Below are 114,492 nucleotides of genomic sequence, written 5' to 3'. Positions count from 1 at the left end.
AGAACATAGAGCCTGCCCAACATGCTTAAGAAACTAATTTGATCTAATAGAAAAATGTGGCCTGCTTGAGATGCTTGGGAAACTAATTCGATATTGCCAACTTGACCGGTATATAATAAAAACCAAATCCAAGGAAATTGAATTCTTTATGAATTCGATTTGTTCGACTTGTATGTTCGTAATTGAAATTGCCCGGAAAACAAATTGATATTGACATGATTCCAGGAGAAAGCGAACACATATTGATTTTTCTTTTTTCTTAGTTCATTATATTTCTTTAAGAAACAACCTTGAAATGTTATAAAACTCCGAATTGTTCAATTTTGCTCGTTTTTTTTATTTGTAATCATGAATAGATTATTATTTTTCAGTGGCAACTAAAGTAAGGATGCGCATTTTAAAGCTCAAATCTGTTATTGTTAAAATGTATGAAATGTTTCTAAATTACTTGGGCTCTTCAAAAGTAGTAGGAAACAAGTTATTTATTTATTAATTAATTTCATTGCTTAATTTATCATGAATGGCGTTTGCCAATGAAAAAATAGTATTGTCAAAAACTCATTCAAGCGTGTTTAGGTGAAACTTCAAACCCTATGTTTTCAATATCTAATTTCAACTCATTTAATGTTTTATACTCTAAGCATGTCAAATTTAGAAGGGATAATTAATAATCATTGATAGCCCAACTTTATACCCATATGACATATTTTTACCTCAAACTTTTATTTGTGACACCAAAAACGTGTATGATCCATTAACTCAAACTTATACTAGACCCGTTAAAATGTGGGTCGGGTTTGGATCGAGTCATAAATGGTCCGACTCAAATCGACCCGTTTAACCTGTTTATGACCCATTTATGATAATGCAAATTTTTTTACCCATACCCAACCTAACCCGTACCCGACCTGTATCCGACTCATACCCGACCCATTTAACGAAACCTAAAAAGTTTATATATATATTTAAAAATGATATTGATAAAATGGTTTTATACAATACAAATTTAATGGACAATTTTTATAATTTTTAAAATAATTATTTTAAAAAAAATCGAATTTTAATTATCTTTTTATTTTTAAAAAATTAAATTTTAATTATTTTTATTTTTAAGAATATAATATTATTTCTTTTTCTTTTTCTTTTTCTTCTTCTTCTTCTTTGGTCGGCCGTTGGCCACGACGATTGCTAGTGGTCGGCCACGGGCGAGCCTCGAGCTCGCCCCGGCTCGTCGATGTCGGGCGAACTCGAGCGCGCCCCTTGCCAGATCTGGTGAGGCTCGAGCCTTGCCGGACGTCGGCGAGGCCTCCACCTCGCTAGATCTGGCGAGCTCGAGGCTCGCTAGCATCGGGCAAGCTCGAGCTCGCCCCTCGCCGGATATGGCGAGGCTCAAGCCTCACCCGACGCCGCTCGCGGGCCGGGTCGCCGCCATCGCCATGCCCGGGCCCTGGAGGAAGAAGAAAGAAAAAAAAAAAGAAAAAAATAATAAAGGAAAGAAAAATAAAAAAATAATAATTATAATTATAATTTCAGTTTTTATAAAAAAAAATTGTAAAGTTAAATAGAGGAGAGAGAGATGGTGATGTTTTGAGTGAAAATAAATGGGTTCATTTTTAGTGGGTCAGCTCTCCTACTCATTTAAAATCCATATATCTTAGTCTTGACCCATTAAAACCCATTATGAGTCTTTATGAAAGAAAGCTTGACCCATTAATGACCCATTTAACCATAAATGGGTCCATAAATGGGTTGTGCAACCCATTTAACACCTCTAACTTATACTTATGTAACATAAGTTATGTTACACATTTACCTTCTCCCAAAATTCTATTAATGGACGTTGCTAGAAATCTTATGCGTTGCCTACATGGACGATGAAAAACACATGGTACTAACGTGGGACTCTCATAATAAAAGTATGTTAACTCATAGTACGTTTTTCTATTCTTGTTCTCCTGTTTTTAACTTCCTCATTCATTTTCTACCTCGGTTTGGCAACAGTGAGGATGGTGGTAATGGCAATAGTAAGGGAGGCAGCAACGACGAGGGCGGTGGCAAAGATGAAGGAGGAAGAAGGAACAAAAATAGGTAAAAAAAATTAAAAAAAATTAATGAAAGATAAATTTGTGACTTGAGTTTAAGTTTGAGTTTTTCTGTATTATAAAAAATAAGTTTAGGATAAATGTATTACATAGATACAAGTCTAGAGTTTTTATGTCATAAAAAAATTTGAGGTAAAAATGTCATACGAGTAACTGTTTGAGGTTTTTTGTGTGTCCCGACCTAACTCGGGTGAATCATTGGCCAATGAATTACTAATATTACACCTAAATCGGGCTTTTTCCAAACCCATAGTAATTCGCAATTTGATGTAAGTTTTTTAACATACAAATCATTGCTATTTAGAACTCGCCACTATGTTTTTTTTTTTTTTTTTTTGGTTAATTAGAAACTCAAATAAGTACGGGGAATACTTTTTTTCTTTTTTAAAATAAGGAAAGCAAATAAAATATAAGCATTCAAATAAAACAAGATATGATCCACTAAGAGAAGACAACATTCATAAATTTACTTGATATTTGTCGCCAATGAAAAAAAAAAATCAAAAGTTATCAATTTTCATCACGCACAATCAATAATTCTATCTAAGGCTTATAAATATAAGCTAAAGATCATGTGCGCGGATTAGGAAAGTCATCTCGATTAGGATTGTATCTATCACTCAAGAGATTTGAATTAAATATCAATCATTCAAATTAGGCAGTAATCCGAAAATCAAATTTTAGATAAGATTTTATCTATTTCACTAATAATGTTTCCAAATTTGAACTTGACTGATAACAGATCACGCGGTGGGCGGTGGAGTGGATCACACGGCGAAGGGTGCCGGCGGTGCGGCGTCTACGGTGGTACTCGGCCAAAGTGGTGTGCTGCGGATGAAGGGCTCAGCTGAGGGCACTCGCAATCAGGCTAGTTGCGGTAGTAGTTTGACTTGACGAAGTACAACTAGCAAAACTGCGAAACTACAAATGTCACAAAAAAAAAAAAAAAATTGAGTAAACGTATGATAATGTATATATTTTATGTTTTTTTATGTGATTTTTACTCAATAATCAATTGTGAATAATTTTCAATCTTTAAAGTATTAATTACCCTTATGGTATGCATGACTAATGCTTTAAAAATTGAATTATATATGATAAAAAAAAGCTTAGAAACATATTTGAGGGCACTTGTTAACGTGACTTGGGTAAAAGACCAAGCCACCGGATTGAATTGGATCTTGTGATAATAGACTTGAAAAAACCTATAAAAGCGAAAGGGAAATGCAAAGCTAGCAGCGATCCGACCCGATCTCAACGTTTATCCGAACATAGACAATTCGACAGTTTGAAGTGATCCTGGTCCCCCCACATCTGTAAATCAAACTGACTTGTGCCGTGGTACATTACCCGAAAATCAAAATCGACTTCACTCGCTCACTTATTTATCACACGACAGATTGAGCTGTAGGCCCAACTAAGTTGGGCCTGTGCACTACGATGAAACCCCAATCTTCCTCCCTTTGGCCCACAGCCACAGAATGTATTTACTTTCCTCCTCCTCCTTTTTGACCTTTTCTTTGCTGATATGTATGTGCTTTCAATGTTCTTATTATGGGTTGATATACAAAAAGCTGGTAGGATTTCTCTATTTATTGTGTCATTTGTTTGATGTGCAAGTTGAACTAGTAGTGATCGGTTTCAAGGGAGTCGGTTCCCAATCTAAATTAGGATCCTACTTTGTGACTCCCATTCTTTTGGAATTAGGATCCGCGTCATTCGGTTCCGGCTACTTGGTCATTCATCCATAATTTTATTATAGAACAAAGAAGTTATATCTTTTTTCCTACAAAAATTGTTTTAATCAAGTGGTGATTTTGTTGTTTGTCCATATTGAAAAACATGGTTCAAGTCTTAATGAGTGCACTTCAAAACCAATTCCTCGTAGAGCCAGTGGTTATAGTCTAGGACAAGTTCGAGGTTCCCAGATTTGAATGGACTAAGCTAGTTCCAGCTAGTTCACGAGTTGAAACAATGGCAAATGGACCGACAATGTGCCTTTAGTAGGATCAAGCTGTCCTTGATCAAAATTAGTTACAAACAACAAAATCACCACCTTCTCGGGAGGGTTGGGTGGGGACGATTTAACTATAGGTGCGGGTTTCGACTCCAACACTCTGCAAGAAGATAAGATAAAAGTTTGAGAGTGAGAGTTAAAATAAGAGTAGAGTAAAATTGACAAAAAAAAAAAAAAAAAAAAAACTACACATCCTTGAGTCATATTTAGCACGCATATATTATGCTCACGGGTTAAATACTGAACACTTCAATTATTTCAAATGAAGTTTCAAAGCGACCTATCCTAATTATAGAAGGGTCTATCTTATTCGATTATCCTAAACCTAAATGTCCCTCAATTATATGAATTCTACACGTGTTTTTTTTCCTCATGTTTCCACCAATTATAGTCCACACAGCAACCAATAGCTGTTGACCAGGCTGTAGCCAATAATTTTCATCCCCTTTTCTTCATCACGCGTTGCAATCTTAGGGACATTTCAAACCCTAGTATGGCAAAACCCTTCCTTTACACCAGGTTCTCCGCATAAATCATACATCTTTATGTCAACTTGTGCATGCATGCTCTAACATGCTATCATGTCTATCACCGCAAGCGCCTTCGACATGCACACGCGTGGCCTCGTTCGTTCTTGTCCACTCCTTTGTCTGCATACAATCATGAGAATCAAACTAAGCAAGCCATTCCTGGGAAGATTTGCACTAATTTAATCCCCACGCCTCGGCAAAGTTGACGAGTTTCCCTTTTTAAGTTCGCCTCCCCACCAATTTTTTCTTTTTTATCGATTGGCAGCACGTTGATGCTTAAATTATACATTGTGGCCTCGACCCTCTTGCTAATGGTTGGTGAGGTATCGTACTTTACTCTTAATGTGTGCAAAGATGGTGACCTGTGCCTACTCTTTTAAGCATATTCCCATATGCGTTCTATTGACTTTGTGCACACTTAGGGTCTGTCTAATTGAAGAAAAACTGAATCTAGAAAATATTTTCCAACTTTTCAGTATTTTGATGACAAAAAACTAACTGATGTGTGGAATACATTTTCCATATATCAATTAATTTTCCCTCATTCAAATATCGGAAAGTCTAAAAACAATTTCTTAGAAACAGTTTTCCTTTAAATAATTGGACTCTCAGATTTATTCCACATTCAACACTCAAGGGAGAAGAGCAGGAGGAATGGAGAGAACAAGGTTTGTTTTTCAATTGAATGTACTAAGCATCGTGGTCCATACATTAAAACACAAGAGGACGTAAAGGGTCAAAAGCAAACTGTACGACTTGGATCCCTACCATTCATTTTTTTCGAATAATGTGTTATGATTTCAAAAGATATACAAAATGTGTTAGATTTGAAAAGATATACAAATTGGGAAAATTTATCACTCTCCTAAGGTGGGAATATCCGTACATGCCTGTATGAGATAGGTGAAAAGAAAAATAGAGTTTCATTTCCCCTGTACCTCTTCCTTCGTGGTCGAGACATGACTTTCCCATTCAACATGTAGTCTTAAGGACAACTTTTGTAAGCCTCCAATAAAGACCACGATCACATATAGGTCTATATGAAGAATTACTATATACTTGATAAGTGGTTAGGTTAAGTTGGGTACCTAGCCTCAAAGTTTTCTCCGACCGATTTATGATTTGAAAGATATTGAGTTTCTTATAAATATGATTGGTCTTCAGCATGGGCCAACTACAAGGTTTCTATACTAAGACAGAAATATATTGCTCACACTCGCCCATCGGCACTCTAGGCCCGATCCTGCATGAGTTCGAGCCCATGATTAGCTCTAGGTTTAATTACAACATGTAGAACGATCTGTATATATTAAATTTGAGATTCGAGTAATACATAGAGTTAAAATTACATGAAAAGCATGTCTGGCTATACTTATCTTGTTCATATTTTTAGTATAATGTGTAGAAAATGCTCAAAAATCATCCAATGACTTTTTGTTTCGAATAATATATTCAAATGTATTTATATTTCCCCCATCTCATAGAAATTTTGAAATTTTCCATATTTGATTAGTTTTGACCGTGGATGATGTTAAGATCACTAGATTTGTCAAAAGTCTGAAGGGTTTCAAATCACTTACTTTACTCACATTAATCACTCATAAAAAATTCTATCCTCGATTTTGTTTTGATACAGTCGACACCATATCAAAATAATAATGACCACAAAATCGGCTAAAATCCAAGTTGTGCTGAGTGGACAAGTCACTAAAAAAACAAAAACCTAGATGCAGTATCGACAAGCGGTTTAGATTTTCTGGCCAACCGTAGAATCAACCCCGGTGGAGTTGCGCGACTTCGATTCAGATGCCGTCTGCCAAAACCCGATACAGAACTTAGGGTTTTTGGAGACACTTCTTGATCTGCTAGGCTCCTGATTGGCTGTGCCCACGTGAAGACACCTGGGTGGACCAGTAAGATGCGATTTACATGGAAAGCAATGCCTTTTCTGGGTTCTTGACATCGACAATCTGAAAGCATGGCTCGGTCTTTCTTTATTCGCGACATGAAACGATCGCGTTCCTCGAACTCAAGCAATGGACAAGTGTCAATCATCAGCCAAATGATATAGGCTCGTGCACCTAAAAGGAGGACCCGATTATCCACCACTAACCACCGCTTCCCTCGCTTTTAGGCTTTAAAATAATTAAGTTTCTCTGTGATCGTCAAGTCACGCCCTCTTTTGAGAGCATCAACCCATTTTGTGGTGTTTGATGCAGAGATTATTGGTTTATATATATATATATATATATATATATATATATATATATATATATATATATATATATATTGAAAAGGCAAATCAAAGATCTTCTTTCTACAAGAGATTTTGCGCTGTTCTTTTTTCTCTCTGGGCAAAAAAAATCGAAAGCGATATGTCGTCAAATCACCACTGGTAAATCCTATCGGTTGGTTGTAGTCGACCTACTGTGGACTTACTTTATCTTGTCATTGATTCAAAGTGGCACTGAGTGTGCATTTGATTATATTTTATAGAAAGTTTTCGAGGATAGTAAAGGCTTTTAATTAACATGGTATTCCAAAATATAAATAGTGTTTGATGAAATGTAATTTAAAAACACTTTAAGAAACAACTTTAACTTAAATTCTATTCGGAAAAGATTACACTTTGTAAACCTTTTGCTAGTCTTTTTGTTTTCTTTTTTTTTTTAACACAAATTCCAAACCTTTCCGATGAAACTCATCCACCGGCAAACCGTCGGTAGCTATCCTTTCATCGGCAACATTAGGGTTTTTGAGGATATTTTTGTAATTATGAAAGTATAACGAGGATAAAATTGAAAGGAAAAAAATGTTTATTTGCAATTCGAAAATGTTGCACCTTGCATTTCCCAAAAAACTCTCTAAATTTTTTTACCACATACCATTTGCGTTTGCCTAAGAGACCATGGGCTTTGACAATGCTGAACTAAACACACATTAAATGTCGTCGTGTCCATGTCAATAATTCGCACTTCATCATGTCATTGCTAAAGTTTGAGTTTCCGTTGGTGACTCTTTCTTATTTTGAGCAGTCATTTCACTTCTATAAAATAAGTGTATATATATAGATAATCCCGTTGATCTTGTCGGTATAGCTATAAAATTTAAGTTTTTTTTTTTTTTTTTTTTTTTTTTTTTATGACTCTTTCTTACTTCAAACGGTCATTTCACTACTAAATAATAACTAGATAATCCTGTTAATCATGCTTGTACAGCTGTCAAATTTAAGTTTTTCTTGATGACTCTAAATAATAACCAGATAATCATGTTGATCATGCTTGTACAGCTGTCAAATTTTAGTTTTTCTCAGGTGACTCTAAATAATAACCACAGTTATCAATAATCCCATTGATCGTGCTTGTACACCTATCGATTTGAGTTTTTGTCAATGACTCTTCATTCTTTCGTACGATTATTCCACTTTTCAATGATAATCATGTTTACGAATAGCCCCATAGATTAAATTTATTTCTCATGATTCATAACCGGTCAAAGGAGGACCCCTGTATCGAAGAATCAAAGTAAAATACAAGCTCTATAGATCACTGAGTTTGGTGAGATTTCGTTGCATAGTAATCTTAGCCAAGCTGATCCCTTCTCTTTTAACCTAATCATCGGTAGAGCTCAACTTAGCCTATGTCCTACATATATTCTAGATCTTCTTCAAAGATTCAGTACTCAAGATCGAAGAACTTCATCTTTGCTGAGAGAACGATTGGAACTGATTTAAAATTGCTTGTAGCCTAATCATATGTAAAAATCAAGGAACCGTTGAAGGTAATGGAAGAGATAATATGCATTACCGGTTTCATTAGACATACTTTATTGAGAGCCTACCCTATTGTCCTCGGATGTTGGCCCAGGTTGTTCTCAACTTGAAAGAGAAACTTCAACAAGAGAAGAAAGAAAGAGCCATCAATGATGCCTAACGTGATTTGATAAATTATTCTCGTTTCTTTCATTGGAATTTAAAACGACGTGTGAGTGGTTAGTCATAGTACGGATTTAGTATTTTATGTTTTGCTTCAGATTTGACAATATAATTTTGTTTAAAAGTCCATAAAATAATAGGGTAGCTGTAATAGGTTATCGGCGTTTCGCCTTTATTTGTGTGGTCCAACTAAGCGCAACTAGCTGGTAGCTCATTAACTAATAATATCATTTTGCACCAATCAAAGCCATGTCATTTGCTCAAAAAGCGTGACTCAACTAGGATGGAAAAAGTCGGAGGAAAATGATAAATAACTTGCCATTTCGAGATTCACGACGCACAGCTTACTAAGAATGCCTCGATGACCCCTTTTGACAGAAAGCTATAGTTCTCTTATCACGGATCAATTCGACATTCTTATCATAGTGCGATATATAATGTCATCTCATGAAGCATATATATATAAAAGAAACCCAAAGTTGCATATACAAAAACCTACGGAAGAAATATAGGAAAATATTCCTAACAACATAGCAAGAAACTTCAGGTTTGGAAAAGAATAATTCTTGGGTTGCGCCACCACCAAAGAGCTTGAATAGTTTGTCTTGTGAGGGCGGAGACAGGAGAACAAAGCGCCCTTTTTCCAAATTGCATTTTTATTGCCTTTTTTGGGAAACCTCAAAAGGTCAAAAGGGGGCAATCTTTCTGTTCTCGACAGGTAACGTCGACACGTGGACATTCACCTCTTCTTGTCCTCAGCGATATTGAGGGAGATTCGCCGTCTCCTGGGCAGGGCACGGCCCATGATTCCTTGTATCATGGGAAGTACCAGATTAAGTTCCTCAGAATCTTACCCAAAATGACCACTTGCCCTTCGAATCTTTCGAGGAGGTTAATTTCCCTTCTTTTCTTTTTCTGCTTTTCTTCTTTTCTTTTCAATGTAACACATAAATCGAAAACTCACCCTTGGAAAAATAAGAAAAATAAGGAAAAAATTTGGGTCATTCTTTTTGTGGTATTCTTATAATCACGATAATGAGGTGATAATGTATCAGACAGATGAGTCGATTTCTTTTATTGCTAATTAAATTTTTACTCAATTAAGTTATCTTTAATCCGATTTTTTTAGATTGGATTAGTCATAATTAGGGGATATGGGGCCTCTATATAAAATATAGCGAGTTATTATTTTCATGATTGAACAATTTGCGTAAGGATCACACGTCCGTACTCCAACCTAACTTTCATAGGGTGAACGCTAAAGGCAATTTAAAGTAGATTAGACCTTAGAAATCATCGTCGCAATAAATGAATTATACAAGTTGCATTGGTTCATTGCCTTGTTCCAGGGGAAAGAAGCAGTAGCACATAATTACCTTGAAAAATGTGGTCGAGGTGCTCCTGTAGATGAGCAATAAGTCTTCCAATTTTTAGGCAGTTTTATTTTCATCAATCAGGTACCATTCTTATTAACAAGCCAAAAAGCATGTGCATAACGAAAAAAGAAAAAGAAAATTAATGTGTGGATAGAGAAAAATATTCAAGTAATCTGTGCTAGATTAGGAAATTGATAGTGTAAGATGAGAGAAATTGGAATTTTTATGGGGTTATTATTTGACGATAATCTTAATTATTTTGATGAGAATTTCGTATTATGTATTGTAATTTATCTTAATAAAAATATGTGGACTATTGTGGAATTTAAAAAAATAATTTTGACAATAATTGTTTTATTTGGTTTTTCTATATAGTAGACATAAAACTATTCTATCTATTAAGTATAATGCCACATCGTTTGGACACTTAATTATTAATATGCCTTATATAAACGTAGTCTTGTTTCAATTAATGATTTTAGTTGTTGGGTTTCGCTTTTCTACAATGATATCATTCCTAAAAGTTGAGCCGAGTCAAGCGCATGTACATGTGCGATTTACACGTGAGAGCAAGAGTCAAGTGTGACTTCACGGATGGCATATATATGTATATATATCCATTACACAAACAAGTTCAAATACTAACATGTATACTTCATTCCGTTAGTGGATGTGAGGGCCTATTTCATGACTGGATTTGTAATATAATTTTGCATTGCCAGTGTACTTTATAATAATGCATCCATTAACTCAAAAAGTGCAAATTCTATTAAGAAAGCCTACAATATTAGAACGCATATTCTTTTTCCAGCCCTCGGTGCATGAGTAATAATGGTGTTGTGAGTAAAATAAAGGAAAGGCTGAGTGGAAGTTGGGTGCACCAATAAAAGAAGGCATGAAGCATGCCATGCAAACTATGTTTCCACACAATATCCTTGCTTGGTATGTGCTTGAAGCGCATATAATACATGGTCATGTAGACTTATTGTACAGCACCTTTTTGTTCTTTTTTCCTCTGGCCCAAAGTAGAGGACCTAACACTACACTTTACAACCCAATTTTGCAGACTGAGACGCATACCGAGACCCAAGCTCCACAGGTTATTATATCGAATACCACTTAGGACTTGTGCAAGATGAAGAGGAATGCGTTCATCATCTCCTTTTTCCCTCCACTTACTCTCCATCTCCTTTTTAAGGAAATTTTTTGCAGAACATTTTTCTTTTATCTTTTATCTTTTATTATTTATTTTTTTTGCTTTCAGTTTGAAGAAGCATAGCATGCCCCAACTTTAACATATTTTCATTATAGATTCGATCATGGCCTACATCAGAATAAAGAAGTATGCCAACTTGCTTTCCTGGAAATGCCAAAGGATCATTAATCATGATGATTGCTGTAAAAGATGGGGGCAAGTTGCCTCTTCAAAGGGCGTGACGAGAATGTGTAATTAGTCAGTGGCTTCCACTACTTAAATATTTAATTAAGTTTTAACCAACAGCACGCTCTCTTTTTCTGTAATGGGAGCATTATTAGGGGTACTTCAAGTTTGTCAATATCTGAATTTGCCTAATTGAGGGCGTTTATAATTGATTTTATCAGGCAATTGAACCTTCATCACGTGCAATGTGGTCCTAAAGACCTCACATTGGGAAGAAAAAAGTATTTTCATTGCCAGTGCCATATGCAACATGCAACTTACTGTATATGGTGGTAATGATTCCATAATTGTGACATGTCAAATGATCAATCAATTAATGTGCAACTCTTATAATAGAGATAATGACACTAATGACTTCTCGATTTTTGCTCAACCTCGAGATTATCTCTTGAACTTTCAATTCATGTAGGTAGGTACCTAAACTTTTATCAAAGGTGCAATATCATCCCTTATCGTGTACTTGGTTCAATAAGGTTTCTAAACTATTTAGAATGCTTAGTCTCATCCTCCCATTAATTAGCGTGAATAAATATGCTGGTATGAACACCAATCTGATAAATCTAATGTAGATGGAGAAATTGTCACATGTAAGTTTCATAAATGTGGATATTCACTAGAAGCTACATACAATAACAAAGAGTTTTTTTCAACGTGTATTTTATGTAGTTCACATTTTTTTTTTTTTTTTTCATTTTGTGTGCGTTTGTTGATCAAAATGACTTGGAGAATATATTTTTTTTAAGAAAAAATGTCTGCTTGAATTACTTTAAAAAATGAATGAATGAAATTTTTTTGATTGTCTACAAAAATATTTAAACATGACTTGTTATCGATAATGAAAACATCTTTTATTGATTAATTATCTCAAGCAATATTACACAATCATTTTTACGAAAATACTTTTCAAATTATTCATATTTTTGCAAAATAACGGAGCCTTAGTTATTTTAGATGTTCTCATCCGCTTAAACCTCTTCAACAGCAATTTTACAATTTACCTTATCCCACAGAAGTTCGTTAAAGACTAGGAGAATAAGAAAAGCAACACTGAAATCTCTGCTAATAATTGCAACAGTTTTGGGGGATTTTGTTTTCATCCCTTTATCCTTTCTTTGCGTCATATTGATCGAAACTTAATTTGAGGAAGAAGATGGCATTGTTCTTATCGCTTGAGCCAGTTTTTTGTGATTCGAAAACTTCTGTTTAATGCAAGAACAGTGTTGAACATTTAGAAAAATTTCAGGGACCTAATCAAAGTAATTGAAATTAAATTCAGGAACACCATTCCATATTGGATTTGAGGACTGATAGTATCTCTCTGCATGATCAACAATGACATTGTCGAGCAAGAATACAATGGAGCCCATTTTCGGCATCACGACGAAGATAGTGGAGCAGGTGATCCCAATGCATCTATGACATTGCATATTGTATTTAGCAATTATCTTGCTTCGCGTGGCATGTGCCAAATTAACTTTACATCTGTCCAAGATTTTGTCCGTCCCATTGGGTTGCTAGTTCACATGTTGTTATATCTTGACGATATATAGTAATCTGCATCATCTTTTATTTTTATTTTTATTTTTGGTCAAAAGAAATTTCCATTATTATCATAATAATCATGAAAGAATTTATAAGAAATCTCAATAACCGTCACAACAAAGCAAGCCCATAGAGTTGCAAAACAAACCAAAATCCAAGAATCAATATATGTCATCAAAGCATGGTCGGTAGATATAAGTACACACTCATATTTGAACAACAAATCTATGATTGCATTGATTAGAGGCCGATGTATCATCATTAGTGATGAGCACACGTTGAGATTTCCATCTGTAGCTATGGCTCTGCCTTTCGATGATGTAAGCTTTGGATTGGCATCCCCAATGCCATTGTCATATGATGACAAAAAAAAAAAAAAAAACATGTTGAACAAGCTCAAATCTAACATTTGCGAGAGCAAGCCGTTTAGCAAGTGTGAGATAACATTTGGTAAACCTAATATATGTCCAACCACGGGGATATCACTATCAAAATTTCTCAAAAAGGTGAAATGTAAACTTACTCTTTTCAAGTGCGATTGATTATTTCTTAAAAAGATTTCTCACAAGAGAAATATGAGAAAACAACGTCATATCATGGAATTACTCATTGACTGAGAAATAGCACTAGTATACATAACATCACATTTTCTAGATCAAGCTCCCCTAGTCAAACAAACTAAGCTTCAGCAATTAGTTGCTACAAACATGTTGGCTTTGCATTTTATAAAATGGCAAGCATAAAAAAAAACTTCAAATTATGTCTACTATGATGCAAATACTTTAATTTTTTTTTTTTAAATATCATCAAAAATCTTGAACTTGCCTATTGTGATGTAATTGCCCCAAATTTTTGTCACTAAAAAGCCCGACATACCATATATTTCAACTATATCCTATATTTTTCATATTGATATTATAATAGATATAGGTTGAAGGTTTTTTTTTGGCGGTATAAATCCTTGGTAAAATTTGCCCATTTTCTCAGCATGGCAAAAGGAAAAGGCATGACCTAACCGCACAAGAGTCGCGAACACGGAACTTTACCGCATGATTTGACTGATGATTGACACTTTTCCATGGTCACAAAATCTTTTTAATTTTGTCAAATCTATCAAGATCTATATCTCAGACCTTGATTTCTGGCCAAGTTGATGCGAAAATGGACCCATCAGGTGATCACAATCGAATCTGATTGTTCAGATCGTAAATCGCCATCACGTGGCCTCGGCCAATCAGGAGCAGAAATCGGTCGCCAGACTGCGAGCTGGAAAAATTCTTTGGAAATTGATAGTGCGGTTCGTACGAGAATGCACAGTCCCAAAAATCTACACCAGCGAGGTGGATAAGATTCTTTGCGAGTCTCGTTTCTTTGGAATTGGAAAAGAATAATCAATGCGTGTGGTTATTAAATGGTAAGCTTTTCGAAAGTAGCAAGTGGAAATTATAATGCCAGTCAGGAGGAAAATCCCGTCCTTTGCCCCAAATTCAAGAAAAGGACTGAAATGAGTTTGGAGGTTCCTGTGAGTAGGTTTGAACTTTTCTTCATCTTTTTTTTTTCTTCTTCTTTTGCATCTGTTGAGAACTGACGTGCAATGGCAAAGAACAATTTTTACAATTTGAGTCTGAGTGCTCGTGTAATATAATATCAGGAAATACATAATAAGTTGGATATTGCCAAAAAAAAATGTATAAGTTTAAACTTTATTGCAATATCAATAAGCTAAATGATTATGCTCTAATATTTTCTTCAATATGTAATCAAAGAATTTCGTTCAATCCCTTAGCGCATATAACTAAGGGGGTATTCATTGTTCATTAAATTAGCTTCTTGCCAACACATTCCAATACCCATTATACCTGTGATAATAAGGGGATACTCCAATTTTCGCAGCATGTTAGAATAACATTCGTGCACATTGCTTTTAAAGTTGCAAAACCTCTTAACCATCTTTAGAAAGCTGGTCTATTTAATTTTAAGGTGATGCAATTTCAAAAAATTTGTCTTGCCGAACACTTTTTGCTTCAGTATAACATGGCTTTACGTCAAAGATATTTCCAATGTAATGCGATTATTTCAGTCTCCTGTCATGGCATGGGAAGAAGGCAAATCCAAAGCTAATTGCATCTTTCTTTATCAAGCAAATAAAATTTATTATCACTGAGTTGCAATTAATCCAATGCTGAATTTCACTCTCTTTAATATATTGGGTATCGGGTCATGGGGTAATATGATGTACGGACCTCTCTGCTTGGATACTCACTATTTTTTTTTTTTGTTATTTTGTTTTTGTTTTTGTTTTTTTGGTACTTATAAGCCCGAGGTGTATTGGATGAAACCACAAAAGAGCTCGACCTAGAACTCATCAAAAGTGGTTCAATCTCTAGATATATTACGAAGTTAGTTGAGCCAACAAAAGCAATTTGAAAAGCAAAGCACGAAATAGGAGAGACCACTTAGACAAAAAGCATATTTGGAAACCAAAGTCGTACCATCTTATCGAGCCGCTGTTTTTTTATTCATGAAAAAATGATTCGTTCTAACCGAGGTTGGGATACCCACCACGAAATATGCATAATGGGAGAGTTCTCTTGATTGGTTGGGTTTTATTATTCATTTGGCTAGTTCCGTTCTCGAATGCCATTGGCATAATGGTAAGAAACATAATTTGATAATTTATAGACTCGCAGGTTCAACTAAAATAGGAAAGATTGATATGATAACATTTCTCCGAGTATAGAAAGCATTACGTACTATGATTTATGAACTGGTTGAATCAGTAAAATTAGTATTAACTATGCATTACATCATAACATCTTAATCACAAAGAAGATGCGAGAAGAAAGGCAAGTGTAATCGTTTTCCCCTCTTTACATTTGTTTTTTCTTCCTTTTTTTATCTTCCTCATCCAAAAGGGTATTTCGATACTTAACATTTAATGTGTCTTGAATCCATAAAGTAGACGAGACTAAGGGCGAAAACCAAGCACCGCGTTAAGTTAGTCTATCTTTGACAGAACAAAGTCTGAAAATCAATTGTCAAAAAACGCATCAAGCAAAGGACATGTAATCTTTTTATTTCAGACGTATTTGTTAGCACCCTAAACTTAACCAGTTGAGTAGTCTTAGTCTATCTAAGATATAACAAGATGTCTCTGAGTCGAACATAAAAATGAGGCGAGGCGAGATGATGACTGGAGCTTACATCGTTTTCAGCCCGAGGGGGAATGCACCAAGTTCTTGTATCTTTCTAAGCGTAGTGGTCAGCCAATCAATACAAGGACTACGGCGTACGTCAGGGATTGTTGATTGGATTAGTTTGTTCCTGGTAGTCGTTTTCTAATCTTATGTAAGCATGTTTCCTCCTACTCTACGGAAGCCATTTTTAGTTTGTTTCACCAAAAATGAATGCGTTCTTATTCCACGGTTCAAAGAATGCGAAATTTTTAAGTCAACGGTATGCTTAAAAAAAAAAAGAAGAAGAAGAGGAAAACAAATGCTAAATAAAAATGACCAGCCTCTATTATAATTTCCATTCAGCCTCCGTATATTCCGTTCATGCACCTTGAAGATGTTTAAGTTGGTGTAGAACTAAGATTTCCTTATTTCTATGAGAGTTATAAACAAAGCTTGTGAGAGCCAAGATTGTGAATTCATTATTATTCGATACAATAGTGGAAACTAATTTCGAACACTCTTACACTATATAGTTGTTATGAGGATATGAAGAGATCCCAAGTAAGTTTATTTGCAAATCGGCTGCATCCGAACCTTTTAAAAACCGAGCAATGATGTCAAAAACCTAAAACTTTGCAAATGGCTTTTCGAACTCATTTGCTCAGTACACGAAATTCCACCGCCTTTTCCATTTCAATTAGGAAAACGTACACACGAAGTGATTTAGGATTTCGCTTTGTCTGAGCGTGCTTGGCACACCTCCATGATCAATCTCTTGAGGATAAATCAAACACCAACTTGACATTATCATATTCATGGTCGTTTGGACTTATATAGAATAAATCGTTGACAGCGCCAAACCTGGGAACTTGCTTTGTTCGGGGGAGAGACAAAGGAACAATCAATGACAAGTCCTCCTTCGTTCTTACCCGAAATAGAGAACATAGTACTCCTTTTTTGACATGACCTCAGGTTTTGGATTTTCTTTTTCTTTTTTCCCCTCTCTTTTTTTAGGCACGCCCTCCAATTTCTTTTTTTTCCTTACCCCATTAATATAACCTTAAAATGACAGAGGGAAAAAAAAACTAAAAGAGGAAACCTCTGTTTCGGTCCACTTTCCATTTATTGCATCTCGTGCTGACACGTGGGGGAACACTCCACATAGACCTTGACGAAGCACTGGGATTGGCGGTTCCCGGTCTCGGGGAAACCTACGACCCACGTCAGCTTGTCTCCGATGAAATGACAGGTATACCCCTGTTAGCTATTTATGGTATGTTTGTACACCGAATTTAAAATTTTTATAGCAGCTCTTATTTAGAAATTTTCAATGGGGAAAAAGCACTAATACTAGTACGATTAGTTAGCGGGAAAAACAATGATGTGCTATGAGGGGGAGAGAGAGAGAGAGCAAGAGAAAGATAACTTTTATTAAGTAAAAGGTCGCAATTAGCTCGGCGATGAATCGGGATAGATTTCGTGTCAATCGATGAATGACAAGTGTCCAGCTTTTGGTGAGCAGATTTTTGAATGGGGGCATATTTTATTATTTTTTTCCTTTTATGTATGTCAGGAAAGAAAACCTATTGATAAGGTAATTCGTTTCTTAAATATAGTTGGGCGGCGACCATTCAACTATCTCTCTTCGTACATCTGGCCTTGTCGACAGAACACGCCAAACCATTATCGAGAAAAATATTTTCATCTATTTAAATATTGTTTAGACTTAATCTATGCTTTATAAATGATTAGGTAGGCGACCATTCAAAAGAAATTAGTTATCCATTTTTTTTTCATATTAAAAATCGTTAAGTCGTATTCCAATAGGGAACATTATGCAATATAATTCATATTTGTTTGGCGCATGAAACGCTAACAATTTTTTTTTTCTTTTTTTACATGGAAACTTAGGTCCTCTCAAAATGATTCGAAAATGTCATTAATGATCTCAAAATGGATAAATTGAGAGGATTTTAAACCTTTGGGATTACATCTTCTTGCAAAGCATAAAGGGTCACCATAAAAACTATATGACTATCCAGCCAATAGTTGCTACAATATGATAAAACCAAATTTACCAATTTAAGACGGGCTTCTTCGTAGGATTCGTGGTTACACGGTCACGTGACCGTGTAGTCATTTCAACAAAGATTTCATCTAGTCATTTCAATGTTGGGAGCAAAAAATTAGAAATTAACGAGGTGCTCCGTGACTACACGATCACATAATGATCACGTCTGAGCTCCAACGTATGAATCAAGTTGTTCACACAAGTCTGTAAGAATATGACAACCTTTTTCTTGCCATAATAACAGGGATCGCACTTGTCTAAAAGATTAATATTGAAAAGCATTAAAAAGAAGTCTTCCAAAAGACTGATTCACGAATCGCATAACCCTCTTTTTTCCAGTCAGATGGAGAAAATGCTGCGTAGACTCATTTTAGGAATGAGTGGACCGGCAAATTAGTCGAAATACAGAGAATCATTAACGTACGGCGATCTTTCAGTATTGACCGAGCGTGAATGCCTCCGTCTCGTGACAGTGATTCGACTGAGCAGAGCGAATTTAGATCAATAGGTCACCCCCTTTCTCAGGTCGGTCCATGCTCCAATCACACGGCTATCGTTTTGCAGACGGTGATGTCCTCTCGCTCCCCGACTCGATCTCCTCCGTCGGCCTCTCGGCTCCTTTACCCCTCACGGCGACCCGCCCGGTGACGCTGTTATCTAGCCCCACCCGCACCGCCACTTCTGGCCAAACGAGGAATGCTAAGGGCAACCGTGCTCCCCCGCCTGCCTGCTGCCCCGCTTCTTAAAAAAGGAAAATTCCCAAAATAGAAAACTTGCCCATACGGATTCGTATGCCACGCGTCGGCGATCTATAAGCGGGAGCACCCATTCCCGGAAACCCCTCGAATAAAGAACGCGTGGGGAGGCCCCCGATTGGTCCACGTAACCTTGAGGAAAGCGAAAACCGCTAATGGTGTTGTCCGAAGCGGATTCAACTCCCCCAAATGGAGCTTTCCTCATATAGCATCTAAAGCCAAGGAAACCTTTTTTTTGCGCTTGCTGCTTGCTGGATCCTTTCGCTCGCTGGTTCCCTCCCCTCTCTGTACGGTCCAAAGCCGAGGCTGGTGATCTTGCGAAACCTCGTTTGTCTCCATTAACCCAAAGTGAGTCTCCTATTTGCCTTCTTTTTCCCTTCTTGTCTTCTCTCTTTTCTCTTTTTCTTTCTTCGTTTCTTGGCTCTCGCGAAGTTTGGAGCTTTTTGGTTCTTCGTGTTTTTTTCTCTGCTCATTCTTTCTCTCTCGACATCTTGATCTCTCGGGAATGCGAGCTGACGGTGACGGGGTTTGTTGCTGGGAATTTTTCTGAGTCGGCTTTTCTGATATTGGGTACGGGCGGGGTCGGTCTTTTTCGTTTCGCCTTTTAACTTAATTCTGAGGCTTGGGGGCGGTTCTTTTTCTTTTTTTTTTTTTTTTTTTTCAAATGCGTCGATGCGGGTGGTGAAGTTGATGGATTTGTCGAGATGGGTTTTTGATTTGGTCTCCTGTGTTGTGGTGATTTATGTAGAGGCATGGGGAGAGGGAAGATTGTGATAAGGAGGATCGACAACTCGACGAGCAGGCAGGTGACCTTCTCGAAGCGGAGGAACGGGCTGCTGAAGAAGGCGAAGGAGCTCGCGATCCTGTGTGATGCCGAGGTCGGGGTCATCATCTTCTCCAGCACTAGCAAGCTCTATGATTTTGCCAGCACCAGGTCCTATTCAAGATCTCTCCTCCAATTCTTTTGTTTGTTCTCTTTTGGATTATCGTTTTATTGCTGTGATAATAATGCTATTAAACCTGACGATAAATCCTTTCTTATGCCCATATATTGCAATGGCATTGCTTCCTTGCTTTTTCAAACATGTGCCATCTGAATTTTGGCGTCTCATGGAGTGAATATCGTTTCTTCTCTCCTTGATTTGTGTTTCAAATGCATTCAATTCGGCTTTACTCACTTAAGATTAAGAAAACTATCCACTTAAAATCCAAAATTACTCTAGATTTCAGTGCGGCAGCTGGAAATATGATTGTATGGAGGTCTCTAAGTCTGCAGTGTAGAGCTTTCATAAACTAGGCTTGCACCTCAATGTGTTTCATGCATTGCTCAATTCTTTATTATCTAACTAAAAGATGACAGTCAAATATACACCAACCGTTATGTTCCTCCAAATTCAAGTAGCTTGAGTTTCTACGGTTGTAGTGCCACTGAATGTTGTAGAGTAAGGGCGCTGTTCAAGAACATGTGCGGAGACAGTGTATATGAATTCATCGCAGGTTTTTATTAGGAGTAGATGTGGTCGAAGAACTTCAATTTGTGGTTGATGCATAGGTGTAAGATCACAGAACACGGATTCGTGTAATTAAGGGAGAGAAAGAGTATATACTTTATCTGAATTGGTTAATCTCTGTGAAAGTTATCTAAGAAGAAGCTTGGGTGCTTTGGAACAAAGTAGCCGATATTTGGGGACATTAACAGTGCATCACTAGTTTGTTGGATGTTTGGACTTGTGCTAGCTTCAGGAATTTCATCTTCTGGAGTCGAATGCTAGACTTAGATGTCATCCAATGAGGTGATACCAAGTTACTCGAATTCTGAATATATGCTTACACAAAGCATTATGGAGTCCAGTCCTATCGGATTTTGGCTCCATCAAACACTGCCTAGCTAGTATCTTGACTTGGGACCTCTTGAGTTGGAAACAAATTACTCTAAGAGGCCATTTGTTCATCTTTGTAAATCTAGTCATTGAGTCCTAATAAGGAAAAAAGTACCGAGTCAACTGAGAAAAAGGAAGTAGGTTCTCGAAATAAAAAGTTACTGCCGTTTACCGGTAAAAGATCATTCACAAAATTCCATCAACTTTAAGACAAATCCAGATCCCAGTTCAGGTGAAAGTAGCAATGACGAATTATCCAATGCTAGTACCTCGTCCCCTCTCTCCTCTAGACCTAGTAAAAACCAGTAAAAACAAGTTGAAATTCTCACCAACAATGAATTTTCTTTCTTTAGCCTTTGCCAGTTCAGCCTTATGTAAATAGATATTACTAATTTCTAGTTCTACTTAGACGATGCACCAAATATGCTAAGCTTAGATTCTAATTTAAGGCAATCTATGAAGGTATTGAAAGTTACAGTATGCACTTGAACTGCACGGAACCTTTGGTACTACCAACATTATTTGTCGTGGCAAGGCAAGCCTTTTATGGAGTAGTTCATAGCTATACGAGCTAAAAGCCAAGTTATTAGCGTAAAGGATTCATGATCAGTCCTGAAAAGGAAGAGTCCTTCGGTATCGATTAAATTGTGTAGGTTTGCAGGATTAGGATGGAGAGAAATGCTCCTTGCGTAGTCATAATGAAAGAAAATCTCATACCTTTACTCTCATGATTCGCAAAAAATTAAGAAAAACTTTCTGGTCACTGGCCTATCGACATTCACATCCTCGTAAATAGCCAGGAACAGGGACTTGGCCTAGTGGTGGTCCATTCTTAACGATCCCAAACCCGCACCTATCCAAGATTTGCCAATTAAAGAAAAATATCGCTAGGGGAAACAAAAATAAACCTTGTTACTGTAGTTATATATGGTTTTAGGTGATGAGTGATTTGTTTCTAGTATCGTCAAGTGCACGAAAAGGTTAGAATATGTCGAAAAGATCTAATTGTAAATTGTAGCTGTATCTAGGGGAAGATGTGACCCATGGTGTTCCCTAATAACAGCTTAAAGCTTTTGAAGAAGACTATAATGGAACTTTCAATTTTAGCAGTGTGTTCTTACCAGAGACGTGCTGCGTTTGATCCTTGTATAATGTGAATAAGTACTCAACCGTGATTTAAACTAATCACAAGTCGAGGGTGATTAGATGTGTGTTGGTCGGGTGGATATAGTTGCTAAGTTAATGCTGGTAATGTCCTCTAGTGGATATGCCAAGACCAAGGACTATCGAAGTCAGAGGTATAAAGATAGAATTTGTATACTTTGCACCAGTCCGGCTACCAGAATGCGATGGCCAAAAACCAAAAAAAGAAAAAGAATTCACTATAATGATAATAACATGCAGAAAACATCGAAGTCATACACGGATGTCCAAATGGGTGAAAATGTTAAAGTCGAAGTCGTCACAAATCATAGTTTGACCAACATTAAAAATGACGATAGAATCTCTAACTTGAAGTCCTCGAAATATCCTAAGCATTGCAAAGGGTGTGGAGGAACGAATATGAGGTGAAACAAGGGGAAGGAAAAGGACAAGGGCTTAACTTCTCGTCGAAAAGTCCCAACGAAAACTCTCTTTAGGAAAGAAAGAGCACGGTGAGTATCGCATCAAAAGATTCGAAGCTATTAAAGTGGCTTCCTTTTCTCTGATTATGTTTTTCCTTCTGTCCTTTTTGTCCCCTTCGTTTCAAATATTGAAAATATAACATCATTGAAGGTGTCCAATGATGCATTATAATTCTCGCCAACCGCTAGTTATGAACATTGCCTTTAATATTGCTTACTCTTACCAAAAAAAAAACATTGCCTTTAATATTGTTAGGTGGGCGCATGTGTATTGTACGTGACTTTTCCCCTAATTGATCATCTTCTAATAGGAAAACAAATTAGGTCTTTTCCTTTATTAGAAGATATTAAGTAGGAAAAATTTTGAAATGCATTCCGGATGTGGCCGCCTACTTCAATCTTTTCTTTCCCCCAATTTTTTCCTTCCCAATTCTGGGTCATTGGGTTTTATTGGTTTTCCGGAAAAATCAAACACATTCTCTAATCTAGAGACATTGAAAAGATTAAAACGTAAAAATACGAGTATGAGCTTGATCAATAGCTCGATCCACTCATTCGAAAGTTCTTCATGATCAACCATGAAGATAGTTACCTCTATTTTTTTTATGTAATCACCTCTGCATCCTCATGAGTTCATTTATTATGGTCGAAACCAATTTCATAAAATTAAAGCTACAACGTATCACTGATCTTTGCTCTTGAATGACTAGACGTGTTAGCATGAGTTAGAGATGCTAGACTCAGACTCTCCGTAATCTTGAATTACATGGAACAACAGTAATTTAGATATATATGCAGTATGATTGGAGATGTATTATAAATGGACAATTTAGTGTATTTTTCCAATTACTTTCACAATTTGTGACTATAGTTTTTCTTTTAAAGTAAGTTTTGATAGGATAGTAGTAAAGAGGATACTTAGTGCTTGGTCATTCTTATCACTTAGAGAAAGTATTTAAGTTTTTAACACCCTAGACAGTGGCTTTTCCTTGCTTCCTCAAATTCCTAAGACCTCAAACTCCTCAGCCTAATTGTGTAGGTTCTAGAATTGACGTTTCAAGGAGGCTATGTTCATGCATATCATTTGTTTATTAAGAATTTCATAATTTACGCCAAAAATGGGTTTACCATCCAATCAAGGTTGGTGTCAGCCGACCAATTACCTTAAATAATGTTTAAGAAGTAAAAAATGTCTGCACTATGACTGGGAGGACCACTGGTGTGTGTCATGGGAGGGGATGGGTTGGGAACTTGGGAGTACATAGTGTTCATAGCTTTCGCCAAATTCTGTACATAGAAATTTCCTCCGAAAATCTGTCCTCATGCCATCCCTAGTTTTCTTTTTGAGACACCTTACGAGGATTTAACTGCTGTTTTTCATGATATTCTTTTCTTGAGTATCTAATCATACGTATGTGTTGCATAAATCAGTTATATACTCTACACCTAAAAGGGCACTCGTTGAAGGGCCATCACTAAAAAATCAATTAAGAAGATTTTTCAGTTTTGAGTGCAGCGATTGTCCTTATGTATTTCATACCTTATGTCTTGAAAATTGAAATAGATTGAAAAAGTATGCAAAATAAATGTCATGGGGGATCTTCAACAAAACCCTAATTATATTAGTACATTTTAATGTTGCTATGCTGGTGACTTGGCACTTTTAGCATGGACTATGTGTCACTTGCCAATACCTGAGATCGCAATTGTACGCTAGAAAGGCTTCCTTTGACTCGATCACCCACAACTAGAGCCGCCTTAACTTCCCCTCGAACAATCCTTCACTCGCTCACTTCACCTACCACTTCACCTACCCTGGGTCGTTGATAGTAATTTTAGAGAGAGAAATGTCTTGAAAGAGAATGCTCTCTTGCTTCTAATTGTGTTAGATGTGGGATGATGCAATTAAGGGGGAAGTAACTCCTATTTCTACAGAGGCCCTTATAATTACAAACATTGATTTCCCATTAATCTAATGGTAGAAATCCAATCCCCCCATCTCCTATTTGCCCGCATTAATTACAAGAAATCTCTAGAAATCAAGTATACAAAATTGACAATACTCTCAAGAACACTCTAAAATACTCATGAAACCCTAAACCCTGAGAAATTTTAAGACTTGCTCGGTCATCTTGACCACTTCATTAGCCTGTTGTGCCTTGAAAACCTCCGATCCATGACATTCACTCCTACCCAATTGAGCAATGCCCTCGATGTTGTCGACTCAAAGTCCTTTTGCTTGCCTGATCAAAGCTTTTCCTTGGATTATTTGCTCCCTCAGAGGTTGGTGGTTCTTCCATTTCCTGCATCATTTAGTCTTTCTTTTCTCGACTTCATAATCGCACGATTCTTGAACCCCAATTTGGCCAACTTGATGTTGCCCGCCAAGTCCCTCACTTTAGGAAAAGAGCACATGAATAGGCATCCCTTCTTGAGTTGGCTTGGACCAATCCAACTCCATCTTTGGCCTCTTCAAAGTTTGTGGTCTTGTCCTTGACTTGGCCACGAGCTTCTCAACTCTCGATTTTGTCTCCACGAGTCATATCATGGAGATGGTCTTGGTTGACGTCAACCTTGGAACCGTCAGCATTACGGATAGCAACTCTTTGTAATCGACCCTCATGTCGATTATGGCATCCACCTTGTCAAAAATTCCACTCCCAATCATCGATGCTCATATCCATGTTTTAAGCAAAGCCAACGGCCGGTACATTGTATAAGTGGACCGCCTTGAAACGATGTTGGCTTGGCCCCACAAACGGCAAACTCGATCTTAAAAGCTTCTTAAGTAGTGCTTGAGTCTTTAAGGAGTTATGTAGCTTCGACACCACAATCCGCACTTCCCGCTTCTCTTGCCTCAACACCTCTTCTTCCATGGAGCACACTGCCGAATGTTTACTCTTACTCGCAATCTTGATTGTGGCGTGAGCTATCGTAAAGAACGCACTCGATCAGCTTGCTCTCCCGATCCTTGGACACTTTTTCTTGTTGAGTCTTCCACTAGCCACTCCGAGGTTTTCCCCATTTGTCCCTCTCATCATGAATATATTCATCTTCCTCTCCTTCATCGTAGTGGTGATCTACTCCCCCACCTTTTCCCTTAGAATTAGAACAGTCGATCCAATGGAGATCAATCAAGGACTTGGCCACAGCTAGAGCTATCAAAACCTCTTGCTCTCCCTGTTTTTCCAATTCCAACCTCGCTCAAACCTTGAGCGCATCCGTTAATATTAGAGCCTCGGATTTGGTCATGTTCGGAATCTCCAACAAGACCTAGGTAAACTCCCGCACATACTCACGAATATCGACCATTCTAGGGAGATGTCGTAGCTTACTTTGCAACTTCATCCAGGCAAACTCAAGGAGAAGCTGTACCCTATAGACATTGACAAAGGCAGCCCAACTCTTGATCGACTTGGCAACCCGATTTTGATTGCCACATCAATGTCACCACAAAAGCATAGCAATATTAGTTAACACATGGCAGCGGATCATAATGTAGTCTCCTTATCCTTGACATCCATGTCATTGAAATATTGTTTCATACCCCATAAGAAGTTGTCCACCTCCTTGGCAAATATGTCTCCTTTGAGCTCCTTCGGCTTCAAAACATCCGCCTTTGGACTTGGGATATTAGTGATAATCCCACTCACTCTGGCCATCTTGCAAGCCTTGAGTTCCTCTTTGGCCATCCCCAGCTCCTCTTGAAGGTCTTCCACCATAATCTCGAAATCATTCTATTGGGATTATCTCATATCGATTGTGGAAAAAGCTGTTCAGCTTATAAATGTAAGGGAAAGTCTTGCCATTTGAGTTAACTTTTGGGGCGAGAGAGGCCAAAAATCATCCAACAATGGTACTAGATAGGGTACCAATAAGTCTAGACCCAACGGTGACACGGGAAATACAAGTTGTTGCTGCTCTGACCCAAGGCTTGATGTGTGAAGAAAAGATTGTGATTTATCCCACATTGGTTGCGGAGGAGAGTAGTGGTCAATTTATAAGAGTGAGAGAAAGTATCACCCTTTAACCTAGTTTTCGAGATAAGAGAGGTCCATGACTATCTAACACATTCCTCTCATGCAATGACCTCCGAGAACTCATCACGAAGCATAGGCAACCGAGAACTCATCACAAAGCATTGGCTCAACCCTATTGATCCACAATCAACAACACCTTGGCAACATTCTCCTTGAACGAAGATATGATATCCGTTGATCGAGTCCTATGGCCACGAGAACCCTTCTCTTGAGCCTTGTCTCCAATATTACTGATGGTAGTATTATCTAATTCCAACATTTTTTTATCACTTGGTATGTATCACCAACTCACTCAACCGGCCTCTCCACTATTAGCTCTGGTACCAAGTGTTATGGACCAATCCTTAAGATCATGACTTGCACACAAAGGCTTCTTTGGACTTGTTTTACCCTCTTACCATATTCTCTTAAGCTTAACCTCCCTTGATTGATCTCTCACTCCCTCGCTTGGCACACCATGGACTATAGAGAGAAGCTTTAGAGAGAGGAGTGTCTTAGGATATTATGCTCTATGTCTTCTCATTGTGATGAATGTGAAATAATATATGGGGGATGGAGACCTCTCTCCATACATAAGCTACCTTTTTCGCAATCGCATATTTTTCATTTATCTAACAATGAAGATCCAATCTTCCCATTAACCATCTACTCCAATCAATTATAAGATTTCACTAGAATACAATTATACATTGCCCGTAATATTCTTAAGAACATTTTAGATTACTCATGAAATCCTAAAACCCTAGAAGTTTCTGAGCTTGTTCAGTCACCTTGACCATCTTGTCAACTTATTATGCCCTGAAAACTTCCAGTGTGTCATCATGCATGTACTCATGTGATGGATGGCAAAGATCTCAAATCTTAAGGAATTACAGTCGATCCACCAAGAAGAGGAAAACCTAGGTTTTAATTATTATTGTGCCATTCAATTTGAGATAACTTACTACAACACAACTTACATTTCAAGAAGATGGCTTAAAGCCATTACACTTTGTACAAAAATTGTTTGTGACAATTTTATGATTAGTTGAATGCAAAATACTCAAAATGTGTCAAATGTGACCCTTTCCATTTCAATGAGGACAAGATACCGATTGTTGATAAAGGTGAGAAAGGGAGAGAGAAAATTTTAATCCAGCATAAGATCCCTTGAATCCTAGTGAGAGCGGTTGCATAACAGATAAAGTCATGAAATACAATTCCCACACGAATAGAGCTTGCATTCGCATACATGAGATGCAACAGTCATAGAGGAACCCTCAAAATCAATTGGATTGATATATCAATTATAGTCATAAAACCCTAATTGATTAAGTCTAACCCAAATAACCAAATTAACTTGAAATAAAAGTGTAATTACCCAAAAAATATGATTAAATCTAAATCATAGAGATGAGGAAATTATAGTTGCAGTCCTAAGTAAAATCTAATTTCGAATATTCATACAATTATCATTAAATTCAATCTCAAGTTTGAAATATCGAATCACCCTACTTAGCAAACTCCTTAGAAACATCTTGAATTTTGATGACACAACTTCAAGATGATTTAAGAAAAATTTTCTTTGTTAAAAGATTGATATTCACAATTGACTTCCAAGCCTATTAGGGATAATCAAACCAACCATATAGACCTCTTTCTCAGCAAATAACAAAACTTTGGAGGAAGATATGACTTATCTTTTGGCAATTATCTACTCAAAATAAATTGTTTTCTAACTCGGGATCAACTCTAGAAGATTGTTTTGAAAATGATCTCTTCTATTAGGAGCACGCAGCAAAAGCCCGATATCTTTTTATGAGGAAATTACCCAAGGAAGCCCAAATACAAGTCTATCAATATATCCAATTAAACACACATTTACTCAAAAATTTAAATCAATGAGTTATAAGCCAATTATGATATATTAACTACTCTATACCACATCAATTCTTCGGGATTTCTCTAACACAACTCACTCATACATACATCATAATAATTTCCCCATCACATGAGCTTAGTGTTAGATTCGCTATCCCTTAATTTAGGCATCATTTTGCATCAACTTTCTACAAGCCCGCGTTGCTACACCACAACACTCATATGTCTGGAAACTGCAACCATAGGCTCTAAAATCATTCGCTAGTAGTGTGCATCAAAAGTCCGATATCTTTTTCTGAAGAGATCGCCAAAAGAGAGCCCAAATACAAGTCAATCATGAACCCATATATACTCAAAAGTTTAAGATAATAAGTTATGGGCCAACTATAATATATATTAATTGTTTTACACCACATCAATTCTCCGATGTGAAATTTCTCTAAAACAAGTCACTCACATGTACATCTTAACATCTTGCCCATCATGAAAGTTGTTTTTATTGAAAGATTCTTCTTTTGAATCAAAACCCTCTTCTTCAATTTCCTTTTCGCTGTGGTGATCAAATTTACTTGTGACAGTGAAAACATGGTCCTAGGGTTTCATTGCCCTCAAATGATGCTTCTTCTCACAGTTAAGACTTTTCATACCAGAAAAATGAATGACGATCATGATTAATTCACAAAAAACTTGCGTTCAATAATTTTGCCATTGACTCCGTGATAGTCTCTTTCAAGCTATCCCTTGAAAGCATATTCAGTCAAAAAATAACTAATTTTCCTTGAGGATTTTCAGGTGCACACATGCCATAGAAAATTTAATTGACATACGTAGTAAATTCTTCAATAATTGAATAGCCAAAAGATACTGAACTGTTGCAAGAGGTCCGGACGTAAAGCTTGCCTATTGTAAAATTGACAAAACATAATGTACTAATGATCGCAAGCACGTTCCCTTCTCATTGCTGAATTTTGTTTCTATTTGACATAGAAGTGTCGAGCCACATAGTCAGTCATTGCATCTAGCCCTCACTCCATAGTTTGTCGAGAAGCTTGGAAATTATCGTTAGAGAGCCTAGACCTTTGAATTATTATGATCTTCACCAATGCCATCTCTACTCAAAGATGTCCCGGAAGTTGAATAAATATGTGCAACTCAATTCACCAATGACTAAACTAGCGTGCGTAGAAAGCACAAAACTTAGAGATGAAGCCTCTGGAGTTAGGATGAAAAAAGGGTTTTTAACAAAATATCCTCCACCCAATCTTCCCTGGCTTTCATTATCTAATCCGAGGAAAAATTATTCTGAACATGAAATTCTTTTGCCAAAATTTAGGTTTTTGGAATTGGCTAATTATAAGTTTCATACTGACAAAAATTGACTCCATAAGCTGTGATGATAGCCCCCATCAATTGAGTTAGGGGGTTCTAATGTTCGATCAATTCGAGAGGAGTCATTTCCAAATTGCATCTTCTACAAGATGAAATGTCATCTTTTCAATTGAGAATTTTTACCTGTTTCTTTACCCTTTTAATTAGCTTGATGCTACACTACTTCTTCCGCTATTGTTTCAAAAAACTTACTTTCAGCAGATGCTTCTTGCCTTTTTAAGAACATTGGATAAAGCAAAAAAGTCATTAATCACATGTAACTCATGAAAATCACTGCTTCAATAGCATCCGCATCATTCTATCTTGTCTTTAATTGAAGTCCAACAACACTTTCTCTTTTGCGCTCATTTGTTTTGATATCCCTTCAAAAACATGCAAATCTTATCAGCATTCTCAACTCAACCATGTACTTTTCTATAGATTTTATTAGTATAACATTTCAACATTGTTATACATATAAAGATTTATCTTGTCATGAATGTACTTTAGTCATTGTAACATTAATCGCATAAGCATATATTTTTCTCAAGAACTCAACAATTAAAAGTTCTTTAGTAATTTAGCCATTGTTTTCTCCTCCTCACCAACAGATAGGAAACATCGAAACCTTTGGTCTTTGCTTAGTTCTCAATGCGTATGTCATTCATCATACATGCAAGCCATCGGCTTTATGAATGTTGATTGACACTATACTTCATAAACACGTTTACCATCTAAGTATTGATCGATTTAAATAATCCCTGCCTAACAAGGAGGGAAGGGATGGATCAATGAACACTTATGTGCAGACTTCACCGAAAATTGTAGAGTCGTCACTCAAATTGGAGTGACCGAGAAGGATGTAATAGATCACACATAATTCCATGGGTTGGGAAAAAAAAGGTGAAGGTTGCAAGTATGCGGCTTGTCCTTGTATCTCTTCTTTGCCTTTTCTTTTTCTGAGTTGGCGCAAATATAACATGTTTTAATATATGTATCAGTGTCTAGTATGATTATTTAAGGGAAAGAACAAGATTTAGATCAATCGTACACGAGGATTTAAAAAAATGGAATTTTTGAATTGAAAATGCCTCATTTATTCCTTGTAAGTTACATCAATAGATATTGTGCATCTCCTCGGAGAAATTTCAATGGTGGCCACTCAACTTCAGTGGTATACTTTTCGCTTTTTCCTGCAATTCACGCACTTTCCCCAAAATCTAGCCATTTTTCGATTTTACATATGCTCTTCTTCTTTTTTTCCATTCAGGAAGAGGTTATGTTTGAGTACCTCATCACCTTTACAATGAATAGGCAAGGCATATGCTTGAAAATAAGGCAAGGCCATATGCTTGAAAATAAGTCCACATCCAATGTGGCACTATACGTATCTATTTGACTTGGCTAACTAGATAAAAGAGCACATTTATATCAAGGAAGAGAGAAACGACCTATCAGACAACCCAATAGATCGATGTCAATAATATCACTAACCCAATATTAATTCATTTATCTTCACCAGAAAATCAATTTAAAGATGAGAATAATGAAAAAGAACAACCCCCACAGGGTTGGCGCAGTTAATTGGAGTGCCAGAGGATTTTCGGTTCAGGAATTAGATATAACCCATTTAAATCCTACCAACTGTATATAACCTGTTTTGGATGAGGGCCTTCATGCCCATGTTCTTAATTATTAGGGAAAAAAAATAATGACGGACCAAAACGCAGGATGGAAGCTTAATAATTCTCTATCTGCCTCTTTCCCATAGTAACAAGCTCCCACGAATCTTTCTTGTTTCTTTCTTTTCCATGATCACTCAGAATAAAAAGCTAGCACAAAATGGCCACATTTTCCTCCAGTCAATCTTTTGGTTGGAAAATTATGAGATAGGACATTACACGCATTTCTATTTAGTAAAGTTTGCATACGAGTAATTTCCATGATTTATAACCCACTAATCAGAGGCATGTTGGAGGAGGATAAATAAATTAGGCATAAACAACTACCACGGGGGTTAAATTGGTTAGATGAGGAAATTCAAAACTTTTTCGCCAGTAAGTGTTGGACTGGGTATAGATCGTGTACTGGTGCTCTAAAAACAATCGCGTATGCAGATATCTTCTAAAAATATATTATAAAGGTAATAGTAGACATGCGTATCAAATTTATAGGGTCCAGCCTATTCACTTGACCAACTCCATTCTCCTAGTTCTAAACAGCAAATGGAGGCTGGAATTCACTATATCCTTGAGATGTCACAACATTTGAAGATACTTCCTTCTATATATAGATCTCCTTCTACATACACAAACAATCCTACACTTAACGCTTCTCTTATTCTATTACAGACGCTCAGACTTCTCCAAAGGAATACAATCATATTTACACTACTTCTACACACAAGGACAACAAGAGAATGAGCGCTTGAGTATAAACTAGTTTTGTTCATTCCCCCAATTGTGTTACTTCTCTTGGGTTGAATTTATAGCCATGAAATCTCAACTGACCGCTTGAAATATAAATCCCATGAGTAACCATTAATTCTACTATCTGCAGTCACAAAATGTCACTCTGTAGCTCCATAGCAACAGTTTCTCAAAATAGTCGGTTCTGCTTTGCCAACATTCTATCCTTCTAGGTTGCCTGCCCAGATATGGTCAATTGTTCTAATCTTTGAAAATCCACATTTTGAGGAATCCAAAGGCTAGCTGCAAAACACCATTTAAATATAAATCAAATTGATCTAAAGTCCGGATCTTCCCTCCAGGAAAATAGAGGCTTATGGTAGAACTATAACTCCGTCTATAGCAAGAGCTCCGTCTGCACTGAGATCCATCCAAGCTTTTATTTCCCAATCTTGTTCTCCTCCATTTAAACTCTTACATGATGAAATGCCCTCTAGTTTGTTGACCATTGGCAAGGTCCATCTATTAGCAAGGTTTATCTAAGTTTACTTATGTCTTCTTGTCCTCTAGTTCATTCACCTTCTGTTGGTCAATCCGAACTCTTTTTGGCGATCACACCTCTATTTGTTCACCATTCACAAAGATCCTTCCGAATATGAACATATTCCTCGCCTAAAAACTAATTCACAAATTGCAAGGTCCATCCAGTCTTCAACATAGCTCACGTCCGCTAGCTTGTTCACATTTAGTAGAGCAATATCTTCTACAAACGTAAGTTTACTTAGAATGTTCTGTCCTTCTCAAAGAATCATAGGGATTTTTCCTAATAAAGGAAAATTCATCCAAGTAGCGATGGAAGAATATATAGCCCAATACAAAAATTTCACTTCACCTTTCTAAACTCTTACATCTGTTTAGTAGGGGAAATCAATTGAGAGAAGAGAATTAGAATCTCCACTTCAAGATAAGGTAAATACATATCATTTACATATACAACTGCCCTTCAAACTCGAACCAACTGTATGTTGATGACCTGTTGTTTGTTCCCATGATCTCATTACCACAATTTTCTCACCCTTTCTTGAGGTTAAGAGAATTCTCATTTTGATCAATGTCTTGCAAATAACTTGACAAGACATCAATCAAATCCAAGGTGCTTGAATTTTCACCACAAACTTCTATGGATAGATTTTTACTTATTTCGCCACTCTTTAGTAGCCATTTTTACAAAGCAACCACTGCTGGTGTTCATGCGTTAAGTGTTTAATGAGAACTACTCATCAGAGTTGGTGAATTTTTTTGTTTAAACTTTATACTTAATGTAAATCATGACAGCAGCTAGCTCTACAGCTATTAAACGCAATCTGTTCAATTCCCATGTAGAATTGACTGTTTCATGGCCAGAACTAGAATACAGCTGATCCTCAACCCTTGGTGGAATGACGTGCCACTTCAAACAGAACATGTCTTGCTCAACAAACCATATTTCATAGATCCATATTTTTGACACAATCATAATACCTGCAAATGAATGAGTAATTCAACTTCTAAATCATACAAATTGAGTTGCTGTCACCTCAGAACTATTCCTGCCAAAATTAGTTCTCTAACTTTTCACGTTGTTTAAATAGACAGCCTACTAAAAACAGAGCATCCCTTCTCCCAGACTAATAATTACACTAAGCGAAGAAGGCAGCCTAAAAGCCTCTTTCTAAGGTGTAAATTGCTTCTACATCTTTTTTTTATCAAATGCTTGACACTGTATTATGTGTGATGGATACTTTCGTGCTATTGCACTGGTCTTCTTTGTGCCTCTAATTGGAGTTTTAGGTCCTAAATTTTATTGTCTTGGATTTTCCCCTATATCGAGTATAACAGAGAATCAAATGCATTAGTAGAATTATCAAAGAGAGCAAAATAGAAACAACCATAAGTTGAGGCATCTAGATTGGATTGGGATCGATAGCTTCAATGGGATGAAATGGCCAGTTAGAAGTTCTTTTGTATGAATTGACAGAACAACTTAATTCAACTTGCCTTTCAAGCAAGAGATACCAATGAAGGAAAAGGAACAGAGTAAATGATTGAAGAGATTGTATGAACTGTGAGGATCCTATTTGCATTGTTTTACTAAATGCACCCTACATAGGTGGAACCTAGGCATGTCCTAACTCTAATGAGGATACTTATGGTCTTACACTTCTTGAACCTCGAATGGTAAGTGTGGTGTCCAACGTCAATATGACACTAGTGGGCATTCAAAAGTCAAATTTATTCCTTCCTGTTCCTACCCTTCTTCCCTTCTTGTTCAACTGGCGAAGAGCTGGTAAGGCTCAAGCACAACTACAGCTAAGACTGGTCTTTATCAACTACGCCTTTATCATGTCTAACTTTGACACAGTCAACAAATAGCATCACAAAAGCATTCGGATTTAGGGTCTGCGGAGCTTAGGGAGAGTTTGGAAAGACTTTAGATAATAACTTACTCTCAAAGCCCTTTGACAAAAAGTTTGAATTTTGTATAAGTTATTTTAACCTCCTCCAGCCCTTACCCTATCTTTTCGATGCCCAAACCAAAAACTAATTGCAGCTACTCATCTGCTTCACTCAAAATTCGCAAATGCAAGCCACTTTGCAAAGTTTTCCCTAACTTACCAATCTCATAGTTGCTTCCCAACAAATTCAAATTTTCCCCATAATTTACACCCCATTTCATTTTCCACCCTCCTATCCTTCCTTGAACAAGCCAAAAAGCTTCTTCTGGTTAAAAGGCCACTCAAACGTTGTCTGCATTGAAGTGCACAAGCCCATTTGTCAGTGCTCGTGTTTCCAGACTTGTTGCTTCTTCACATTATATCACTACATTTAGTAGCAAGATAGATGCAGTGTTGTAATGCATTTTTAAACAACCAACTATCAAGTTCCCATATAGATGGAAGTCCTTGTGAGCATAATAACTACTCACCCACATAGTAACATTTATATACCAACACTAAACCCACGTAACTAAAACACCAAGATGTCTTGTAAGACTAATTCCCCAAAATGGTACCCTACTCCATAAAAACATTAACATCAGGACAGACCTACTCCAATGACATCAAAATCACTGGTCAATTGGACTTGTAGAACATGTCAAGCCCACCTTGGACTTAGTAATGAGAAAGAATTTGGAAAATATTACCCCGAACATAAAAGTTGAACCAATTACTACCACAGAGAAGAAACTGAAAAGAGGAGTAGATGTCAGAAATTTACTCTAACTAGAAGGTAGCTGTGCCTTGACATTTCTTTCCAGTGCGTGATTCAAACAACTTCCCATTGCTTTTGTAAAGGTGAAATTTTAATGGATGGAATTGTCACATAACAGGAATGAAAACATATATAGAACACCATCAAAGAGCGATCTCTTCTAAAAGCAAGCAAAAGATACCTCCACCATGAGCACCTGTGTTTTCAAACAAAATGACGAAAATTGTTACCATCAGCACTGTAAAAGAATTTAATGATGCGTTCTCTTTTTTTTTTTTTTTTTTTTTTTGGTATAGAACTTGCAATATGCCAGAATGGCACAAAACCCAAGAAAGATGCACCTGTCTCCCAATAGAAGAACGTAAAACAGCCGCCAGAGTCTGGACATTTCAACGATCATGACCAGATGCAACACCATACTAACTCAACACCTGCACATTGGTTGCCTTATGAATGTAACACAAATAAACAACCCGAGTTTGTTTTGACTTTGTCCAAAAACAAGTTGGCTGCATTGCCCTCTGAACATAGCTTAGTACAGAATCTGCGGCTACCATTGGATAACACTAAAATAGCCCTTGTCCCAAGCCATGACCAGACCATAATAAACTAACCAAAGTGAATATGAATTGCCTTCATCCCCTTGCTTTCCACACATAGATCTAAGCTTTAAAGATATTTAAAGTCGCATATCTTGCTCTGCATGATGGTTACAAGTAAAGAGTTCCCATTCAAGAAATTGGCAGTTGCCCACAGGCTGTGGAAAGAGGACTTCCATCAACTTGGTATTCCACCTCCTTCCTTTGCCTACAGCTTGTAGAATCTTAGTAAAAACATAAAAAAAGTTATGATTTCTACCTAAATGCGGTCAGAACAATAAGGCTTGGCATTGACTCTACTTTGAGCTGTTGTATTTCCACTAGAAACCTTTTTACAGACTTTGAGAAAACTGGTATCCAAATCCTCGGCTCTTTGGACTTCCCACCCAAGATATTAGATTTCCAACAGATACTTAAGTCATCGATGTTGATGATCTAATGACTAGGTCCATCATGTAGTCTATTGAAAGATATAGCATGGGAAGAACATTTAAACACATAATCATCAATTGCAGCTCAGGTTAGCCCTCATATTTCAAGGATAGCATAGATGAAGGCATACATTACATTGCAGAAAAGAATATGAAAAAGAGATAATCATTATTGGCAGTTCAAGATAAGATGTTTGTCACATTGCAACAGTGATCTCATTTCAGGTTGGTTAAATTTATGTGGTTTTCTTGAAATGTTGTTTGTTGATGAGCGAAAGTAGGCATGAACTAAACACGTGTAAGGTGAAGATTACTCAGAAAAAAAGGCAAGGAAGAGTAGATTTAGCCAGCCATGACTCCATTGTCAGCATTAGGCAAACAAGATGTTAGGAGACTGACTCCCATCTACAGATTGCATCCCCGAAGTGCAATAATGGAGCTGCTAAAGGCTTAACAGAAGTTGCTATGTGGAAGCATATTCCCTTCAATACAGTCCAAAGAGGTTAATACATCCTAGTAAAATGTGCCCAATGCACATGTTGCCTGTTATGCATACTCTTCCTTCATTCTTAGTTTTGTCGGTGGTGACTGGAAGTGCTGGAATTTGCACTGGACATGGCACACCTAATTAAGTTTTGCTCTAATGCTGCACCATAAATATAAGCTCTCTTTCATAGTGACTATTCCTAATACTGTTGAACTCTTCCCATAGATCAATTGTTGCCATTATCGACTTGATGACAGACAAGTATTTGCTGTCTATCTCCAAGGCACAGATGTGAAACCATCTGGAAGATAACCTCTTAACTCTTTACAAAGGAAAGAAAAGAATGAATTCATCCTCTCTTAATCCCTGCTGCACATATGCTCTCCCTCGTAATTGCACCAACCAAGGTTGTACACTAAAAGTACCCAAAGCCTAGTGGATCTTTTCATAAGATGAGAAGTGAGGAGAAAGCTAGCCTTAACTACCTCTCATGAAGGTGCATGAATTTAGAAATTCATTCAGCATTTGATAATTGATTTGTTTGTTATATTACCACACAGATTAACTTTTTCATAATTTGGGAAGTAAAGGGATGATTGCTTGGATTGGAAGAGTCCAGAAATGCAAAAAGTGCCACCAACTTATGTCATTCCAAGGACATTCACTCCACTCTGTATAGAGGTCATTACGGTGTTGTGTTATCTCTCTTGAGAGCATTTACTCTTCAAAGCACCAAAACATTGCAATCCACTGATTCTGGTTTCTATATGCAATCTGTAAACCAAATATCTTGACATCAGGCACCAGCTGACACTAAGAGTTCGATGATCATCCAGTCCTTTAATAATCATCCAAGTCCTCAACAAGACCAAAAATTTTATTCCCAAAGATTCTCTATGGTTTCAATTAGCAAGTACAGCACAAATTTAGGCACAGTTTCAATTAGCTATCCATTCTACAAATGGCAAATGGTTCCTGCCATCCTCACTACAGCACAATTTTAGGCATAGGTTCTCCCTATTTCAAATGACGTAACTGATTATTCCATACAGTAATCATTAACCCTCACCCATTAGCAAATGCAAACATGCATCTAAACTCTTTCCAGCAGTATTTTAAAACCAGGCCGGTCTGGCCTGTTCAACTGGTTAGAGCAGGGAGGAACCATTTCATTGTCTCTTATAGTTCATGCTAGAAAAACAGCTAATGGTCCAGTAACGGACTGGACTGGACTAAACCAATGTCAACCCACGTCAATTGAACTGGGTGAGGACTGGGTCAGAACTGGTTTTTTGTTTAAAAAAGCAAAAGGCAGCATGCTTCAGGTTTGAAACAGTAACCTCAAGCACATATGCTAGTTGTTGCCAGTAGGGCACAGATCACTCTTTACTTTCTTAAGGTTAGACAAGAATACTTATGGATTACTGATAACCCAAAGCATTAAAAGAAATTGCAGTGTCCTAAGAAAGGACCAAACATACTAATTTGAAGTGCCTTTAACCACAGAGATAATCTTCCACATATGACACGTTGGCAACTTTTTTAATATATAGAAAGATTTAACTAGCAGTTCCACCAGTTGAACCGAGCACATGGGCAATATAGGTCCAGTTCCGAAAACACTGGTATTTAGTCCTCTTCACAGCTGATTTGCAATAGTAAGAAATCAACCACACCTATTAAACTACGAATGCATGTCCTTGAATGCAGTGTTCTGAGGAATTATGAGCAAAAATTCAAAGGGAACAAACTCAGAAACTTTATTTTGAATCTTTTTCTTTCATGTCATATTCTCTGAGAATAGGCAAGAATACAAGAGCATACAGAAAATCCACAAGACTGAGTTCAGATACCATATGTAAAGACAAAAGGATGTACTTATCTTCAACTTCTCCGCCATACATCATTATCAAGCTATAATCAACGGACGTTAACAACCTCCTGTGTCAAATTGACCCCGACGACCCGTTGATTGGATGTACCTAAGCACCAAAAAGCAATTGGAAAATAGAACCTGTTATCGAGCACTTAATGTGCATTTAACCAAATTGAGCAACAGTTCCTCATTAGCACATCACATTCAGCATCTCCACTTAATTTTGGCTATGCTGTTTCCAGCAAAATTGCATTTCTGACATGATTGTATCTGCTGCTCCAGCATGAAATCAATGATTGAGAGATACAACAAATCAAAAGGGGATCACCATCAGCTGGGAAATCCACACTCTGAAGTTAAGGTATCTTTCCACCCCATTAATTGTAGTTTTAAACAATACAGTATCACAGCACGACACATTTTTTTTCTTTTCTGTAGCACGGTCAGGTATTGTGTAGCACAACTCTGCTGCATTTGAAGAGCTGGCTCTTTACACGATTAGTGACAGCTGAGTTAGGAAGGGCCAACGGAGTATAAAATAAGGAAACTGTAGTTACAACTATCAATCCCCATATATAGTCGGATGGATGAAAAAAAGAATCATTAAAGCTTGTATGAAACCAAGTAGTAACTCAGAGAATATCTAAGGAAAAGAGTCAAGCACGGCAAAGAGTGGAAGGAAGAAGAACAGGAGGCACTAAGTAGACCGAATCTGTAGACAAGCCTCACAGGGTTATAACATTGAGAGATATAAACATAGAAGTCACACTATATTCAGTTATTGATCTCCATATAGAATAACTTAACCAATAATTACCTTTATTATCTAAATTGAGTCGTATATGGAAAAATGTAACTGCATTACCTTTGTAATCTTACCAATACTTGAGAGGATCTTGTGTAGCATGATCTATCCAGAACAATTATGTCAAAGGACAACTGATCTGTAGATAAGCATAGAATTTTCATCGACAGCATCCTCTTCCTGTTTGCTATCTAGGATCTCGCCCGTATCAGCTAGAAAAGAGATCTTCACCATAAATTACCAGCTGTTAGAGACTTAAAAAATCAGTAAATGTACCTAAACCATGCAGGCTGTTGACTTACTTAAAGGTGTCCCAACGTAAGACCCCTATTGCTGCCCCCTGCCTTTATCCAGTTTTAGGACCTGTTCATGTACTAATGATCATGCAGTTGCTTGGATGCATTTATAGAATGAATACAAGATTTACAAATGTTCCAAATATATTTTATAGGAATCTATTGCTAGAAAGTTATCTAAAACTGACAACTAGACATCTAGGATAAATGTATTCGCAGCATGAAAATTCAACAGTTGAAAGTGATTATAACATCAACCACATTTATTGTGTACCAGCGGAAACGGTGCACATAACAAAGGTACTGTCAAGTCTGAAGCAACATATCATAATTGAGCCATAACACAAATCCTTTACGAGTTAATTGAGCTTAATGAAATATACTTTACAGAATGAATTCCCCAAATCATACAATAAAAATCTCTTCGATATTACCCCTTAATTTAATTAACAAATGGACTGGGGTATCATCATGAAAATCCATTTTCTGTCGACTCCAATCTCAAGCCCACAAGTCCTCTGTAACTTCAAAAGTAGAGCCCAGTACATGAATAGTGGAGCAGAGGGGATGATTACACATTGAGGAATAAAATTTTGAAAAGCCAGGGAAACTTCAATTGCCAAAGCTCACAATGGTCCATGGCAACTTATAAAGGTTCATAACATTGATATATAATGCTATTTAGTTGTAAATTAAGATTGGTGCGGATGCCAATATCTATTTCAAACATGACCTGAAGTACATAAAAACTCCTGGCATTGATAGTTATTATCAAATTTTGATAGTAGTCCCTTAGTGTCATCTTTAACGTGTTCCTACTCTGTATTTGTCATTTCCTAAGCAACTAAATGAACAAGCACGATGACAAGGGTTTCTTGCATTTATAGCGTCATGTAGCACTTTCTGCTCGTCTTTCCTTATAGTTTGCCACAGTCAGCTTAGGGGTTTATTGCCGACAGTAACTTTGGGCAGTTGCATTATATACTTGTAGCATCATCATCCATCAAAAACCCATGGAATTTTATGCATTTCTACACCAACTAGATGAACAAAAAGCTACACGAGACAACTCATGCCATTACAGAAGGGTTGCACTATGTATATACCAGTCAGAATCAACGGCATTTGTGTTAGTATGTTCCATAAAATTTCAACTTCGAATTATCGAAAATCTTGCAAAAAATTAACAAACTTGACGCATCAAAGTATTCATATCCTACGCAACACATATATGCTGCCATAACGAAAGATATCTTCACCAAGTATTTCCTTCATATTTGACCAGCACATTCTTTGAAATGTCACCAACATTATCCTGTAATGCCATTGTGATTTTATGAAGCCACTGCCATTTTAGTTTTACAGCTATGAATGCAGTAATGTGAACTATATAAGCCTAGGCATGTTTGCCACGCATATTTTGCTATGTAACTAACATGTATGATGCATCCATTCTCAAGTATTGGCAAAAGGAAGCAGCGGCATTGAGGCAACAACTGCAAAACTTGCAAGAAAATCATAGGTACAATTCTTACCTACTAAGTTAATTTACGAAGGAAATTCTCAATTAGAATTAGACAATTAAAGCAATAGAAATAAGATAAAAAACAACCAACCCATGTCTAGGCTTGCCTTCATCATAATCTTAACAGTAACCAAAAGCTAGGAACTTCATTCCTACTTGAAACAGGACATAATAGGTCAGTCACCTTTGAAAAAAGGGGATTGCATCCTGTTGGAGTAGTGTTAGCCTATCAAGCAAGTCAGCTAATACCCAACCATTTGTCTTGTTCAAGGCCTCTTTGTATTCTCTACATACCGATGTTTAAACCAGACTTGTGGCTAATTAAACCAGCAAGACTGAGCACCGGTCGAAAGTCTGGTTCGTGCCATTGTAATGTGAGAAATTAGAACTGGTAAAAAAACTGGGTTTGACCAGGATCAAGAAATGTCAAACTAGTGACTCAGTTTCACTTTGAAACAGATTTGACCATGAAAATATCCAACTCGGTTAATTGCAGGTAGGGATTTGAATCCTTGCCCTGTTAGAGCGTCAACCATACGCTTAACAATCTGTGCTGTGGCTTTTCCTGGTAACAAAACTGACTAACAAATTATCCAACATAACAGTTAATAAAGGAGTGTTTTTTAATGGTTCTCTGCACTGTAGAAAAGGTAGATTTTTTTAGCAAAAAGAAAGGCAACCTAGAAGGAAAATTCTCTCTTGCATTTGTGTTTTTCTAGCAGATTTCTTGAACCTTGTACACAAATTTTAAAACAACCAACACAAAACAGGCAGATGATGGGAGAAGAGCTCTCGGGATTAACTGTCAAAGATCTACAGAATTTGGAGAACCAACTGGAAATGAGTCTTCGTGGTGTCCGCATGAAAAAGGTTTGAAGTCCTATCCCCAATTAAATGCTTGTTCTTGGATTTTCCAGTGCAAAAGATGATAAATTTGAGGTCTGCCGATTGCAGGATCAGATACTAATGGATGAAATACAAGAACTCAACAGAAAGGTTAACGCTGAATCATTTCTATTTGTGGCCACTTCCATATTTGTTCAATTATCTAAATATCACTCTCTGTTCAGGGAAGCCTCATTCATCAGGAAAATGTGGACTTGTATAAGAAGGTAAACCTCATTCGTCAAGAAAACATGGAGCTGTATAAGAAGGTATTGATTTGGATACTCAGAATCTAGAACCAATCAATAGTATCACGTTGTCAAAGCCCTATATTTAGCCTTAGATAGAAAACTTTTCATTCCAGGTTTATGGAACGAGAGATGTGAACGGAACAAACAGAAATCTTCTGACAAATGGATTAGGAATTGGAGAGGACTCTCATGTACCTGTCAATCTCCAACTTAGCCAACCACAGCAACAAAACTACGAAACTACAGCACGAGCCACAAACTTGGGGTACATAATCCTCCTAAAACGCATCAATTTTGGCAAAGAAGACTTCTTATTTCGCCCATGTCTTACTATAAGAAAATCTCTCTTCATATATGCAGCAGACTACAGCTGCACTAGCAAGGAAGCATCAACTGCAATGGATGTCACTCAGTTATATTCAACACCAGGCGGGCTTACCAAAGTTAAGCTTCCATAACTGAGATGTGGTATATCACATGTTATTAAGCAAACAGGCTCTAGTTTGAAATGATCAATGGAATAAAATGTAGCATTGTGGATCATGACCAGGGACTTATGTAAAGGTAAAATCAACTGCAATAAGAAAAAAGGTGGACTCTCTCTTGTGAATCTAGTTTTGAAGATCTCCAATTGCAATGAAACATTATGTCAATGAAAAGCTAACATTTTGAATGTTCATATGCAACTAATATATGACCAAAAGATTAGCATATATAAGCATTTCAAATAACAACTTCAGGAAGACAACAATGCATGGGCTTCAATGTAAGTCAAACTTTCATAGCATACAGAAGGGAATCCATAAGGTCCGTTCCCTGTTAATTTCCTGATTATCTAATAGAGTAAGAGTATGCCTAAATTAAGTAAAAAATTGCCAGTCAGGTAGACAATAGGATAAAATCCATAGATATAAATCCTCATCAGAAAGCCATTCTATCAATAAACAGAGAGAGGAAACCCTAGCAAAGAGTGGCGCAAATAGGCAAAAAATGTCAAGAAGAAGACATGATGCAAAAAATCAAGGAAGCCAGAAGAGATCTCCATAGGCTCAGTGATGAATGGTAATTTGAATGTTCCCACATCCCAGAGAGATTAACTTGCAAGGTATCTCCATATCATCAACAAACAAAAGCTTAACAATGTGGAGCTGTCAATTTAGAGAGGGCAAAGCCCCTCACATCATTCAACAAAAGCTCAACAACTCAGCTGTCCATCGTAGATACCTAAGCAGTACTTCAGCAAAGAGATCTTTCCGTACAATATAACATCTCTACAAACCACAAACACAAAGCATGACGCCAGTAACAACTCCACAGACATGGAAAAACAAAAAATGAATTGATTTGCAGTTACATATGCAACAATGCTTTCACTCGTATGACCACATTGGTCTTATGATAATTGAGTTTGCATCATAATGAAAGAAACAAGAAATATGAGCAATTACTACTTACCAGGGCTGGAAGCCACAAGACCTCCGTTTCAACTTAAAGAATATGTGCCCAGTTTTAGAAGTCAAAATGGGTAACCACGAGATGGAGTGGAAGTCAAAGCTCCTGAGTGAGGCAAGACCAAACACTTGAATCAATTTCCGAGTACACTAGTTATAAAGATATCATTATCTTGAAGATTTCAGATCAACAATTAAGGCATCTAGCGAGAGCAAAGCCCTTCACACCATCGAACAAAAGCTCAAAAACTTAGGTGTCCACCAATGATACCTAGGCAGTACTAAAGCAAGGAAATCTCTCTGTACAATGTATCATCTCTACAAACTAGAAAAGCAAAGCACGATGCCAGTAACAAATTGACAGAGACATGAAAAACCCAAAATGAATCGATTTGCAATTACCAATGCAACAATGCTTTCATTTGTATGAGCACATTGGTCTTATGACCATTCAGTTTCGCATTATAATGTAAGAAACAGAAAAATATGAGCATTCACAACTTGCCAGTGAGTTTCCAGGGCTGGAAGCCACAAGAGCTCAGTTCCACCTTAAAAAATAAGAACCCAGTTTAAAAGTCAAAATGAGTAACCATGAGATGGGGTGGAAGTCAAAGCTCCTGAATGAGGTACGACAAGTGACTTAAATCAATTTCTCAGTACATTAATTGTCAAGGAATCATCATCTCAAAAATTTCACGTCAACAAGGTATCTAGAGGCAGGGATTGCCCATTTACAAGTTGAAGTCAACAAACTGACAAGCCCAGATGTTTCCCCTCTAATCTCAGAGCTTATTGGCCCAGTGGCCACACTCTTTCTGACACACAAATCCTCTGGAAGGCAAGCAACCATATTTTAGGAGAGCATGCATACACTTGCAACACTCATCGTTTAATGGATGATGCCTAGGTAAGCACTCTAAGTAACTCCATTATAGGTAACATATTTGGTAATTTCCACTGAGGGTACAATGCAAATTGCAGTAATCCCGTTCTTTACATCTCTAAACACAAACTATAGTTGGAGAGAGGAAGGTGTTTATTTCATGAGTTTTCACACTTAATCAGGACCAATTTTTAAAAACTTAAGCTGGTAGACAAAGGCATGATATCATGACTCTCTTTAACATGAGACGATATTTTGAGAGAGCAAAAAGAGTATGAAAGCTAATTATAAATGAGGTAGAAGGTAAAGGGCATAAAAACACACGATCTCAAACGCAATCTTTTGTTGAACAAAGAAAAAGAGGATAGAAATCTGAACGCTCGGTCACAGGCACTCTCTCTTAGTATAAATAGGATATAAGATGCAATGAAAAAACAATAATATTTTTCAATTAGCAATAAAATCACAGTAGAACATTTCTTAGAAAATCATAGGTGAGAAAAGCATTACTTATTAGAAAGGGGAAAAATGAGATCAAAAAGTTGATAAACTACAATATGCATTAAAATTCGGTCCCACATAAAAAGAAGCTAAGCAACATTAACTCTGGGATTACTAGGATGGATGGGTAGATAAAGATAGGAAAAGAGGAAATGATGGTGGTATCAAACTCTAGTGGAAGAGGATTGCTTTTATTTCTAACACATGCTATGTGGGAGTCAAGATGAGTAACAATGACATGGAGTGGAAGTCAAAGCTCCTGAATGAGGCAAGACCAGTTTCTTAAATCAATTTCTGAGTACACTAATTATAAAGGTATCCTTAGCTCAAAGATTTCAGATCAACAATTAAGGCATTTATAAGGACAGCCCATTTACAAGTTGAAGGTCAACAAACTGACAGGCCCAAATGCTTTCCCTCTAATCTCTGAGGGTATTGGCCCAGTGGCTACACTCTTTCTAGTATACAAATCCTCTGCAAGGCAAGCAACCATATTTACGGAGAGAGTACATATACTTGCGAAACTCGCCATTTAATGAGCAATGCCTAGGAAAGCAATCTAGATAACTCCATTGCTGGTAACAAATTGAGTAATTTCCAATAAATGGACAATGCAAACTGCAGTAATCCTGTTCTTTACTCATTAAAAACCATAGATGGAGAAGGGAGGGGGCTTAATTCATGATTTTTCACACTTAAATAGGGGTAGTATAATTTTCTGGGACTCACAAACAAATTTTAAAAGCTTAAGCTGGGAGACAAGACGTGATATGATATTTAAACGATCAAACCTCTTAGATGAAATGACATTTTGAGAGAGCAGAAAAGTATGTAAGTTGATTATAATGAGGTAGAAAGTAACGGACGCTGGGTACACAGAATCTCAAATGCTATGTTTTGTTGAAAAGAGAAAAGGAGGAGAGAAATCTCAAGGCTTGAAAAAAAAATGGCTGTCTCTTACTATGAATAGGATATAAGATGTGATGCACAAGCAACGATATTGTTCAACTAACCATACAATCACAGTGGCAAAAGACATTTTTTTTTAAGAAAATCGTAAGTGAAGAAAGCATTACTTATCAGAAGGGAAATAATGTGATAAAAAATTTGATAAACTACAACATGCAAACAACACACAATACAATTCAGTCCTGCATAAAAAGAAGCTTTGCAAAATTAACTCTGGGATTATTTGGGTTGATAGGCAACTATAGATAAGAGGAAGAGAGGAAAAGATGGTAGTGTCGAACTCTAATGAGAGTTTTGTTTCTCAAACTTGCTATTTATTCCTTTGAACAGCATCCAATATGATACCCCTATTTATAGAATGCAATCATCTATGTCTATTTATTAGAGCTCTAACTTATATAATCATGTAGTTAGATATACTAAATAATAATTTTAACTTCTCAAACTTCAATAGGAAGTTCCATTTATATATGACAATCATTAAAATCTAGTTTAATAATTTTTTCAACTCTCCTCCATAAACTAAATTTTTTTCCACATTTTTCAGATACAATGTTTCATCTCTTTCAATTGCAACAATCTCCATGCCAAATTCATTTAATACAGAAATATCATGGAATGGCTTCTCAGCAAAATGCCAAATAATGTTCTGCATTGCATGAATAAGATAGGTTCTAAATTATTCAACCTTGAGCATGCTTCGCCTCTATTCTTTCTATTTCTGTAACAAAGCAGGAGAGAGTCGGTACAGTGATGAACTTCAATGAAGATTTGCTACCTAATTGGTTTAAAACTTATAAATGCTAATAGGATATCGAAAGTGAGTAGGATTTGAATATAGCGTTGCCATTCCAACTTTTATATTCCAGTTATGTGTACCCACAAGGGCTCGCCCAAAATTCAATGTGATACCTCAACTTTATTGTTTTTTTAGAAATTCAATGTGTTACCTCAACTTTATTGTTTATTTAATCAAGTACTCAAACTTTCTAAAATTGGCCAATTTCATGATTCAGCCCTCCTCACAGCTTTAACTGATGTGGAATTTAACGCCATTAAGTTGGATAGTTGGCATCCATGAGGCTCTCTCTCTCTCTCTCTCTCTCTCTCTCTCTCTCTCTCTCTCACGCACTCACAGACACACATGTTCCAGTAACATAAACAACACCAGTGCTACTTCCCCCACCACGATACACCTTCACCGCCACTCATTGCTATTGTAAACACCACTCGGAACTGCCCCCACCACCACTAGCACAAGCACCACTACAGTATTTAGACAAAGTCATAGCCACAAGGGCGTATACCACTTGAACAAACAGCTGCATAGAACTCTACTACCACTGCTACCACCGACAACAGCACATACATCACCACCAAAACTCAGCTATGACCACCATCATTGGCTTTCACAGGTTTGAGGAGGCCACGACCTCAGATCTGGGGTAGCTACCACAATTTAAGGTCGGTCCAAGATAGATATACACACAAAGATAGAGGGCGCCTCAGCATTATGTAGAGAGAGAGAGAGAGAGAGATGACGTCAGTGGTAGTGGCGATAAGGTGCAGTGGTTCAGCATAGCAATGACAATGGTGGCGGTCACTAGTCATTAGCGAAGCAAGTAAGAAGAAGAAAAGACACAAGCAAAAAACTGCTTTTCTCAGCTAAGTTAGGCAAACATAATGACATAGTCATCCATGATCCATGTCATATGACGCCTAACTTAATAAAGTTTCACATGCTGATTTTGGAAAGTCTAGATACTCAATTCCACAAAAAAAGGGAGACCATATTGAATATTGAGAAAAAGTTCCGCCCCCTTGGGGTGCACTACCCTTTTTACTTTGAAAGACCTCTTTATCATTGGTGTCGTGGAGCTCAACAACTTCCTCCTTGTCCAATTTCTCACCCACCTCATCTCTTATTATACCATTTGGACATCAACAACAGTCTCTAAAGAAACTTATCTTTCAGATTACCCATCCAATATACTATGACCAAAGATAACAAATTTATAATTTCAAGAGATAGACTCAAGTATCACTCAGATTTGTGGAGAGATTACCAATCCTTGTTCATTCTATATCTCAAGGTGGAAGCCCCTTTGCATATTCTCTAGAACCTTTGCTCAACCATTTTTCTTCCTCTAGTTGGGCATAGTAATTGGTTCCTTAGTACCAATACTCGATAATGTAGGTCTGAACACTCCCAACTCTTGTAGTTGGAGGATTACTGCTCACTTCTCAGACATTGGGGCAATCAACCAAAAGATGTTTGTAGCAAGGCCCTAGTGCTGTTCTTCTTTCTGCTAGCTTTTTGGCAAATCTGTTTTCTTACTCTTTTTGATACTCCTAGCTACTCGCAACAGATTTACTGAGGTTTTGACACCAATTTGTTGGAAATATTTGGCAAGTTGGAAAACTAATGTTAGAGGCAGAGAATGACAACGGTTTATATGGCTATGGAAGAGGGATGCTTTTTTTTTGTCCCTTCTCTTCTTCTAATAATTGCTCTTTTTATCCCAGTAGTCTTATGCATGACCATCCTCCTATTTATAATCTTCAATCATCTTTATTTATTAATTATGACCCTCCACTAGTTATTATTATTTTATTTATTCGAGTAATTTTTTTTATCTTCGTTTTCACTCCTTTGGCTTGAAAGGAGGGACATTTCATATTGTCTTGACAATCATTGAAATCAAGTGTGATCATTTTCTTCAGGTTAACAGTCTTAAGATGCAAAAACTAATCTCATCTCATTATTTCCTTTCATTGTAAACCATAACAACCAACGAGGTACATAAAATATTACACATATACACATTTATATTAACACCTACATATGTACAGATACAAGAGATGTTAAGCTGCAAGCATTCACCATAATTTCAAATACCTTATACATTAACACCAGAACAGTGAATTATCAGTTGATATTCACGTTATTATTTCATGTATCCCTTTTATATCTTCACGACAAAATGACCTGTAACTTGATCATGTAGAGACCTTCAGTCCACACACTGTGTTTTTCAGGCATGAAGCTCATTTGTATTAGATATATGATGCAACGCTACTTGAGAAATCTCAAACAAGGAGGTTACAAGCTAGAGGAGAATCTAAACAACGAGTTTCCAATATCTCATACATACAAAGGTTCCAAAGACATATAAAATCATCATTCCACAGACAGAAGTCCCAAATTAACATCAAGAATATAGGAAAAAATGAGTAGTCTAGCCAAAAATTTCCATTAACAAAACAAAAGGAAGAAAACTTACCAGATAAATTTGGTTTACGAAGACTATTAAAAGGTAGCGGAAATAAGAAAAGAGAAAACGAAAACCAAAGAAATCCAGTGCTCACCAGAGATCCAAACCAAGCCGATGGCTCCAAATAGCAAGCTCTCCTCAAACAGTTATTTCATCTGCATCACAAGTTAAAAAAAAAAAAAAAAAAAAAAAAAAAAGGAAACTCGTGGTGAGACAAACACTCTATTGGTCAGAATCCGCATTGATTCTGTATTTATAATGCTAAGACCAAGCACGCGTAAACAAAAGATGCCTGACAATCACCATGCGAATAATCTAAATTCTCGTTCTCTTCTTATATCTCTCCAACGAATCGCGAATCGCCGGCCGATCCACTTCGTCGCTTCTCGTGAAGATTGATTTCCGACGGCACGTGTCGATTGCCGTCGCTCGGCGGCGACAAATCGAGCTCATGCATAGAAGGAAGCGGAACCGTACCTCACCGTACCGTCGCTCGCTCGATCGTCAATACGAGCTCGAAATGGCGGCGGAGGGGCGTAAGTTTCGCGGGAACGGAGGGTTGGGGCTCGAGGCGAGATCGCAGGGGGAGGGGAGGACGATCGGAAGGATGCGAGGCGAGAGAAGACGGAGGGCGAAGGTGAAACGATGCTCCTTCATGCGAGGAGAAATGGGAAAAAGCTCGTAAGACGAGAAAATCTCGTGAAGGAGAACGAGGGAGGGAGGGAAGGAGCGGGGGAGGAAGGATTAGGGCTTTTATAGATGGCCAAAAGTATTATATAATGTACGGTTTAAATATGATTATTTCTTATAAAAAAAAGTTAAATAAGATTGGACCCCCAAAAAAAAGTTGAATTAAAATAAGTAATATCAAGAATAGCAAATTTTTTCTTGATTAATCAATTAAGGAGTCTCTCTAGAACATTCCTTAAAAAATTCAAATTGAAATCATACATAAAAATGTGTATGACTCTACGATTAATCAATTAACAAGTCCCTCTAAAACACTCCTTAAAAATTCAAGTTGGAAATCATATATAAAAATATGTATATGACTTTTCCCTATGTTTGCATAGACAATATGTTCACGTCTTAATATATATTCTACATAACATTACTTTGAAAAAGAAAATTCATCAGGTCAATGATAAAAAATAATAATAATAATTTACATCCTCACCGATTATTGGCAAGTAAAAGAATTTACTTACGAAATCAACTCAAATATACATGTTATTCATCCAATCATAAATGTGTAAATTTTGTCATAGTGATGGTGATTTAGTATTAATCTGGAAAAAACAAAAACAAAAAAGGAATCTTACAAGCCAACGTCCCTAACTATTGTTTGTTGACCGAACAAATAAACAATTAAATGATTTCTTCACCCGTTATCTTTCCTGAGTACACAACACTTTGAGACTTTTGAAACGCTTGAAGAATATCATCGAATGTGCTTAGTTAATAATTTAAAAGAATTAGAAAGAGAAGATTATTAATGAAGTATTGGTTGGCCTGAAGTTTTGCATCCTTTCTTTTCTTTCTCTAATTATTTTTCAAGGGTTTCCAATTCTACAATAATCCTCATCAAAGTTGAGATAAGGACATATCATGTGACTTTTATACGGTGGTCACTTGAACATCATAACTTTCTTTCAATCACGTAGTATCATCATCTCTGAAAAAAAAATCTTTACTTGAGTATCATAACTTTGAGTTGATTACTTAAGTGTTGTAAATTTTAAAAAAGTCCACCCAAGTATCAGAAATCTCACATGACATTACACTTGTAGCAAATGTTTTTTTAAAACGTCATGGCATTCAAATGATCGATAACTCAAATTATCGAGAAAAAAAAATTATGGCACTCAAATAAGAGAGCCTAATTAAAGTTATGACATTTAAGTGATTTAAAAAAAAAAATTATGGCATATGAGCGCCGTATTAAAGTTATGTCATTTGTAATTTACTTCTCCCCAACACAGTGATTGAATTTGGGGACAAAACTTGGGCGCACGCATTATTTACCCCATCCCTTATATAGCTTCTTTGCCTTGGCTTCCTTTGCTCGAGGAGTGAACATAACGAGTTACTGTACAAACGACCCTTGTTGCCTGCTAATTAAATAACCGATTACTACTTATAAATTATGGCCACTAGGTTCAAATTTGCATCTGCTTACTTTTTTAAGAAAAAAATAATTAAAAGTTGATTCCACAATTACCACATGAAGTTTTCCCACTATTATGATTCGATCTTCCTATCTCAATACATCTCATCTCCCTTTGTCTCTTTTCCTTTTTCACTTTGCAGATGGTTTTTTTAAAGTGCATTACATGCTAGTGTTACAGGTTGTCAAGGCCCAACAAGCCAAGAGATGGTTAAAATGACCTAGCCTTGAAGTTTCTAGGGATCTAGAGTTTTCTTGGATATTTCTAAATACTGATAGGGTAAATAAAGGAATGAATTCTGGATGAATCTTGTTATAATAGGGTATATGATGGTCAGGAAGACTGGATCTCCATGGTTAGGTAAAGGAGGGATCTATTGTTATAATTAAAGTGGCTTAAGTATATATAAAATCCCTTTCCCCTCATTTATGGCATCCAACCAGCAATAGAGCATTTCTCACAAACATTCTACTGTCCAGGATGAGCAAGTGAGGGAGCGATACATCGAAGGAAAGGCTGATTTAGGCGACTTTACTAAGGGAAAGTCAAGCTTAGGCAACTCTATTAAGGGGTGAACGAGTAATCTAGAGCCTAAGTGTCACATGAACGTGATCTGAATTGTCAGCCCGTGATAAGTGGTCTCAAAGTAAGTTGTAAAAGAATGTGGTGAGAGTTGGAAGTGCACAATAAGTGATTCAGGGAATGTGGAACCCGATGTTACCGCTCTACCTACCGAGATAAGGCTCAAGAAGGAAAATCGTGGGAAAGCTAAGAGAACTACTTCAAAGGGTTTCATGTGCACCTTTGAAGAAAGGCTCACCAAAGTACTGATGACCGTGGGCAACTTAAAGAATGGGTTCGACGACTTAAAAGAGCGACAACAAGGTCAAAGAGACGCTTCATGGTGAGTTCTCAAGAGCCTCGAATCAATTCGTCAACCCATTGCACGAGAGGAATGATTCTCCCAAGTCCATTGTGGAAGACCATCGAGAGGCTAGAGATGGTAAGAAAATAAATAAATAAATAAGTAAATAACTGAAAACTTGCAAGACGGCTGTCGCGAGCAGAGTGTAGTCAACATGATGCCGACTTTGAGGATGGACGAAGTGGGAGAAGTTCAAGGGAGACCGATCTGTCGAGGAGGTGGAGCTTCATAGGGCATGGAACTTTGCCGAGGAGCTTGACAACACAATATGGGGCATGGAACTCAATGGAACAATTCTTCAAAACCGTGGGAATCGAGGACAATGAAACTAACATATGAACTGCTACCATCTATCTAACTGATGTTGGTACGGGAGTTTTAAGGATGGATGGTCACAAAAAAACCATGATAAAAATTCAAACGATGGGAAAAAGGCATATAGCATGGATATGTTCAGATTAAGAGAATGGAAGACAACTAATTAGTGCTAGTGATGACGGCACCAAGGAACATGACGGCAAGGTAGAAGATGGGAAAGGAGATGGAATTGGGGGAGAGGAGGAGGACAACATTGCCCTTGCAAATGCCCATGGTGGAGAGGCGAGAGGCGAGGGAGTCAATAAAACGCCAGAGAGGGACGTAGAGGCCGGAGGTGTCAATGAAGGCAGTGGAGCCACTGGGAAACAAGAGGAGACGGAAGTCATGATGTCGAGGAAGGGGTTAGGGGAGGCGAATGGATCGCACTTGCTACAAAAGGAGGAGCTGGAGCTGTAGAAACTGCTTTTGGAGAAGATATGGAGTGGATTGGTCACTATTGAAGCTGAATCATGACTTCCTGAAAGCTTGAGCGTCAAGCCAGGTAATCTATGTTATGGGATTATAGAGAAGAAAGAAAGAAAAAAAAAAGAGGATGACTTTTAAGGCTAGGTCATCGTCCACAATAGACTTGCTTTTTTATAAGAAAGCCACATAGACATTAAAATTTCATATAATAATAAAAAAGTCATATGGGATGAACTGTCGAAATTGTTGTCAAAAACACTTAAGTGGTCATTTCTTCTCCAATTTGACACTTAAGTGATCTAACGAAATAATTTGGCACCAAAGTGAGCGTTGTTCAATAATTATGACACTTCTAGGGACATTTTCCCATTACTTATGATTGAATGGGAGAAACCTCCAAGTGGCAAACTAGGATTAAGAGAGGAAGCCAATCAAATGTTTCTTTTGCAATGGCCCACATCTTTGTTGAGATTGCTCAAAGAAGAAAAGGCTTTTTACAATATTCTTCAGGAGTCAAGACAAGAGAATCAGGAAGTGCGGCTTGGGGCGATGAAGCTATTCAACTTCTTAAGGATTCAATTATAAGCCTTTATGATCGAGTTTGTCATTTTTAGAAGACAAGTTGGCAATACAAAACTCCATGCCTTAATTGACACAGACGCAACGAACTTGTAATGTCTAATTAAGTAGCAAAGAGTTTCCATGTTCAAGTGGAGCCAACCAAATATCGAATGACGGCTGTCAATTCAAAAGATGTACTAGTGATTAGCGTTGTTTGATGTGGATATAAGCGTCAGAGAATGGAAGGGGAAGCTCACTACTAAGATAATTTCACTTGATGACTAAGATCTTATTTTTTCTTATAGATTCTTCGCTAGGATGTCCTCATTAATATAAGGACCGTGTAGCTTATTCTCATGATGCGACATTCCAATCTATGTTGCCAATAGTTCACAGATTGACGACAACAGAGGCATCTTTGATATGACGCGTGAAGGGAGGACCGACAGTTAAGGAGCCGTGGCCAAGTTGAGGGCAAAGAGAGGGCGAGGCCACAACTTTCGAGAGGTTAAGGTGGACTTTGAGTGGTTCAAGCCAACCTTAGGAGAAATATCTATCCATATGATTTTTCCGGAAGTGGGGAACTTGCTAGGCAAATTAGAGTTGCCAAGTTGAGGAAGAATCCCTTGTGGAGCAAGTTAGGGTTCAAAAACCATGTGACCTTGAAGTCAAGAAGTGAAAGACTGAACGGCGTAGACGGAAGAATTGCCAACCATCGAAGGAGCTAATGATATAAGGGAAGGAGGCAATCGGGCAAGCAAGAACTCTGAGTCAAGAGCAATGAGTGAGGCGCTTAATTAGGTGGGAGAAATTGTCACACCAAAGGTTTTCAAGGACCGGCAAGTTGAGGCGACAACCAAGATGATTGGGCAAGACTTGAAACTTCTAATCGTTAATATTGTAGGATATCCCTTGAAGTTTGTGTGGACTTCAAAGGAATCTTGTAATATATGGGCTAGATTAGGAGATTAGATTTCCACCATTAAATTAAGGAGGTACCTATGATTGTAACTAGAAGAGCTGGAGAATATATAGGCTTCCCCAATATCATCCAACAATCCAATAAGCAATAAAGCATTCTCTCAAATACTCCTCTCTCGGTGAATGAGTCATTCAAAGACCGATTGAAACACGTTAGTTATCTCAAGTACTAACCCATGACCCAAGTGTATTTGAAATTAATAATGTTCAATAAATTCATTCAAATTTGAGTTAATCTCTAACTTCGACCTGCCTCATTTCGTAAACACGAATTGGTTTTGCAACTTGCAAAGTCACAATCCCTCTCTATCTATTTCCTTTTCTAACTAAATTTATTTTCCATAAAAGTAATGACTAACCAAATACCTTTCTCTTGAAATTTTCTTTAACTACATTCATTTTCCATAAATAATATCAATACATGTCACAAACACTTCAACATCTTGATATTCATGAACACGTGACGGATTATCGGTATAGCCTGGTATCTTTACAAGATATAAGGGCATTGTTATATTACTTGAAAATAGCCTTCTTGGCATATGTCAGAGCTTATGTCAGAGCTTATGTCATGGCCTATCAAGCATCAAGTTTACGCCGAAACGCTACCGCAAAACCAACTGTATTACTATTATTATTATGTAAAAATCATTAAGAAATGCCGTTGATCCGGTGATAGAATCTTAGTGTTATACATGGTATAATAGCTGCACATGATGCTTTCTCTGATCAACGAATCCTATTCATTCTCCCACTTATCCTCTATAGGGTTTTCTTTCTGTAAGAAAAATAATATTTTCCTTCTTATCAGCCAATAAGGAGAGAAAGAGCTCACACACTGCCTTTCTCTAATTTTTCTAGGCATAAAATCCGCTTATAATAGACATATGCTGCTAAACTACTCGACCGGAAATCTCAAACAAAGGAGGTTCTGAACTAAAGGAGCAAATCAATTGCCTATCTCTCATACGTAGAAAAGTTCCAAAAGCAAACAAAATCCATCATTCCATAGACGAAAGTAAATTAAGCTTCAGGACCATAAAAGATAGCGAAAAGCGGAAAAGTGAGGACTCACCGGAGATCGAAATCGAGAGCCGATAGCTTCAAAAGCAAGCTCCCTCCGAACACCAATGGCGTCTGCATCATAAGTTCGAAAAACAAAGAAACTCGCGGTGAGACAAACACCCCACCGGTCACGATTCGTGCCGATTCTGTACGTACGACGCCAGAATCAAGCACGCATCGGAAAACATGCCCGATCATCGTAATGCAAAATGATCAAAATTCTCGGTTTCATCCTCATGTTTCTCCGACGAATCGGGAATTGCAGGTTCGATCTACTTCCATCGCTCCTCGTGAAGATTGATTGATTCACGACGGCGCGTGACCGGTTTCCATCGCTCGGCGGCGAGAAATCGAGCTCATGCACAGAAGGGAGAGGAACCGTACCTTCGTCCGGTCGTCATTGCGAGCTCGGAGCGGCAAGCGGAGGCCGCTAGGTTTCTCGCAGGCGTGAGGGTCGAGGCTCGAGGCGATATTGCAGATGCGACGGGGAGGAAGGGACGATCGGGAGGATGCGAGGCGAGAGAGGATGAACGGAGGAGGCGAAATGGAGCTTCGCTGCGGCGAGGAGCGACGGGAAAAGCTGCAGCGAGAAGAAAGTTCGTGAAGGAGGAGAACGAACGCGAAAGCGAAAGCGAGAGAGAGAAAGAGAGAGAGAAACGGAGGAAGAGGGGATTTATAGATGGCGATGATGTTGTTGGGGAAGGTGGCCCCACTTCATCGAGCCAAAATTATTATTGAATTAATTAATTATGACATGATTAATTGTCGTTGAAAAGAAACAAAAGTTAAAAAATTAGTTTGAACCCCCAAAAAAAAAGTGTTGAAGTAATTTGAACCCAGAGAAGGGTGAGAACTAGCACAAGTTTTCTGGAGATCGATGATGACCACTATTTTAAAGTTCAATTTGCATCTGCCCCTTTTTAAAAGGAAAAATGAAAATTGATTGGACATTGATTCAATAATTGACGCTTTTAGCTTTTTCACTATTTTGGTCTGATCTACCCCTCTCAATAACTATTTCATCTCATTTCACTATTATGTCCTTTTTTTTTTGGCAAAGCTAGATGTGAATCGCAATAATACTAAAGAGTTGATTTATTAGCCAAAGATCTCAACCCGATTCATTTGATTCCTATAAATCAATTCAAAACTTGTGCAATCAGCATCTCTTTGTCTTAGAAAAAAAATCTCTTTATGTCTATTTATTATTCTATCAAATTCATTTTTCTAATCAATGACCAATCAAATGCATATACCCATCCCGAATTTTTCTTCAACTACATTCATTTTTCGCAAAAGAAATAACAAATCACATCAACATGTATCACAAACATTGTAACATCTTCTTCTTTTTTTTTGCAAAGGTCTAATCAGTTATTAATATGACCATGTGTTTTCCCCCGAGTTAAGGGTATTTTCATATTGAAACGATTTGAACATAGACTTATAGCTATATGTCAACTCCTTGAAATGATAATACAAAATAGCAAGATGGCCAAACATTTGTCCCTTCAAAATCCAAAATACAAAAGTCAAATTGCTATTAACACGAAATTTTTAAAGAGGTGATTAATTTCGATGGACGATATTATAGTAGCATAAAATACCTTCTCGAGTGGATAAAATATATTAATTTTTTTTTTTATCGGCAGAAAAAGAAAAGGAGAAACGGCACGCTCCGCGGACTCTCCGCGTACTAGAAAGTGGCGTCGGTGGAATCAGCCGAGCCGCTCAGATCGGGCGGTCGATGTTTCGTGCGCCGTTAATTGAACAGCGTGGGGGACCAATAGCGCGGCTGGCTTTGCAGCTCGAACAAAATCTTCTCCACTCTCGCCCCAATAAAAACGTGGTTTTAGGGAGAAGAAAGGTCGTGGCCAAAACCACTCCTCACACGTGTCGCCCCCACTGTCGACCACGCGAATCCGGCTACGACCACCCCATAAGTAGGTCTCCCCATCGTGGGCCCTGACAGCGAATGGGAATCGAACACGTAGTCTCGGTCCCCGCTTGCATTTAGTCACTAGAAAATTCCCCGTCGGGGCTCGCAAATCTATTCGCTTGTGGAGACCCCAATGCCGACGTATTAAACAAAACGTAAGGGGAAAGAGAAGGAAAAAAAAAAAGAAGAAAAAAGACGATGTCACCTGTCGGAGCCACGTGTCCTCCTGCCAGACTGTGGTCAGAAAGTTTCAATGATTCGCAGGTTAGAAAAGTCGTACCAAGTACGAAGATATTTTCGGGGGATGATTGTACAAGCTGAGCCGAGATATTTTCTGGTTGAGGTGGACAGGGAAATATTAAAATATTAGCGAGAGGGTTTTGCCTGGATTCCTATAATATAGTTGGAATAATTGCGTTTTGTACCTGCATCACGTGAAAAAAATTCCAGCCAAAGTGGGGGTTGAGAGCCTCACCAATCAAGTAAAAGGGCGTAAAGCCATCTGTCGATGAACAGTGAAAAGATTAGGAAGGTTTAAAGGGAGAAAAATCCGATCACGAAACTACATTGTACGGGATTTTGCTTTTATGATTTTTCAATTCGCTAATGAATTTATTGGAGCACATGTCATATATTGTCTCGTTCTTTCGAGGTGACATTATAATGAGATGCTTTTTAACTAAAGTTTTATCATTTCACTTTAGTTTTGCAAAAACCACATAATACAGGGGAAGAGCTCATTGAGGCATTTATAGAGTACATTGCATTCTAGTGTAAACCTTGATCTCGCTTGATAAATGATCTATTGAGATAGTGACACGTACTTAACAAAACAAAAGAAAGATGTAGTGACACATTTACTTTAATGGTTTTTTTTTAAATCTATTTTATATTATTCGTGACAAAGTGGATTTGATCGGTAAAGTAAATCGCTAAATATCAACCCCTTGCATCTCAAGTTCACTGGACAAACATCTCCAATCATTTTGACCGATGCTCTATCATCATAAAACAAAGTTCACCATCCTTGAGTTCATGAGCACATTACACACTCGACCTCCATTTTTTCGATGGGTTTGAAGATTAAAAGGGCATAACAATAAGGACTTCGGGCACACATTTTTATGTGGAAAGTTCTATTTTCACATATAGCCTCAAAATCATAACACGCGTGCATTGTATCGGAGGTAACTAATCAATTAGAGCCATGGACTGAGGGAGGCAAGCAAGGCTACCTGACCCCCTATCAAAAGAACATTTTGATATACCTTGTAAATATGGGGAACAAAAATAATGATGACTAATATGCACTTCTTTAAATTTATAGAGAAGATCAAGCACACAATTTATGTGAAAGTATATAAATCTGTTGAAAATTTTCATACAAAAAATTAAAAATTGACAACATAGTAAGCAGATAAGTTTCGCCTCAAAAGAATTTTAAATGATAAACAGACAAATTCAAATATATTCAAGAAGTTTTCGTACCCAAAATTAAAAATTAAAAAAAACAAACAAACCTTCTAGAAGAACTGAGTCTTTTGCCACTTGTACAAGGAGCGATCCGCACTTTTCTGAACGCAGCATGGGAATAATATCTTAATATGGGCCGGATTGTTTTTCTGGGTACCGAGGGTATGATGTGTCTCCTCTCCACTTCTCGCCCGGTCCAATGAGAAATCCTCAGCAATCTCGATGAAAATCTCGACAAAATCCAACCAAAAACTGGCTAGAAAAGACGAGAATACTCGTGACAGTGCCACGTAAACGTAATTAGAGAACCTAGTAACTGGGTGCTCTGCCAAGATTCGATGCCTTCGTGGAGGCCGGTGATTGGGTGGAGGGACACCGAAGGTTCGACATCATCGATCGCTCCTCCTCCGACGCATACGTGTCCCGGCTTCTACCTCCATCCAGCCAATCGACGGGCGACGCACGTAGTAAAAATCGGTTTAGATTTTAGAGGTCCTGACGGATGTAAAGGAGACATTTCGGGCAGCTGTCGGAAGGGACGCAAACATTCTACGACTCTCCCGGTCGCAAATATGATATTCGAAAGAAGGCCGATGCTCTGTACACATCTGCCCCCACTCTGTTTTTTCGTGCCGAGAGCGACGGGTTCGAGCAGGTTCGAGCTGGTATCTTTCGATTTCATCTGCTGTTGTCGTCTTTACCGCCTCCCAATTCCACGTGCCTCGGATTAGAGAACCTCATTTTTGCTTTGGTGACTTCGTTTGACTGGGGTCGTCTAAATGAGATTGCCCACGCTTGTTGAGAGCTGACATTTGAACTTATTTCACACCTATTTTGTCCATCATTTTTTATGATGTAACAAGTCGATTAATAATTATAAGCCCAAAATAGGATTTTTATTAATCATGGCATTTGATTTCCTCCGAGCCAATCTTTGTGGATTGAAGGTGTTTGAGCAAGATGGGCTTGTGCACCACGAAGAGAACAAGCTCCTCTGAATTTTCTTTCGGGACAATCCATCGATGATTAAATTAGATAAGTGCGTGTAATGAGAGGAAAAGCAAAATTAGCTAAAGTGATATGAGAATATTCGACTTAACTTTATTGACCAACTTAGCCAAATTGATGTTCATTCAAGTCAAGGTAGATTTCAATCATAACTTGCTTTAGTGGATCAAGAATGAAGTTGTCGAGGAGAAAACTTATCATTAAAAAGTTGTTGATTCTTCCATTGCTTTTCAAAGTTACCGATTCACCACTAATCAACAACATATTAATGGGGAGGCTATTTTGAGCTATTTTCTTGGTTATTGTTGAAGCTCAGTTCTGGTCAAGATTGACGGATGAATTTTGGAAGATAAACTGTAAGGTTGAAGAGTCGAGATTTCGAGTCTCTATATCTTCATTACATTTCATAGTTCTTATGTGTTTTAAATACATTTTCTAGTTATTAGGTCTTCGAATGATTCATGGTTTCCATGTCTCTATAACATTCGTCTATTTTCTATGTCTTAGTACTCTTATAAATGGAGGAGAGTTCTCCATTGTAATGCAGATTTGGTGATTATATAAGGATTCCTCTACGTGAATAATGAATGTTTATCTGATTCATTATCCAATGTCATTAGTGGTGAATCAGATAGTCAATTTTTTATGCATTGATGGTAAGTTGCCATCTATCTAGATTCTTTATTCTTGGATGGTGACTTGTGCATTTATGTTTCAGCGGTGAACCTTCCACATCCTTTGTCCTTTATACGCCATTCTATTATCACTTAACACACCCATTCATATAATTCACACCCGTTCATATACTTCACCGAAAATTCCCCATTCCCGAAATCACTTGTTCACACACTCAGAGCTAAGGCTTGTTACCTTGTACTCTTAGTGAGAGTGAGTGCCAGAGGCTAGCTCTCTAAATATGGGCCATTAATTTTTGGGCCCTGCATTTGTAGCCCAATAATGTTCACAAGATATAAAGCCATGGGAATTGTATTTACTCCTGATACTGTCCTCGATTAGAACCTAAGCTCGACGCCCAATCTTTGTTCACATCATGCTACATCACAGTCGCACGAGTAAATATATACTACTCTTTCAATATCTCATTAGATTGTGCCGAGTGGCAACAAAATGTAATAATTAGATAAGATTCTTTTATAAAATCTTCCAATGCCGTGATTCTATTGTTATATGCAAGTTTTTCAAATTCACATTATGATAAATTTGTGACGACGACTTTTTTAGATTTTAAAATAAAATAGTCAATTTTTTTGGCTTTACTTAAACAAAAACACGGGATATATTCATCCATTTCCCGTGCCATATAATTTTTATTTTGTATATTACTAGGAGATTAGAAGTGCTTTCTAATTTTTTTCCGATTTTGCACGTGCCCGACAATTTAGAGGCTGATCCGTGGAAGCCAAACTCGACCCTCTCTATCTGCTCATAGTACGATAGAATCAGAACAGGAGATGATGGCGGATTCTTTGTGAACTAAAGTAGAACAGTACTACTGCTCTACGGTACAGGTGAGTTGTATAGGTCTTGCAATGATTGGTTTCTCTTCAACGCGGCATATTTTGTCGCTGTACATTCCGAACAGATGAAATCGTCGAATTTGTTGTCTGCGTAAATTATGATACTTGAATTAAGAGCGCAGTCTTTTGAGAAAAGATGATCTCGGTTATGAAGAATAACGATTTCATCTGTTAGGCTTCATGAGTTTGTCAGAAAGAAAAAAACTGCGGTTTGCTGCCATGCCATTTGACGAAAATCATCAAACGCATACTCGGAGGGATTGCGGGGAACAGCTCGGAATTGCAATGTACACGGTACGTTCTGTCAATTATATTCATCTTACAAGCAACCGAATTAAGATTAAGATTGTAACAAGTCTTGTCAACAATATTGCACGGATATGGCACAAATAATTCTCCTATATTTTGATGATTCTATTGATTATCCATCTCTCTCAATATTGCACGGATATGGCATGAATATGACACGGATATGGCACATATATCTCTTTTGGCAATAATTTTAGGATTATTTTCCTATATTTTGATAATTCTATTGATTATTCATCTATCTCAATATTGCACAAATATGGCACGGACATGACACGGATATGGCACATATATCTCTTTTGGCGATCGAATGTCTAGGCAATATCGCTCCCATTATGTACTCCATGATGATACCTGGAGTTTGCAAAAGCAATAGAATCAGCATTAGGGACTCTTTGAACAGAGAGCAACCCAATATGCTAAATCGATAAAATCATAGAAAACTAGAATAAGGCTTTTCACCTGATTCGTGGTGGCTGTTATAATGCTAATAGAACGAGTGAAAATGAAGGCAAGAGCTGCTGCAAAGAGCAGACCCCACCATGGCATTTGGACATCCTTTTTAAGGACGGTACGAAGTAGCAAAGAGACGATGATTGTCATTGCGAGTAGTATGTAGAATCACCATTGTGGAATGTCTTTGTAGTTTCTCATTAGTTTTGTGTGAATATCCTCTTTTCCTTCTGCAGATGCTCGACATCGATCATATATCTCTCTAAACGAAAAATTCTTACTAGTCGTTATATCATGTTATAAATAAGATTTGCGATGCAAGCAATTCATATCACACGTGAAGAAAACATCCACGCCAAGCTAAGTACAACGCATTATCTATGAAAGAGGAATAGCATTTTTAATAGGGCCACATGAGGGTCAAAGCAATAGTGGCGAATCCCAAGCCATATGTGAGCGCAAATAACTGCTCATATGAATCTTCCCTAGCTGCGCATACTCTGCCTAGTGTAACTCAAAGTTCTTATTAACGATCAGCGTAATATTATACTCTTGGCCTTGCGCGGTGAATAAATCCGAAGAGAATATTGGGAATGTCTTGGCGTTGTATGCGTTCAGCCCCCAGTAGGCAATAGGTATGACAACATACATGATTAGCGCAAAGGCAACAAAGACGTTCACTACGACAAAGAAGGGGCATATCAGTGGACCGAGCAAGAAGGAAGACACCGTTGACTAGTCCAAAGTGAGGGCTCTGACGCCAAGCCCATTAAGGCCCGACCCAATCTGTTGGGCCGTGACAGAGTTAAGGAAGGCCCAGTAAACCCACGAGATGCTCGACAGGGATTGGAGCAGGAACCCAGGACCAAGTACCACAATAAGCTACACACCATTGCGATCACAGAGAACTTGACCCTTGAGAATATGTATCTTGCCTTGTCTTCATCCGTCTCCTTCTTGTGTAGTGTCCTGCAAATTTTGGCACATCATGAAAAGAGCTCTTTGATCAACTAAATTGCATGCATTTTGGCAAGAACGAGAGACACAATTCCTCCAAAATATATGACGTGACACTCATTGTTCACTCCCTTTACTTGAAAGAGGGAGATTTGAACGAGGGTGCTAGATCACCACACTTGGAATTAAGAACCAGATCAATACTTACCTATTTCAGTAAATTGGAATAAGGAATAGCCAGTATTGGGTCCGATTCCATGTGGGTTTTGATTCTTTTGCACCCCTCAAATCATAGGTAAATAAGAAAATCGCAAATTTTACTTCAAACATAACCAAACATATGAACTGCTTTACTTCACCAAAGAAAAAAACATATGAACCGCGTTAGAGTTTTATCTATAACTAAGTTAAAAAAACATAAGCACTTCAAACGGAAGGAAATATATGTAAATTATATTGAAATAATTTTTACCTTTTGGAACGAGTCTTGTCAACAATGGGCGCCAATCAAACATAGACCGGATGGATCATGCTTCGGGTTAGCTCAGTTTCTTAGGAGCTCTCGATTAAAGAAACGAGAGCACGCAGCTTAATCCTACAGTCCTAGTAGAGTAATTAGGCAAGGAGATCTTCTTTCTCCTTAACTTTTTCATTTTCAGTACCGGTCGTTCGTATGTTGAGTAATACAGTAGAATCGGGGTCCTTAAAGGCATAAAGCCTAAGAGAAATTATCATCGCTTTCACATTTATTATTTGCCAACGATTCCTCGTTTTCTCTCATGGCCAACCAAAAAATAAAATAAAAAATAAATGAAGGACTTTAAAGCAAATTTATGTACGTAGCCAGGCCACAGGCCAACTAGTGAAGATCTGCAGTAGTCAAAATCAGAAAAAACAAGCTTTGTTGAGAGAATGAATGCTTATATACTGCCCGGTTCACATGGAAAGCTAGAAGGGCAGCTATATCCACAAGGAAAAGACCCTAATCCTGTACTGGTGATAAAAGTAAGTGCAGAAAACAATGAAGGAGTCCACGTTGAGCAATAAGAAGGGCGGTCTTGCTGGTTGGCATCCTGTTCAGCTAGCTAGGGAGAAAAAAATTCTTGCATTGAGATGGACGTTGCAGCTATTCGAAAGGCCATCCATAGTTCTATTTGAGAGAATTAAGTCGTCAAAGGACAGGGCAAGCATCTATGGAAATACCCTGCCTCGTCAGGCAAGTCGCGAGCCCGCGGTCCTCGGGATCAACGTCTGGGTTGGAGCCCCACCAGTGTAGGTTCCGGTCCTCTAATTTTAGGATAATACTCCTATATTTTGATAATTCTATTGATTATCCATCTCTCTCAATATTGCACGGATATGGCACGAATATGACACGGATATGGCACGGATATGGCACATATATCTCTTTTGGCGATCGAATGTCTAGGCAATATCACTCCCATTATGTACTCCATGATGATACCTGGAGTTTGCAAAAGCAATAGAATCATCATTAGGGACTCTTTGAACAGAGAGCAACCCAATATGCTAAATCGATAAAATCATAGAAAACTAGAATAAGGCTTTCCACCTGATTCGTGGTGGCTGTTATAATGCTGATAGAAAGAGTGAAAATGAAGGCAAGAGCTGCTGCAAAGAGCAGACCCCACCATGGCATTTGGACATCCTTTTTAAGGACGGTACGAAGTAGCAAAGAGACGATGATTGTCATTGCGAGTAGTATGTAGAACCACCATTGCGGAATGTCTTTGTAGTTTCTCATCAGTTTTGTGTGAATATCCTCTTTTCCTTCTGAAGATGCTCGATATCGATCATATATCTCTCTAAACGAAAAATTCTTACTAGTCGTTATATCATGTTATAAATAAGATTTGCTATGCAAGCAATTCATATCACACGTGAAAAGAGAAAACATCCATGCCAAGCTGTGTACAACGCATTATTTATGAAAGAGGAAGAGGATTTTTACCTCCAACAGAACAGGGTCACATGAGTGAGGGTCAAAGCAATAGTGGCGAATCCGAAACCTTATGTGAGCGCAAAGAATTGCTCATATGAATCTGCCCTAGCTGCGCATACTCCGCCTTGTCTAACTCAAAGTTCTTATTAACAATCAACGTAATATTATACTATTGGCCTTTACGCGGTGAATAAATCTGAAGAGAATATCAGAATGTCTTGGCGTTGTTATTCTAAAGCCAACATCATTATACTTCTCATAAATTGTTGTACTAAGACTTTAAATATCTACATACAAAAAGCTGTTCCTAAAATGTGTTATGTAATTGAAGTCAGCAGAAAGCGTATATCTTTCGGTTTGCTTCCAAGAAGGCCGGAAATAAAGAGGAGCTGATGCAAAACCATAGAAACTTACTTGGTCTGTTGAGAATTGCATCCGTATTTCAGTTGAAGTATCGAATTTTCTTGTACGACATTTTTCTCTGCATTGTGCTCTATTGTCGTGTGAAAGAATTGAGAAGAATATGTCTATGTCAATTTCATATTTTCTTATTATTTGTCATTTTAGGATAATTCTTCTATATTTTGATAATTCTATTGATTATCCATCTCTCTCAATATTGCACGGATATGGCATGGATATGGCACATAAATCTCTTTTTGTGCATATCTCATTCGAGATATTATCTTAAAATCTAGTAAACTTTATAAATAGGCAGATATGTTATTCATTAATATTTACTGAAATATACAAAAAAAAATTCGTATTTCTTTTTTCCGCTTTATTATTCTCAACTTCTCATGGTCAATACGACAAAGAAAATTGAAGGACTGTTAAAGCAAATTTATTTTCATTGCCATGCTTCAGGTCTACTAGTGAAGATAACACAGTTGTGCACTAAGATGGATACTGCAGCTGTTTGTGAGGACGTTCATAGTTCTATTCCAGAGAATAAGTCGTCAAAAGACGGGGCAACCGTCTATAGAAATGCCCTTCGCTGTCGGACAGGTGGCGAGCCCGCAGTGCTCAGGATCAACATCTGGGTTGGAGCCCCACCAGTGCAGGTTCCGATCCTCTATCCCAAAGGCAAAGTAAATGACAACAGCCATGAACGCAACACCAGCATCTAGGGCAGCCGAGAGGATGTAATTGTACCTCTGCCACCACCTCTTCCGGTACCTGAAAATGAAGAAGTTGAAGATTGTCCCCACGACAATCCACGAGTTGTAGTTCAGAGCCGTTGCGGGAGGCATAGCAGCGGTGGCACCAAGAAGGACAGGGAGATTGATGAGGGGAATCCACGACTGCTTGCGGAACGACTTGTGCAATAACCACACTGCAACCGGACCTAGCAAGCCACCAAGGAAGAACCAATTAAGGGCCTTATAGACTCCTTCGGAGCCAAAGATCCTCTTCGGGCCTACTAAGCCCCAGATCACAGATGCGTCGAAGAAGACACGGTCACTGGGGCATGTCCAAGGGCTGTTGGGTGGGAGGACATTCTTGTGGCAAATGTTGGTGATGGAGTCCAAGAGCCACCACGCCACGCCAAGGTTGACCGTTCCAGCAACAATCGTTCCAATGAACTAAAACATGCGAAAAGAAAACTACGTGATTATTTGAATCGCTCAACTAATTTACTGGAAAGGCTGTATTCAACTAATTTACTGGAAAGGTTGTCTCCATGGAAGCTGACTACCCATGCTCAGTTGGTAAAAGGATGGACGACATACCTGAACCAAAAACATTGACCTTGGAGGGATTTTCATGTAGTGGCCCAACTTGAAGTCACTGAGGAAGGATATTGCCTGCGTCATGCTCATGTATCCATAGGTCTTGAAGCAGACATTGGCGATCGGATGTCCGGGCAATATCACTCCCATTATGTACTCTGTGATGATATTGAGCCCCGGAGTCTGCAAAAGCAATAGAATCAGCATTAGTGACTCTTTAAACAGAGAGCAACCCAATATGCTAAATCAATTAAATCATGGAAAACTAGAATAAGGCTTTTCACCTGATTCGTGGTGGCTGTTATAATGCTGATTGGAAGAGTGAAAATGAAGGCAAGAGCTACTGCAAAGAGCAAACCCCACCATGGCATTTGGACATCCTTTTTAAGGACGGTACAGAGTATCAGAGAGACGATGATTGTCATCACGAGTAATACGTAGAACCACCATTGTGGAATGTCTTTGTAGTTTCTCATCAGTTTTGTGTGAATATCCTCTTTTCCTTTTGAAGAAGCTCGAAATCGATCATATATCTCTCTAAACAAAAAATTCTTACTAGTCATCATATCATGCTATAAATAAGATTTGCGATACAAGCAATTCATATCACACAAGAAAACATCTACGCCAAGCTAAGTACCACACATCATCTATGAAAGAGAAAGAGGATTTTTACCTTCCATAGAACAGGGCCACATGAGTGAGGGTCGAAGCAATAGTGGCGAATCCAAAGCCATATGTGAGTGCGAAGAACATGCTCATATGAATCTTCCCTAGTTGCGCATACTCTGCCTTGTCTAACTCAAAGTTCTTATTAACAATCAGCGTAATATTGTACTCTTGGCCTTGCGCGGTGAATAAATCTGAAGAGAATATCGGGAATGTCTTGGCATTGTACGCGTTTAACCTCCAGTAGGCGATAGGTATGACAACATACATGATTACGGCAAAGCCAACAAAGACGTTCACTATGGCAAAGAAGGGGCATATTAGTGGACTGAACAAGAACGAAGCCACCGTTGACCAGTCCAAAGTGAGGGCTCCGACGCCGAGCCCGTTAAGGCCCGACCCAATCTGTTGGGCCGTGACAGAGTTAGGGAAGGCCCAGCAAACCCACGAGATGCTCGACAAGGATTGGAACAGGAACCCCGGGACCAAGTACCACAGGAAGCTAAACACCATTGCGATCACAAAGAACTTGACCCTTGAGACACTGTATTGTGCCTTGTCTTCCTCTGTTTCCTTTTCGTGTAATGTCCTGCAAATTTTGATTAACTAAATTGCATGCATTTTGGCAAGAACGAGATACAAATCCTCCGAGGCATACGATGTAACACCCATTAGTGACAATCTTTACCTGAAGAGAGAGATTTGAACGAGGGTGCTTGGCCACCACATTTGCCCCGGCTCCACCACGTACTTCCTCAAGAGTCCGGCCCAGCCGTACCCCAAAACCTTCCAATGGGACAAATTATTTAATATGTCAGTTTTGTAAAGATGTCTGCCTACGTCTTGAAAATTATAGAAACACAGAGAAAATACTTTGTCCTACATTTTACTTCCACTTGAAGAATCCAAAATTAAAAGAAGTGTCATTTTCTGTAAAATTACTAATGAATCTATACGTGATGAATTGTATGCTTTGGAATCTTTCGGACCTTTGGTATCCATAAAAATCAAATTGTGGTAGCCGAAAGATTCAAAAAGATTTCAAATTCACTATAAATAGATAGACTTGGTTTCTAATTTGACAAAAATAATGAGTTTTCAAATCATCTATTGGGTATCTAACAAATCTGTTGTGTATCCAAATTACTAGATAACAACAATCAATGACAGATTCACAATTAATTTCTAAATGTATCATAAAAAGTATTTATCTATATTTTAATTGATTTTCACATTAATCTTAACAGGTTTTGTTCAGCATTGTTTTTAACAAAGAGAGAATTAAGGAACCAGAAACCTGAGTAGTTATGATGAGAATCCACGAGGCGCCGAAGGAGATGCTCCGGTCATAGAAGGCCTTGATGATGTTGACGATCCCGACCGCGTAGGCTGAGCCGTTGCCAAAGGCACTGCCGGCATTGGCAAAGATCGAGATCAGCACGTGTTCCTTCATGTTGAACGGCCCCGGGTTGAGCGAGAACTCGCTGCCGCTGAGCCCTGGGAGGTGGAACTTAGCGGTCGGGAGGATGGAGGCCATGAGCCGCCCGAGCGGGAGGGTCGCCACCTGGACGGTGATCTGGGTTATGATGAGGGGCTCCCTCCGGTAGGAGAAGAACTGATTGAGAAAGGAGAGGAGGGCACAGGAGATGAGGCCGAGCGTCCACATCCGGAACGTCCATACCGGCAGGTTTGGGTCGTCGGTGTTGGGCACTGTCAGCCGGACCTCCTCCACCGGAGAGAGCTCTGACTCGTCGACGGGTGGATCCTCCGGTGGCAACTTGGGCGGTCCTTGGACTTCCATCGCAGTCGCCATATTTTGGTGCAGGGTGTTGAAGGGAGGGTCGTTGGTGGAGTGGTGAGAAAGTAGGGCGATTGAATCGGCTTTATAAAGTCTTGAAACGAAAATAGAAGAAAAAGATTCCCTTAAAACCATTTTTTTTCATAGTTAAAAAACCTAATACTAAATTCCATGTGGAGTCCACAAATATATGTACTTATTTTTTTCCGAATAAGTTAGGTTAGCAGCGATTTGGGTTCAAAACGACAAATTTTGAGAGAAATTTATTCAAAATGTTTTTAATTTATTACACGTTTATCAATTTAATTCTAAATCTTTTAATTGTATCAATTAAACTCAAAATCTTTTTACGTTTATTCAATCAAGTCTATCCGGCCAATTTTAACCGAAAATCATTGATATGGATACCGATCATCTTACGTGATATAATCGGTACTAACGTGAATAATTTTTAATAATAATTTAATATTTTATTAATATTTTATTTATTTTATTTTTCCTTTGTTTATTTATTTTCTTTTCTTTGTTCCTTTTTTTATTTTTCCTTTGTTTATTTATTTTCTTTTCTTTGTTCCTTTTTTCCAACTCTAGCCAACGAGGTAGTTGGCTGACCACGCCGACCGTGGCTGATGGTTTGTCTCGTATGTTGGGTGACGCGGTAGGATCAGGGACCATAGAGGCATTAAACTCAACAGAGATTATCATGTGCTTTTGCATTTATTCTTTGCTGATGATTCCTCGATTTCTCTTATGGCTAACAAGGAAAATTGAAGGACGTTAAAGCGAAAATTTACATTGCCAGGCTTCAAGCCTATTATATATGATATCGTCCAAATCAGAAAAACAAGCTCTGTTGAAAATGAACGAGTACTTACATTGCCTGGTTCACATGGAAAGCTAGAAATGCAGCCATATTTCAAGGAAAAGCCCCTAGTCCTGTATTAGTGATAAGGGTAAGTGCAGAAAATTGTGAAAGGAGATCGTGTTGGGCAAAACGGAGGGTAGTCTGTCTAGGAAAGGACAAAAATAAGGTGGATTGGGAAGCCCTAAAGCCTTTCAACAACATTAGGACGAACTGTGATGGTTCTTGCAGGTTGAAGTTCTCTTCAGCTAGCAAGGGAGGAACAGCAGAGGAATTTGTGCATTGAGATGGATGCTACAGCAGCTGTTTGTAAGAACATTCATGGTTTTATTTGAGATAATAAGCCGTCAAAAGACCAAGCAACCATCTACAGAAATACCCTTTGCTGTCGGGCAGGTCGCCAGCCTGCAGTGCTCAGGATCGACATTCGGGTTGGAGCCCCACCAGTGCAGGTTCCGATCCTCTATTTCAAAGGCAAAGTAAATGACAACAGCCATGAACGCAACACCAGCATCTAGGGCAGCCGAGAGGATGTAATTGTACCTCTGCCACCACCTCTTTCGGTACCTGAAAACGAAGAAGTTGAAGATTGTCCCCACGACGATCCATGAGCTGTAGTTCAGAGCCGTTGCAGGAGGCATTGCAGCGGTGGCGCCGAGAAGGACAGGGAGGTTGATGAGGGGAATCCATGACTGCTTGGGGTACGACTTGTGCAGTAACCACACCACAACCGGACCCAGCAGGCCACCAAGGAAGAACCAATTAAGGGCTCCATAGACTCCTTCGGAGCCAAAGATCCTCCTCGGGCCAACTAATCCCCAGATCACAGATGCGTCGAAGAAGACACGGTCGGTGGGGCATGTCCAAGGGCTGTTAAGCGGGAGGACATTCTTGTGGCAAATGTTGGGGATGGAGTCCAAGAGCCACCACGCCACGCCAAGGTTAATCGAACCAGCAATAATTGTTCCGATGAACTAAAACACTCAAGAAAGAAATATACGCGATTATTTGAATTGCTGTACTAATTTACAGGAAAGGTTGTCTCCATGGAAGCTGACTTCTCATGCTCAGTTGTTACGAGGGATGGACGACATACCTGAACCAAAAACATTGACCTTGGAGGGATTTTCATGTAGTGGCCCAACTTGAAGTCACTAAGGAAGGATATTGCCTGAGCCATGCTCATGTAACCATAGGTCTTGAAGCAGACATTAGCAATCGGATGTCCGGGATATATCACTCCCATCAAGTACTCCGTGATGATATTGAGGCCCGGAGTCTGCAAAAACAATAAGAATCAGATTAGGGACTCTTTGAGCATAGAGAAACCCAGTCTGCTAAATCGATTAAATCATGAAAAACTAGAATAAGGTTATTCACCTGATTTGTGGTGGCCGTTATAATGCTGATTGGAAGGGTGAAAATGAAGGCAAGAGCTGCCGCAAAGAGCACACCCCACCATGGCAATTGGACATCCTTTTTAAGGACGGTACAGAGTATCAAAGAGATAATGATTGTCACTGCGAGTAATACATAAAACCACCATTGCGGAATGTCTTTGTAGTTCCTCATTAGTTTTGTATGAATATCGTCTTTTCCTTTCGAAGATGCTCGATAACGATCATATATCTCTCTAAACAAAAAAAATCTTGTAAGTCATTATATCACGTTATAAAAAAGATTTGCGATACAAGCAATTCATATTACACATGATAAGAAAGAACATCTACAAAAGCCAAGGCAAGTACAACACACATTGTCTATGAAAGAGGAAGATGATTTTTACCTTCCGTAGAACAAGGCCACGTGACTGAGGGTCGAAGCAATAGTTGCGAATCCAAAGCCATACGAGAGTGCAAAGAACATACTCATATGAATCCTCCCTAACTGCGCATACTCCGTTGTGTTTAACTCAAAATTCTTACTAACGATCAGCGTGGTGTTATACTCTTGGCCTTGCGCGGTGAACAAATCTGACGAAAATATTGGGAATGTCTTAGCGTTGTACATGTTTAGCCCCCAATAGGAGATCGGTACGACAACATACATGATCAATGCAAAGCCAACAAAGATGTTCACTATGGCAAAGAAGGGGTATATCAATGGACTGAATAAGAAGGAAACCACCGTTGACCAGTCCAAAGTGAGGGCTCCAACACCGAGCCCATTAAGGCCTGATCCGATCTGTTGGGCCGTGATGGAGTTAGGGAAGGCCCAGCAAACCCATGAGATGCTCGCCAGGGATTGGAATAGGAACCCTGGAACCAAGTACCACAAGAAGCTACACACCATTGCGATGACAAAGAACTCGGCCCTTGAGACTCTGTATTGTGCCCTATCTTCCTTTGTTTCATTCTCATGTAACGTCCTGCAAATTTTGATAAAGCAATAATGAAAGATAAATTCCTCCGAAGCATACGATGTAACACTCATTGTTGATGCTCTTTACCTAAAAAGGAGATTTGAACAAGGGTACTGGGCCACCACATATGTGCTGGCTCCACCACGTACTTCCTCAAAAGTCCAGCCCAACCATACCCCAAAACCTTCCAAAATAGGAAATTGGATAACGTGTCAATTTAGTAAATATGTTTACGTACATGTGAAAATCATAGTAACACAAAGAAAATACCTTGTCCTACTTTTTACTTCCATTCGAATAATTGAAAATTAAAAAAAATAAATGTTTCATTTTCTGTAAAATTATTTACGGATCTATACGTTATGGTGTTTGTATACTTTGGAATCTTTCTGGCCTTTGACATCCATAAAAATCAAATTGTGGTAGCCGAAGGATTCAAAAAAATGTAAAATTCATTATAAAAACTTGAGGCTTGATTTATAATTTGACAAAAATAATGAGTCTTTCAGATCATCTACTAGATATCTCACAAACCTATTGTATATCTAACTTACTTAGATAATAACTACCAATAACTGAGATTCACAATTAAATTTCAAAATTTTGAAGAGACGGACAATTTTATATCATAAAAAGTATTTATATATATTATAATTGATTTTCACGTTATTAATAACGAAGAGGGAATTAAGGAATCAGAACCTGAGTAGTTATGATGAGAATCCAGGAGGCGCCGAAGGAGATGTCCCGCCCGTAGAACGCCTTGATGATGTTGACGATCCCGACTGCGTAGGCCGGGCCATTGCCGAAGGCACTGCCGGCATTCGCAAAGATCGAGATTAGCACGTGTTCCTTCACGTTGAATGGCCCTGGGTTGAGCGAGAACTCCCTGCCGCCGAGCCCCGGGAGGTGGAACTTGGCGGTTGGGAGGATGGAGGCCATGAGCCGCCCAAGCGGGAGGGTTGCCACCTGGACGGTGATCTGGGTTATGACGAGGGGCTCCTTCCGGTAGGAGAAAAACTGGTTGGCGAAGGAGAGGAGGGCGCAGGAGAGGAGGCCGAGCGTCCACATCCGAAATGTCCATACAGGCAGGTTCGGGTCATCGGTGTTGGGCACTGTCAGCTGGACCTGCTCCACCGGAGAGAGCTCTGACTCATCGACGGGTGGATCCTCCGGTGGCAGATTGGGCTGTCCTTGGACATCCATAGCAGTGGCCATGTTTTGGTGCACTGTTCAACAGAGGGTCGTCGGTGGAGTAGTGAGAAAGTAGAGCAACTGAACCGGCTTTATAAAGCCTTGTTAGCAAAGAAAATAAAAGAAAAAAATTCTCTTAAAACCATTTTTTTAAGGTAAACAAAAGAGAAAATCCTAAACTATGTCTGTTATAACATAAATACTGCAAACTTACTTTTGTGTCATAAAAAACCCCAAATATATATATATCGGCGTGACAAATATATTTTGAATGGAATTGAAATGAAGAATATATATAAAATCCATATTAACGTCGACGATTTTTTATTAAAATTAATCGGACGAGTCATAAAAAAATTTAATACTCAATTTATACAATTGAAAGGTTTATGATTGAGTTAATACAAGTACAATGATTTAATATAAATGTAATAAATTTTTTAATTTTTTAATTATTTTTTCATAATGATTATAACCGCATTCTTAGCAAACAAACAAGTCGTTCCAGGCTAGCCGCTACTATCAAAGCGACCGATTTATCTTTCGTTCTAGGCACGATAGCGACAATATTGGGTGTTGGCGGAGAATTTCTCGTTTGGGAGCAGAGTCGCCTGGATGAATACTATGCGCTTCATTCCTTTAGCCGAACTTCGACAAAAATAATGCAAAATAAAGAAACAACGATTGGTCCTTATCTCGGCTTTTTATTGATGTGGGTGCATCGTGCTGTGTGTCGCAGAGGATTAGTCTGGAGATCCATTCAATACAAATGAGGAATCTTCTGAGATGATTTGACAACGGAATCTGATTAAAACTTCGATGCATGGTGCAATCTAATTTGTACCTATGAAAGAAAGGAGGATGGGACTAGATGGATTTATGCATCTTCAAGCTTTTCATTGGGGGTACCGCGTCTCCACGACGTCTCCTCCAAACCTAGCCATACGCATTACAGGGAATTTGAAAATTTTAATCAATCAATTCAATTTATCTCCACGACTTCTCATACAAATTTAATGATGGGCGGTATAAGAAATTTGAAAATTTCAATTCACATTTGAATTTGATTTGATCTTACTTCAAAAGATTGGCGGTAAAGCTGTCAAATGTTGATTTTGGTCATTTTCTTAATGGAGATAGCTTATCTTACCCTCAGCCGGATAGCTTATCTTACCCTCGGCCAGCTCATCTTTAATTCTATACTATTTCATTATTAGGTAACTATGCCCACTTCCTTTGAAAGGAACATCCCACAAAAGGCGAAAGAGAATCGCCAATTCCTATAAGAGAATCCCAATGGTAGAATCTGATGGATGACAGAGTCAAACAAGAGACAATTACAATCCTTATTACTATCTTTTCTTTTTGTTGGCATGTGAGAACACTATTTAAAAAGGGTTATGATGAAACTACAAGCCATTACGATCAAGGGATTAATCCCCAATTGGACCATAGAAGGCCCAGATATCGACTAAATTATTGTTGAGAACTTCTCATTTTTTAATATAAAAAAGCATTTTATTTGAAGAAATTTGATTTTTCTGTTAGATTGTACTTTTATGCACAGGTTTCTTTTTATGTAGAAAAGTAGATCGAACATTTACCAAAAGAAAAATGTCTTAGTTCTAGTTGTATAAATTTGATATGAAAATGGTTTTAGCCAATTACAAGAGGAATAAAACATAAATTAGAATTAGAGAATTTTCTATGTGACACGGTCAAAAAGGTTGATGTCAAAATATGACCATCATGAAATGGAATCAATTAAGTGCTTACTCGGATGAAACTTGTGCGCACAAAGTGAATAATGTTGAGTGACTAGGATGGATTTATCTAGAGTTAGCTCAAGATTCTAAGATAATATATTAATCGAGTTATGTCCAAAGGGAGATATACATGCAATATAAGTGTAAAAAAAAAAACAAAAAAGAGTAGCTTCTCTTGTTAAAGATAATTAAAAATTTATCTAGGATAATTTCTTTTGTTAGATATTTTAATTATTCCATTGATTATTCATATTTCTCAAAATTACACGTATATTACACGTACATCTTCTTTTGATTGTGGATATCCTGATTAAGATATTATCTCAGAATAGTTATTAATAAAGCCTATAAAAGAATAGTTATTAATAAAGCCTATAAATAGGTTGATGTATTCTCAATATATAAATATACACATCGAATTATACACAAACTTTCCAATTCAATCTTTTGTATAGTATTATTCTCAACTTTGCCACTGAAAACCTCCATTCCAATGTATTTTCACACATAAAAATAGATCTAATATCCACCAAAAGAAGGTCTGATTACTAATCTCATAGGTTCTCATTCATCAACTCTATCCCAAGCCATATGGGCTAAGATAGTGGCAGAGTGGGCTTATGCCACTAATTACCCTCATTGATGGGTTATTTACACATCATAAAAAATTAATCTAATATATTTACCAAAAGAAATATGGTTCAATTACTAATTGAATAGGTTCTATAATAGAACCTTGCCACTGCATATCTCCATCAAATATGTAGGTTGCTTTTTCATATTAAAATAGATCTAATATTTATGGACCGACCGACTCATGTTCAATAAGTGGAACAAAAAGATTTAATTACCATTTGTGTAGGTCAACTTCTCATTCAGTCACTCTATCCAAAACCGTGTGTCGGAGCATATGGCCATTTCTGAGTTTTTCTAAAGCCAGCATCCTTGTACTTCTCATAAATTGTTGTACAAGACTTTAAATATCTACATACAAAAAGCTATTCCTTAAACATGTTTATCTAATGGACCAAAACTCATGTTTCGTACGGCATTGTCTTACTTAAATGATATAAAGGACAAGACTGACTACAGTCATTTGGTCGCTTGCCTGCACTTCCTGCTTTATATTCATGAAGTCGGCAGAAAGCATATATATTTCGGTTTACATCCAAGAAGGCCAGAAATAAAGAGGACCCAATGCAAAATCGTATATAAATTAGTTGATCCGTTGAGAATTTATCTGTACTCTTGTTGAAGTATCGAATTTCATGCACAACATTTTTGTTCTGCATTGTTCTCTGTTGTTGTGTGAAAGAATTGAGAAGAATATGTCTATCTTCATTCCATATTTGCTGAGCGACAGATTATTCCTGTTAGCAACCAGGTAGCTTTTCTATTATAGCAGGCCATCCAGATCGTGAGGAAAGAGAAAAATTTAAAGAAGGCCCCAGAAATCTCCACACGAGCACTTTCCATCAACAAATTTATGGAGCCTCTTCCGATCTTGGATGACAATTTTCCTAGCAGTTAGAATCGATAGGCATTTGATAAAATCATGGCAGTTTTGGCACATACTAGTATTCTTGATTATCTGTATTGGTGCCGCTTTTGGTGTGTTCAATAATCCAAAAGCAATAGCGAATTCTTCACTCTGGTGAATCCTAGAGGATATATTTGCGTCCTCATTATCCTTTAGCTCTGAACTCCCCGAAAATTCATATCCAAGTGTCTTTGCTCGACCAAGCAAGTCTTCCAACAGCATGTGCATCTCCATATTATTACCAGGACAAAACTGCTCATTTGGCTCGAACGAGTAGACCTTGCCTTTGATGCAAATCCAGCTCCAGTCTCTTAGTTTTACGGGTTGCAATTCTCTCATCAATTTTTCCACATTCGACATGTCTATCCACCTCTCTACTGCTCTGTACATCTTCAACAATGGTATGCAAGTTTCACTATCTCTTGGCTCTAACTTGATCAACCGCTCAGCTGCATAAAGCCCTAATTCCGGATTTCTATGAAGTCTAGCTCCAGTAATTAAAGCCGACCAGATAAACTCATTCGGCTCATAATGCATTTTCTTGATTAAATCAAAGGCTTCGTCTATCCTACCCGACATCACAAACATGTCAACCAGCAACTCGAAGTGGTCCATGACAGGCTTAATTCTATATTCCTTCTGCATCATCTCAAAGTAGTTCAGGGCCTCATCTACCATTAGAGAATGACCACAAGCCGCCAAGACGCCAACGAAAGTAATTTGATTGGGTTTGACACCCACAAGTCTCATGTCCTCAAAGAGTTGCAGGGCTTGCTGAGTTTTACCATGAATGGCAAAATTCGTGATCATGGTAGTCCATGATATCAAAGTTCTGGTGGACATCTCCACAAAAGCTTTACTCGCTCTTCTAATGCTCCCACATTTACTGTACATGTTAACCAGTGCACTCCCCACCACAACATCCGACAAACACCCGGTTTTGATAGTCTGCGCATGAATCTGCTCCCCTTGCTCTTGTGCTACCAATTTACTGCATAAAGTCAAGACACTTGAAAACGTGAAAAGATCAGGCTTCAGGCCAGAGTGGATCATTCTCAAAAAGATCTCCAGAGCTCTTGTCCCACCTTGGTATGCAGAAAGATTGTCAGATGCAAAATCCATAATTTGCACGTGCCCTGCAATGATGGCGTTCCACGTGACCAAGCTGGAGGATTCAATTTCATTGAACAATTTGTATGCCTCATCTACCAACCCACACTTGAGGTACAAATACATCGCAGAATTCCTAACTGGTAGGTTCAATTGATAACCACGCTTTATGCTCAAGGAGTGAACCTGTTTCCCTAAACTCAAAGACATCACTGTACAACAAAGGCTTAAAACACAAGTTAAGGTGAACTCATTGGGTTCAACATTCTCCCAAAGCATCTCACTGAAGAAACTCAACCCAGAAGCAGCCTTGCCATTTTCGCTGCAAGCAGATATAATAGCAGTCCAAGAAATCACATTCTTCTCCGTAATACCTCTGAAAGTTTTAACAGCATAATCTAAGTTGCCAAATTTGGAGTACAAGCTACAAAGTGCATTGCCAATGCTCGCATCCTGTTCAATCCGGTACTTAACTATGTAGGCGTGAATTTGTTTCCCCAGTTCCAGAGATCTCAAAGAGGAACACGCATTCAGAGCGATCCCCAAGGTATAATTGGTAGGATAAGACCCTGTTTCTAACATTTCCAGGTAGACTCGGATGGCGAGCTCTGGCTCAGAGTTGTGGACATAACCCGTGATCAGGGTCGTCCAGGTAACGACGTTTCTCCTCGGCAGACCGTCAAAAACCTTACGGGCAGCAATCATAGCCCCGCATTGCGCATAAACATTCACAAGGAACGTCATGACATACAAATCTTCACAGGCTCCCGTTTTAATGATGTGGGCATGAACAGCTTCAGCATCAGAAACCAGACGCCTCTCCATGCATTCTTGCAAAAGGGGGACATAATCAAAGGGTCCGAGTCCCGTCCCATCTTCCAACACGGAGAGCCCTTCTCTGAAGTCTAAAGACTCGACCTCCAGAGTCGCCGTTGGGCTAGCGCTGGCGTTATTCGTTCCGCAACAAATGCCCGGCGGCTGAGTGAACAAACGCAAGCTTAGAATCGGTCCCAGAAGCTCAACCACACCAACAGGCTAACATTTGCCTAAGTTCATCCTACTTTTCTCTTTGAAAAGACGAAGAATTGAACGAACCCAAGCAATTCGAAGCGAGAAACGTGTCTGGAAGATGATAAAGGAGTACCTTCTCCACGGCGAGAGGAGAGACGTGACCGGAGACTCTCGAGCGCAGCGAAGATGGGTCGAGCCCGACCCTGGCGGCGAGAGAGAGGGAGGGCAGACACGCCATGAGGAGGACGGTGGAGAGAGAGAGAGAGAGAGAGGAAGAGCACTGGTAAAGATTGTTGCATGGAAAGAAAGATTCTTGGAGGAGAAAGACGAGGCGAGGAGGAGCGAGCATACGATGAGACTTGACGATGATGTTCTTCTCGCTTGTCGTCGCTTTCATATCATCTTATTCGGATAAAATCAGGGAGAGGATGGATTTTTTTTTGGGAGTAACTGCACGGAAGTTACATTAGCTCGCTGTGAAATAAGCATATCTCAATCTGGATAATTAAATATTAAGATTTATCTCAGTTGCCATCTTTCTAACATAAAAAGGAGGGGTGGGCAGAGAATTAAAGGGGCCAATTTAACTTCAAATTGGGATTTCGCCTCCCACACCCTGTTAAAATATAAGAATTAGAGTAAGAGTAAAGTATGAGTAACAAAAGAATTGATTAATTAATTAATTTCCACAAGAGCAAGACATTCATAGACAAGTTATTTCTACATAATTTCTCTAAATGAGCGTGAGAGTAAAAATAAGAGTGAAATAGGACCAATAAAAAAAAATTAGATAATTAATTAATTCCCACAAGAGCAAAATATTCATACAGCAGCTCATTTATGCATAATTATCTTGAATGCTATATACCTTCGGTACAAGAGGCATCTTGAACAATCAATCCCGCGATTGTGCATCAGCAGATTTCTGTCAGAAATCGACGTCCATGATGTCTCGACATTCTCATGAACATTTTCTTTTATGTAATCAAGAACCACTGGCCTGTCATCAATCTCCCCTCCAACAAATGTTTTGTTCCTGCTCTACCTTCAAATTGTCATTCTATACGCATCTATGAGGGTACAGGGGAATACCCAAGAAGGATTGGATCGACGGGGGTGTGGACGCAAGAAAGAGCTTGAGCATAGATATGGTTCGGAAATGAAGGCTCAATCGGACATGGGAACATCGAGATGAAGGAAAGCTCAGTAGGCCGAAGAAAGCTGTCAGATCGGGAAAACCATTTCTCATTCCAAGCTGCTTTTTCTCCAAAATAGACTAACTTCCAGATAATATGATGGTCCTCAACAGAGCCGTGCCTTGTGTCAATACACCCATATAAATATACATTCCACAAAAATTTAACTATACATAAAAAGAGAGATTTTCGTTTCTTGCAGAGTTAGGAACAACTCAAATCACACTAGCCGCTACATCCTCGAAAATGTTGAGGGCCTGGTCATCCCAAGCTAGGTTGGGTTAAACGAGAACATACTCCTGTTACAGGGAGACGCCGGATGCCTTCTAATGTAAGATCAGCGCTTCTTGCTTTTGCTCTTTGTGATCCTTGATTTGGTCGATTCACCGGGAGGCTTCCAGATGATGTCTTCGAGATTGCTACAGAAACTCTGATAGAACTGCAGGGCAGATAAGTGACAAAAGTTATGGACCGAAGATCCGCAATAAAATATCAACTCTTAATTCTTGTCCCCTCATGACCACACACCCCACACCCCCGGCGGGGCAGTGAACTGCAATCACCACAACTACATGGGTTCACCATACCCCCAATCAACCGACAGTTCTATGTCTAGCCTGCCCATACGATTGGTCAGCACGTCGGTACGGGCAAGCCCCTGATGAGGTCCATTTATGAAGAAGCTTCTCAAGCAGTGGAACAAAAGATTAGAATGAGGAATGGTACAGAGATGAACGCTACCTTAAGGTATTCATTGGCATCTCCAGCTGCTTTCTGAAAATCAACCATGAAGTATGTTGGCGCAACCTCAAAAATCTAGAGACCGAAGGAAAGAGCGAAAACAATTGGTTGACAGATTTGTCAATGAAGAAAACAAAGTGCCTAATGAGGCCTTTTGCTTACCTCCAAAATAACAGAGAAATGTGAGGTCTTGCTTGCTGATAGACCTTCCACTCTCATCTGTCCATTACCACAAAACGTAAGTTTTTTCCTTTTTCTTTTTCAGGTCAGATCCACAAAACTAAGTTCACTGGACAAACATGTCCAATCATTTTGACCGATGCTCTGTCATCATAAAACAAAGTTCACCATCCTTGAATTCACGAGCACATTACACACTCGTCCTCCATATTTTTTTATGGGTTTGAAGATTAAAAGGGCATTGACAATAAGGACTTCGGGCACACATTTTTATGTGAAAAGTTCTTTTCACATGCGGCCTCAAAATCATAACGTGCATGCGTTTTATCGGAGGTAACTAATCAACTAGAGCCATGGACTGAAGGAGGCAAGCAAGGCTTCCTGACCTCCTATCGAAAGAACATTTTAATATACCTTGTAAATATGAGGGAACAAAAAAGTTGATGACTAATATGCACTTCTTTAATTTTATAGAGAAGATTAAGCACATAATTGATGTGAAAGTGCGTAAATCTGTCAAAAAAATTTCACCCAAAAAATTAAAAATCGACTACATATTCAGTAGATAAGTTTCGCCTCAAAAGAATTTTAAATGATAAACAGACATATTTAAATATATTCAAGAAGTTTTTGTACCCAAAAAAAAAAAAAAAAAAAAGAACTCCAAGAAGAACCGAGTCTTTTGCCACTTGTACAAGGAGCGATCCGAACTTTCTCTGAACGCAGCACTTTTTTTGCAGCTGCCAGCCGCCGCACGACTGACGACCATCGCCGTAGGATCATTGCCCATAGCCCACCGGCCGCAAGAGGGGGTGGCAGCCGGTGGGCTATGGGCGGTGGTCTTACGGCGGCGGTCGGCGGCAACGGTCCACTGTCGTGTGGCTGTTGGCAGTGGTAGGCTGCTAGTGGACGATGGCGACTGTCAGCCAATGGGCTGTGGGCAACAACCGGTGGGCTATGGGTGGCGGCGACCATCGCCGGTAGTCACCGGCGGTCGGCTGCTGATGGTGACTGCGAGCAGCCAGAGGTGGCCAACAGTGGGCAAGCGTCCGGCAATGGCCGCAACAAGGAAGAAGAACAAAAGTAAAATAGAAAATAAAAATAAAAAGAATTTTTTTTTGTTTCTTGTTTCTATTCCAAATCTATTCCCTAATCACTTTTCTATTTCGAGGAATAAAAAAATAAGTTTGGCATTACTAAATAGATTTTTGTTCTTTTTTTGTTCTAGGGAACAAAATAACAGAAATCCGGACAAATAAAAACATTACCATGCAGACCCTTATTGGTGGGGATGTATCTTGCTTATGTCGCGAATGATTCGTCTAGAGATAATTCAATATAGAAGAGGAATTGTCTTGGTTGAATAGTGAAGGGAAAAATTCGGGAAACGGGATCCCTAAAACAGTGATTCGACACGAATCGAACCCTAAAGAGAAATAACGTAGCCGAAGCGAGCCTAGGAAAATCATGAATCACCGATCCTAAGGCATATCACATAATTGAACGTACCTTATTTCCACAGACTAGACACCGGTGTTGCGACACGACGAAGAATCCACACTGTTCTTTAGAGGATAATCTATTCTTCAGGAGAAAGTGGTATGAGAAGATGTAACTTCCAGAGAGAACGTAATCTCGTTCTCAAAATATGTAACTTCAACCCCGATAACCGCCTCTATGATTTTCCCTAATCTATAATAATTTCCTCCATGGGCCCTCAACTCATGGGCCGGGCCTTTGGGGCCCAACATGGGCGGACAAGCCCATCAGAAAGGAAAAAATCCATCATTTCCCACTCGCACATGGTGGGCCAAAACCAACATGAGCAAACAAGCCTACTTAAGCCCATTTAGAGAAAAATCCATCAACTCCCACTTGACATAGTGGACCAAACAAAATCCTCTTTTTTTCACTACAACATTCATACTTTGAGAGCTCGTTACCATACATTTATTAAGAATATATAGCAGCTCATAATGGGCATCACATCTTGAGTAGATTTAGTATGCAGTACCCTAAATCGATCGATCACATTTATCTATCTTCTGATCTCTTTTTAACAATGATATATTGTATTCATAATTATGATTATCCCATAAAACAATCATAATTGGTCGACGGGTGAATACAAAACTATAATGTAATTCTCCAAATTCGATCTTCCTTTTTCCTTGAAACTCTCAATTTCAATTCAACTTGCTTTTTCTAGAAATGTCCCATTAGATCGAATTAATTCATGATCATTGGCAACATTCTAATATAGCAAATATTGAATAAAAATATTGAGAATAAGTAAGAGTCGTGAGGGCACCAAATTGATGAGCTCTTTTCCTCAAGAGTCTCACACTGCATAAAAGTTGAGATCAAAACTTTTGTCACTTTTATTGGTCGTCACATGCATACATAATATGAAATATATATTACGGTATTTAACTCATTTCCCATGGAGTGTATGTCTACATCTTTAATATCGTATGGATAACAGTTCAGACATACTTAATGTCTAACTTGAGTTCACATATCTACTCATTCACAGAGTTCATCAGAACTCACATCTTGCATCATAGACAGATAAAGTAAAATATGTGGGTTATTTTACTTTCGGATATAGTAAATATTATGTCATCATCTTAACACTCAGTTAAGGCGACATAGTTTATTTTAAGCTTGAGCTCTCAATTATCACCTAGATAATAAGCTTGAAAACCGTATCTCTATTTATCACACAGTAAATAGATACGATTACTTGTGTGAGTGGGCTAATCTTTTATCTGTCCGACATACTTTTTCAAACTTAATATAATGCACTGAGCATTAAGATGCATAAACGTCAAACAAAATTTCATAGGCATTAATGATGAAAACACAAATTCATCAAATGTGAACATTTAAGGGAAATTACAATATTCAGTATATCAGCCTCTACGCAATCCTAGAGATTTCACATAATCACAAAACACATCTCTAGGTATTGGCTTTGTCATAGGATCTGCTACCATTCTATACGTAGACATGTACTGTAAGTTCACATCTTTTCGTGCAACCATATCTTTGATAAAATTATACTTGATATCTATATGTTTGGTATTGCCATGATATTTTGGATCTTTGGTGTACGTAATTGCTGCTTGGCTATCACAGTTAACTAAGAATGAGTCTGCAGCATTTTCAATAACACCTAAATGATCAAAAAATCTCTTAAACCAAACACTTTCTTGTATTGCTACTAATAATGTCACGAACTCGGCTTCCATCGTGGACAAGGCTATACATGTTTGTTTCTTACTGCTCTAGCATATGGCGCCATTATTTAGTAAGAAAACAAACCCAGAGGTAGATTTCTTTTCATCTAAATCTCCTCCCCAATCAGCATCTAAATAGCATTCGAGTCGCAGATCATTTCCTTGATAACTCAGCGTATAATCAGCAGTTCTCTTTAGATTCCTCAGTAATCCCTCCACGACTTTCTAATGTGCTTGACCTGGATTGGATTGGTATCTACTTACCATTCCAACTGCAAAACATATGTTAGGTCATGTACACATCATAGCGTACATCAAGCTCCCAACAGCACTAGCATAAGGAACATGTCGCATTTGTTCATTCTCTTGTAGAGTCCTTGGACACAATCTGTTGCTCAACCCTTCGCCTTTTGCAATAGGAGTTTACAATCTTGCATACAAAATCGTTCAAGAACCCTATTTATGTATGTTTCTTGTGAAAGAGACAATGATCTTTTCGAACGATTTCTTGAAATCTTAACTCCAAAAATGTATGCAGCCTCACTCATGTCTTTCATCTCAAAGTTGGAAGATAGCCAACTTTTGACAATATTAACAAACTCCTTATTGCTTCCGGCAATCAGTATATTATCAACATATAATTATATGATCACAGAATGATCTTTGGACCTTTTGATATATACACAATGATCCTCATCAATCATTGTAAAATCATATCCCATTATGGCATTATGAAAACGTATATTCCATTGTCTCGACGACTGCTTAAGGCCATATATCGATCTCAAAAGTTGACATACCTTTTGTTCTTGGCTTTTCATAATAAAATTATCAGGTTGTTCCATATAAATTTCTTCGTTTAATTCTTCATTGAGAAAAGCAGTCTTTACATCAATATGATGTAACTCAAGATCCATACTTGTCACTATTGCTAGAATAATGCGAATCGAGGTAAATCTCACGGCAGGAGAAAATGTTTCCTCATAATCAATTTATTCATATTGATTATACCCATTCACCACAAGGCAAGCCTTATGCCTTTCTATCGATCCATCAGCTTTACGCTTAATTTTGAGAACCCATTTGTTCCCAATAGCTTTGCGTCCTTTTGGAAGATCAACTAATTCCCAAACATGGTTTGACTTCATTGACTCCATTTCCTATTTCATTCCATGCATCATTTTTTCTTTATTAAGGCAACTAGAGCCTCATTTAAATTCCTTGGCTCATCTTCATTTTGCGAGCAACCATAAAAGTTTCTCCTTCAATATCAAAACGTCGACGAGGAATACTTTTGCAACTTGTTCGCCGTACAAGAGATGGTATACTTTGCACATCATTCCCCATTATGCTCCCACTCGGATTAGATAATGATGATATCGTCTTATCATGTGGTTGTAATTGAGAGTGATTTGAATTAAATTCATCACTTTTCATGTTACTCCCACTTGGACAAACTCCACTAAATTCATTATCTGGATCCAAGGTTTCAAATAGGGAGTAGTCCTCACCTATTTCGCCCTTCTTAGGAAAATTATTCTCTAAAAATGTGACATTCCGTGATTTAAACTCAGTTATACTCCCACTTTCCTGCATACCTATGAACAAATACCCTTTTGAGTGTTCAGAGTATCTTATGAAAATATTCTTCTTTCCTCTAGGACCCAATTTTCCAAACTTGTGAGAGGATTCATGAGTATAGGTAGCACAACCCAATGGCTTAAGAAAACTTAAGTCCGGTTTTCTACTTGTCCATAACTCATATGGAGTGGAAATAACTGATTTGGAAGGCACTCGGTTAAGTATATAGACAACAGTTAACAACGCATCACTCCAAAAAGTGATAAGTAAGTTAGCATGCGTCATCATGGACCTAACTATTTCCATAAGGGTTCTGTTTCTTCTTTCCGCAACACCATTTTGTTAAGGAGTATAAGGAATAGACAATTGTCTTTCTATTCCTTTTTCATCACATAATTTTCTGAACTCATTAGATAAATATTCACGACCTCAATCGAATCTCAATACTTTTATTTTCTTGTCTAATTGATTTTCTACCAAGTTCATAAACTTTTTGAAACAACTCAATGCTTCAGATTTATGAGAAATCAAATAAACATATCCAAATCGAGTATAATCATCTATAAATGTGATGAAATAAACAGCCCCATGCCTTCTTTTCACATTCATTGGACCACATACGTCATAATGGATTAAATACAAAGAAAATTCAGCTCTTTTCCCTTTTACAAATGGTTTTCTTGTTGTTTTCCTTACTAGGCAATGTTCACATATGGGCAAATCAACTTTTTCAATGTTACCCAACAAGCCATCTTTGGCTAGTCTATTCATACGTTGTTGGCCAATATGACCAAGTCTAGCATGTCACACATTCACATCATTATCATATGAAGTAGAAAATGTGAAAAGGAATAACAAATATTGACATCACCATAGTCAACATTTAGTACAATAAAACTATCTAGAAAATGACTACAACCATAGTAGTTTGTATTCAAATACAAATCTACACCGCTATTATGGAAGTTCACACTAAAATCAAGCTTAACCAACACTAAAACAGACACTAAATTTTGACGAATCTCTAAAGCATATAAAACATCATGTAGGAATAAGGTGCGTCCACCACGCATGTTCAATTGGCATGTGTCAATATCTTTAACTTCAGGTCTGGAGTTATTTCCCACATAAATCCACTTAGTTCCAATCAAAATTCGTTGAAATTCTACGAAAGATTCTCTATCCTTCGCTACATGGTTTGTTGTTCCCGAATCTACAGTCAACAAAAAATTAGATTCAATTAAGAATACAGAACTTGACACATATGCAAAGTTCCCAAAAGTACAAGAGGTGTTTACCTTCTTTGGCTCACGACAATCGTGAGCATAGTGACCCTTCTGGTCATAGTTGTAACACTTTACCTTTGAAATACTCTTCACACGAGAACGTTTTCCTCTCTTCACACGAGGAAGCTTTTCTCTCTTTTGTTTGCTAATTCTTGGTTTCTTGCAAGAAGGACTTGATCCCTTGCATTCCCACATATTGAACGAATCAATGCGTTTGTGCTTAGAGCTTGAAGCTCTTTCTGAGCTAAAAGTAACACGACAAATATCTATATCCCGCTCAAACGTCTTGAGGCGGTCCTCTACTAGCTTAAGGTGGTGCACAGCATTCTCAAGATCTTCCATAACATGATCAAGAGCTTTTAGTGCTTCTTACTTTTCAAGCACATATTGAATCTTCTTATTCAATATTTCACTATTCTCGCTGTTCAATTTGTCTTCTTTATTCAAATCAACAATTATGTTCTTAGTTGTTGAATCCATCGATCTGAACATATCAGACATATATGCACGAATTATTAATGCCTATCATTTATGCATCAATTTTGCACAGACCCATCATATTAATGAATAATTTTAAGCAAGATTTCAGAATTAAAAGGTCACTGAGTTTCCAATCATCCTCCAAAAATCCTAACTTGAAATTATAATTAATATAATTTCCTATGCAAAATAAGTTCAGCAAAGTCACTAAAACTTTCTTGAACTTCTCACAACAAATTGTAAATTAACATGCTAATTTACAACAATAAATAACATTGAATTTTCAATAATTAATCATGTCAATTACACTAAGTAATATATTCAAAGGAAAAATATTAACATTGAAAAGATATTTATACCTAAAACATCTCAAACTCATCTAAGAAATAAGTAGGGAAATTCTCCCATAATCTGTCAGTAAAACTCTCTAAGAAATTTGAAGACACATCAGCCAACCAAGGAAAAACTTTTGGAGAGCTCTCATGCCACCTCCAAGGCGCATTCACTTTGCGCCATGTGACACTTAATCCAAGGGTTAAAATTTTGGTTAACTCGATCCTATAATATTCTTTTACAAAAGCTATTGCAGGCCTCCTATAATCCAGGACCACGTTGACCTCCCATAGGCGATCTAACACTGCTTGCCATTTAGGTGGAAGAGTGTTCATTAAGGCCGGCACTTTCTCAAAATCCAGCATAAGATAACCACTCCAGATAATTTCTTGTATCATCTGATTGACCATGACCACGTGTGATACTACATCACCATCATTCCACATATAATTAGCTAACTTTGTCATTAGCCTTTTAATTGTTGCATTTTCTTCGTCCATTTTTTGAAAATGCAAGCATGCTTGCATAACGCATCATAGTTCTTTCAATAAATGCAAAACATAAAAGGGATTACATATTAGGGTGAGCGGTTCTAGGTTCCGGTTCGGTTCCGTCTCTTACCTGGAACCTACTCTCGAGTACAAGTTCCTCATTTTTTGGAACCTGGAATCTACCCGTCAGAACCAAGAACCTGGAACCTACCTTGTCACAGGTTCCAGGGTCGGTTCTAGGTTCCAATAGGTTTTTTTTTTTTTTTTAGATTTGATTTGAACTATAACGTATGCGCTTACTCTATGGTAACTTCCCACATGTTAGCAAACATATCCAAGAATTTGGACATACATAATCAAAACCAATAAAAAGTTTCCAAAAATGAAAGGTAGCTGAAAGAGGCACAACTTGAGTTCAAGGTCCATTAAAAGCAGAATGCAGATGCAGAAAAATCAATAGAGGCACAACTCACCATTGAAAGGATACTTATACAAAACAGCGCACAAGCCATCAACTAAGGTTTTGAAGTTCAATTCATTGATAGTTGCATTAAGCGCATCATCAAAAAAGTTCCGAAGAGCCGGCACATTTGGCGCTACATCCACATCAGGTGCGAGAAAATCTAGAGCATAGTAGTCACAAGCCATAGCTTCGTAATCTCGATTAAGAGATGAACCACATGACCGATTATAGCAAGCCTCGCGTCCTCCGGGGTCTCACTTGTCATCCCAAAATCAAGAAAAGCAAGTTTACCATCAAGTGTCGCCAAAAGATTACCAGGATGAGGATCTGCATGAAAATATCCATACTCAAGCAGCCTGTCTCGATCGCACCGAATGCCCGCATTCACCAAATCCAGAACTTTTAAACTTTGTCTCTCAATTGCTTCATGCTCATTTAGTTTGATTCCATCCACCCATTCCATTGTTAACACTTTGCCACTTGTATAAGCCCAAAAAATATCAGGGACAAGGACATCTGTCTTGTCAGCGTACAACTTCTTAAACCTCCTTGCATTCTGCCCCTCCTACAGACACCCATCAAAATTAACAATCAAGCCCAACAAAATCTTATAGAAGGGCTTACAAAATCACACAATCGTATAAACCAACCCGGGCTGATTCATCAGATTCTGATATTATCGACCGTTTTTTGCGTATATCCAGAAATCTTTCTCATTATCACAACGGATCCTAAAAAAAAAAGAGTTTATATCGAGTAAAATATATACTTCGACTTTCTTGTGTTAAAACTTTGGCTCGTAAACACAAAAAGACTGTACGTACTTTTTTAAAAAGATTAGGTTCGGAATTTTGGAAGAATTCCTTACGGAGGAAGAAGTTGTTCTTTCTTTGATCTTCCCAAGAACTTATTCTACTTCACGAAGGTTATATAGAGGGCGGATTTGGTATTTGGATATTACTTCTATCAATGATCTAGTCAATTATGAATGATTGTCTATGAGATCATGGAAATGTAAATTATCCCTAAATAATGAAGAGATAACAAAAAAAATTCATTCATTTTTTTATGAAATATTTATGTAGTAAGAGTTAAGTTAGGGTTGATCGACTGAGTATTCCATTTTTCTTAGAGTCCTTTCTAGGGAAGACATTGAGTTTTCGATGTATACATAGGGAAAGCCGTGTGCAATGAAAAATGCAAGCACAGTTTGGGGAGAGAGATCTTTTGAACTAACCATACATCTTAAGAAGCAAGTACACCTTCGAGTTAAAGGTCAAATTTGAACGGTAGTGTGAGCATCTATCGATACCCTAGGTTCATAAGGAAGCTAACCTGCACGTAGTTGAGCTCCTGAAAACTCTTCGAGCAAATTCATCAATAAGAGCAACAACATCACTGGTAATTATGTTGACGTATTTATTGATGAGAATTCGAAGACCTCTTATCAAGTAGAAGTCTAGTCCTATAGCTTCTTCGATACCTAGTCCTTGCACTTTTACAGCAACTAATTGATTAGAATATCTTAGCCACACTTTGTAAACTTGCCCTAAACTTGCTGCAGCTATTGGAGCTATTAGAGAAGGGGATATAGACGAGAAAATTGAAACCAGGGTCAGCCCCAACTCTTTCTCAATGCAGACAAATGCTTCGATATGTGGGAATGTGGGCAGAGCATCCTATTGTGGTAAAAATAAAGGCAATAAACCATTAGAAAACTTTCTCTCTCTCCATAGTCTTCCTCTATTATCCTGAATATTATCGTACAAACAAACGAGATGTAGAAACCCCAATTTAATGATTTGAGATGTATGAACTCAACAAAATAATATGCTAACGATGTAAACAAAAATGCCCTCTCGATTCTAATGCAATCTTCACGTCTGAATTGACATAAATGCATTACTCATGCATGCACTAGAATTTAGGTCGATCGATTCTTATAAGGAATCGAAGAATCGAGCAGTGCCATGGTAACATGTCTATGAGAGTTAAGTGCAATCTCGGAGCGCACGAATGCACATGTTCAGAGATGAAGGAGTATCTAGAGAGCTCCTCCAAGTGGTTGGGAGGGCAGAGATTGGGCCTTGTCGACAGCCCCTGCCCTATTTTAACGAAAGTCGGCCCTAGTCTCGTAAAAATCTTTCTCAACTCAGCACCTCGCTTCCTCTTATTCTGATCAATCTGCCCATTGCTTTGATCCAGCAACAGCTTAATCGCGAAAGAACCTAGCGAGACCAATATCTCCAGCGTTCTCCCCACCGCCTAGCGACATTTAATTCCACTCAATCAACCAAATGAACCAGGATTCAATCTCCCCAACGAAATTCAAAATCTACGCACGTAAGCTCACCAAATACGCTCATAAGGACATAACATCCGGCATAAATTACAACTTAGTCATCGGTAGAGAGAGAGAGAGAGACCTTGATAGGGCAAGAGCCGTATCGGCGAGAGAGGAGTTCGAAAAAGTAAACGGTGGCATTGGCGGCGCAAGCCATGGCTCGAGCCTCGGCTTGGATGTCCTCATCTCGGTCAACGCTCAGCACTGACACGACCGCACTGCCCCTGCCTCCTCCTCCTCCGCAGGCGCCGCCGTCCCTGGCGTTCGGAGGACCCCGAGGCCTCGCCTGAATTAGGGCCGCCCTGGGAGCCACCACTCTTGCCATCGCTCTACCTCCATGGACGGACCTCAAGATCGGACACCACGACGGCGAGGACATGGTGAAAGCACCAGCGGCAGCGGCCTCAAAGGCGAGCGGCGTCCGGCGGCGAGACTCAAAGGGGCGTTGAGCGGCATGACCGTGTGTGTGTGAGGTCTGAATCGGTTTTGCAAAGGATATGAATGGAGATCGTCTTCTTCTTTTGGAGCCCTAACCGATTCGAAACTAGTTCCAGTTCCGGTTCCAAACCGGTTCGGTTTTGGTTGGAACCGGGACTCCGGTTCCCGAAAAAAGGAACCGAGAACCGGAACCGGTCCTCTTGGAACCGGGAACCGAACCGAACCCTCCTCCGGTTCGGTTCCGGTTCCCGAGTAACCCGAGAACCGTGCTCACCCCCATTACATATAATCCACATAGACATAATTGAAAAAAAGAAACACATTCCTTTTTTTTTTAAGTCAACGGTCAACGCTAGTCAACGGTGGTCAACACCGATCAACGGTCAACGGATGACCGATCGAGTCAACAGGTCCGCCGGGTCGAATGGGTCGATCTAGTCGGGCCGGTTGGATGAACCGATCGGCACGTGCCCTGTGCGTGCGTGGGCAACCGCCAGCCAACATCACGAGGACGTCCGCTAGTGCATGCCTTGCACGCACAGGTAGTTGCCGCACGTGCGTGCGGTTACTCCGCGCGTGCGTTGCATGTGCCTGCGGTTTCCACCGCTTGCGCATGCGTCGCAGGCGCCTAGGAACCACCTCGGCACATGCAAAAGCCGAACTCTTCGGCTACGTGTGGCGGCGCGTCCGGCGGCATCCAATGGTGAGCCACCACTCAAAATTCTCGTATCGATGAGCACTTCAACCCTACGCAATCAGAAACGCACTTCGAGCTACGGAAAAACCAAAAACTAGGGGGGAACAGTACGATGTCGGGATTTTTCCATCTCTAAATCAATCAACAGTGACATTTAACGAGAAAATTAATCAAAACTTGTTTATAAACGTATACAGTAATCGGGAAACATGATCAACCTGGCTCTGATACTAATGAAGGGAAAATTTGGGAAACGAGATCCCTAAAATAGTGATTCGACACAAAATCAAACCCTAAAGAGAAATAACGTAGCCGAAGCAAGCCCAGGAAAATCATAAATCACCGATCCTAAGGCACATCACATAATCGAACGTACCTTGTTTCCACAGACTGAACACCGGTGTTGCGACACGAGGAAGAATCCACACTGTTCTTCAGAGGATAATATGTTCTTCGGGAGAAAGCGGTATGGGAAGACGTAACTTCCAGAGAGAACATAATCCCTCGTTCTCAAATTACGTAACTTCAACCCCGATAACCGCATCTCTGATTTTCCCTTATCTATAATAATTTCCTCCATGGGCCCTCGACTCACAGGCCAGGCCTTTGGGGCCTAACATGGGTGGACGGGCCAACTCAGGCCCATCAGAAAGGAAAAAATCCATCAAATTGAAAACCAAATCTAATTATGCATAGCCAAACTTCAACAAACATATGCAAAATAAGGAAACGGCCATTAGTCTTTGTATGGCCTTTATCATGGGGGTGTATCTTACCTGTGTCACAGAAGATTCATTCGAAGATAATTCAATACAAAAAAGGAATTAGCTCAGTTGATTTGACAACCAAATCTAATTAGCAATCTAATTTGTGCTTTCCACACGTACCTACCCTTTGGGCAAGTGCGCACAACCCGCACGCAAAGTGAGCATTGCCCCCCCCCCTCAATCTACGTTTGAGGATTTTCTTAAATCTTCGATGGTATTATCCTCCCAACAAGGTAAAAGTAACGTGCCCTCGTGGTTGAAGGTCAGTATAGGCTCGCAAACCTTGATTATGTATCCTCCAAACAGGGAAAAAGTAACGTGCCATCATGGTTGAAGGTCAGTACAGGCTCGCAAACCTTGATTACGTATACTCCCAAGAAGGTAAAAGTAACATGCCCTCATGGTTGAAGGTTAGTACAGGCTTGCAAACCTTGATTACTTATCCTCCTAACAAGGTAAAAGTAATGTGCTCTCGTGGTTGAATGTCAGTATAGGCTCGCAAACCTTGATTATGACCGCCGCTTGCCGCCGCACGACCGTCGCACGACCGCCGCACGACCGCCGCACGACTACCGCACGACCGCCGCACGATTGCCGACCGTCGCCGCCGACCGCCGCTGCAAGATCGCCGCCCACGACCCACCGACCGCAAAGGAAACATCTATGTCAAGCTAAGTACAACGTGAGGGTTTTTACCTCCCATAGAACAGGGCCACATGAGTGAGGGTCGAAGCAATAGTGGCGAATCAGAAGCCATACGTGAGTGCAAAGAACATGCTTATATGAATCTTCCCTAGCCACGCGTACTCCGCCTTGTCTAACTCAAATTTCTCATTAAAACGATCAGCATAATATTATGCTCTTAGCCTTGCGCAATGTATAAATATGAAGAGAATATCAGGAATGTCTTAGCGTTGTTCGTGTTCAGCCCCTAATAGGAGATTGGTATGACAACATACATGATCAATGCAAAGCCAACAAAGATGTTCACTATGGCAAAGAAGGGGCAAATCAATGGATTGGACAAGAAGGAAACCGTCGTTGACCAGTCAAAAGTGAGGGCTCTGACACTGAGCCTTTTATGGCCCGACCCGATTTGTTGGGCTGTGACGGAGTTAGGGAAGGCCCAACAAACCCATGAGATGCTCGCTAGGGATTGGAACAGGAACCCCGTAACCAAGTACCACAAGAAGCTTCACACCATTGCAATGACAAAGAACTTGGCCCTTGAGACTCTGCATCGTGCCCTTTCTTCCTCTGTTTCCTTCTTGTGTAACATCCTTCAAATTTTGATAAAGCAAGAACAAAAGATAATCTGACCCAAAAAAAGAAGAAGAATGAAAGATAAAAATCCTCCGAAGCATACGATATAACACTCATTGTTGACGCTCTTTACCTAAAGAGGGAGATTTGAACGAGGGTACCGGGCCACCACATATATGCCGGCTCCACCACGTACTTCCTCAAAAGTCCAGCCCAACCGTACCCCCAAAACCTTCCAAAATAGGAAATTAGAGAGCGCATCGGTCTAGTAAATATTTCTGTGTATGCATGAAAATTATAGTAACCCAAAGAATATACCTTGTCCTATTTTTTACTTCCATCCGAAAAATCGAAAAAAAAGAAAATGTTTCATTTTCTGTAAAATTACTAACCGATCTATACATTATGGTGTTTGTATGCTTTGGAATCTTTCCGGCCTTTGAGATCCATAAAAATCAAATCGTGGTAGCTAAAAGATTCAAAAAAAAAAATATGTAGAAGTCATCATAAACACGATAGGCTTGATTTATAATTTGACAAAAAAAATGAGTCTTTCAAATCATCTACTGGATATCTAACAAACCTATCGCATATCTAACTTACTAAGACAATAACTATCAATAAATAAGATTCACAATTAAATTTCAAAATTTTGACGAGACAGACATTTTTATATCATAAAAAGTATTTATGTATATTATATTGTATATTATAATTGATTTTCACGTCTGCTCTAGGAATAATTTCTGAGTAAAATAAGGTGCTTGGTGACTATATAAAATTTCTATTCTTGGAATAGAAAAAGAATAGAAATGCGTTTCGTAAAAATTTATAATTTTTTGTATTTATTTATTTTTTCTTCTTAAAAAATTGAACTCCCACTTTCTCACCTAATCCCTCCATTTCTTTCTCCCTTTCCTAGTCTTCAAATCTTGAAATCCAACCACCGCCCCCAACTTTTAAAGCGAACAAATGAGCACGAAAAATCCCCATCCGTGCTTTTTCCCTCCGCCTCTTGAGATTGGAAACAAGCGCAAGGAATCTCCCTGCTTGCCCTTTCATTCTCTCTTTCTTCCTTTTTCAGGAAATTCATTCTTGGGACAAAGTAAATTTCGATTTTTCTTCGGCTGCGCGTTGGGTAGTGGGCGATAATCCTGCGACGGCGGTCGGCGGCGATGGTCGACGGTCGTGCGGCAGTCGTGCGGTGATCGTGCAGTGATCGTGCGGCGGTCGTGTGGCGGTCGTGCGGGGATCGTGCGGCGGTAGTGCGGTGGCAGCAGCGGTCGTAATCAAGGTTTGCGAGCCTATACTGACCTTCAACCACAAGAGCACGTTACTTTTACCCTGTTGGGAGAATATGTAATCAAGGTTTTTCGTGCTCATCGACCTTCAACCATGAAGGCATATTACTTTTACCCTAACGGGAGGATAATAGCATCGAAGATCTAAGAAGATCCTCAAATGTAGATTAGGGGGGCGATGCTCACTTTGCGCGTGGGTTCCACGCACTTGCCCAAAGGGTAGGTACATACGGAAAGCACAAATTAGATTGCATAATAATTTGGTTGTCAAATCAACTGAGATAATTCCTCTTCTATATTAATTTTTTTAATTCGATGGTGGGGGGAACATGCGGTTGGTTTTCCAGAATGTGCATCCTATTCGTTCTTCTCTATGTTTCTTACTGTGTGGTGTACGCTAGGTTCTTGTTTGTTCATGTACATGCTCAATGATTTGGGAACATAAATGATCAATGCAAAGCCAACAAAGATGTTCACTATGGCAAAGAAGGGGCAAATCAATGGATTGGACAAGAAGGAAACTGTCGTTGACCAGTCAAAAGTGAGGGCTCTGACACTGAGCCTTTTATGGCCCGACTCGATTTGTTGGGCTGTGACGGAGTTAGGGAAGGCCCAACAAACCCATGAGATGCTCGCTAGGGATTGGAACAGGAACCCCGTAACCAAGTACCACAAGAAGCTACACACCATTGCAATGACAAAGAACTTGGCCCTTGAGACTCTGCATCGTGCCCTTTCTTCCTCTGTTTCCTTCTTGTGTAACATCCTTCAAATTTTGTTAAAGCAAGAACGAAAGATAATCTGACCCAAAAAAAGAAGAAGAATGAAAGATAAAAATCCTCCGAAGCATACGATATAACACTCATTGTTGACGCTCTTTACCTAAAGAGGAGATTTGAACGGGGTACCGGGCCACCACATATATGCTGGCTCCACCACGTACTTCCTCAAAAGTCCAGCCCAACCGTACCCCAAAACCTTCCAAAATAGGAAATTAGAAAGCGCATCGGTCTAGTAAATATTTCTGTGTATGCATGAAAATTATAGTAACCCAAAGAATATACCTTGTCCTATTTTTTACTTCCATCCGAAAAATCGAAAAAAAGAAAATGTTTCATTTTCTGTAAAATTACTAACTGATCTATACATTATGGTGTTTGTATGCTTTGGAATCTTTCCGGCCTTTGAGATCCATAAAAATCAAATCGTGGTAGCTAAAAGATTCAAAAAAAAAAATATGTAGAAGTCATCATAAACACGATAGGCTTGATTTATAATTTGACAAAAAAATGAGTCTTTCAAATCATCTTTGGATATCTAACAAACCTATCGTATATCTAACTTACTAAGACAATAACTATCAATAAATAAGATTCACAATTAAATTTCAAAATTTTGACGAGACAGACATTTTTATATCATAAAAAAAGTATTTATGTATATTATAATTGATTTTCACGAACTATTTCTTTTCTGCTCTAGGAATAATTTCTGAGTAAAATAAGGTGCTTGGTGACTATATAAAATTTCTATTCTTGGAATAGAAAAAAAGAATAGAAATGCGTTTCGTAAAATTTATAATTTTTTGTATTTATTTATTTTTTCTTCTTACAAAAAATTGAACTCCCACTTTCTCACCTAATCCCTCCATTTCTTTCTCCCTTTCCTAGTCTTCAAATCTTGAAATCCAACCACCGCCCCAACTTTTAAAGCGAACAAATGAGCACGAAAAATCCCCATCCGTGCTTTTTCCCTCCGCCTCTTGAGATTGGAAACAAGCGCAAGGAATCTCCTGCTTGCCCTTTCATTCTCTCTTTCTTCCTTTTTCAGGAAATTCATTCTTGGGACAAAGTAAATTTCGATTTTTCTTCGGCTGCGCGTTGGGTAGTGGGCGGTAATCCTGCGACGGCAGTCGGCGGCGATGGTCGACGATCGTGCGGCAGTCGTGCGGTGATCATGCAGTGATCGTGCGGCGGTCGTGCGGCGGTCGTGTGGGGATCGTGCGGCGGTCGTGCGGTGGCAGCAGCGGTCGTAATCAAGGTTTGCGAGCCTATACTGACCTTCAACCACAAGAGCACGTTACTTTTACCCTGTTGGGAGAATATGTAATCAAGGTTTTTCGTGCCTGTACTGACCTTCAACCATGAAGGCATATTACTTTTACCCTATCGGGAGGATAATAGCATCGAAGATCTAAGAAGATCCTCAAATGTAGATTAGGGGGGCGATGCTCACTTTGCGCGTGGGTTCCACGCACTTGCCCAAAGGGTAGGTACATACGGAAAGCACAAATTAGATTGCATAATAATTTGGTTGTCAAATCAACTGAGATAATTCCTCTTCTATATTAATTTTTTAATTCGATGGTGGGGGAACATGCGGTTGGTTTTCTCCAGAATGTGCATCCTATTCGTTCTTCTCTGTTTCTTACTGTGTGGTGTACGCTGGGTTCTTGTTTGTTCATGTACATGCTCAATGATTTGGCAACATACATGATCAATGCAAAGCCAACAAAGATGTTCACTATGGCAAAGAAGGGGCAAATCAATGGATTGGACAAGAAGGAAACCGTCGTTGACCAGTCAAAAGTGAGGGCTCTGACACTGAGCCTTTTATGGCCCGACCCGATTTGTTGGGCTGTGACGGAGTTAGGGAAGGCCCAACAAACCCATGAGATGCTCGCTAGGGATTGGAACAGGAACCCCTAACCAAGTACCACAAGAAGCTACACACCATTGCAATGACAAAGAACTTGGCCCTTGAGACTCACGCATCGTGCCCTTTCTTCCTCTGTTTCCTTCTTGTGTAACATCCTTCAAATTTTGATAAAGCAAGAACGCAAGATAATCTGACCCAAAAAAGAAGAAGAATGAAAGATAAAAATCCTCCGAAGCATACGATATAACACTCATTGTTGACGCTCTTTACCTAAAGAGGGAGATTTGAACGAGGGTACCGGGCCACCACATATATGCTGGCTCCACCACGTACTTCCTCAAAAGTCCAGCCCAACTGTACCCCAAAACCTTCCAAAATAGGAAATTAGAGAGCGCATCGGTCTAGTAAATATTTCTGTGTATGCATGAAAATTATAGTAACCCAGAGAATATACCTTGTCCTATTTTTTACTTCCATCCGAAAAATCGAAAAAAAGAAAATGTTTCATTTTCTGTAAAATTACTAACTGATATATACATTATGGTGTTTGTATGCTTTGGAATCTTTCCGGCCTTTGAGATCCATAAAAATCAAATCGTGGTAGCTAAAAGATTCAAAAAAAAAAATGTAGAAGTCATCATAAACACGATAGGCTTGATTTATAATTTGACAAAAACAATGAGTCTTTCAAATCATCTCTTTTGGATATCTAACAAACCTATCGTATATCTAACTTACTAAGACAATAACTATCAATAACTAAGATTCACAATTAAATTTCAAAATTTTGACGAGACAGACACTTTTATATCATAAAAAGTATTTATGTATATTATAATTGATTTTCACGTTATTAATAACGAAGAGGGAATTAAGGGCGTGCATGGCAATATTTCTATGGAGAACTATTTCTTTTCATAAATAGTTCTTTTCTATTTCTGCTCTAGGAATAATTTCTGAGTAAAATAAGGTGCTTGGTGACTATATAAAATTTCTATTCTTGGAATAGAAAAAGAATAGAAATGCGTTTCGTAAAAATTTATAATTTTTTGTATTTATTTATTTTTTCTTCTTACAAAAAATTGAACTCCCACTTTCTCACCTAATCCCTCCATTTCTTTCTCCCTTTCCTAGTCTTCAAATCTTGAAATCCAACCACCGCCCCCAACTTTTAAAGCGAACAAATGAGCACGAAAAATCCCCATCCGTGATTTTTCCCTCCGCCTCTTGAGATTGGAAACGAGCGCAAGGAATCTCCTGCTTGCCCTTTCATTCTCTCTTTCTTCCTTTTCAGGAAATTCATTCTTGGGACAAAGTAAATTTTGATTTTTCTTCGGCTGCGCGTTGGGTAGTGGGCGGTAATCCTGCGACGGCGGTCGGTGGCGATGGTCGACGGTCGTGCGGCGGTCATGCGGTGATCGTGCAGCGATCGTGCGGCGATCGTGCGGTGGCAGCAGCAGTCGTAATCAAGGTTTGCGAGCCTATACGACCTTCAACCACAAGAGCACGTTACTTTTACCCTGTTGGGAGAATATGTAATCAAGGTTTTTCGTGCCTGTACCGACCTTCAACCATGAAGGCATATTACTTTACCCTATCGGGAGGATAATAGCATCGAAGATCTAAGAAGATCCTCAAATGTAGATTAGGGGGGCGATGCTCACTTTGCGCGTGGGTTCCACGCACTTGCCCAAAGGGTAGGTACATACGGAAAGCACAAATTAGATTGCATAATGATTTGGTTGTCAAATCAACTGAGATAATTCCTCTTCTATATTAATTTTTTAATCCGATCGTGGGGAACATGCGGTTGGTTTCTCCGAATGTGCATCCTATTCGTTCTTCTCGTTTCTTCTTTTGTGTGGTGTACGCTGGGTTCTTGTTTGTTCATGTACATGCTCAATGATTTGGCAACATACATGATCAATGCAAAGCCAACAAAGATGTTCACTATGGCAAAGAAGGGGCAAATCAATGGATTGGACAAGAAGGAAACCGTCGTTGACCAGTCAAAAGTGAGGGCTCTGACACTGAGCCTTTTATGGCCCGACCCGATTTGTTGGGCTGTGACGGAGTTAGGGAAGGCCCAACAAACCCATGAGATGCTCGCTAGGGATTGGAACAGGAACCCCTAACCAAGTACCACAAGAAGCTACACACCATTGCAATGACAAAGAACTTGGCCCTTGAGACTCGCATCGTGCCCTTTCTTCCTCTGTTTCCTTCTTGTGTAACATCCTTCAAATTTTGATAAAGCAAGAACGCAAGATAATCTGACCCAAAAAAAGAAGAAGAATGAAAGATAAAATCCTCCAAGCATACGATATAACACTCATTGTTGACGCTCTTTACCTAAAGAGGGAGATTTGAACGAGGTACCGGGCCACCACATATATGCTGGCTCCACCACGTACTTCCTCAAAAGTCCAGCCCAACCGTACCCCAAAACCTTCCAAAATAGGAAATTAGAGAGCGCATCGGTCTAGTAAATATTTCTGTGTATGCATGAAAATTATAGTAACCCAGAGAATATACCTTGTCCTATTTTTTTACTTCCATCCGAAAAATCGAAAAAAAAAGAAAATGTTTCATTTTCTGTAAAATTACTAACCGATATATACATTATGGTGTTTGTATGCTTTGGAATCTTTCCGGCCTTTGAGATCCATAAAAATCAAATCGTGGTAGCTAAAAGATTCAAAAAAAAAAAATGTAGAAGTCATCATAAACACGATAGGCTTGATTTATAATTTGACAAAAAAAATGAGTCTTTCAAATCATCTTTGGATATCTAACAAACCTACCGTATATCTAACTTACTAAGACAATAACTATCGATAAATAAGATTCACAATTAAATTTCAAAATTTTGACGAGACAGACACTTTTATATCATAAAAAGTATTTATGTATATTATAATTGATTTTCACGTTATTAATAACGAAGAGGGAATTAAGGGCGTGCATGGCAATATTTCTATTATGGAGAACTATTTCTTTTCATAAATAGTTCTTTTCTATTTCTGCTCTAGGAATAATTTCTGAGTAAAATAAGGTGCTTGGTGACTATATAAAATTTCTATTCTTGGAATAGAAAAAGAATAGAAATGCGTTTCGTAAAAATTTATAATTTTTGTATTTATTTATTTTTCTTCTTACAAAAAATTGAACTCCCACTTTCTCACCTAATCCCTCCATTTCTTTCTCCCTTTCCTAGTCTTCAAATCTTGAAATCCAACCACCGCCCCCAACTTTTAAAGCGAACAAATGAGCACGAAAAATCCCCATCCGTGATTTTTCCCTCCGCCTCTTGAGATTGGAAACGAGCGCAAGGAATCTCCTGCTTGCCCTTTCATTCTCTCTTTCTTCCTTTTTCAGGAAATTCATTCTTGGGACAAAGTAAATTTTTGATTTTTCTTCGGCTGCGCGTTGGGTAGTGGGCGGTAATCCTGCGACGGCGGTCGGCGGCGATGGTCGACGGTCGTGCGGCAGTCGTGCGGTGATCGTGCATTGATCGTGCAGCGGTCGTGCGGCGGTCGTGCGGTGGCAGCAGCGGTCGTAATCAAGGTTTGCGAGCCTATATAGACCTTCAACCACAAGAGCACGTTACTTTTACCCTGTTGGGAGAATATGTAATCAAGGTTTTCGTGCATGTTCTGACCTTCAACCATGAAGGCATATTACTTTACCCTATCGGGAGGATAATAGCATCGAAGATCTAAGAAGATCCTCAAATGTAGATTAGGGGGGCGATGCTCACTTTGCGCGTGGGTTCCACGCACTTGCCCAAAGGGTAGGTACATACGGAAAGCACAAATTAGATTGCATAATGATTTGGTTGTCAAATCAACTGAGATAATTCCTCTTCTATATTAATTTTTTAATCCGATCGTGGGGGAACATGCGGTTGGTTTTCTCCAGAATGTGCATCCTATTCGTTCTTCTCTGTTTCTTACTGTGTGGTGTACGCTGGGTTCTTGTTTGTTCATGTACATGCTCAATGATTTGGCAACATACATGATCAATGCAAAGCCAACAAAGATGTTCACTATGGCAAAGAAGGGGCAAATCAATGGATTGGACAAGAAGGAAACCGTCGTTGACCAGTCAAAAGTGAGGGCTCTGACACTGAGCCTTTTATGGCCCGACCCGATTTGTTGGGCTGTGACGGAGTTAGGGAAGGCCCAACAAACCCATGAGATGCTCGCTAGGGATTGGAACAGGAACCCCCTAACCAAGTACCACAAGAAGCTACACACCATTGCAATGACAAAGAACTTGGCCCTTGAGACTCTGCATCGTGCCCTTTCTTCCTCTGTTTCCTTCTTGTGTAACATCCTTCAAATTTTGATAAAGCAAGAACGCAAGATAATCTGACCCAAAAAAAGAAGAAGAATGAAAGATAAAAATCCTCCGAAGCATACGATATAACACTCATTGTTGACGCTCTTTACCTAAAGAGGGAGATTTGAACGAGGGTACCGGGCCACCACATATATGCTGGCTCCACCACGTACTTCCTCAAAAGTCCAGCCCAACCGTACCCCAAAACCTTCCAAAATAGGAAATTAGAGAGCGCATCGGTCTAGTAAATATTTCTGTGTATGCATGAAAATTATAGTAACCCAGAGAATATACCTTGTCCTATTTTTTACTTCCATCCGAAAAATCGAAAAAAAAGAAAATGTTTCATTTTCTGTAAAATTACTAACTCGATATATACATTATGGTGTTTGTATGCTTTGGAATCTTTCCGGCCTTTGAGATCCATAAAAATCAAATCGTGGTAGCTAAAAGATTCAAAAAAAAAAAATGTAGAAGTCATCATAAACACGATAGGCTTGATTTATAATTTGACAAAAACAATGAGTCTTTCAAATCATCTACTGGATATCTAACAAACCTATCGTATATCTAACTTACTAAGACAATAACTATCAATAACTAAGATTCACAATTAAATTTCAAAATTTTGACGAGACAGACACTTTTATATCATAAAAAGTATTTATGTATATTATAATTGATTTTCACGTTATTAATAACGAAGAGGGAATTAAGGGCGTGCATGGCAATATTTCTATTCCGGAGAACTATTTCTTTTCAGAAATAGTTCTTTTCTATTTCTGCTCTAGGAATAATTTCTGAGTAAAATAAGGTGCTTGGTGACTATATAAAATTTCTATTCTTGGAATAGAAAAAGAATAGAAATGCGTTTCGTAAAAATTTATAATTTTTGTATTTATTTATTTTTTCTTCTTACAAAAATTGAACTCCCACTTTCTCACCTAATCCCTCTATTTCGTTCTCCCTTTCCTAGTCTTCAAATCTTGAAATCCAACCACCGCCCCCAACTTTTAAAGCGAACAAATGAGCACGAAAAATCCACATCCATGCTTTTTCCCTCCGCCTCTTGAGATTGGAAACGAGCGCAAGGAATCTCCTGCTTGCCCTTTCATTCTCTCTTTCTTCCTTTTTCAAGAAATTCATTCTTGGGACAAAGTAAAGTTTCGATTTTTCTTCGGCTGCGCGTTGGGTTGTGGGCGGTAATCCTGCGACGGCGGTCGGTGGCGATGGTCGACGGTCGTGCGGCGGTCATGCGATGGCAGCAGCAGTCGTAATCAAGGTTTGCGAGCCTATACTGACCTTCAACCACAAGAGCACGTTACTTTTACCCTGTTGGGAGAATATGTAATCAAGGTTTTTTGTGCTGTGCGACCTTCAACCATGAAGGCATATTACTTTTACCCTATCGGGAGGATAATAGCATCAAGATCTAAGAAGATCCTCAAATGTAGATTAGGGGGCGATGCTCACTTTGCGCGTGGGTTCCACGCACTTGCCCAAAGGGTAGGTACATACGGAAAGCACAAATTAGATTGCATAATGATTTGGTTGTCAAATCAACTGAGATAATTCCTCTTCTAAATTAATTTTTTAATTCGATCATGGGGGAACATGCGGTTGGTTTTCTCCAGAATGTGCATCCTATTCGTTCTTCTCCGTTTCTTACTGTGTAGTGTACGTTGGGTTCTTGTTTGTTCATGTACATGTTGTTGCTTTGTCAATTAATAGGATGAATGTGGCAAGTTGTTTTGTCGGTAATTATCTTCTTCTAGATAAGAGTATTTCATGAGATATGTGAGTTCTTGAAATGACCAATTGCAGCACTTCGGAGGTTCCGACAAAAAATGAGCAAAGAAGTTCTTAACTTAATTCGGACAATGAAACATGAATTTCAAGTTGGAATTTTTTAGGATTGCAAGTTTGATAAAGCTTCTAAATATTTCTAAGGCTGATATTTATGCCCAAGTTGCTGTAAGCTTGATTTTGATCTTGGTTGACTGGATCCTCTTAATTTTGAGACTCCTGTTTCTGGTTTTGCATGGCTAAAGCATGTGATATCATTCATGTTAGTTGGACATTTTTTCTAGCATACAAGAAAAAAAATTAAAATTCTAAATAGTATTTCTTGCTTCTGCTATGTCTCCAAAGGAAAACACTTTTTCAAAAAATTGAACTCCCACTTTCTCACCTAATCCTTCCATTTCTTTCTCCCCTTACTGGTCTTCAAATCTTGAAATCTGACCATGGCCCCTGACTTTTAAAGCAAACAAATGAGCATGGAAAATCCCCATCCGTGTTTTTTCCCTCTGCCTCTTGAGATTGGAAACGAGCGCAAGGAATCTCCTGCTTGCCCTTTCGTTTTCTCGTTCTTCCTTTTTCAGGAAATTCGTTTTTGGGACGAAGTAAAGTTTCAATTTTTCTCCAGCTGCTTGTTGGGCTGTGTGCGGCGATCCGTGGCAGCGGTCGGCGGTTGTGCGACGATCGTGCGGCAATCGTGCGGCGGTCGTGCGACGGTCGTGCGGCGGCGGCAGCAGTCGTTATCAAGGTTTGCGAGCTTGTACTGACCTTCAACTACAAGGGCACGTTACTTTTACCCTGTTGGGAGAATATGTAATCAAGGTTTGCAAGCCTATACTGACATTCAACCATGAGGGCATGTTACTTTTACCCTATCGGGAGGATAATAGCATCGAAGATCTAAGAAGATCCTCAAACGTAGATTAGGGGGGGCGATGCTCACTTTGCGCATGGGTTCTGCGCACTTGGCCAAAGGGTAGGTACATACAGAAAGCACAAATTAGATTGCATAATCAGATTTGGTTGTCAAATCAACTGAGATAATTCCTCTTCTGTATTGATTTTTTAATTCAATCGTGGGGGAACATGCGGTTGGTTTTATCCAGAATGCGCATCCTATTCATTCTTTTTTTGTTTCTTATTGTGTAGTGTGTGTTGGGTTCTTGTTTGTTCATGTACATGCTTTTGCTTTGTCAAATAATAGGATTAATGTGGCAAGTTGTTTTGTTGGTAATTATCTTCTGCTACATAAGAGCAATTCATGAGATGTGTGAGTTCTTGAAATGACCAATTGCAGCTCTTCAGAGGTTCCAACAAAAAATGAGCAAAGAAGTTCTGAACTAGGAAATTGCCAAGAACTAGGAAAGAATTGCCATCTTTGCTCAATTTGTAAACACACTCTTGGAAGTGCACCTGCTTCGCTTTGAGCTTTAGTCTCTAGGATACATTGACCTTCAACCACCAAGTTTGAATTGAAAGTTCGTACCTAAGGGAGATGGAGGACAGAATGGGATGACGACTCGCTGGAGATCGCAGCTGGAGCAACACGAGAGAACTAAAGTCACAAAAAGCTGGTGGCAAATAACTGAGAGGAGAGAGAGTGAGGTGAATGAGGAGGGAAGAAGGTGAAAGCCGATGCTTCATATTAGTACAAAAAGGTCGTTCTTCAAGTCACATATATATAACACCTTTGGCAGACGCAAGAGCATATCAGAATCGGAGATTTCATATCTTCCGTTATAAGGAAAAAGTAAGCCCTCATAGTTAAAGGTTAGTGTATCCTAGAGACTAAAGCTCAAGGCAGAGCAGGTGCATTTCCAAGTGTGTGTTTATAGACTGAGCAAAGATGGCAATTCTTTCCTAGTTCCTTTTGTAATAGTCTCTTCTCATGAAGGCACTCACTTTTGACCTTTGGTAGACGCAAGAGCAGATCATAATCAAAGATTTCATATCTTCCGTTATAAGGAAAAAGTTGTCCTACCCTCGTGGTTGAAGGTCAGTGTATCCTAGAGACTAAAGCTGAAAGTGGAGCAGGTGCACTTCCAAGTGTGTGTTTATAAACTGAGCAAAGATGGCAATTCTTTCCTAGTTCCTTTTGTAATAGTCTTTTCTCATGAAGGCAATCACTTTTGACCTTTGGCAGACGCAAGAGCAGATCAGAATCGAAGATTTCATATCTTTCGTTATAAGGAAAAAACTGCCCTGCCCTTGTGGTTGAAGGTTAGTGTATCATAAAGACTAAAGCTCAAATCCGTCGCACGATCGCTATATAACCGCCGCACGAATGCGGCACGATCGCCGTACGATCGTGGCACGATCGCCGCACGACCGCTGCACGACCGCCGCACGACCGCCGCACGACCGTCGCACGACCGCCGCACGACCAGATCCTACCCCAAAGAAAGCTAATCTTTATACTCTACCAGTTTTATGAAATATCAATAGGTCTCGGTAGTCCAACCCTTACCCGGCCATCTTTCTTGTGCATTGGTACTGAACTACTAACTCTCCAAAACACTCTCGACATCTTGTTTGGTTAAGCATTTGAGCTTAGGCCGAAAGCTCACAGAGAGGACCAGCTACCTTTCGCATGTTTCTGATGGAATCTACTCAAGCCAATCATAAGTTTTGGAACTAGTGTGGCATGTGCACATAGAGAAACTTAAATCCCTTTTCTCGTCAAAGCATAAGCCCAGAGGACAAAGCTATCTGTGTCGGGTTAGAGCCCATGAAGTTCTTCGAGTCGGTCTTAACAGCCTCAAGCCACTGGAGGCAGAGCAAAGACTTAAGGAGAGAGCCTCAAGCTAGGGAGAGGGCCTCACGCCACACGCAGGTGGAGAACCTCGGGCCAGCTAGGAGGCCACTAGGTACGAGGTGAGCTTTAGAGAAGTCACACATATGTGAGCCTCACAGAAGCCTCCAAAAATGAGAGCTTCGAAACAGAAGTCACCAGGTGCAACGGTAACTTCTAACTGAGAGGCATTGCAGCCTCAATAGCTCTATGTGAGCAAATTATCCCTCCATGATTGGAAATGAAAGATAGAATAGTTGTGTATGTGCATGTATCAGCTAGTTTGAATTGAAAGTTCGTACTTAAGGGAGATGGAGGACGGAATGGGATGACAGCTCGCTAGAGATCGCAGCTCGAGCAGCACGAGAGAACTAAAGTCACAAAAAGCCGATGGCAAATAATTGAGAAGAGAGTGAGTGAGGTGAACAAGAAGGGAAGAAGGTGAAAGCTGATACTTCAGATTAGCACAAAAAGGTCATTCTCCAGGCCACATATATATAACACCTTTGGCAGACGCAAAAGCATATTAGAATTAGAGATTTCACATCTTCCATTATAAGGAAAAAAGTAAGCCCTCATGGTTGAAGGTCAGTGTATCCTAGAGACTAAAGCTCAAAGCGAAGCAAGTGCACTTCCAAGTATGTGTTTACAGACTGAGGAAAGATGGCAATTCTTTCCTAGTTCCTTTTGTAATGGTCTCTTCTCATGAAGGCAATCACTTTTGACCTTTGGTAGACGCAAGAGTAGATCAAAATCAAAGATTTCATATCTTCCGTTATAAGGAAAAAGCTGCCCTACCCTCATGGTTGAAGGTCAGTGTATCCTAGAGACTAAAGCTCAAAGCGAAGCAGGTGCACTTCCAAGTATGTGTTTACAGACTGAGGAAAGATGGCAATTCTTTCCTAGTTCCTTTTGTAATGGTCTCTTCTCATGAAGGCAATCACTTTTGACCTTTGGCAGACGCAAGAGCATATCAAAATCGGAGATTTCATATCTTCCGTTATAAGGAAAAAGCTGCCCTGCCCCCGTGGTTGAAGGTCAGTGTATCCTAGAGACTAAAGCTCAAAGATGCCGCACGATCACCGTAAGACTGCCGCACGAATGTGGCACGATCGCCGCATGATCGCCACACAACCGTCACATGACCGCCGCACGACCAGATCCTACCCCAAAGAAGGCTAATCTTTCTACTTTATCAGTTTTATGAAATATCGATAGGTCTTGGTAGTCCAACCCTTACCTGGTCATCTTTCTTGGGCATTGGTACCGAACTACTGACTCTCCAAAACACTCTCGACATTTTGTTTGGTTAAGCATTTGAGCTTAGGCTAATTGGAACTCTTCAGTCTTATGAAGTGGAACGGATCAATGAAGATGAAGATCCAAAAGGTAAGAAATCTATTGCATTAAAATCAAATGATGATTCTGATGATACGGATTCTCAAGAAGATATGGACGATGAGGAGCTTGCTCTCATGATAAGAAGATTGAAAACCGAATAGAAAAGGAAGAAGGTTCAACTCAAAGAAACAAAGCTTTCAAAGACAGCATGTTTGATGATGAGGAACCAATCAAAGACATAGTCTGCTTTGAATGTAAGAAAAAGGGACACATCAACCTAACATAAGTCCTCTTTCAAGAAGAAGAAAGAAAAAGCTGAAAGATTTGAAAAGCTCTCAAAGTCGAAACTGGACACAGAGTGTGAAGAAAGTGATAATGAATATGTCAATCTATGTCCGATGGCACAATCGACTGCACTGGATCGTACTCGGACGGTGAATTTGAGGCAAGTAATATTAAAATTCTGTCAAAGTTTCTAAATATATTGATGAATTATGTTTTAGTCTTAAGATTTTTCTCAAAAGAATTTCCGAACTGAAAAAGGAAAACTCAGCTCTAAAACAAAAGGAAAATGTTTTAGTAGAAAGAGTTAAAAGTCTAGACTTGATTTGTTTCCTCTCTTAAAGAAAATGAAGATAATCTTTTAAAAGAAAATGCTTTTTTAAAAACAGACTTATAAAATATCTCAAAGAAATTTTCAATAGGGTCCGAAAACTTAAGAAAATTCTTTCGGCTCAAAGACCTTACTTCAATAAGTCCGGTCTAGGTATGACGAAGAAACAATTCCCCGATTGATTTTCCTAAAGTAAAAGAAAGAATTAAGAAAAGACTCTCGAGAGAGGTTTACAAAAATCACTTCAATAAAGTTTTTGTAAAACTGTAGGTAGAAATGCTCTAAAATGTTCAAAATGCAAAAGTCCGGATCACTTTGAAAAAGAGTGTCCTATGGTTTGGAAACCCGTTAAGAGAATATGGGCTAATCTTTGCTTATGTTACTAACACAAAAGGACCCAAGAAAGTTTGGGTACCAAAGAAAGCTTGAGACTTTTTTTAAATGTAGGTCACCGTCAAGAAAAAGGTAAAGTGGTATTTTGACAGGGATGCTCAAGACACATGATAGGAGACTCAAATTGTTTTATAAAGATTGCTCAAGTAAATGGTGGAAAAGTTTCATTTGGAGGAAAAACAAAGGGAGTATTGTGGATTTGGAACTGTGAAAATTAGAAATCTCACAATAAATAATGTTTCCTTAGTGGAAGGACTCAATTACAATCTTCTCAAAGCATTAGTCAATTGTGTGATACTGGTTTCAAGATCTTTTTCAAGAAGGAATATGTTCGGGAATCGTAAAGACTCTACTCGGTCTTTCATGGGTCGTAGACATGGAAACATTTATCTTCCGGATGTGAAACCAAATGAATCGCAATGTTTTATCTCAATTCAAGACGAAGCAAGCTTATGGCACGTAAAGCTTAGTCATGTCAACATGAAGCAATTAGCCAAAATCTCATCAAAGCAGCTTGTTCGAGGACTACCCAAATTACCTTATCAAAAGATGGATCCATGCACTCCATGTATTCCGGGGAAAGCAGGTAAGAAATTCATTCAAGCCAATAAATCATGTCTCTAATAATCATGTACTACAGTTGCTGCATATGGATCTCTTCGGACCAACCAGAACACGGAGTATTGGAGGTAAGAAATATTGCCTAGTAATTGTGGACGATTACTCCCGTTTTACTTGGGTATATTTCCTTGCAAGTAAGTCTCGAAACCTTCTCGTATTTTGAAAAGTTTGCTAAAAAGGTTCAAAATGAAAAAGGATGTTTTATCTCAAGTATAAGAACAGATCATGGAGGTGAATTTGAAAATCAAGATTTTACAAAATTTTGTGATGAATCGCTTTAATCATGTGTTCTCCTCTCCATATACTCCTCAGCAAAATGGAGTTGTGGAAAGAAAGAACAGATCTCTTCAGAAATGGCTAGAACTCTTTAATTGAAAGCAAGATTTCTTCACGATTTTGGGCTAAGTTGTTTCAACAAAGATGTTATATCATCAATAGAGTCTTCTTAAGACCTATTCTAGAGAAAACCCCTTACGAATTGTTCAAAGATAAGAAGCCTATTGTTTCATACTTTCATGTATTCGGTTGCAAATGTTTTATATTGAAAATGCAAAGATCGAGTTGGTAAGTTTGAAGAAATATCGGATGAAGGTATCTTCCTTGGATATTCTACATCAAGCAAAGCCTTCGAGTCTATAACAAGAAGAGCCGATGTCTGTGGAGGAGTCAATGAATGTCAAATTTCAATACTCAACGCAAGATGAATCAAGTCGACTCATCAAGAAGAGTCGAAACTCGCTCCAGATCTTCCAAAGCTTACAACTCAAGAAGCATCTCGACTCGGAAAACCAGCTTCAAGATGTTCGTGAAGATCCAAACAAAGAAAGAGATCATCAACTGACAGATCAATGAGTAACTAGAAGCATAAGTCCGGTCATCCCAAAGATCTTATAATAGGCGAAATGAATGAAGGAATTCGCACCGAGATCCAAAAGGCGAGAAGAGTCTAGTCTTTGTGGCTCGTTTCTGAAATTGAACCAAAAGCATAGAAGAAGCTTTATCGATGAAAACTGGATTGAAGCTATGCAAGAAGAGCTCAGACAGTTTAGCATTAATGATGTCTAGAAATTGACATCCAAACTGAAAGGTAAAACTGTTATTAGAGCTAAATGGGTGTTCAGAAACAAGATGAATGAGAAAGGAAAAGTCGTAGGAAACAAAGCAAGACTCGTGGCCAAGGGATATACGCAAGAAGAAGGAATAGACTATGATGAGACTTACGCTCCAAAAGAGCAAGGTTAGAAGCTATTCGACTATTACTTGCGTTTGCTTGTTATAAGAATTTCAGTGTTATTCCAAATGGACGTCAAAAGCGCCTTCCTAAATGGAGTCATCCAAGAGGAAGTTTATGTGGAACAACCACCAGGGTTTGAAGACCCAAAGAAGCCCGCCTCGGGTCTTGGCGAAGAAGGCTTTGTATGGTTTAAAGCAAGCACCTCGAGCTTGGTACGACAGTATTAAGTAAGTTTTTAATACAAAATGGTTTTGTTAAAGGTAAAGTAGATACTACTTTATTTATCAAAAAGGAGAAGAAAAGTTTCTTACTTGTTCAAATATATGTGGATGACATTATTTTCGGATCTTCTAATGAAAATATGTGCAAGAAATTTTCTAAGTCTATGCAGATGAATTTGAAATGAGTATGATGGGAGAGTTAACATTCTTTCTTGGTCTTCAAGTAAAACAATTGAAGGAAGGAACTTTCATTTATCAAGAAAAATATGTTAATGATCTTGTCAAAAGATTTGGACTGGAAAAGTGCAAAAAGACCGACATACCGATATCAAGTTCTTTGAAGATAGACAAAGATGAAGAAGGGAAGAAAGTTGATCAAAAGCTGTAGACAGAGCATCATTGGTTCTCCTTTATCTTCTTTCTAGACTCCGACATCTTGTTGAGTGTTTGCATCGTGTGCTAGGTTTCAATCGGATCCTAGAGAATCCCATCGAGTCTTGCGAAACGCATCATTAAATACGTTGCTTCATCATCAAGCATCGGTCTTTGGTATCCTAAGAAGGGAGACTTTAATCTTCCGGGGATATTCAGACGCAGATCCGGCCGGTTGCGAGTTGATAGAAAGAGCACTTCGGGAACTTGCCGTTGCTTGGAAGAGGTGTGTCTTGGTTTTCAAGGAAACAAAGCACGTGTCTCTTTCAACAATGGCAGAGTATGTAGCCCACGGGAAGCCGCTTGTTCGAAAATTCTATGGATAAAACAACAGCTAAGAGACTTTGAAATTGAAGACTCATGCACGGAGATTAATTGCGACAACACCAGCGCTATCAACCTCACCAAAAATCCAATTCTCCACTCAAGAGCAAAGCATATAGAGATTCGACATCACTTTATAAGAGACCATGTTCAAAATGGAGATGTTTCAATTCAATTTGTTGACTCAAAGAATCAACTGGCGGATATATTCACAAAGCCTTTGGAGAAAATCAATTTGAGTCTATACGTTCCGGACTCAACATTTTGAGGTATGAGGATATCAAAGTCTAAAGACTTTCGAGACTCAAACTTACAAGACTTTATCTCGAAAGACAGTCTTGGTAACGTCCGTCACTGTAAGTCTTTCTCTCTTGAATCTCATCTTGAAAAGGTACGATTGTCGGTGTGTTTAAATTGTTGCTATATTTAATTGACGTAAATATTGCATCGTTTCATTTTCAAAAGGGAAGTTATTTTCCAAATGGCTATTTTTGCGGAAAAAGACAGTTATTTTGAAAAGGCATATTTTTATTTCCTTTATGACGGTTCGTTTATCCCTCTTTTTAACCGATTGTGAACCTGTCGATTCCTCTTCACTTTTCTCTCAAAAACCCTAGAAAGCATTGATCCTCCATTCCCGTTTGTCTTCTTCGTTTAATCCTCAAAAGTTGTCATCTTTCTGGGAAAGTCAAGCAAGGAATCTTCCAAAACTAAGAAAGATGTCATTTTCAAGAAAGTTTTCGAGAATTGCAGCGGGGACCACGGCGGATGAGTGAGGGTCCTACGCACTTCGATCTTGCGAAGATGAAGTGACTCCGCAACAAGCCAGCGAGCCCACAACATTCTCAACAGCGTCATTCTCCTCCATCTAGTCCTCAAGGCGTTGATCATCAACAACGGGAAGAAATCATCGGGATGCGGACCGTAAGAGTTCAAAAGCCCGCTTATATTTACCAGATTATATCGTGCCCTAAAAGGAATTGTACTCTTTGAACTACGTTGATGATTTTCTTAAAGACAAAGGACATGGGAACGAATATATCTTTCTGAAAAAAAATGGAAAGTTTGGGAATTGTTCAAAAGGGGTGGCCGAGGAAACCCTTGCAAATATCCCAAGTGATCCTCGTGACTGGGGGCC

At 38.7% G+C, this 114,492-nt stretch overlaps 4 protein-coding genes, 1 long non-coding RNA gene and 1 pseudogene across 11 annotated transcripts; 1 reads left to right on the top strand and 5 right to left on the bottom strand.

The window, feature by feature from the left end:
- The first annotated feature begins 19,144 nt into the window (after positions 1–19,144).
- Positions 19,145–43,123, top strand: LOC104448047 (MADS-box transcription factor 23). 3 transcript variants are annotated; one of them, XM_010061823.3, is made up of 9 exons: positions 19,145–19,292; positions 19,693–19,878; positions 39,053–39,131; positions 41,332–41,393; positions 42,167–42,266; positions 42,351–42,392; positions 42,467–42,550; positions 42,646–42,797; positions 42,896–43,123. In XM_010061823.3, exons 2-9 carry the CDS (start codon positions 19,697–19,699, stop codon positions 42,909–42,911), a joined length of 717 nt encoding a protein of 238 aa, XP_010060125.1. In that variant the 5' UTR covers positions 19,145–19,292; positions 19,693–19,696; the 3' UTR covers positions 42,912–43,123. The 3 variants fall into 3 exon arrangements, with proteins under 3 accessions (XP_010060125.1, XP_010060123.1, XP_039171484.1); XM_010061821.3 differs by having other exon boundaries at positions 42,893–43,123; XM_039315550.1 differs by lacking the exon at positions 19,145–19,292 and adding an exon at positions 19,347–19,514 and having other exon boundaries at positions 42,893–43,123.
- LOC104448045 lies at positions 31,828–56,733 on the bottom strand. 5 transcript variants are annotated; one of them, XR_005552187.1, is made up of 10 exons: positions 56,479–56,733; positions 56,105–56,166; positions 49,706–49,766; positions 43,988–44,089; positions 39,878–39,938; positions 39,636–39,800; positions 35,719–38,876; positions 35,384–35,573; positions 34,781–34,912; positions 31,828–33,646 (listed from the first exon to the last, which is right to left on the bottom strand). It is a non-coding gene; the product is annotated as an uncharacterized LOC104448045 (long non-coding RNA). The 5 variants fall into 5 exon arrangements; XR_005552188.1 differs by lacking the exon at positions 34,781–34,912; XR_726156.3 differs by lacking the exons at positions 31,828–33,646; positions 34,781–34,912 and having other exon boundaries at positions 35,282–35,573.
- A 9,864-nt stretch (positions 56,734–66,597) lies between these two features.
- Positions 66,598–69,937, bottom strand: LOC104451225 (oligopeptide transporter 4-like). Its single transcript, XM_010065938.3, has 6 exons — positions 69,434–69,937; positions 68,825–68,922; positions 68,144–68,725; positions 67,752–68,004; positions 67,468–67,650; positions 66,598–67,320 (listed from the first exon to the last, which is right to left on the bottom strand). The coding sequence occupies exons 1-6, from the start codon at positions 69,935–69,937 to the stop codon at positions 66,694–66,696; spliced, it is 2,247 nt and encodes a 748-aa protein (XP_010064240.3). The 3' UTR covers positions 66,598–66,693.
- Positions 69,938–71,143: 1,206 nt separating this feature from the next.
- Positions 71,144–95,455, bottom strand: LOC104451226 (oligopeptide transporter 4-like). The gene is made up of 5 exons (XM_039315083.1): positions 95,415–95,455; positions 72,583–73,164; positions 72,177–72,429; positions 71,893–72,075; positions 71,144–71,770 (listed from the first exon to the last, which is right to left on the bottom strand). The coding sequence occupies exons 1-5, from the start codon at positions 95,453–95,455 to the stop codon at positions 71,144–71,146; spliced, it is 1,686 nt and encodes a 561-aa protein (XP_039171017.1).
- On the bottom strand, positions 77,490–80,138 carry LOC104448048 (pentatricopeptide repeat-containing protein At5g04780, mitochondrial). The gene is made up of 2 exons (XM_010061824.3): positions 79,913–80,138; positions 77,490–79,746 (listed from the first exon to the last, which is right to left on the bottom strand). Exons 1-2 carry the CDS (start codon positions 80,126–80,128, stop codon positions 77,554–77,556), a joined length of 2,409 nt encoding a protein of 802 aa, XP_010060126.2. The 5' UTR covers positions 80,129–80,138; the 3' UTR covers positions 77,490–77,553.
- LOC104451227 lies at positions 89,763–92,441 on the bottom strand (annotated as a pseudogene).
- Positions 95,456–114,492: the final 19,037 nt, after the last annotated feature.

This window comes from Eucalyptus grandis, chromosome 6 (assembly GCF_016545825.1).
Source record: "Eucalyptus grandis isolate ANBG69807.140 chromosome 6, ASM1654582v1, whole genome shotgun sequence".
NCBI lineage: Eukaryota > Viridiplantae > Streptophyta > Magnoliopsida > Myrtales > Myrtaceae > Eucalyptus > Eucalyptus grandis.
This window is presented reverse-complemented; position numbering and strand designations above follow the sequence as displayed.

Excerpts from the sequence above, each read along its gene's own strand:
- LOC104448047 (XM_010061821.3), top strand. The coding sequence starts at position 19,697 with ATGGGGAGAGGGAAGATTGTGATAAGGAGGATCGACAACTCGACGAGC. Across the intron at positions 42,267-42,350 it reads GTGGTGTCCGCATGAAAAAG|GATCAGATACTAATGGATGA; the intron begins GTTTGAAGTCCT and ends TGCCGATTGCAG. Across the intron at positions 42,551-42,645 it reads ACATGGAGCTGTATAAGAAG|GTTTATGGAACGAGAGATGT; the intron begins GTATTGATTTGG and ends TTTTCATTCCAG.
- LOC104451226 (XM_039315083.1), bottom strand. The coding sequence starts at position 95,455 with ATGTGGTGGCCCGGTACCCTCGTTCAAATCTCCCTCTTTAG. Across the intron at positions 72,430-72,582 it reads GTGGCCTTGTTCTACGGAAG|AGAGATATATGATCGTTATC; the intron begins GTAAAAATCATC and ends TTTTTTGTTTAG. Across the intron at positions 71,771-71,892 it reads GGTCAATGTTTTTGGTTCAG|TTCATCGGAACAATTATTGC; the intron begins GTATGTCGTCCA and ends TGAGTGTTTTAG.
- LOC104451225 (XM_010065938.3), bottom strand. The coding sequence starts at position 69,937 with ATGGAAGTCCAAGGACCGCCCAAGTTGCCACCGGAGGATCCACCCGTC. Across the intron at positions 68,005-68,143 it reads GTGGCCCTGTTCTATGGAAG|AGAGATATATGATCGATTTC; the intron begins GTAAAAATCCTC and ends TTTTTTGTTTAG. Across the intron at positions 67,321-67,467 it reads GGTCAATGTTTTTGGTTCAG|TTCATTGGAACGATTGTTGC; the intron begins GTATGTCGTCCA and ends CGCATGTTTTAG.
- LOC104448048 (XM_010061824.3), bottom strand. The coding sequence starts at position 80,128 with ATGCTCGCTCCTCCTCGCCTCGTCTTTCTCCTCCAAGAATCTTTCTTT. Across the intron at positions 79,747-79,912 it reads CTCCTCTCGCCGTGGAGAAG|CCGCCGGGCATTTGTTGCGG; the intron begins GTACTCCTTTAT and ends TTGTTCACTCAG.